This window comes from Mobula birostris, chromosome 18, assembly GCF_030028105.1.
Source record: "Mobula birostris isolate sMobBir1 chromosome 18, sMobBir1.hap1, whole genome shotgun sequence".
Taxonomy (NCBI): domain Eukaryota; kingdom Metazoa; phylum Chordata; class Chondrichthyes; order Myliobatiformes; family Myliobatidae; genus Mobula; species Mobula birostris.
Window position 1 is genome coordinate 29,922,176 of NC_092387.1, and position 119,794 is coordinate 30,041,969.

A 119,794-nucleotide genomic window follows, 5' to 3' on the forward strand; every position below is an offset into this window, starting at 1 on the left:
TGCAGTTTCTTAGTTCTACCCACAACGTTCCACACTTTCCAATCCTATGTCACCTCTTTCTAAGGATTTGATTACTTATTTTTTACCAACAGAGGCACCTCACCCCCTCTGCCTACCTGCCTGTCCTTTGGATACAATGTGTATCCTTGAATGTTAAGCTCTCAGCTCTAATCTTCTTTCAGCTGTGATTCAGTGATGTTTACAACATCATACATCCCAGTCTCTCAACGTCCATTTACATTATTCCATACATTACATGCATTCAAATATAACACCTTCAGACCCGTATAACCCTTTTCAATTTTGTCCCCCTTTTCCAGTCATCCCATTGACTGCAATTTTGCCCTATCGTCAGCTTCTCCTTGCTAGCACTCTCCACACACTGCCTTTGTTTGTAAACCAACTGCCCCATCCTGAGCCCTATCAATGCCATTCCCATCTCCCTGTCAAATTAGATTAAACCCTCCCAAACAGCTCTCGTAAAGTTACCCACAGGGATATTGGTCCCCCTTGGGTTCAGGTGTAACCCATCCCCTTTGTACAGGTCATACCGCCTACAGAAGAGATCCCAATGATCCAGGAACCTGAACCCCTGCTCCCTGCCTGCACCAGTTCTTCAGGCACACATTTATCTGCCAATTGTTCCTATTCTTATCCTCAATGGCGCGTGGCACAGGCAGCAATCCAGAGAGTACTGCCCTGGAAGTCCTGCTTTCCAGCTTTCTGCATAGCTCTCTCAAATCTCTCTTCAGGATCTCCTCTCCTTTTCTACTTACAGTGTGTCATTGGTGCTAGTACGTACCAAGACATCTGACTGCTCACCCTCCCCCTTCAGAATGCCATGGACCCGATCTGAGACATCCCTGACCCTGGCATCTGAGAGACAACATACCGTATGGGTGCCTATTGCAGCCGCAGAATCTCCGCCCTATTCCTCTAACTATGGAATCTCCTATCATACTGCGGTCCTATTCACCTCTTTTCTCTTCTGAGTCACGGCGCCAGACTTCTCTGTGGCTCCCCCGTCCCCCAGTAGTTTGTCTCCCTCAGCAATATCCAAACGGTATTCTTATTGTTGAGGGGAACAACCATAGGGGTACTCTGTCCTGGCTCCCCATTTCTTTCTTCTCCCAATAGTCACCCAGTTACCTGCTTCCTTCAACCCAGGGGTGACTGACTACTTCCTTGTAGCTAACATCACTTCCTCAAGTCTCCTGTATAAGCCGAAGTTCCTCCAGCTGCAGCTTCAGTTCCTTAACACGTTCTCTGAGGAGCTGCAGCTCGGTGCACCTGGTGCAGATGTAGTTATCTGGGAGGTTGGAGATCTAGCAGAATTCCCATATCTCACACAAAGAACAGAACACAGCCCCTGGAGCCATTTTTACTGCATTACCTGTGTCCTAACATATGAGGAATGAAGAATAAAGAAGAAGAAACTTGATAGATACTAACCTTACCTAAGGCCTAAGCCTCCCCACTCTGTTCTGGCCGCTCTGCTTGCCACTGCCTTATTCTTATTCACTCTTGTTAGTGAATCTCATTCATTGATTGGGCGCAGTTCAAACTCTGAAAACTGTTGCCAAGCGCTGCTTTCTAAATCTTCAGTCATGGGGCTGTGTGAAGTCGCATCTTCTTCTCTTGCTCCTGTTCAGATTGGCGGCGATTCAAACTCCAAAAATTGCCACGAAGCGCTGCCTTTTTTATTCAATCGCAAACCTGTGCGAAGTCGCACCTGCTTCTCGCGCTCCTGTTCACTGATTGGGCACAATTCAAACTCGCAAATGTTGCTATCATACCTACTTCCACTTCTTTCCCTGCTAGCAGTGTGTAGAAAGGGTATCCTGGAGAGACTGAGCAACAAAGCCATGTGGACAGAAGTTAGGAATAAAATAGAGGAATTGCTTTGCTGGGGGGTTGGGGAGTTAGAGGAACAGATGTTAAAGCAAATTGCAGAAAGAAATAAGAGCTCTAGGGTTATAGTAGTGGGCAACTCTTAAGTCTCCTAATTGTATTGTATGTGATATACACCTCGATCTTCTTGAGCACCAGTACAATTGATCCATCTTGAAGCGTGTAGGAACCTCAGACCGCAGAAGCAAGTGATTGAAGGTGTCCCAGAATACTCCAGCTAGTAGTCAGTGTAGTTTTCTGGCATCCGATGAATACAATGCCAGGGCCTGATGCTTTATAATGATTCACCCTCCCAAAGGGTGTACTGACGTCATCTCAAAGACTGAAATGACAGCGTCATCAGGTGCAATGGGGACTGACACAGGTGTGTTATAGTTCTCGCTCTTAAAAGTGTACATCGGGAAGTGATATGCCATTGCTGTTTATGCTACTCATTCTCGCTTTGTTGGAGGTGATGGTGTACAAGTCCTGATAGGTGTCGAGCTTCTATTTATGTCTACAGCCTCATATGGAATTGTGTCTTTGCTCTGGCAATAGTCTTACGGAACTCGCAGCTGGACTTCATGTAGAGCTCTGGATCCCCAGTCCTAAATGCCGCAGATCGAGTGTTTAGCTGATAGTTGTTCTCCTGGTTCATCCAGGGCTTCTGGTTTGGGAAGACCTAATATGTTTTGTAGGCATATGCAGGACTTCATGAAGACAATGACAACTGTGGTATATTCATTCAGATCCAATGATGAATCCCTGAATATACTCCAGTCTACCGACTCAGAACAATCCTATATTGACTCCTCTGCACTGGTACCACACTCTTCAGTTTATCTCTACTCACAGGACTATGGAGTTGGGACAGTGCATGACCTTGTCTTAGGAAATCTTAAGTAGTAAGAATTTATATATGGGGAACATTTTGGGAACAGTGACCATGATTCTGTAAGTTTCAAGATGGTTCTGAAAAGGGCTAAGGTTGGTTGTCAAGTTAAGGTCCTAAACAAGGGAAAGGTTGATTTCAATTGCACAGGAGTGGCTCTGGCAAGAGTAGATTGGGAGCAAATGCTTGCAGGTTATGTGACATCTGAAGAGTGCGAGTCTTTTGAAAGAGGATCAGATTTATCATTACTGACAAATGCTCTGAATTGGTTGTTTTGTGGCAGCAGTACAGTGCAAAGTCAAAAACCTCTAAACCTTGAAACAAAGAGTGCAAAACAAATGAATAATGGGGTAGTACTCATGGGTTTATGGGTTGTTCAGAAATCTGACGGCAGAGGGGAAGAAGCTGTTCCTGGCTCATTGAGCTTTAGTCAGTTCAGCGCCAGCACGTTTCCTGTAGGGGTGAACGGCAAAGATTGCAAGACTAGGGTACTTGAACCATAAAGCTTATTGAAGGTGTGATCAAGCAAAATACAGGAACCTGGACAGGTATAGGCAACTGTGGATTATAGTGTAGGAGAGAACTTTAGGACTATGCAGTAATTTATGTGCAGACACAGGGTTGTGAGCAACGTCCTGAATGGAGATTTCCCATTTGTATTCAGCAAGGAGAATAAAATGGAAACTATGGACTTTAGGATTTACCAAGGGCATCTTGACTGTTCTGAGCAGGTTAGTATCAAGAAGCAGGTGCTGTTAGATGTTCCCTCTACTCCAGCCCAGTGACGTGGCAGTCTACATCATTCTCCGAGCCACAAGCCATCTGTTGTCGGCCTCCAACCAGCATATATTCCACTCTCCCCTCCTACCCCTCCTCACGGTCCCCCACCCTGCTCTCATGACTATACCCCTTCCCCACACGAAACCACCACGGAGGGGTTCACAGCTGAACGGGTGAGAAGACAGCTGAAACGTCCCAACCCAAGCAAGGCTGCAGGACCTGATGGTGTCAGTACCAGGGTGCTCAAAGCCTGTGCCCCTCAGCTATGTGGAGTACTTCGCCATGTATTCAACCTGAGCCTGAGGCTCTGGAGGGTTCCTGTACTGTGGAAGACGTCCTGCCTCGTCCCTGTGCCGAAGACGCCATGCCCTAGCGGCCTCAACGACTACAGACCAGTGGCATTGACCTCCCACATCATGAAGACCCTGGAGAGACTTGTTCTGGAGCTGCTCCAGCCTATAGTCAGGCCACACTTAGATCCCCTCCAGTTCGCCTACCAGCATCGACTAGGAATTGAGGATGCCATCGTCTACCTGCTGAACAGCGTCTACGCCCACCTGGACAAGCCAGCGAGCACTGTGAGGGTCATGTTTTTTGACTTCTCCAGTGCGTTCAACACCATCCGCCGCCCTGCTCTGCTGGGGGAGAAGCTGACAGCGATGCAGGTGGATGCTTCCCTGGTGTCATGGATTCTTGATTACCTGACTGGCAGACCACAGTACGTGTGCTTGCAACACTATGTGTCTGACAGAGTGATCAGCGGCACTGGGGCTCCACAGGGGACTGTCTTGTCTCCCTTTCTCTTCACCATTTACACCTCGGACTTCAACTACTGCACAGAGTCTTGTCATCTTTAGAAGTTTTCGGATGACTCTGCCATAGTTGGGTGCATCAGCAAAGGAGATGAGGCTGAGTACAGGGCTTTGGTAGGAAACTTTGTCACATGGTGTGAGCAGAATTATCTGCAGCTTAATGTGAAAAAGACTAAGGAGCTGGTGGTAGACTTGAGGAGAGCTATGGTACTGGTGACACCCTGTTTCCATCCAGGGGTCAGTGTGGACATGGTGGAGGATTACAAATAGCTGGGGATACGAATTGACAATAAACTGGACTGGTCAAAGAACACCGAGGCTGTCTACAAGAAGGGTCAGAGCCGTCTCTATTTCCTGAGAAGACTGAGGTCTTTTAACATCTGCCGGATGATGCTGAGGATGTTCTACGAGTCTGTGGTGGCCAGTGCTATCATGTTTGCTGTTGTGTGCTGGGGCAGCAGACACCAACAGAATCAACAAACTCATTCGTAAGGCCAGTGATGTTGTGGGGATGGAACTGGACTCTCTCACGGTGGTGTCTGAAAAGAGAATGCCGTCTAAGTTGCATGCCATCTTGGACAATGTCTCCCATCCACTACATAATGTACTGGGTGAGCACAGGAGTACATTCAGCCAGAGTCTCATTCCACCGAGATGCAGCACAGAGCGTCATAGGAAGTCATTCCTGCCTGTGGCCATCAAACTTTACAACTCCTCCCTTGGAGGGTCAGACACCCTGAGCCAATAGGCTGGTCCTGGATTTATTTCATAATTTACTGGCATAATTTACACATTACTATTGAAAGTTCTATTACTTTTTATTATTTCTGGCGCAACTGTAACGAAAACCAATATCCCCCGGGATCAATAAAGTATGACTATACTATACTAAGGTCTCCCCAGAACCCCGCTGGCACCTGTTTAATTCATTTGTTCAGGTATTGTTACAACAAATTTTCTGTGAGGCTGGGGACCGGGACTACCGTTGCGGCAGTGGGAGAGAAGAGCGTGAACGAAGCTGAGCAAACGGTAGAAGTGTGCGGACAGACGATGCTGGGAATAGCCGGTACGGGCGGTCGGGCGGTCGGCCGGCCAACGCAGGACAGCAGACTGCCCGCAGTCCGGTCCGGAAGGCCCCTGGGTCATGTGATCTCCCGTCAGGCTGCGAGCTGGCTGGGTTGTTATGGTAACGAGGGGCTGAGCAGACGCGGCCTGAGGTGGAACGGGTGGGGCGGGTACTGGCGGCGAGATGTGACCGGATTGAGGAGCTCAGCGGCGGCATGATTCGCAGATACCGTCGGAAGCCGGTGTGTAACACGCTGGAAATGTGAGTGGCTGAAGCCAGGCCCACGCGGCCTGCCTCGGCGGGCCGGAGTACGGCCCGTGGGACGGGTGAGGGGGAGGGGAACACAGTCCTTATGGTCGGGTCGGGGTGGTGGTGGGGGGAGATAAGCCCGTGAATTGGACGGGATGAGGAGCGTAGACCGTGGGTCGAGGGTGATGTGGTGCACATCCCAAGTCTCAAGGATGGGGGGAAGAACATCTCTGGGTTGAGATGCGGGAAGCACAGACCGGGGGTTGGGGTGTGAGGGGGGGGGGTGTAGAAAACAGGACCCATGGGTCGTGAAGTGACATGACTGCTGCTAAATGGCCCAGTGTACAGGTGCTGTAGAGAGGAGGAGGGGAATTGCATTTCCGATTAAGGACAACATCAGGGCAGTAGTCTGAAATGAAATTACTGTGGTATCATCTGGTGAAGCTTTATGAGTGGAGATGATCACTGTTGTGGTTATACTCTAGAGCCGAGAATGTTAATGGAGATTAGAAGAACGAATGGAGACCGATGAGGATGTGTACAGGAGTGACAAAGATCTTGTAATGTTGCAACAACCACCTCGCATTCAATGTCAGCAAGACCAAGGAATTGACTATGACCCTCAGGAAAGGGAAGTCGGGAGAAAAGCACTAGTTCTCATTGAGGGTATCAGCGGTGCAGAGGGTGAGCAGTTTCAAGTTCCTAGACCTCAGCATCTCATAGGATCTATCTTGAGCTTAACACACTGATGCAATCACGAAGAAGGTACACCAGGAGCTTGAGAAAATTTGGCATGCCATCAAAGATTCTTGAAAATTTGTACAGATGCATTCTGACTGGTTACATCACAGTCTGATATGCAGCCTTCAATGCACTGGCTCTTGGTCATTGCATAGCCTGCACCACCAGGTTCAAGAACAGGTCCTTCCCTTCAACTGTTGGGTTCTTGAACCGACCAGCCCAGCCCTAATCATAAACAACCCCAACCACTTTGCACTACAGTGTTTTTTTTTGTTTGATTGTTATTTCTCATAAAAGTTGTGTATGATCTATGTTTTTTTTCCTTGTGAATGCAGCTTATCCAATACTATGTCTCTGTGATGTTGCTGCAAGCAAGTTTTACATTGCACTTGTACATATGACAATAAACTCAGAAGTAAACAGGGGACTTGGTGAACTTCCTGTCTTGTTCTTCTGGCCTTTCTATAGGGGTGAAAAACAAAAGCTTCCACAACAAAGCCCTGCCAGGAACAGGAAGCCTCTGCGATGTGACAGTGGATAAAGAGACACCTCAGTGGTGCTGGTGCTGCACTCTTCCGAGAGCTACCGTAGGGAGCACAAGCTGAACTTTGTGCTCCACATTTAGCAGGAGAGCTTGAACCCACAACTTAACTTATGGTGAGCAGTTTTGCAGCCCCTTATATAAGAAAGCATGTTCTGACCTTGGAAAGGGTCCAGAAGATGTTCACAAGAATGATCCCAGGGATTAAAGAGTTAATGTGTCAGGATCATTTGATGGCTCTGGTCCTGTACTCGCTGGAATTTATAAGAATAAGGAGATCTCATTGAAACTTACAATGGCATGCAGAAGTTTGGGCACCCTGGTCAAAATTTCTGTAACTGTGAATAGCTAAGCGAATAAAAGATGAACTGATTTCCAAAAGGCATAAAGTTAAAGGTGACACATTTCTTTAATATTTTAAGCAAGAAAACTTTTTATTTCCATCTTTTACAGTTTCAAAATAACAAAAAAGGAAAAGGCCCGAAGCAAAAGTTTGGGCACCCTGCATGGCAGTACTTAGTAACACCCCCTGTGGCAAGTATCACAGCTTGTAAATGCTTTCTGTAGCCAGCTAAGAGTCTTTCAATTCTTGTTTGGGGGATTTTCGTCCACTCTTCCTTGCAAAAGGCTTCTAGTTCTGTGAGATTCTTGGGCTGTCTTGCATGCACTGCTCTTTTGAGGTCTATCCACAGATTCTCGATGATGTTTAGGTCAGGGGACTGTGAGGGCCATGGCAAAACCTTCAGCTTGTGCCTCTTGAGGTAGTCCACAGTAGATCTTGAGGTGTGCTTAGGTTCATTATCCTGTTGTAGAAGCCATCCTGTTTTCATCTTCGGCTTTTTTACAGATGGTATGATGTTTGCTTCCAGAATTTGCCGGTGTTTAATTGAATTCATTCTTCCCTCTACCAGTAAATGTTCCCCGTGCCACTGGCTGCAACACAAGCCCAAAGCATGATTGATCCACCCCCGTGCTTAACTGTTGGAGAGGTGTTCTTTTCATGATATTCTGCACCCTTTTTTCTCTTAACATACCTTTGCTCATTGCAGCCAAAAAGTTCTATTTTAACTTCATCAGTCCACAGGACTTGTTTCCAAAATGCATCAGGCTTGTTTAGATGTTCCTTTGAACCTTTTGAATAGAACTTTTTGGCTGCACGGGCGGCTGCGGAGGTCAAGTCATTGGGTGTACTTAAAGTGGAGGTTTGATCACTTTGCAGCAAGACCCAAGATCACTTTGTCTTTTCTTTTTGTTCTAATTGTTCTTTTTTTGTAAAAATGGTATATTATTTGGTTTTTTTGTGAGTGCTGCTTGATTGATGCTGTGTGCCTGTGATACTGTTGTAAGTTTTTCATTGCACCGTTGCATATGTGCACTTCTGCATATGCCAATAAACTCAACTTTGACCTCTTTTTGTACATAATATTCTTTAATCCTGGCAACATAATGATGAACCTCCCACACCCTCTCCAAAGCCTCCACTTTCTTCTTGTAATATGGCAACCAGAACTGTACGCAATACTGTAAATATGACCAAACCAATGTTTTATGTAACTGCTTGAACTTGATAAAAACCAGCACGTGATACCCCGCTTTGCTACCCTATCTGTCTGTGTTGCTGCTTTCAGGGAAGTATGGGCTGAAGCTGACATGTATTGTGTCAGGAAACATTTCTGGATGCACCTAACAAAATCTACCCCATGTAAGCCTTCTGTACTAAGGAGGTGCCAATTATATTTGGGGAAGCTCAAGTTTCCTATGATGGAAACCCTATTATTTTGCTTTCTTCCAAGATCTACTTCCCACAATTCTTGTTGCTATTGGGAGGCCCATAGCTTACTCCCAAGAGAATGATAGTTCTTTTCCTGTTTCTGACTTCCACCCACACAGTAGAAGATCCTGGTAATACTATGCCTGATTAGCTCCTCTTTTACCTCCCTCCCTATCTCTTTTAAAACATCTAAACCTCAGAATATCAAATAGCTAATCCTGCTCTTTTGACGTATAATTCCATGTAATATCTTAAATTTCTGTAACATCATAATTCCATGTACTGCTCCTGAGGCTATGCCCTCTTGTCCTGCCTCTTCCACCATGGTAAACATCCTTTCCACATCTACTCTGCCTAGTCCTTTCAACATTCGAAAGGTTTCAATCAGATCCCCCTCCCCCCATCCTTCTGAATTCCAGTGAGTACAGACCCAGAGCCTTCAAATGTTCCTCATATGATAACTCTTTCATTTCTGGAATCATCCTTGTGAACCTCCTCTGGACCCTCTCCAATGCCACCATATCTTTTCTAAGATGAAGGGCCCAAAACTGTTCACAATATTCAAGGTGAGGCCTTACCAGTGCTTTATAAAGCTTCAGCATCACATCCTTGCTCTTATATTCTTGACCTCTTGAAATGAATACTAACATGGCATTTGCCTTCTTCACCATCGACTCAACCTGCAAGTTAACCTTCAGGGTGTTCTGCACAAGGACTGTCAAGTCCCTCTGCATCTTAGATTCCTGGATTCCTCAGATTCCGTTTGGAAAATAGTCTGCACATTTATTTCTACTACCGCAGTGCATGACCATGCATTTTCCAACATTATATTTCATTTGCCACTTTCTTGCCCATCTTCCTAATCTGTCTATTAGTCCTTTTGCATCCTACCTGTTTCCTCAACACTACCTGCCCCTCCACCAATCTTTGTATCATCTGCAAACTTGGCAACAAAGCCATCTATTCCATCATCCAAACCATTTATATACAGCATAAAAAGAAGTGGTCCCAACACCAACCCCTGCGGAATACCACTAGTCACTGGCAACCAACCAGAAAAGGATCCTTTTATTCCCATTTGCTGTCTCCTACCAATCAGACAGTGATCTAACCATGTTAGTAACTTTCCTGTAACACCATGGACTGTTAACATGGTAAGCAGCCTCATGTGTGGCACCTTGTCAAAGGCCTCTGAAAGTCCAAATGTACAATATCCACTGCATCCCCTTTATATATCCTATTTGTAATCTCCTCAAAGAATTCCAACAGATTCGTCAGGCAGGATTTTCCCTGAAGGAAACCATACTGACTTTGTACTATCTTCACCTGTGTCACCAAGTACTCCATCACCTCATCCTTAACAATTGACTCCAGCATCCTCCCAACCACTGAGGTCAGGCTAACTGGTCTATAGTTTCCCTTCTGCTGCCTTCCTCCATTCTTAAGGAGTGGAGTAACATTTGCAATTTTCCAGTCTTCTTGCACTATGCCAGAGTCCAATGATCTTTGAAAGATAATTTCTAATGCCACCACAATCTCTAATGCTACCTCTTTCAGAACCCTTGGGTGCAGTTCATCTGGTCTGGGTGACTTATGTATCTTTAGGTCTTTCAGCTTTTTGAGCACCTTGTCTCTTGTAACAGTAACTGCACCCACTTCTCTTTCTTCACACACTACAACATCAGGCATATTCCTCTTTTTTTTCTAAAATACTCCAATCCAGGTAAGATCCTGGTGAACCTCTTCTGCACCCCACCCGTCGCCTCCATGTTATTTCTGAAATATGGTGACCAGAAATACACAGAATGCACCAAATTTTGCCTAACTAAAACTTTATATAACTGCAGTATAGAGCTGCAGCCCAAAACCCCCTACATCAGTGTTCTGAAGTCCTGCTTTCCTTATACATTTGACCTCCCAAAGTGCAACACGTCACACTTGTCTGTATTAAGCTCTGCCATTTTCAGTCTCTAATTCTAATTGGTCTACATCCAGCTGAATCCTTTGACAATATTCCGCATCATCCATAACTCCACCAATACTTGTGTCATCTGTAAACTAACTAACCAGCTCACCTACATTTCCATCCAAACCATTTAAATATATCACATACAGAGGTTGCAGCACTGATCCTTGCAGGACATAATTGTTCCAGTCAGAATAACACCCATCCCCTGTCTTCCAGTCTACTAAACTTCCATGGATCCCATGTACCTTTATGTTCTGGATGAGCCTATCATGAGACAACGTCCACCACAATGCCCTCAAAACAATCAGAATCAGCTTTATTATTACTGACATTTGTTGTGAAATTTGTTACTTTGTGGCAGCAGTAGAGTGCAATACATTTAACAAATACTATCTTACAATAAGAAATATAGAAAAGATAATGCAAAAAGGAGAACAATGTATTGAGGTACTGTTCATGGGTTGGTTCACTGTTCATTCAGAAATCTGATAGTGGAGGGGAAGGTGCTGTCCCTAAAATGTTGATTGTATGTCTTCAGGTTCCTGTACCTCTTCCCTGATGGTAACAGTGAGAAGAGAGCATATCCCTGGTGGTGGGTGCCCTTAATGACAGATGCTGCTTTTTTGAGGCATTGCCTTTTGAAGATTATCTCAGTGGTGGTTAGGCTAGGGGCTATGATGGACCTTGCTGAGATTACAACCCTCTGAGGCTTTTTTCTGATCCTGTACATTGGCACTTCCATATCAGACAATGATGCAACCAGTTAGACTGCTCTCCATGGTACACTTGTATAAGCTTGCCAGAGTCTTTGGTGACCCCGAGGAAATATAGTCACTTGCATGCCTTCTTTATAATTACATCTATATGTTGGGTCCAGGATAGATGTTCAGAGATGTTGACACTCATGAACTTGAAACTATTCACCCTTTCCATTGCTGACCCTCCAATGAGGACCGGTGTGTGTTCTTCTGACTTTCCCTTTCTGAAGTTCACAATCAATTCCTTGGTCTTGGTGATGATGGGTGTAAGGTTTTTATTGTGACAAACACTCAATCAGGTGATGTCTGTCATGACTGTACATCTTGTCACCATCTGAGATTTTGCTAGATGTATCACAGGCAAACTTATAGATGGTACTTGAGCTGTGTTCATAGCCACACAAGTTATGGGTTTAGTGAGGGAAGAGCACCGGGCTAAGCACACATCCTTGAGGTGCGCCGATGTTGACTGCCAGTGAAGAGATGTTACTTCCGGTCTACACCAGATAAGGAAGTCAAGGATCTAGTTGCGGAGGATCTGGTACAGAGGCCCAGGTTTAGAAGCTTGTTGATTAGTACTGAGGGTCGACGGTGTTGAATGCTGACCAGTAATCCATGACCAGCTGCCTGACATTGGTATTGCTGTTGTCCAGGTGGACCAAGCCTAGGTGGAGAACCAATAGGATTGTATCCATTGTAGACCTATTGTGCTAAGAAATGTATATAAAAAGTTAAGTTAAGTAAGTAGTGCAAAAATAGTGAGGTAGTGTTCATAAGTTGGTTCATTGTCCATTCAGAAATCTGATGGTGGAGAGGGTGAAGCTATTCCTAAAATGTTGAGTGTGTGTCTTCAGGCTCCTGTACCTCTGCTCTGGCGGTAATAATAAGAAGGGAGCATGTCCTGGGTGGTGGGGTCCTTTGTGATGGATGCTGCCTTTTTGAGGCATTGCCTTTTGAAGATATTTTCAGTGCTGTGGAAGCTGGTGCCCATGATGGAGCTGGTTGAGTTTGCAGTCCTCTGCAGCTTTTTTCAATTGTATGCAGTGGCCCCTCCATACTAGATGGTGATGCAGACCTTATAGAAGTGTTTAAAATTACAAGGGACATAGATAAGATCGATGGTGACAAGTCTTTTCTCCAGGAGAGGGGTTCCCAAAACTAGGGAGCATATATTTAGAATGGGAGGGGAAATACTGATAAAGGATCTTGGGGTAACTTTTCACACAGAGGATGGTGATATATGGAATAGCTCAAGGAGAAGTGGTTGAAACAGGTAAAATATTATTTAGGAATCACTTGGAGAGATACGTAGAGGGGAAGTATCTTAGGTATGGATCAAAAACAAGAATTTGGGACTAGCTAGGTAGATAATGTAGTTGGCATGGAAGCACAGGGAAAAAGGGGCTGGAAATGTGCAGAATTGCTCTATGACTCCAATCTGGTGTAAAAGTTGGCTTTTATTTTCACAGATGTTGTCTGTTGCAATCTAACTCAGATAACCATCCACTGCCAGACAAGCAAGCAGAGTATTCAGCTCCTTCACCCATCACCAGCACCGAGGATGCAGATTCCATCTCCAGTAGGTATGTGCTTCACCTGATCCGGTCCTATTGCATCATTCTGCTGTTTTATTTACATATGTTGAATAAGTGCGCCTGAAGCAATCCCTCAAGCAAGGCAGATTATCTAGTTATTGACATAAATCTGTTTGTGGGGGCTTCATGATAGAGTCATACAACAATATAGCACAGGTGGCACAACTAGTCCATTTCAGCCATGGTGCCCACCCAGCTAGTCCTAACTTCCTGCATTGGCCCATGTCTCTCAAAGTCCAGCCTTTCCATGTACCTACCCAAGTGCTTCTTAAATTATACTACCGTGCTTACTTTAAACGCTTCTTCTGGCAGCTAATTCCATACATTTACCACCATCTGAATGACCTACTCTTATATAACATTGAGCATGAGATAGGCCCATTAGCACACATTGTCAGTACCAAACATGATGCTGAAATAAACCAAATCTTTTCCTCCTCCCCATGATCCATATTCCTCCATTGCCTCTCAAATGCCACTGTCATATCTGCATCCACTAATACCCCTAGTGATCCATTCCAGGCAGCCATCACTCTTTGTTTTAAGTTCAAAATAAGTTTATTATCAAAGTACATATATGTCACTAGATATATGGGCATTCACAGTAAATACAAGAAACACAATAGAATCAAAGAATGACCAGACCCAGCAGGATGAACAAACAGCTACTGTACAAATACAAAAAAAAGAAATAATAATAATAAATTAGCAACTAGTCAATATACCTTCCACCGCACATCTACAGAAGTTCGTCAAAGTCTTAGATGACATGCCGAAACTTCACCAATTTCTAAGAGGGAGGCCCTACTGTGCTTTCTTCTTAATGGAACTTACTTGATGGAACCAGGACAGATCCTCTGAAATGATAACACCAAGGAATTTAAAGTTGCTGACCCTCTCCACCTCTGATTCCCCCCATGAGGACTAGCTCTTGGACCTCCATTTTCCTCCCCCTGAAGTCAATAATCAGCTCCTTGGTCTTGCTGACATTGAGTGAGAGGTTGTTGTGGTGGCACCATTCCGCCCAATTTTCAATCTCCCTCCTATATGCTGATGCAGTCAATGACGGTGGTGTTGTCAGCAAACTTAAATATGGCATTGGAGCTGTACTTAGCCTCACAGTCACAAGTGTAAAGTGAGTAGAGCAGGGGGCTAAGGACACAGACTTGTGAATGCACCTGTGCTGATGGGGATTGTGGAAAAGATGTTGTTGCCAATCCAAACTGATTGGGGTCTGCAAATGAGGAAATTGAGAAACATTTGCACAAGGAGGTATTGCGGCCTAGGTCTTGAAGCTTATTGATTAGTTTTGAGGGGATATTATTATCCGAGCTGTAGTCAATAAAGAACATTGTGATGTATGCATCTTCACTGTCCAGATGTTCCAGGGTTGAGTGAAGAGCCAATGAAGTGACATCTGCTATTGACCTGTTGTGACGGTAGGCAGATTGGAGCCGATCCAAGTTGCTTCTCAGACAGGAATATGTTTCATCACCAACCTCTTAAAGCACTGCATCAAACTGAATGTAAGTTTGACTGGACGATAGTCATTGAGGCAGGTTACCACAACATGACGTACTGCACACTTTAAGCTTTTCCCCTCTCATCTACCTCATCAGTACCAGTTATAATTTTATATTTATAGGGTCTATAGGGACAGTTTTAATTTTGAATCCAAATGGCCATGTCACCATGGATCCCACACATTCTAATCTTCTAGATGAGCCTACCATGAGGGACTTAGTTGAATGCCTTATGAGATGTCCTTGGCAAGTAGGATTAAAGAGAATCCTGACATCATTTGCATGCGAGATAAGGTATAGTTGCTCTGGATAAAAGGGAGAAATTATGCTTGCAATTTAAAGTGTTGAATGAGGTATTTTGAGATTAGTGTTGGCTCTGCTGAACAGCATTAAGGTGGGTAAATCCCCAGGATTAGATTATTGAGCAAGGCAAGAGATGAGATTGCTGGGGCTTTGACCGAGATGTTTGTGCCTTATCTAGCTGCAGGCAAGATCCTGGACGAATGGCAAGTAGCTAGTGTTCTGTTGGTTAAGGATGTTTCTGATAACTACAGAGCAGTATGTTTTATGTCAGTGGTAGGGAACTTATTGTAGATGATTCCAAGAGATAGGATTTATGAGCATTTGGAGAACTGTCGCTTAAGTGGGGCTTCTCAGCATGCATTTGTGTGGGATAGGTCAAATCTTCAAAATTACGATTAAGTTTTTTTGAGGTGGTGACCAAGGTGATTGATGGAGGTAAGGCAGAGGATGTTGGCTACATGGATTTTAGTAAACCATCTGACAAGGTCACACGTGGTAGGCTCATATAGAAGATTAAGGTACATGGGATTCACAGTAGCTTGGCTGTTTGGATTCAGAATTGGCTTGTCTATAGGAAAGCAGATTAGTGATTGCAAGGCTTATTCTGGCTGGAGGTCTGACAGCAGTGGTGTTGTGCAGAGATCCGTACTGGGACCTCTGCTGTTTGTGATGTATATAAATGTCTTGGATGAAAACATGGATAGCTTTCATGTAGTTAAAGTTGGTGCTATCGTTGATAGTGTAGAAGATTGCAAAGGATACAGTGGGATATAGATCTGTTGCAGTAATGGACTGAGAAATGGCAGATGCAGTTTAATGTAGCCAAATGCGAAGTGTTGCACTTTCAGAAATCAATTGTAAAGGGACAGGACACAGCAAATGGCAAGGCTGTTAACAGTATTGTAGCACAGCAGAAATCTTGGAGTCCAAGTCAATAGCAACCTGAAAGTTGATAGGGTATAAAGAAGCCTTAATGCTTACCTTAATAGTCAAGACATTGAGATCAAGAGTCAGGATGGAGCTGTATTTAACTGGTTAGACCACATCTGGCAATTTGCATTCATTTGTGTCACCCCATTTCAAGAGGCTTTCAAAATGGATGCAGAAGAGGCTTACTAAAATGCTGCCTGGATCAGAGGACATGTGCTATTGAAAGAGATTGGACAAACATGGGTTGTTTTTACTGAGCAGCAGAATCTGAGGGAAAACCTCTAAGTAGTTTATAATATTATGAGAGGCATCAATAGACCACAAAGTCAAGATCATTCTTCTGGGGTTGAAATATCTAACACTAGAGAGCACGTATTTAAGGTGCGAGGGTATAGAACTTGGAGGGATTATGGACTTCTGTAGACAAAACCTGGGCCTCTGTACTTCCCTCTATAACTGGATCCTCAACTTCCTAACCAGGAGACCACAATCTGGGCTGATTGGTAATAACATCTCCACTTCGCTGACAATCAATATTGGTGCACCACAGGGATGTGTGCTTAGTCCACTGCTCTACTCTCTCCAATCTCATGACTGTATGGCTAGGCAAAGCTCAAATGTCATCTATAAATTTGATGATGATACATCCATTGTTGGCAGATTAAGAGGGTGATGAGAGGGCAAGACATAGCAGCTAGTTGAGTGATGTCACAGTAACAACCTTGTCCTCATTGTTAGTAAGACCAAAGAGCTGATTGTGGACTTCAGAAAGGATAGAATGAGGGAACACAAACCAATTCTCATAGAGGGATTAGAAGTGGAGAGGGTGAGCAATTTCAAGTCATCGTGGGTGTTGAAGTATCTCTGAGGACCTAACTTGGTTACAACATTTTGATGCAGCTATAAAGAAGACAAGACAGAGGCTATATTTCATTAGGAGTCTGAGGAGATTTGGTTCGTCACCTAAAACACTTGAAAACTTCTACAGATGTACTGTAGAGAGAATTCAGACTGGCTGCATCACAGTCTGGTACGGGGGGCTACTGCACTGGATCCAAGTAAGCTGCAGAAAGTTGTAAAATTAGTCAGCTCCATCGTGGGCAGTAACCTCTATGGTATCCAAGATATTTTTAAGGCGTGGTGCTTCAGGAAGGCGGTGTCCATCATTAAGGACCCCCACCACCCAGCTTATGCCCTCTTTTCATGGTTACTGTCAGGAGGGAGGTACAGAATCCTGAAGGCACACTCAGGGATTCAGGAACAGCTTCTTCCCCCCGCCATCCTATTTCTAAATGGACATTGAACCCATGAACACTACCTCAGTCATTTTAAATTTATTTCTGTTTTTGCACTACTTATTTTAACTTAATTATTTAATATACATATGTGTACTTAATATAATTTACTTTTTTTCTATAGTTACCATTGTACTGCTGCCACAAAGTTAACAAATTTCATGACATAATGCCGGTGATATTAATTATGATTCTGAAGATAATGCTTTTTTAAATGCATATAAATTCTGTCCCTAAGAATCTTCTCCACTAAGTTGCTTGCCACATAAAATATCCTGATATTTGGCTTAAAATATGCTGATTTATTTCGGTTGCCCTTAAACAAAACAACAACATTAGCTAATCTGCAGACCTTTGGGACATTAGCTAATTTCCAGTCCTCTGGGACCTCGTCTATCACAACAGAGCGTGCAATAATCTCTGACAAGGCCCCAACAATCTCCTCTCTCCCTTAGTTACCTAAGGACCCATTAGGCCACAGGAACCGTATCAGCATTGATTATGAGTCTTTGAGTTCTGATAGAGCGTAGAACAATACAGCATGGGAACAACATCGTTTGGCCAACAATGACTGTACTAAGCATGATGCTAAGTTAAACTTATCCCTCTGTCTGCACGCGGGCATTTATCTCTCTCCATTGCCACTCAGTATATTCACATGTCTATTGAATGCTACTGTCATATTTGTTACTATTGTCATCACCAATTAACTGGACTCTGAATACTCACATTCATTCCTCAATTATACTTTACTTGTGCACAAATAGAGCAGCATGGCCCCTGTCTGGTGACACTGTTCTGAATTCTGAACAGAGAAATACTATTTTTATACAGAACTGACTAGCAATTATGGTTATTGACCATTTGGTAAAGTATGTATGAATTCCTTACTTGCAAGATCATTCGTCATTTACAATCTCGGTGTTAAAAGTCAAGAGAAACTACAAGCTGACAAATAATAATGCTTTGAAGTTAGTAAAGTGTTAAAAGGCTGAGCTATAGCCAATAAACAACATCCTGACATAGGTATTTGCATAATATTTGAATTTTCACACAATAAGTTGCCAGAGGAAGTGGTGGAGGCAGAAACAGTAACAACTTTTAAAGGATTTGGACTGATACATGAGTAAGCAGGCAAATGGGGTCTATTCAGAATTAGAATAAGGTTTAAAGTCACTGGCATATGTTGTGAAATTTGTTAACTTTATGGCAACAGTACAATGGAATACATGATAAATATAGAGAGAAAAAAACTGAATTACAGTAAATATGTCTATTAAATAATTAAGTGACATATGTAGTGCAAAAAAAAACAGAAATAAAAAGTAATGAGGTAATGTTCATGGATTCAAGTCCATTTAGAAATCCAACATTATGATCCCTGTAACCCTTAGCAGGACGAAGAAAAACTTTTAGGAGTAGGCCATTCTGCCCGTTTGATCTACTCAACTATTCATGAACATAAGAACATAAGAAATAGGAGCAGGAGTAGGCCATCTGGCCCATCGAGCCTGCCCTGCCATTCAATAAGATCATGGCTGATCTGTCTGTAAACTCAGCTCCATCTACCTGCCTTTTCCTCATAACCCTTAATTGCCCTACTATGTAAAAATCTATCTAACTGTATCTTAAATATATTCAGTGAGAAGCCTCAACTGCTTCCTTGGGCAGAGAATTCCACAGATTCACCACTCTCTGGGAAAAACAATTTCTCCTCATCTCCATCCTAAATCTTCTCCCCTGAATCTTGAGGCAATGTCCCCCAGTTCTAGTCTCATCTACCAATGGAAACAACTTTCCTACTTCTATCTTATCTATCCCTTTCAAAAGGGATGATCAAGTTTGAACCTGTGCTTCATTGCCATTTTCATGTACTATCCATACCCATCAAGACAATTGTTATCAAAAGACCCATCATGAATAACTAGGCAATGGACCTCTATATCTCTCAAAGATCTGCTGCTCTCTCAGGTATAGAATCATAAAACCCAGCAGAACTCAGCTCCTATGGCCCAGCTATTCTTTTGCTAAAGAAGAAATTTCTGTTCACCTCTGTTCAGAATGGCCCACAGTTTATTTTATGCCTGTGTCCCTAGTTGTAGATGCTGCAGGATCGTGAACTATACATCAGCTCTGTGCATTAGTACCTTTCTTTGACATCCCTCTCATTTATCTAAACACTATTGACTATAGGCCCAGCTTTAATCTCTCTTCATACAATGCATCTCCTTTACAGTAATCACCCTGATGAACCTTTATAGCACTCCTTATGCGGCAAAACCCAACCTGTACACTTTATTCCAGATGTAGTTTCATCATGAGTCTGCGTAGTTGGAGCAAGAATCCATTTGCAATAAAGGACTATGTGCCATTTGTCTTCCGAATTTCATGCTGTGCATGCTAACTTTCAGTGATTCATCTTCAAAAATCATCCAGGTTCATCAGAACACATTTATTTTTAAATTTGAGAGATTAAAAAGATTTCTGCCTTTATTTTCTTTTTGGCATTATCTCAATTTTCCACATGACGTATCCTTGCTCACTCACTCAGTCCTATTAAATCCCAGTGTGCTGCTCACAGCCCTTGAGGCCACATAGCATTGTATCATCAGAAAACTTGAGTATCCTATGTTTATCCCCTCAATTAAATCACTGTTACACATTGTTATAAGAAGGAGCCCAACATTAATCCCTGTGACAATCCCCTAGGCACTACCACCCAACCTGAAATGATTCATTTATTTGGCAAGCCATTTTCTGCCCATTAACCGATCCACCTGAATGTCGTGCATGCTGGTTTTATTGAATAACAATTTATGTGGCTCTTTACTAAAAGACTTCTTAAAGTACAATACGTAGATGACATCAGCTGACTCACCAACTCAGATTACATGTAAAATGAAATTTCTGTTCTATAACTTTATGCTGATCCTCTATGATCTTGGTATCATTTTATGGACTTGAAGATTTTCATACTTGCTCCATACCTGTATAAAGTCATGAGGGGCGTAAGTAGGGTGAATGCACTTATTATTTTTCCTATGTAAGAGAAGCTAATCATGAGAGGGCATAAGTTTAAGGTGAGAGGTGAATGATTTTAAAGTGAGGGGCAACTTGTTTTTGCAGAGGGTGTTGTGTATATGGAGTGAGCTGCTAAAGTAGTGATTGGACAGGTACAATATTAACATTGAAAACGCATTTGGATAAGTACATGGATAAGGGAGGTTGAGAATAATATGGACCAAACATGGGCAAATGGGACTAGCTTGGTTCTCACCTTGGTTGGCATGGACAAGTGGGCCCAAAGAACCTGTTTCCACACTGTATTACTCTGAGTTCAAATGGTTCTATTCATTAGCAGAGAATGTATACAGTATATAACCTGAAATACTTATCTTTGCAGACATCCACAAAAACAGAACCCCAAAAAGAATGAACGACAGAAAACATTAGAACCCCCAAAGTCCCATCTTCCCCCTTCCCCATGCAAGCAGCAGCAAAGCATCGATGCATCAACCTCCCCCCTCCCCCACCACCCATACTTTGGTTACAAATTTATTTTCAGCTTTGAATTTCAATCTCAAAATAGCCTTTTTAAAATGACTAGTGTGCTTGGTTGCCTCTCATTTATATGTTAGACTTTAATTGTAAGGCTTGAAGTAGGAAACTGCATCTATCTTGGTCATCCATCTTAAAGTTCTGTCCTCGGTCGTCTTGCTGGGATCAGGCAGTAGAGCAGATTTCAAGTCAGTAGTTAATCAGCTATGATTTAATTAAAAGACTGAGCAAGTTTGAGGAGTCTATCTGGTATTCTTCCTTGAGTATATTCTGCTGATCTGGAATCAAGATTTTGGCGATAGAGCAAAGCAAGTTTTTCAATCACAGAGTACAATTTTACATTGATAATAATTGATGGCATTACAGTGAATCCAAGATTTCTGAAGTTACCTACAGCCATCTCTTGCTGGCTGATGGCGGGCATCCTTGGTCTGCAGTGAACAGTTACACGGAAACCAGACTCTCCACAGCCTGCAGCTCTACCTTCTCCTGGGGTGACAATGTAAGTAGTATGTACATCTAGTAGACTTGCCTACTGGTCGGGGCAAGGAGTATAAAAGTTGGGAGGTCATGTTGCAGCTGCATAATATTTCAGTTAGGTCACATATGGAATATTATATGCAGTTCTGGAAGGATGTGGTTTTGGAGAGGTTGGAGAAAAGGTTCAACAGGATGTTGTCTGAATTATCGAGTATTAATTAGAAGCAGAGGTTGGACAAACTTGGATTGTTCTCTTTTAAGTGTCAGGTGCTAAAGGCAATCCGATATAAATTTATAAGATTATGATAGGTGTAATGCCCTGGTTTATATTTTTACTGTTATGCTGTATGTATTTCATTTTAGCAGTTCTGTAAGAGCAGTCTGTTCTGCTGTTAGCCTGTTTGGGTTATTGTTGAAGATAGGGGATGATGAGGAATGTGTACCATCCAATTAGGATGGTAGAATTAGGAGGGGGTTTGGTGAGGGACACTGAGGTTGGTCTTGGGGGGTTTTTTTGGTTCGCTGGGAGATGAAGAGAGAAGACGCTGGAGAGTGCTTTCCCTAGACTTACACAACCAAGAAAACTAGGGATTTTCCAAGGCGTAGATAGTAGGTGGTTGTTTTTCAAGAGTACAGATGTCATGTGCTAAAGGGTACAAGTTTAAGATGGGGGGGGGGGGAGTTAAAGCAGCTTTGCGAAGTTTGCTATTTTACACAGTGGTAGGTTCCTGGAACATGCTGTCAGGGGAGGTAATGGAAGTAGATATGATAGCACTGTTTAAGAGACATTTAAACAGGTACATGAACAGGCAGGGAATGGAGGGATATGGACCATGTGCCGGCACATGGGAAGTTTAAATTGACATGATGGTCAGCATAGTCAACATAAGTTGAAAAGCTTGTTACTGTGCTGTACTGTAGAAAATTCCCAGATGTGATGGAATACCTGGTCCTTTTTAACCAACAGTTTCCTGAAGGCAACAGTATTTTTTTAATCTTATTTGAATTATGTTGGAAGTCTTGAAATGCACCTTTTTCATCATATCCTAGGAATTTGAGACTGCAGCCTCACAGCAAGTTCAACAAATGTTCTTTGAGATTGATGAATTACTGTTTGAAGAGAAGAAATGCTTGCATGTACAAAGACTGGAGGCAGAATGCCAGGAATGGAAATGCAATTTTCCACATTTTCGGTAAGAATAGACTAGGTCAGAAATGGAGCCATCCGGTCCACCGTGTCTGCGCAAACTTTTCTGTCCATCTGCAATAATTTGTCTGCTTTTAGTGCACATGATTTTATGCCTCGCCTATTCAAAAGCTTCCATAAATGTCTCTTCAAAAAAGTGACTTTATCTGATTCTACCAACTACTCTAGCAGTCTATTCCAGATGGCCAGCACTCTATATTCCCTTCAGTTTCCATTAAACCTCCTTCTCACCTAAAGTCTGTGTTGTCTTGTTTTTGACATCCCTACAATGAGAAAAAGATTTTATCCATCCTATCTACTTCAATGTAGCTATGCCAGGTCACCTCTAAGTCTCCTTGATCCCAAGGAAAATGGGCCTAGTCTGGCTCCAGAACTAAGCATTTTGGTGAATCTCCTTTATACCTTCTCCAGTGCAATCATACTCTAGCTGGAGTATGATGACCAGAGCTGCACACAATTCTCCATGTGCAGCCTATGCAGTAGTTTGTAAAGTTGCAAATTAACATGAAGTGACAATGGTATATACTTTTTTGTACCACAACTGAAAAAGACAAGCATGCCATATACCTTCCCCACTACTTTGTGCATTATCTGTGTTGCCACTTCTGGGGAATTACATAGTTCAACACCAAGGTCTCCCTGATCGTCAACATTCCTTCGTGTCTTAATATTTACTGTAGATATTCTACCCTTATTTGACTTCCAAAATACACCTCACATTTATCAGGATTAAATTCCTCCTGCTAAGGCTTTGACAAACTTTTCAGTTGATCTTTCTCCTGTTGTAGCTAAAGATGGTCTTCCTTGCTATCCACAGCTCTACCAATTTTTTTGTCATGTACAAATTGATCAATTCTATCAATCGGACTGGATGGGTAGAAGGGAAGATCCTCATGTGTTCGGGCTGAGTTCCTCCAGCACTTTGTGTGTGTTGGATAGGTCGAAGGGTTTGTTTCTGTGCTGTAGTGCTCTATAACTCTACCACGTTCATACTTAGTCAATAATACTAATGCCTCATATCGCAGGCCAATTTTGGATCCAATTAGCTATTTCACCTTGGCTTTTGTGTAATTTAACCTTGTGGATTAATACTTCATGCTAACCTTATCAAATGTGTTCCAATTGCACATAGCTCCGATCTCTTACAGTTTTCTCCAGTAATTTCCCACTAATGCAAGGCTCATCAGCCTGTAGTTACTTGGCTTAACCCTGTGGCCCTTTCTTATAGAAAGGAACAATGGTAGCGGTACTCCAGTCTTCTGGCACCTCATCTGTGGCTAAGGAGGATGCAAAAAATTTCTGTCAGATTGCAGCAGTCTTACCTCTCATACCATCCTGCGATAGATCTCATCCATCAGAGTTTCTCCCCTTAGGATTAATCTACTCTTAAACATTCCAAGACATTTAACACCTCCCACTGATATGCTCTAATTTTATCGACGTAAGCCCTCTAGGCTCACTATTTTCCACATCTTTCTCCATGGTGAATATAGGTGAGAAATACTCATTTAGGACCTAGGACATCCCCTGGCTTCCCCTTTGTTCCCTAAGTATATGTGAAGCAAGAGGGTAGCTAGGAAAAGATAACTCTACATGAGGTACAAGTTATAGATAGCAACGATTTTACTCCTGTCAACCCAATCCATCCTTGTTTTTAATCATCTGAAAATATGACTTTTCTTTGAATACAGTTTTATTATTCATATGATGCATACAACACAGAAACAAGTGATTTGGGATAACTGATGCTTCGCAGAGGCCTGCTTCTATCTTTCTCTATTCAGTACAATATACATCCTGAAATTCTTTTTCTTGGCAAACATCCACGAAAACAGAGGAATGCCCCAAGGAAGAATGACAGTTAAAACGTTGGAACCCCAAAGCACCCCCCCCCAGCACCCTCCTCCCATGCACAAGCAGCAGCAAGGCAACAACCCCTGCCCCCCCACCCAGATCAGCAAAAAAGCATCAGCACTCTCCACAGATCACTCAAACATACAGCAAAGCATCAATAAAAACACAGCCTTGCACTACCCCAAAAACTGCTCATTCACCCGGTAATTCGACGTACCACAGGCTTTCTCTCCCCTTAATAAGGGAAAATGAGGTGCCCCCATTTCACAGCAAGAGGGGAGACATAACATACAACTTGATGGTTCAGTCTTTTTCCCAGGGTAGGGCAATCTAAGACCGTTTTAATTGTTTTGCATTGTGATGGAGTCTGGCATATTGTTTGTAGCATATGATTTTCTGACTATAACTAAAATGCCTTTTCTCAGTCCCTTCGTTTCCACCGCATCTGTTCCCAGTATGTGGCTTTCCTTTCCAGGGCATCAGAGGTGTCCTTCTTCAAAAATGCGATTTCCCTTCATTTTCTGAACATTCGCACTCACCCCATCTTACCTCTACTTCAATAGTGATAGTGTTCTGCTTCTTCTTCCATACCACCCCATGAGCCTCCACACCCAACACATCATCGTCTGCAACTTCCGACATCTCCAAAAGGGATCCTACTTTGCCTCCAGTGCTCACCAATCTCTTCTATATTGGTGAGGTCCGTCATAAAGTGGGACTGCTTCATTGAGCACCTCCGCTCCATTTTCCAAAAGTGAAACTTCCTAGTGGCCAAACATTTTAATTCCGGTTCCTATTCCTGTTCTAACATGTTGGTCCATAGCCTCCTCTTGTGCCAAAGACGAGGCCACCCTTAGGGTGAAGGAGCAACACCTGATATTCCACCTGGCTCGCCTCCAATCTGGTGATGCGACTATTGATCTCTCCTGCTAGTTAAAAGAAAATTCCCTTCTTCTCTTCCCCCACCCCCCCCACTCTCTTCTTCTATTCTCCACTCTGGTCGCTTTCCTCTTCTCACCTGCTTATCACCTCACCCTGGATCCCCACCTCCTTCCCTTTCACCTTTGATCTACTCTCCTCCCCTGTCAGATTTTTTCCTCTTCAGCACTTTATCTTTCCTTCCTACCAGGCTTAACCTATCACCTTCCAGCTAGCCTCATTCCCCTCCCCCATCTTTTTATTCTGGTATCTTTCTCCTTCCTTTCCAGTCCTGAAGAAGGGTCTCGGCCCAAAACGTTGACTGTTTATTCATTTCCATAGGTGCTGCCTAACCTGCTGAGTTCTTCCAGCATTTTGTGTGTGTTGCTTTGGATTTCCAGCATCTGCAGACTTTCAAGTGTTAATTAATGTCTCCAGATTTCTAGTTCAGTAATATAACTGTGATGTCACTACAATACACATGTCACTTCTTTACTGTTTAGGGAAACGTAGCTTGTCTCCATTGTTTAAAACATTGACATCTATGGCCTAATTCAGTTGGCTCTTGTTCATCAAGTACCCACTGAGCTACTTTGCCAAATTGTAAGAAAGCTCTACATAAGATCAAGAAATATGAGGTGTGGATTTCATCTTGTCCATCATTGGTTTCTAGCAGGCATGAATTCTGGGATCTTGGGCATTAGTGCCAGTACCACGTGCTAGTGAGGGTAGAAATAGAAAGATAGCTCAGATGAATTTGTGGCTAAGGAACTGGTGCAGGAGGTAGTAGTTCATGTTCCTGGATCATTGGAATCTCTTCTGGGGTAGGAGTGATCTGTATACGAGAGATAGGTTGCATTTGAACTGGCGGGGCACCAATGTTCCAGGAGGGAGATATACTTGTGCAGAGGGAGGTTAAACTACAGTGGGAGGTGATGGGTTCTGGAGCAGTAGAGTCGCTGATAAGCAATCAGGTCTTAATATTGTAGCCAATGAGAGCAACTTTAGTCGTTAAGATAGACAGCAGCAAAGTAAAAGGAGAGGAAAGACCGACAGTTTAAACTACATTTATTTCAGTGTAAGAGGCTTGACAGGTATAGTGCATGAACTCAGTGTGGATTGGCTCTGGGGACTGGGATATGAGAGCCATGGCAAATTCAGTTATTATCAGAGTACATGTATGTCACCACATACACCCTGAGATTCATTTTTCTGCGGGCCTAGTCTATAGAATACTAACTATAACGGGATCAATGAAAGATCAACCAGAAAACAACAAACTGTGCAAATGCAAATATATATAAATATTAATTAGTAATGAGAACATGGACTATCAAGATAAAGAGTACTTAAGTGAGATCATTGGTGGTGGGAACATCTTAATGGATGTGCAAGTGAGTGTAGTTATCCCTTTTTGTTCAAGAGCATGATGGTTGAGGAGTAGCAACCGTTCCTGGACATGGTGTTGTGAGTTCTGAGGTTCTCGTACTTTCTACCTGATGGCAGCAGCCAAAAAAGAGCATGGCCTGGTTTGTGAGAATGTCTGATGATGGATGCTGCTTTCCTACGACTGTGTTTTGTGTAGATGTGCTCAATCATTGAAAGGGCTTTACCTGTGATGTACTGGGCAGAACCCTCTAGCTTTGTTAGGATTTTTCGCTCAAAAGCAGTGATTTTCCATATCTGGCCATGATGTAGCCAGTCAATACATGCTCTACCACACATCTATAGAAGTTTGTTAGAGCTTTTGGTGAAATGCCACATCTCCGCAAACTCCTAAGGAAAGAGAGGTGCTGCCGTGCTTTCTGCATTTGAATTTACGTACTGGGTCCAAGACAGGTCCTCTGAAATAATAACACCCAGGAATTTAAAGTTGCTAACCCTCTCTACCTCTGATCCTCCAATGTGGACTGGCTCACAGACCTTGGGTTTCCCTCACCTGAAGTCTACAATCAGTTTGTTGGTTTTGCTGACATTGAGTGAGAGGCTGTGAGAGTGCAGAGGTTTTCACTCCAACCACAGATAAGGGTTTAGAGGACTATATGTGTCTATTAAATAGTTAAGTTAAAATAAGTTGTGCAAAAAAACAATTAAAGAAGTAGTGAGGGTTGGCATGCATCTGATGTCACCTCTAATCTCTCCCGGAATTTTTTCTTGGCTCTCGAAATAGCCCTCCACCAGTCATACCTGGCTTTCTTATACAGATCTAGATTGCCTGACTTAAATGCCACAGATCTAGCCCTCAGCAGACTACAAACTTCCTGGTTCATCCACAGCTTCTGGTTTGGGAATGTACAGTAAGTTTTTGTAGGCACACACTCATCCACACAGGTTTTAATGAAATCAGTGACAATTGTGGCATACTCAACCAGGCTCGAAGATGACTCCCTGAACACGGCCCAGTCCACCAATTCAAAGCAATCTTGTAAGAGCTCCTGTACCTCCCTGGTCTCTACCTTCTTGGTCTTCACTACTGGTGCTGCAGTCTGCAGTCCCTGCCTGTACTCAGAGAATAGAGGTACAGCCTGGTAATCAGACATACCAAACTGTGGGCATGGGATAGTACGGTAGGTACTCTTGAACTTAACTGTAACAGTGGACCAGTGTGTTATTTCCTCTGGTACTACAGGCAATAATCCCTCTAGGTGTGTGCATGTGCATGCACACACATCTTTTGCTACTAGAGCACAAAGGAATTTAAACTGCGCACAAAAGGTTGTCACCCTCTACCTCGTTGGCAAGTTAAGTATATTTCATGATCGTACATAATCACGTTTCCTTTCCCAGTTTCTGCAGCGGACAGTATTGACAATGTGGAGTTTACAGTGATTTGTCTGCAGATTTTAGAACTGGCTTATTTATACAGTATTGTTTCTATTGAAGAAATTATTGATTCACTCTGTTGAATTCCAAAGAAGCACACGGCATGAAGTGCAAAGAAACTGCTTGTTCATTTAAACAGTAGAACCTGCAACACCGAAAGCTCATGAGGTCAGGAACGTGCAGCTTTGAGAAATATTTATGTACAATAGAGAAACTGGTGTTACCTACATGCATTATCCCAATACAAAAGTTGCTGGAGAATTTGCAAGTGGGATGAAGTGGAGTGATATTTGGAAACTTGACTTTTTAAAGCATCATTTAGCAAGCAAGTCATCTCCGGCGAGAAAAACCTTCATTACTCATTACAGGCCTGCTACGTATGTTTTGTGAGAGTGCGGATGAACAAGACTGAAAACAGTCAAACCCAGGGGAGACCAAAGTTCTATTGACGATGTTTTGCTAGCTGCTAAAATGAATACCTCTATATATAAAAATCAGTGCACATATGTTGCTGTCACTAGGCAAAAAATTGCACAGCACGAGATTTTTGCACACATTGGTCATTTCAAGTTAATGCAAATAATTAGAGGGAACATTGTCTACAGGTGATATGTTGATAATAGTTATTTAGTGACTTTATCTAGCTGGCCTGGTTAAAATCTTTGCAAGTGATGGGGAAGACATCAGGATGTGTTGTTTCATACCTGTTGATTACATTGCACCATAGGGCAGGAGGAGAAGATGGCGGTGCGATGCAGCACGTGCAGCTCTCCGGTGAAATATCGTATTTGTAAGTAGGATGCCGTGCACAATTCTGATTTGATGGAGACAAGACGTGAGAAGGCACAGAGGAACATCTGGAGAAATTTCTGAAATGCCCGGTTCGCTGCTGCTGCTACTGTGCGATCGAGAATCGCCGGAGAGAAGGCCCCAAAATCCCCGGCTTTGCCTGCCGCTGGCAACCGAGGCTGAGGTTGAAGCGTTCGGCAGAGATGGTGCTCGGTACTCGGTGTCAGAGAGCTGATCGGAGCTCGAAGTTTTCAGACGACTCAGAGTTGGACTGTGGTCGGGCATGACAGGGAGAGTTTTCTTCCTTCTCCCATCTGCTTGAGATGTGGGACTTTCGAGAGACTTTGAACTTTTTTACTTCATCAAGTTATGGTATTGTTGCACTGTTGTAACTATATGTTATAATTATGTGGTTTTTGTTAGTTTTTCAGTCTTAATCTGTCCTGTGTTTCTGTGATATCACATTGGAGGAATATTGTATCATTTCTTAATGCATGCATTACTGAATGACAATAAAAGAGGACTGTGTGTCCTCATAATCTGAATCTAAACCTAAATTCATCTAGAGCCTGTTTAACATTAGCTTGAGGTGGAATATACACCGTTACCAAAATGATCGCTGAAATCTCCCGTGGCGAGTAAAGTGGCCGGCACTTAATTGCGAGGTATTCCAGGTCTGGTGAGCAATGTTGGGACGTCACCAGTAAACCACGAGGAGTTGATCATGAGGCATACACCTCCACCCCTGCTTTTGAGAGATTTGACCAACCCATCATGATGATGTTTTGTGAACTCATCCATTCGAATTGCTGCATCCAGCACGGAAGGGGTTAACCTGGACTCTGTAAAGCAAAGGACATGTGCAGTCCTAATGTCCTTCTGATACAGCACCTTAGCTCTGAGATCATCAATTTTATTTACCAGAGACTGTACATTTCCCAGCAAGATAGTTGGTATTGGGAGTTGGAAACCTCTTTTTTAAAACATGCCATCATAGCAGCATGTCGACCTCTTTCGCTGGTGGCTTCTTAAAGGAGTGGTCTATTTCCATCTGTTTCTCCAGCATTGAGATCACATCATGAGCACAGAATATAGTACACTCCACTGGAAATGCAAATGAATCCCTGCTTCACTTAGGTTCTAATAAAGGTGGCTTCATAGACAGTTCTCAGTCATTCCTCAATCGTACTTTATTTATTTGTATACAAGGAGAACAGCATGGTCCTTGTCACCACACTGTTCTGAAGTTTGAACAAAGAAATGCCATTTTTATTTGGAAATTGACTAATGGATACAGAAATTGACCAATTGCTAACCTTGTGTAGGTTTGAATTCCGTGTATACGTGAACACGTATATGCAACTATGATAATACAGGTATTAATAGCCAATAGTACTTTAGAATTAGTAAAGTAACTGACCTATAGTAAGTGTCACCCTAGAATCCTTTGTTTGTATCCTTATCTTGTCTCCATATGCCAAATGGTTCCGGCCCCCTGCTGTGAAAAGGGAAGCTATGCTCTTCAAAGAGCTCTCTTCAAAGTCCTTTCTTCCCTGGGTTGATTGCATGCTATCTGCAAACTATCCTTGCCTGGACGCTACCTTAACTTTTGCTTTGCTACAACCTCCCCAGCCCTTTTTTCCTGTAAAGGACAACACAAATTTTAATGAATTTCAATAGCACAAGAGTCTTGGAAACTCATACTGCTATTGACTCTTATTTAAAGAGGAGGGTTGCTGAACCATAGTGGAATCAGCTGATCTTCAGACCATCACTCCACAGAGTAATCTTAACCAAGAGAATAAAATGAATATCAGAATTAGCAAGAATATAAACCCCAATTTCCACTGTACAGTGGAGTTGCCCAAATTTCCTAGCAAGGAATTTCCAGGTGGTGAGGGGTCCTATCAAGTTCCTACCTAGTCTTTTTAACCTTGTCAGCTCCTAGCTGTACAAACATGAGAAAATCTGCAGATGCTGGAAATCCAAGCAACACACACAAATTTCTGGAGGAACTCAGTAGACCAGGCAGCATCTCTGGAAAAGAGTAAACAGTTGATTTTTACATTAGGACAGACCCTTCATCTAGCTGGATATGCATAGCTAAATCAGGGATGTTCTCAGATGTATCAGGAATGTGCTGTACGTGCACATTTCTGGCCAGTAATGGCACAAGTAGCACCCTTCTCAGCCAATGATTTTGTTAATTGATTTTGTCGGGGGGGGGCGGATTTCAATATGCAGGTAGATTGGGAAAATCAGGTTGATGGTGAATCTTAAGAGAAGGAATTTGTAGAATGCCTTTTTAGAGCAACTTGTGGTTGAACCTACAAGGGAAAATCCAATTCTAGATTGGATGATGTGTAATAAACCAGATTTGATTAAGGAGCTTAAAGTGGAGGAACCCTTTGGGGGCAGTACTCACCAAATGATAGAATTCACCTTGCAAATTGAGAGGGAGAAGCTAAAATCAGATGTATCAGTATAACAGTGGAGTAAAGGTAATTACAGAGGCATGAGAGAGGAGTTAGCCAAAGCTGATTAGAAGGGGACGCTAACAGGGATGATGGCAGAACAGCAATGGTTGGAGTTTCTGGGAGCAATTCAAAAGGCGCAGGATGTACACATCCAAAAGAAGTATTCTAAAGAGAGGATGAGACAACCGTAACTGACAAGGGAAGTCAAAGTCAGCATAAAAGCAAAAGATAGGGCATATAATATAGCAAAAATTAGTCAGAAGATGGAGGATTGGGAAGCTTTTTAAAACCAACAAAAGGCAACTGAAAAAACAATAAGAAAAGAAAAGATTAAATATGAAGGTAAGCTAGCCAATAATATAAAAGAGAACACCAGAAGTCTTTTTTTTCCGGATACTGTATATAAAAAGAGGTGAGAATGGATATCAGACCACTGAAAAATGACACAGGAGAGGTCGCAGTGGGGGTCAAAGAAATGGCAGACAAACTCAATAAGTATTTTTCATCAGTCTTTGCTATAGAAGACACCAGCAGTATACCAGAAATTCAAGAGTGTCATAGGGCAGGAGTGGGTTTGGTTGTTATTTCTAAAGAGAAGGTGCTTGGGAAGCTGAAAGGTCTGAAAGTAGATAGGTCATCTGTTCCACCTGGCCCAGGGTTCTGAAAGAGGTAGCTGTAGAGATTGTGACAAGCATGAGCCATGATCTTTCAAGAATCACTAGATTCTGGAGGACTGGAAAATTGCAAATATCACTTCACTCTTTAAGAAGGGAGGGAGGCAAAAAACAGGAAATTATAGGCCAGTTAGCCTGACTTTAGTGTTTGAGAAAATTTTGGAGTCAGTAAGCATAGCCAATAATCTAATTAAATGGCATTTCAGACTTGAGGGATCCCCCATGGCCTGTTCTGGGCACTGATTTTTGTGTTCCTTCTGATTCCTAAAATTACTATTGTGTAATGTCTATGGTTTTTTAAATATAATTTCCAACTCTAGCAAGGAATTTATCTGCCAGTTAACTACTTGAACTGCAAACATACGTCGTATCAGTGCTGTCCTTCATTTTTTGAATAACCTTTCTTGTAGTATACTGTCAAGTTCCGGAGCAGGATATCTGGTTTGTTTCATTATAATTCTGATCAACCGCTCTATACATGACCAGAAGAAACTGCAGAGAGTTGTAGACACTGAGAAACCAGTCTCTCCTGTATGGACTTTGTCCATACTTCTTACTGCCTCGATAAAGCAGCCAACATAATCAAAGGTCTCAGAGACCCGAGACATTCTCTCTTCTCTCTTCCATCAGGCAGGAGATATGAAAGTCTGAAAGCACATACCACTAGTTTCAAGGACAGTTTCTATCCCACTGTTATAGGACAATTAATAGTTCCCTTGTATGATAAAATGGACTCTTGACCTCACATTCTATCTCATTATGGTCTTGCACCTTAATGTTTACCTTCACTGCATTTACTCTGTGGCTGTTACACTTTGTTCTGTATTATTACTGTTTTTCCTTGTTGTACCTCAATGCACTGTGTAGTGTATTGATCCACATGAACAGTATGCAAGATAAACGTTTCACTGTATCTTTAGATGTGACAATCCTATTCCAATTAGTGTCTTTATTGTATTTCTATTCAATTTGGTGCATTGCATTGTTTGTTCGTTGTTTGTTCCTTTTGAGGTACCAATATGAATGTTCACCAGTTTGGATCTTAACTACTAAGAGTGTTTATTTTACTTACTTTCACAGAGTTTTGGGGACACAGATAGCAGCTCCTGTTAATGAAGCCTATGGTTGGTATCCTGGCCGACAGGAGGGTAAAACCTTACAGCCAATTTCCTGTCCAGGTTCCAGTAATGCTGTGAATGAGTGAGTGCTAACCAGGAATATCATAACAGATTCTAGCTATTTAGATTAAGTAAAGTTACAATGTCAGTTTAAGATTACCTGGTACATTGCAGTTGAAGTCTGCCCACTGGGGCTTCCTTCCTGCCTTTAAATTTTGCACAGTTTTTTATGTACAGACTTTAATTATGTGGTGGCATATAGAACCACCAGCTGGCTGGTAAGATATTTTTAAGCTTGGATACAGAATAAAACTCTCGGTCATATCTATATACTAATGGAATGAGAACAGTAACTAGGGAGTTTGGACTGAACTGGTGATCAACTCTGAAGTATATTTGGCATGGTGCTGTTTTTATTTAATTCAACCTTTCTATTTGATTTGTACATATTGGCAATAAATGTTATGAGTAACTTCAAGCTGTGAATATCGTTAAATATGCTTATTTTCCCAGAGTATAAGTGTACTGGTGGAGCATAAAGTTGTCCAGCTTTCTCGGATTCTCTTAATAATCAAAATTCATGCACCAGAATTTCCAGTTTTAAAACTATAATCTAATAGTTGTAGGTAACCTAGCCAAGAGGCGCATAAACTTCAAGCCTGACAAACCCCAAAAATGCTTTATATTTTGATGTTGTTTATCCAAACAATAGATCTTAAGAGGTTTAGTTTTATTCTCCTCATGTGACAATGCCCTCTACTGTATTGCAGGAATCATTCTAGTGAATCTTTGTCTTACAAGCACTGTATATCATCCTTTTTGGTGAGGAGACAAGTTATGTGTTCAATATCCAGATGCAAACCCTCATTTAAGCTAATATTTTTCTTAATTGAAAGGGTTACAAAAGATTTTGCTGAGAAGAAAGTTTATAGATATGTATATATCCCCTTTAGTATTCCTTTGATGATAGTGAAACCTAGAAATGAAGTTTCTTTTCAAATGGAGTCACTGCTTTTCGGTATGAACTCCCAAAACAGCGGTGTGATAAAGACTAGATAACTTGCTTTTTGTGTTATTATTAGAGGTATAAATATTAGCCAGGACACAAGGAATATGCCCTCTGCTCTCTAACAAAACAAAACATGCTTATGAACAGAATGAAACAATATCTTCTTTCTTTCAGACTTTGTCTCATAGGCAAAAGTGCAATTTTCTCAGGACTTCCTTTGTGTAAAGGAAATGAGTTCATGCAGAAGACTGCCATGCTTCCCTGGGAGGGGGAGAAGGAGGAGGAAGAGCCAGAGGATAATGTAATCATTGCAGAAGGCATAGTGGAGGACTATCTGGCACTTCATTATAAAGATCAGTTAGTATCAAAGAGGCAATTGACTAAAGTAACTAAATAAAGTAATGAAGGGCCTCAGCCCAAGATGTTGACTGTTTACTCTTTTCCATAGATGCTGCCTGACCTGCTGAGTTTCTCCAGCATTTTGTATGTGTTGCTTGGATTTCCAGCATCTGCATATTTTCTCTTGTTTGTAAATAAAATAATAACCGATTTCTTAAATTAGCTTTGATACTATTCTTTGCTCTAAATTAGCCATAACATAGTCTGGAATTCGGAGTTCAATTCCGACATTGTCTGAAAGGAGTTTGTATGTCCTCCCCATGAATGCGTGGCTTTCCTCTGGGCGCTCCAGTTTCATCCCACATTCCAAAGATGTACCAGTTAGCAGTTTAATTGCTCATTGTACATTGACCTGTGATTATGTTAGGGTTAAATAGGTAGGTTGCTGGGTGGTGCAGCTCATTGGGCTGAAGGTCCTGTTCCACGTTGTATCTCTAAATAAAAAACAAAATAAAATCTTTGTTCAATACCCTCAAGTAGCTGACAGCTGACAGTACTGATCACCTACAACCCTGTACTGAAAATTAATGCCCATTTCCCTCTAAACAATGATGTCAACTTGCATTGATTTAATACAATATATAGCATACTGGATACTGTATGCTGATAATGTCTTGGCTATATTAGAAAGAAATGGTTCAGCACTGGACACAACTCTAGCCTAGCTGTTCCATAGATTTACAATTAAGGTATTTTTCCAACAATATGAAAATCACCTGGATATACCTCTCTGCAAAGAGGGATAAACCTGTGCTTCGTTAACCTTTTCTCGATTGGAAGCAAAATGATGGAGACACAAGAGACTGCAGTTGCTGGAATCCAGAGTAGCAAATAATCTATTGGACAAATAAACTCTTCTCAAGCTTCCAGTTGGGTATGGATATCAATTTTAGCCAACATTTCGATGACAAACTCTGCCATTTTTATCAGGGATGATGCCTGGGCATGTCTAGTCTGGTGGTATTTATACCCTCGTAATCCATCCTCCTGATTGGTTAGTCCTCATCCAATCGGGATTGTAAACTTTGTTTACAATCAAATTCCAGTTCTTACTTAGAGCAAGTCCTTCATCGTTATTAAAATTCTTTTCCTTTAGTTTTATTTCAATGGCTCCCTTCACCAGGCAGTCCCATAAGCCATTGTCATGGCACAGTAGTTTTGTGCAATCAAAGTCAATCCTATGGCTATTGCGAATGCAATGTTCTGCTACCGCCGATTTCTCTGGGTAACCCAAGTGGATACACCTCCTGCTCTCCTTGATGTGGGCTTCCACCGTACGTCCCGTCTGGCCAATAAATGCTGCTCTACATTCACAGGGAATCCTGTAAACGCCAGCCCTCATGAGCCCTAGGTCATCTTTAACCCACATAAGTTGTGGTTTGAGCTTCCTTACGGGTTTGTGGATCGTATTAATCTGGTATTTCTTCAAGATCCTGGCGATCCTTCCAGGCATCATGGAAATAAAGGGAAGAAAAATGAAGATCTTGCTCTAAGTAAGAACTGGAATTCGATTGTAAACAAGGTGGGACAGGAGATACCTGATTGTATGAGGACTAACCAATCAGGAGGAATGGACGACGGGGGTATAAATACTACCCAACTAGATGTGCCCAGGCATCATCCTTGATGAAGATAGCAGAGTTTGTCATTGAAATGTTGGTTAAAGTCGATACCTGTACCTGGCTGGAAGCCAGAAAAGTGTTTATTCGTCATGTATGCCAGGAAAGCACTAGATCTTTTTTCAATCTGTTGGAGCAATTTGGTGGGTCAGGCAGCAATCTGGAGGAAAGAATATCTCGCTATTGGATGTTCTGCACATTCACATGCCTGTTTAAGAGTCTCTTCAGCACCGCTATCATATTTGCTTCCACCACTACAACTGGCAGCACATTCCAGGTCCCCACCAGGATCTGTAAAAAAAAACCTCTTTTGTACTTTTCCCTCCTTACCTTAAGAATATGCCCTCTGGTACTAGATAATTCAATCCTGGGGAAACAACACTGGCTACCTATCTATGCCTATCATAATTTTATAAACTTCTATCAAATTCCCCTCAGCCTCCTCAACTCTATGGAAAACAGCCCCACCTTGTCCCAGCAGAGGCAATGTCTTTATAGCACACATCCTGCAAACCAGGCAGCATCTTGGTAAACCACCTCTGTCTGCACCCTCTCCAAATACTGATGAATGGGTATAATATAAATGAGGACTTAATTATTCACATGGATATGATGGAGAAAAGGTCTTGATTGTTTCTGTTATCACTCTAAAGTTAGCATTTTTATTGTGGATCTCTTCTTTTGGACTCCACACCATTTAAGAACATAAGACACAGGAGCAGAATTAGGCCATTTGGTCCATTGAGTCAATCATGGCTGATCCTTTTTCCCTCTCCTCAACCCCACTCCCTGACCTTCTCCCTGTGACCTCTGATGCCATGTCCAATCAAGAACCTATGAAGCTCTGCCTTAAATACACCCAATGACTTGGCCTCCACAGCTGCCTGTAGTAACAAATTCCACAAATTCACCACACTTTGGCTGAAGAAATTTCTTCGCATCTCTGTTTTAAATAGACACCCCACTATCCTGAGGCTGTGCCCTCAGGCCCTAGACTGGCCCACCATGGGAAACATCTGTTCCATTTCTTCTCTGTCTAGGCCTTTCAACATTTGAAAGGTTTTAATGAGATCTTCTCTTCCCCCCACCATCCTTCTAATTTCCAGCGAGTACAGACCCAGAGCTTTCAAACGTTTCTCATATGATAACCCTTTCATTTCTGGAATCATCCTTGTGAACCTTCTCTGAACCCCTTCCAATGCCAGCACATCTTTTCTTGGATGAGGAGTCCAAAACTGTTCTCAATACTCGAGGTGGGGTCTCACCAGTGCCTTTTAAAACCTTAGCATTACATCCCTGCTCTTGTATTCTAGACTTCTTGTATGAATGAAAACATTGCTTTTGCTTTCCCAACCACCAACTCTACCTGCAAGTTAACTTTTAGGATGTTCTGCACAAGACCTCTCAAGTTACTTTGCATCTCAGATTTTTGGATTTTCTCCTCATTTAAAAAATAGTCTGCACATTTAATTCTACTACCAAAGTGCATGACCATGCATTTTCCAGCATTATATTTCATTTCACTCTCTTGCCCATTCTCCTAATCTGTCCAAGTCCTTTTGCAGCCAACCTGTTTCCTCAACACTACCTGCCCCTCCACCAATTTGTATCATCTGCAAACTTGGCAAAAAAAAACCTATCTATTCCATCGTCAAAATCACTGAGATACAGCATTAAAAGAAGCTGTCTCAACACAGACCCCTACGGAACACCACTAGTCACTGGCAGCCAACCAGAAAAGAATCTTTTTATTTCCACTCACTGCCTCCTACCAATCAGCCAATGCTCTAATCATCTTGGTAATACTATGGGCTCTTAGCTTGGTAAGCAGCCTCATGTGAGGCACCTTGTCAAAGACCTTCTAAAGTCCAAATATACAACGTGCACTGCACCCCTTTATCTATCCTACTTGTAATCTCCTCAAAGAATTCCAACAGATTCGTCAGGCAAGATTTTCCCTCAAGGAAACCATGCTGATTTTGTCCTTGTCCTGTGTCACCAAGTACTCCATAACCTATTCCTCAACAATTAACTCCAACATCTTCCCAATCACTGAGGTCAGGCTAGCTGGCCTATAATTTCCTTTCTGCTGCCTTCTTCCTTTCTTAAAGAGTGGAGTGACATTTGCAATTTTCCAGTCCTTTGGCACTATGCCAGATTCCAATGATTTTCGAAAGATCATAACTAATGCCTCCACAATCTCTACCACTACCTCTTTCGGAACCCTTGAGTGCAGTTCATCTGGTCCGGGTGACTTATGTACCCTTAGTCTTTCAGCTTTTTGTGCACCTTCTCCCTTGTAATATTAACTGCACTCACTTCTCTTTCCTCACACCCTTCAGCATTTGGCACACTGCTAGTGTCTTCCACAGTGAAGACAGATGCAAACTACAGTACTCATTTAATTTATCTGCCATTTCCTTGCCCATTGTTATTATTTCTCCATCCTCATTTTCTAGCAGTCCTATATCTACTCTCATCTCTCTTTTTATTTTTTACATTCTTGAAAAAGCTTTGATATTGTTTGCTAGCTTGCTTTCATATTTCATATTTTCTCTCCTAATGATTCTTATGTTTGCTCTCGATAGGTTTTTAAAAGCCTCCCAATCCTCTGTCTTCCCACTAGTTTTCGCTTTGTTGTATTCCTTCTCTTTTGCTTTTACATTTCTAGATGTTGCATCAAAAATCAGTGTGAAGGAATACGTTTTGTTTGTATTTACATAATATATTGAAAGATTTTTGCCATATGTCTACACAGGGAAGATGACTGCTTTGAGACGAGGTTGGATCGTTCCTTACAATACAAATGTAGAAGGGGTCTGCCTCCAATTTCTCCAAATCACTGCAGAAGGGATGCTATTGTGACAGAGCTGTTTGATGAGGTGTGGCTGGAGCTTGTGGGCTGTATGGAGGACCTGATTCGTAAGCACTGGCATTACCATGTTTCAGGTACAAAAGCAATGAAGAAGAAATAGAACTTCATGAAAATCTTTCTTGTACAGATGAGTTCTGCATAGCTATGATCAGATATACTGGTGACTAGTTGTTCCCAATTGGAGTTATAGTGAAGCCATTTGCTCAGCAGAACAATGGCCATGGACATCTCATGAAGAACAACAAGATAATGCCTCCTCCACAGATTTCCATGCACTCAGGTTGGGAAACCTGTTTACTCTTTGCCTAGTTAACCTGGCACAAGTACAGTAGGCCCCAAAATAATGAATGGGAAGATATAAAGGGAAGACATTTTATTTGATTTAATTAAAGTAGTTTCAATGTTTCTAATTGTTTTATATGTATGTTTTAATTTGTTTTATTTTTTTTTAACATTGCTTTTATTTTTTTAACAGGTCAAAAGTGTCATAAAAAATTAATATGACATCATTGAGCCTGGGGAAAGGCCTCAACAGCTGCCTTGGCTGTGTGTCAGTGACTTATGCTGGGAGAGGCCCTACACAATTCTGGCCACGATGATGCATTACACTCAATATCCCAGCAGGAAACTATGCTCAGGACCACATTGGAAGAAACAGTATGGTCCAGGGTATAGCCAAATGGCAATGTCAGGAAAATGGAAGATCTGCCCTGTTGTCAGTTTTAGTGTTGTGTACATTTCACTAGGACTTATAACGAAGAACAAAAAAAACACAGAATGGATATGTTGAAAGACATGTTTATTGCTTACAAGGAGAAACACCTGCACTCCTCATAGATGGCAGGCTGCTTCTGATTTACAATTTACAAAATTCATTTTTTAATACAAGTTTTCAGGCTATTCTTTGGCTGTTATTTTTTCTGGTGGTCAACTCCTCCACTGCAGTAAAGCTACAATACTCAAGGCCAGCGGTATATCAGCTGCCCCTTAGTTACACAATGAACAATGATCACAACATTACATGCCTCTTGATACATACACACTTATGGCAAAGCACTCAGGGATTATACAGACTCCTGCTGAAGGGTTTTGGCCCAAAACGTCAACTGTACTCTTTTCCATAGATGCTGCCCGTCCTGCTAAATTCCTCCAGCATTTTGTGTGTGTTGCTTGGATTTCCAGCATCTGCAGTTTTTCTTTTGTTTGTGATGGGATTATACAGGTTCCATTTTGTCATATTACAAGATTAAATACTTAAAAAAAATTTCAAAGTTGCGCATATATTTCCACAGTTTCAGTTACTGAGTGATAATATTTATTGCAGTGTGAAGATTTACGAGTATTAAGAGAAGCATAGGCTGATTAGGAATGGTCAGCATGCTTTGTGGGAAGCAGATCTTCCCACACAAGCCTGACTGAACTCTGCAAGGGAGTGACAAAACAAATTGATGAAGGTAGAGCTGTGGATGGGTGTGTTTGAAGTTCTTAAAGACATTTGACAAGGTTCCCCATGGTAGGCTCATACAGAAAGTCAAGCGGCATGGGATCCAAGGAAACTTGGCTACACGGATTCAGAACTGACTTGCTTACAGAAGGCAGAGGGTGGTAGTAGTTGGAGCATATTCATCCTGGAGGTTGGTGACCAATGGTGTTCTGCAAGGATCTGTACTGGGACCCCTGCTCCTTGTGATTTTTATAAAAGACTTGCATGAGGAAGTGGAAGGTTGGGTTAGTAGGTTTGCAGATGGTATAAAAAATTATCATAGGTTACAACCAGACATTGATAGGTTGCAGAGCTGGGCTGAGAGGTAGCAAATAGAGTTCAATCCAGAAAAATTAAGTGATACTTTGGAAGATTGAACTTAGAAGCAGAGTACAGGGTTAATGGCAGGATTCTTAGCATTGTGGAGGAACAAAGGGGTCTTGGGGTCTATGTCCATTGATCCCTCAAAGTTGTCTGTGGTTCATTGGCTTTCTTAACCAGGGTATTGAGTTCAAGAGCTATGAAGTAATGTTGCTATATAAAACTCTGGTTACTCAGTCTTGGAATATTGTATTCAGTTCTGCTTGCCTCATTGTAGGAAGGATGTGGAAGCTTCAGAAAAGGTCCAGAGAATACTTACCAGGATGCTGCCTAGATGAAAAAGCATGTCTTATGAAGAAAGGTTGAATGAGCTAGGGCTTTTCTCTTTAGAATGAAGGTGGGTGAGAGGTGACTTGATAGAAGTGTATAAGATGATAAGAGGCATTGATAGAGTGGACTACCAATGATTTTTTCACAGTGCAGCAAACTGCAGCAGCGATATCTGAGGACAGAAATAATCCTCCCTGTAAAACTATGACCATCTCCTTTTCTGGGAAGTTTAATTCTAGTCATGAGAGATGTTATGCTTCAATTTCTATTGATTTCTGTTTTGGGCACTTTGATGACAGCTGATCAAATGTTGCCATGATGCCAAGAGCAATCTTTTGCATCTCACCCCTGGGATTCCTTTCTCTGTATTGAGGCTAAGGCTGTGATATGGTGTGGAGCCAATGGTCTTACGTATACTCAAACTGAAATGCGTAAATTGCTGGTGAGATCTTGGAATCGTAGAAAAATTACAACACAGAAGGAGGCCACATACACAACCTGACGTGTACAAACCAATAAAAGAAAAGAACTACACGTTTAATATTATTTTTGACTACTAGGCATGCAGTCCTGTAGATGTTCAAATACATTTTCAAATGATGATGATTACCGCTTCTACACTCTTTCAGGCAGTGAGTCTCAGACCATGAATGCAAAACTTATTCTTCATTCCTTTCTAATCATTCTGCTATTTGCTTTAGGTCTTTCCCTGCTTTTTAATCTTTCTGATAATGGAATTTGTCCACCCTGCTTGCTCTTTATTTTCTGCACATTAGTTAAGTTTGGCCTCAGCCTTTTCACAAGTCATCTTTCATTGCTATAATTTTATATTCTTGATAACATTCTGGCAAATTTCCAACAGTGCAATAACATGTCTCCTGCAAATGCTGATCTGAAATGTATCCAGTACACAGGCTGTAGTCTAATAGCACTGTATAGCACTATTTACACCACAACCTGTAAATAAAGAAAAATGTACTTTGCGCATTTTAACTACCTTAGTCATCTGTCCTGCCACCATTGAATGCTCTGGTGTCTGTGCATTTTGTAATCTTCCTATTTATACCTTTGCTTGCCTACTCCAATCAACTGAATTACTTTGTTTAAATTTTACTTACCACTTTGATCCCCAACTGATTATCTGTATCTTAAATCTTTTATCTCAGTGTTAATCATAGGGCCAGTTTTTGCATCAAATGCAAACTTCATTATTATAGGCAACATTTAAGTCAAAATCATTATTTAGAAAAAGCAAAGGACTGGTATTTGCCTTCCAGTCATGAAAAGCACAAGCCAAATAATACTTTGCTTCTGCAACTGAATCAATCATGGATGCAATTTGTCACTCTTAGCTAGTTCAAGCCTTGCTAAAATCCATGTAGATCACTTAAAAGACAGTTTCTTATCAAACTTTGTTACCCTTAAAAATTCAGTTGTTAGGCACAACCTTCCTTATCTAGAACATAAGTATGGGAACAAGCCCTTTGTTCCACAAAGAGTACATTCAGCCAGAGACTCATTCCACCTAGATGCAACACTGAGCGTCATAGGAAGTCATTTCTGCCTGTGGCTATCAAACTTTACAACTCCTCCCTTGGAGGGTCAGACACTCCGAGCCAATAGGCTGGTCCTGGACTTATTTCCATCTGGCATAATTTGCATATTATTTAATTATTTATGGTTTTATATTGCTATATTTACACTCTATTCTTGGTTGGTGCAACTGTAACGAAACCCAATTTCCCTTGGGATCAATAAAGTATGTCTGCCTATCTATCTATCTATGTCTGTGCCCACCATCACACTAAATGAAGCTAACCCCATCTGTTTGCGTATGACCCACATTCTTCAACTCCCTTCATGCTCATGTCTCTTAAATAGCAGTATCGTATCTTCTGCCACCAATCCTAGCAGGCCATTCCAGGTACACACCCGGAACTTGCCCTGCATATTTCCCTTAAGCTATCCTCCTCTCACCTTATATTTCTACCCATACACAAAATGCTGGAGGAACGCAGCAGGCCAGGCAGCATCTATGGAAAAAGAGTAGTCTGGTTTAGAGCCCAGAACTTAAGTAGGACAGGAGAGAAAAAAAGATGAGGAGTGGAGTTAAAAGTTGGGGGGAGGGGAGGGAGAAACACAAGGTGATAATTGAAACCAGAAGGGGGAGGGGTGAAGTAAAGAGCTGGGAAGTTGATTGGTGAAAGAGATACAGGGCTGGAGAAAGGGGAATCTGTTAGGAGAGGACAGAAGGCCACGAAGGGAAAAAAGGGGGGAGGAGCACCAGTGGGAGGCAATGGGCAGGCAAGGAGATAAGGTGAGAGAGGGAAAAGCACCTATGCTCTATCTGCCAGAATAAACACAATCTCCCAGTGGCCACCTATTTTAATTCCATTTCCCATTCCCTATCCGATATCCACAGTGTTGTCTCTTTCTGCAGCTGTGCTGCTATCCCTGATTAGCAATGCCATTCTCCCACCTCTTTTACTTCACTCCTTGTCCCTTTTGAAACATCTAAACCACAAAACAACTTACGACATTCAAGTCTGTAATAGTTACGCCATCGTAATTTCATGTACTGAGTCATCACTCTTGTTCCTGATACTTCTTGCATTAAATAGGCACATTTCAACCCATCTGCAGTTATGCCCTATCCACTGCCTATCCTTCCACATGTTTCTCTAGGCATTGCATCTATCGTTACACCAACTGCTCCATTCTTTGATCTATCACTCTGGGTCACATTCCCCATGTCAACCCAGTGTAAACCCATTCCAACAGCTCTAGCAAATTGGCCCACAAAAGGATATTGGTCCCCCTTGAGTACAGATGCAACCTGTCATACCTAAAGTCATAAAGACATAAAGTCCATGTCATACCTTTCCTAGAAGTGATCCCAAAGGTCAACAACTCCACCGACTTTCCACTTTCACCAATTCCACGATCACTCATTCTTCTGCAAAGTCATTGTATTTTTACTTACACAGGCAGCAAACCAGAGATTACTACCCTTGCGTTCATGCTTTTCAGCTTCCTACCTAGCTCTCTATATTTGCTCTTCAGGACCTCATCCTTTTTCATCCCATATAAAAGAACACTGTCCTCTTATATTTGACCTCACACTTCCTCAGATTAAGCTCCATTTCTCCATCCATATCTGTAACCTATCAATATCTATATTCTGCTGTGACAGGCTATCTATAAATTCCACAAATTTTTCATCCCAGTTAGTTATATTCCCCAACAACAGCGGCCCCAATGCCAGTCCCTACAGAACACTACTATTTATGGACCTCCAGCAAGAGTAACACCTGGATCAGCCTACCATGAGTGACCTTATCAAATGCATTACTAAATTTCAAGTAAAGAACATCCAATGCCCTGTTCTAGTCCTCTTCACCTCCTCAAAAAAACTCAAATCAAGTTTGTAAGTTATGGCATACCCTGCACAAAGCCATGCTGATTTTTCCTACTTGGGCCATCTTTTCCCGAATGCATAGAAATCCTGTCCCTAACAAACCTCTCCAGTAGCTTCACTGCCACTGAGGAGCAGCACTCCAGCCTATTATTTCTCTTCTTGAATAAAGGAACAATATCAACTATTCACCACTCTGCCATAACTTTGCCTATTGCTAATGAGGATACAAAGATCTTTAAGGCCCCAGAAATCTCCTTGTCTCATCCCTTTCAATAACCTGGGAACCGTCCACCTTGATGATCTTCAAAAGACCCACCACCATCTCCCTCTTGATTTCCAAATGCCCCAGCATATTAGCATGCCCCACACTGCTCTCATAATTCTCCATGTTCTTCTCATTGATGAACACAGACACAGATTACTCATTTAGTATCTTGTGCACTTCTTCTGACACGATACATAAATTCCCTCATTTACCCTTGAGTGGTGGTAACCTCTCCCTAGTTATCATCTTGTTTTTAATGCAAGTATAATGAATGCTCTTGATATATGTATAAAATGCCTTGAGATCCTAATTTAATCCTCCTTTCTAGGGACATATCATGGCCCCTTTTGACCCTGCTTGAGCTCTTTCTTGCTGTCTATATTCCCCAAGGGTTCTGTCAGAATTTAGCATCCTAAATCAAAGTAAATTTTATTCAAGTGTACTTTCCATCCAAGGGCATTGCTCTTTCTATACCAGGCTGTGATTCAACCAGTCACATCTGTAGAACCATAACCATATACAACTGATTCATTTCTTGCTGACATACTCAATAAATCCAATAACCATAATAGAATCAATGTAAGATTGCACTCACTGGGCGTGCAACCAGTGTACAAAAGACAAAAGACTGTGCAAATACAAAATGAAAGGGTGGTATTGAGGCCAGGGTCTTAAAGCTTATTGATTAGCTTTTGAGGGAGTTAGTTCTTACATTTTTTTTAAACTTTTTTTTTTACCAAGTTCATAACTATTCATGCAAGGTTCCATTGGCTGGCATCCTTATCCTTCCTCCTTAGTGGAAGATGCTCATCCCAAGCTCCTGTCAGTGGTCTTCAAGCCACTCCTACACATCAAATGTGACTTGCTTGATAATAAATTCTTCCAATTAACTCCCTCTAGTTCTTGTCTGATAATACTGTATTTTGTCCAGCCCTAGTTTTATACTTTAACACGAGCGCCAGACTTAACCTTATTCATAACTATCTTAAAACCTAACATTGAGATCAATATTCCCAAAATGCTTTCCCATTGAAAGGCCAATCACCTTTCCAGGCTCTTCCTCCCCCCCCCCCCCCACCAAAAACAAGGCCTTGCATGGTGTCTTTAGTTGGATTATCCACATTCTGTTTTCAGGATCCTTGAAAGCACTGAAGAAACTCTGCTCCATCTAGGCCTCTTGCACTAAGAAAATCTCAGTTAATATTGAGGAAGTCAAAGTCATTCACTATGACAGCCCTGCTGTTTTTATATCTTCACATAATTTGTCAACATATCTGCTCTTCAATCTTCTGGTGACTTTTGGGAGGTCTATAGTAAAACTCCATCAGAGTGATTGCACCCTCCTTAACAGGTCAACAGCAGCTGCCATCTCTCTGGCCCTACATTCCTCCTTAGAACACCTGGAGAATAAAGACACATACGTAAGGATCCTTTTCATTGATTACAACTCTGCCTTTAATACCATCATTCCAAATAAACTGATTCCTAAGCTCTGGAACCTGGGCCTTAGCACTCAGATCTGCAGCTGGATCTTCAACTTCCTCATAGACAGGACCCAGGCTGTAAAAGTAGGGGACAAGCTCTACTCTACAATCACTCTGAGCACCGGTGCCCCTCAAGGCTGTGTACCCAGCCCCCTGCTGTACCCACTGTACACCCATGATTGTGTAGCCAAGTTTCCATCGAACTCAATATATAAGTTTGCTGATGACACAACGATTGTAGGCCGTATCTCGGGTAATGATGAGTTTGAGTACAGGGAGGAAATTAAGAACCTGGTGGCATGATACGAAGACAATAACCTATCCCTCAACGTCAGCAAGACAAAGGAATTGGTTGTTGACTTCAGAAGGAGTAGCGGACCGCACAATCCAATTTACATCGGTGGTGCGCAAGTGGAACAAGTCAAAAGCTTTAAGTTCCTTGGGGTCAATATCACAAATGACCTGACTTGGTCCAACCAAGCAGAGTTCACTGCCAAGAAGGCCCACCAGCGCCTTTACTTCCTGAGAAAACTAAAGAAATTTGGCCTGTCTGTTAAAACCCTCACTAATTTTTATAGATGCACCATAGAAACCATTCTTCTAGGGTGCATCACAACCTGGTATGGAAGTTGTCCTGTCCAAGACCGGAAGAAGCTGCAGAAGATCGTGAACACAGCACAGCACATCACACAAACCAATCTTCCATCCTTGGACTCACTTTACACTGCACGCTGTCGGAGCAGTGCTGCCAGGATAATCAAGGACACGACCCACCCAGTCAACACACTTTTCGTCCCTCTTCCCTCCGGGGGAAGGCTCAGGAGCTTGAAGACCCGTATGGCCAGATTTGGGAACAGCTTCCTTCCAACTGTGATAAGACTGCTGAATGGATCCTGACCTGGATCTGGGCCGTACCCTCCAAATATCCGGACCTGCCTCTCGGTTTTTTTGCACTACCTTACTTTCCATTTTTCTATTTTCTTTTTCAATCTTTTTATTAATTTTGAAGTATAGAAACAAAACATAGCAATAATACAAATAGTAGGAGAAATATTGTTACACTTAAGAAAAGTAATTGTACAATCAAATAGTGTAAGTTAACAAAACTCCCAATCATGTAAAACTGACAACGGATAATACAAATCAAAAAAAAACTGGAAAAAAATCATGAAAAAGAAAAAAAAACAAAACCAAAAAAAAACCCCATCCCCAAAGAAAAACAGAATTAATCAACTAAACTAAAAGACTTGGGCAAAACTAACAACTTAAAAATGGAAAAGAAGAAAACCTTAGTGCCGACGACTCCATTCCCCTCCAACAACAGTACAGAGAGATAGAACAAGTTTGGAAATGATCAAATTACATCAAGTGAAAATGCTGAATGAATGGCCTCCAAGTTTTTTCAAACTTAATGGAAGGGTCATAAACTGCACTTCTAATTTTCTCCAAATTCAAACACACCATAGTTTGTGAAAACCAATGAAATACCTTAGGAGGGTTAATCTCTTTCCAATTCAACAAAATGGACCTTCTAGCCATTAAAGTAAGAAATGCAATCATCCTTCATGGTGAAGAGGTTAAATTACTTAAGTCTATCATTGGTAGTCCAAAGATAGCAGTAATTGGATGAGGTTGTAAGTCTATGTTTAGGACCGTTGAAATAATATCAAAATATCTTTCCAATATTTCTCCAACAAGGGACATGACCAAAACATGTGGGTTAAAGAAGCTATCTCGGAATGACATGTGTCACATAGTGGATTAATATAAGAGTAATAACGAGATGTTTCTATTTTCTATTTATGATTTATAATTTAAATTTTTAATATTTACTCATTTTTACTATTTTTAATATTTAATATTTGTAATCCAGGGAGCGGGAAGCGCAGAATCAAATATCGCTGTGATGATTGTACATTCTAGTATCAATTGTTTGGTGACAATAAAGTATAAGTATCTTTGAGGTTTATCCATTTTGCCTCAATGGATGAGCCCTCCAGTATATCCTCTCTGTGTGCATCTGTGACATTATAGTTAGTAGTGCAATTGCTCCACCTCTTTTACCTCCACATCTGTCTTATCTAAAACCTTGAAACCCAGGAACACTGAGCTTCCAGTCCTATCTCTCTCACAACCAAATCTCCAGAATGGCTACAGCATCGCAAATGCATGCACTGACCCAGATTTTAAATTCATCTGCCTTCCCATAATACTCCTTGCATTAAAATAAACACACTTATGCCCAATAGCCCCACTGTGCTCACTAACCCAGCCTTGTCTATCCTTTTATTCAGAATTATTCGTCATAAGCTTTATCTTCCCTGCAACCCTTCCACTTTCTGTCTTGCTGCTGTTTTCAATACACCTATAACTTTAGTTTGAACACTCCTGAGGAGCTCTAGTGAACCTTCCTCTGAGGATATGGTTTCCCTCTAGTTCAGGTGCAATATTTCCCTCTTGTACAGGGTCCACTTGCCCTTGAAAAGAGTCCACAATCTATATGTCTGAAGTCCCTCCTCCTACATCAACTCCTTAGCCACATATTGAACTGCACTATCTTCTATCTTCTCATCCCACTAGCACTTCGGATGAGTAGTAATCCTGAGGTTACAACACTGGAAATGCTACTTTTTACCTTACTACCTAAATCTCTAATACATGATCCATATCTTTCCATTCCTTGCACATTCCTGTGAGTATTTAACAGCTTCTCAAATGTCGCTGTCTTATCTGCTTCCACAACTTTCCCTGACAGCCCATTCAAGGCGCCTACCTCTCTCTGTGTAAAAGAGAACTTGTCCTGCTCATCTTTAAGTTTTTCCCCTCTCACCTTAAGTTCATGTCTTTTTGGTATTTGTTTGGATTGAACTCCAACTGCTATTTCTCTGCCCATATTTTCAAATTATCCATATCCAGCTGATTTTTTGACAACCTTACACACTCTTCAGAACCACACCAATTTTTGGTCATGTACAAACTTGCAAATCAACCTAGCTACATTTTTGTCCAGATCATTTATGCATATTTGGGAGACCCAGTTCTGATCATTGCAGAATACCTCAAGACACAGACATCCAGTCAGAAAAACACTGTCTTCTATGCCAGAGCTAAGACTGAATTCGATCTATAATATTCTATGTGCCTTAATCTTCTGGATCAGCTTACCTTGAGGGACTTTGTCAAAAACTTTATTAAAGTTCATGTGGACAACATCCTTTGCCCTGCACTCATCAATCACCTTCAACACATCTTTAAAAACTCAAATCATGTTGGCAATTATGATCCCCCCCCCCACCCCATACAAATCCACACTGGCTATTCCTAAGCAGTTCATGATTTTCCAGATGCAAACAGATCCTATACCTTTTGAATCTTTTCCAATAATTTCAATACCATTAATGTTGAGTCTCACCAGCCTATAATTTTCTGATTTGTTTCTATTATCTACCTTAAAAAGAGGAACAATATTCACTATTTACCAATCCTCAAAAATCTTGCCGTTGCGGATAAAGAGAACACAGATGTTTGTCAAGGCCACAACCATTTCATCTTGCCTACAACCATTTCCTCTTGCCTTTCTTGTAAACCTGGGATAGATGCCATCTGACCCTGGGCACTTAGCAACTTTAATATTCTTCAACAGACCCGAGCCTCCTCCTCCTCGATATCAACTTGCCCTAGAATATCGACATACCCTTCCCTCTTTTCACTGTGCTTCATTTCCTTCTTAGTGAATACCAATGCAAAGTACTCATTTAATGCCTTTAGGCATATGTTCCCTGTTTTATCTTTGAATGGTCCTATCATGTGTCTAGTTACGCTCTCATTTTCAATGTTTGTGTAAAATGCCTTGGAATAATCTTATTGCCAATAACATTTCCTGGCTCCATTTAGCACTCCAGATTCTGTTTTTTTTTTCCTTTTTCCTTGGCATTCCTCAAGGTGCTTGTCCAATTTCAGATTCCTAAACCTTGCATAGAATATGAACAGAACAGGAACAGGTCCTTCAGCCCAAGATGTTTCTACGTAACTAATGAAACCAATGAAGCATAATTAAACTGATCACTTCTGCCTAAACATAATCCATATCCTTCCATTCTCTACATATTCACATCCCTATCTCAGAGCCTCTTACACCACTATCATGCTTGCCTCCACCACCAAATCTCGCAGCACATTCCAGGCACCCACCACTATCCATGTATTAAAAAAATTCCCCCGCTTTTCTGCTTTGAATTTTCCCCTTTTACCCGTAGTAGCAAACATTTTAACCCTGAGAAAAAAGATAAATTCTGTCTATATATGCCTCTCATAAATTTACAAACTCCAAGCTTCCACTCCATCTCCTCCACTCAAGAGGATACAGCCCTAGTTTCCTTATATCACTTGCCCTCTAAATCTGCACCCTCAGCAAAGCCTCAACATTGTTATTATAATAGGGTGACAGGATATGACCTAACCAGAGATTTATAAAGCTGCAACATAAAATCCTAAGTAAAGGTAAGCGTGCCATATACCTTTATTACTCTTACCAAAGGGCAGCCACTTTCAGGGAGTCACAATGGTATCACCATAGCAAGCTTCCATGTGGTTCCTTTTCACAAAATTTGCATTATCACTTGTCATCCAAAGTTCCCGCACATTGCTATCCTTGTCCTTCTTCCTCGCAAGTACGTGTTGGTCCAGAACTCTGACCAGCTGGTCTTTAAATGACTTCCACATGTCAGATGTTCTCTACTCTTCCCACTCTTGCCTAATACTGTTGCAATTAACCTTCCCCCAATTTAACACTTTTCCCCAACATTTGGTCTTTATTCCTAACTATCTGAAAACCTTTGGAATTTTGATTACTATTCTCAAAATGTTGTCCTACGGAAATTGCAATCACTTGGTCAGACTCAGGTCCCAGTACAATTGTCCTTACCCTGGTCTACATGCTGTCAAGAATGCACCCCCGCCCCCCCCCCCGCCCACCCCCCGGATGTATCTAACAAATTCTGTTACTTCTCTGGAACTAAGGAAATCCCACTGAATAATGAGGAAATATCTTTGATGAAGCCTTAATAAACAGTATGAAATATCAGCTATTTATTCCCCTTCAAAAATGCTGCTGACTTGCTGAGTTTCTCCAGCATTTTGTGTGTGTTACTCACATTTTCCAGCATCTGCAGAATCTCTAGTGTCTGAGAAAATGAAAGTCACCCACTACAACTATCTATGTCTTTCCAATGTATTCCCCTATCTCCTGCTGGCTATTGGGAGACCCTGAGAAGTCCATTATTCCCACTTCTGAACACTATCATATCGCCTCACTGGCTGAGCCCTTCAGGATATCTTCTCTGAATGCAACTGTGAAATTCTCCCTGATCAATACTGCAATTCTTCCACAATCTCTGTCACATCTGCAGCATCTGAATCCCGGAATGTTCAGTCACCAGCCCTGTCCTTCTCTCAACCAAGTCTCTATTAGTGGACTTCTATGCACTAATTCAGTCTCTGAGTTCATCTTTTGAATCAGCTACAAATGAGGTTTAGCCTTTTGACCTCTTTCCTGAATCTTTAAAACCTGACTGCATGACCAAAATACCTTTCCCTATGTGGCTCTACCTTCAACTGTTTATCCTCCCTTTCCAAAACTTTCTGCAGCTGGTTAATGATGCCCATTGTTCTGGTATATTGGTGCTAACATTTGATCTTGGATATTGCCTGGCATTTTAATTGCCCATAAATTTTACTCCTGTATTTTCTCTTCCCTTCTTGTATCTTAGTAGTGCTGTGATCTTGGCACAGGCTGCATTCGGCAGGGGAATTCTGATTAAAGGCGAAGTTGCTGTTGGTGGTCTCATGAATTATCTGCCTACTCCTTATTGTCTGTTTGGAAGTCAGCCAGTCATTCTGCCTGCAAACCCTTGAACTGCAGAATGACTGCTGAAATGTGCAGTCCATGAAAACCTGATCCATTGGGGGGGGGGGGGGTCCGGAACAAGGGGTCACAGTTTGAGGATAAGGGGGAAGCCTTTTAGGACCGAGATTAGGAAAAACTTCTTCACACAGAGAGTGGTGAATCTGTGGAATTCTCTGCCACAGGAAACAGTTGAGGCCAGTTCATTGGCTATATTTAAGAGGGAGTTAGATATGGCCCTTGTGGCTACGGGGGTCAGGGGGTATGGAGGGAAGGCTGGGTGGGGTTCTGAGTTGGATGATCAGCCATGATCATAATAAATGGCGGTGCAGGCTTGAAGGGCCGAATGGCCTACTCCTGCACCTATTTTCTATGTTTCTATGTTTCTATGTGGTGATATCAGCTGCTGCTAAATGTGTGCCAGAATCAAGGAGCAACATCATTTGGAGGTACCAAATGGTCAGTAGCAGGTGAATTTTCTGCTACTGCCTAATTTCTGCTTCATAAATAACAAGTTTAAAGTTGAGGATGGTGGGCAGCGCTGGCAAACAGGATATGCATAATGTTATTTGAGAAGTTGTGGATACACATCCACTGACCTAGACAGCCGCATGTCATACAGCATGAAATCAGACCCTGAGCTAATCCCATTTGTCTGCGTTTGGCCCTCATCTTTCTCCTGTCCAAATGTATTTTAAACATTGTAACTGTACCCACTCTATGGTGCCAGAGGACTGGAAAATTGCAAATATTACTTCACTCTTTAAGAAAGGAGAAAGGCAGCAGAAAGGAAATTATAGACCAGTTATCCTAAACTCAGTGGTTGGGAAGATGTTGGAGCCAATTGTTAAGTATGAGGTGATGAAGTACTTGGTGGCACAGGATAAGATAGTACAAAAACAGCATGGTTTCCTTCAGGGAAAATCCTGCCTGATGAACCTGTTGGAATTCTTTGAGGAGATTACAAGTAGGATAGATGAAGGGGATGCAGTGGATGTTGTATATTTGGACTTTCAGAAGGCCTTTGACAAGGTACCACATGTGAAGCTACATACTAAGTTAAGAGCCCATTGAGTTACAGGAAAGTTAACAACATGGTTCGGGTATTGGCTGGTTGGAAAAAGGCAATGAGTGGGAATAAAAGGATCCTTGTCTGGTTGGCTGCCAGTGACTAGTGGTGTTCCACAGGTGTCAGTATTGGGACCACTTCTTTTTATGCTGTATATAAATGACTTAGATGATGAAATAGATGGCTCTTTTGCCAAGTTTGCAGATGATACGAAGATTGGTGGAAGGCCAGGTAGTGTTGAGGAAACACATAGGATGCAAAAGGACGTAGACAGATTAGGAGAATGGCAAATGAAATACAATGTTGGAAAATGCATGGTCATGCACTTTGGTAATAGAAATTAATGTGTGGAGTATTCTCTAAATGGGGAGAAAATCCAAAAATCTGAGATGCAAAGGGACTTGGGAGTCCTTGTGCAGAACACCCTGAAGGTTAACTTGCAGGTTGAAATGGTGGTGAGGAAGGCAAATGCAATGTTAGCATTTATTTCAAGAGGTTTAGAATACAAGAGCAGGGATGTGATGCTGAGGCTTTATAAGGCACTGGTGAGGCCTCACCTTGAGTATTCCGAACAGTTTTAGGCTCCTCATCTTTAAAAAGATGTGCTGGCATTGGAGAGGGTTCAGAGGAGGTTCATAAGAATGATTCCAGGAATGAAAGGGTTATCATACAAGGAACGTTTGATGGCCCTGGGTCTGCATTTGCTGGAAGTCAGAAGGATGAGGGGGGGATCTCATTGAAACCTTTCGAATGTTGAAAGGCCAAGACAGAGTAGATGTGGAAAGGATGTTTCCCATGGTAGGGGAGTCCAGGACAAGAGGGCACAGCCTCAGGGTAGAGGGCATCCATTTAATACAGAGATGCAGAGAAATTTCTTTAGCCAGGGTTTGGAGAATTTGTGGAATTTGTTGCCACATGCAGCTGTGGAGGTCAGGTCGTTGGGTGTATTTAAGGCAGAGATTGATAGGTTCTTGATTGGACATGGCATCAAAAGTTACAGGGAGAAGGCCGGGAACTGGGGCTGAGGAGGAGAGAAAAAAAACGATCAGCCATGATTGAATGGCAGAGCAGACTCGATCGGCCAAATGGCCTAATTTCTGCTCCTATGTCTTATGGTCTGTGAGTTCCGCTGGCAGCTTGTATATCTCTTTAACATCACACCTCAGCTTCCTTTACTCCAGGCAATCAGTCCTAGACTATCCAATCTCTCATAACTCAAACTCCAGTCCAAGAAACACTCTTCTGAAACTTTACTGCACCCTCTCTAGTTGAATCACTTCCTTCCTATATTACTGCACCTTTTCTAGCTGAATCACATCCTTTCTATAATGCAGTGACCAGAAATGTACATCGTACTCAGGGTGTGGTGTGACTAATCATTTGTACGATTCTTGTAGTCAGTGCCACGGCCCAGCTGTTATACTCAGTTCCCTGACTGATGACTCAGGCATGCAAAGTACCTCCTTCAGCACCCTGTCTACCCGTGTTACCGCTTTCAGGGAATTCTGTACTTCTACCACTAGGTCTCTTTTTTCCCTATAATAGTCCACCGGACCTTGTAATTTATTATGTATGCCCTGCCTTTTCTTAGTTTCACACAATGCAATACCTGGCATTTGTTTGAGTTAAAATCTATCTGCCATTCCTTGGCCCTCTGTCCCTGTCGATCTAGATCTTGATCCTTTTGTAGCGTAAGACAACCTTCTTCACTTTGACCACACTCCCAATTTTAGTGTCATTCAGAAACTTGCCAACCATGCCACCTACATTCTCATCCAGATTGTGACTACTATATATGACAGACAACACTGGACCCAACACCAATCCCTGTAGCACACCACTGGTCATAGGCTTCCAATCTGAAAAACAACCAAACACCACCAACTTCTGATTCCTACCACCAAGCCAATTCTGCATCTAGTTGGCTAGATGATCCTAAATCCCATGTGTTCTAACTTTCCACGCCTGTCTCCCATGTGGGAAGCCTTCCTTATCAACAGCTGCAGCAGGTTGAACAGTTTTTTAACTGGTGCAACACAAGCCACTTTAGCACTATTATAAAACAGAGAACTTTGTAGATTTAGAGAAGGAGTCATAGTGCAGCTTAAGTGTGTGCATGCACAGAGGGAATGGGTGTTTGCAGGACTGACTAGGAGGAGCAGGTAAGTAATACAGGAGTTTACTGGGCCCAATTCAAGAGTTTTCCTTTTGGATCCTGGTGAGGGTGATGGTTTTTCGGGTAAGTGCAGCCAGAACCTAGAGCTTAGGTCTAGAATGGTAAATGGGAATCAATAAACTACAGAAGATAGAAGTCTGAAGAAAAACCTCAAAATGCTGGAAATCCTCAGCAGGTCAGGATTATTTCTGGAATGAGAACAGAATTAATGTTTCAGTATGAAGCCCATTGTCAGAGCTGTGACTGACAGCAAACAAATTAGTTTCAAATTGCAGAAAGGATGAGAGTGGATAAGACAAAGGTAATTGCTGATAAGGTGACGACAGGGTTGCCATGTGGACAAGCCAATGAAGTAATCTCATTGATGGGTTAATGATGGCGGTTGGAGGGATATGACAGAAGGAAATTTATTTGAGATGAGGAATGGTATAGGAAACACTAACAATGCAAATATTGCAAAATGCAGAGCATTGGTGAGGCTAAACAAGTGAGGCCTTACTAATGGACAGAGAATGGTGGGTAACCTACAATAGAGTGATCACAAAATGCTGGAGGAACTTGCGGATGAGACACTTCCTTCCCTTGTCCACTCATCCCTCACTACCCTCACTACCAATCTCGCTGCTGGCTTTTATCCCTGCAACCATGCTAACTCCAACACCACCTTCCTCACCAACATTTAGGGCCCTAAACAGTCTTTCAAGTGAGGTATTGCTTCACTTGAGAGTCTGTTAGTGTTATTTATTGCATCTGATGATCTGGCATGGCATTCTCTACATCAACGAGACCCAACAGAGATTGGAGGACAGCTTCATCAAGCACCTTCCCTCTGCCACAACAGCCTAGAACTCTTAGTGGCCACCAATTTCAATTCCACTTCCCATTCCAACATCAACATGCCTGTCCATGGCATCTTCTACTGCCACAATCAAGCCAGCACAGGTTGGAGGGGCAGCATTTCATATTCTATCTTGGTAGTCTCTAATCTGATGTCATCAACTTTGATTTCCCTAACTTCTGGGAACCACACCCCCTGTCTTTTCTTTATTTCCCTCGTTTTTATAGGCTTCTCAGCTGTTCTCTTCCCCTTTCCCACATTCATGATCTGCCCATCATCTCACTCTGATTCCCTACCCCCCTTCCCTTTATTCTAAGATCTACTGTCCTCTTGTATCACATTCGATCTTCTCCAGCTCTTTTCCTCTCCACCTATCACCTCCTAGCTTCTCATGTCATTCCTTTTCACCCCCCCCCCCACATACCTACCTTACCTCTCTCACCAGGACTCACCTTTTATTTGCTAGCTTGTACTCAACCCCTCCACCTACCTTTTATTCCGGCTTTTGCGTTCTTCCTTTCTGTAAAGCATCTTGACCTTCCATAGATGCTACCTGACGTGCTGAGTTTCTCTAACAGTTTGTGCAAGTTGCTGAAGATTTCCAGCGTCTGCAGAATCTCTTGTGCCTCCCTACAGCAGAACTGTCTGGTTCTGATACAACAGAAAACAAGTTACCAAGCAGCCAAATGGAAAATGTATTCTTCTCAAGCTTACATTGAGCCTGCGTATAACGGTACAGAGGCAACAGTTAATTGGGTGGAGAATGAATTATCTGGTAACAGTAATGCCAGGGTTTGCTCTGCAGACTCCACAAAATGGTCAGAGGCACTTCACAATTGGATCCACCCATCACCTGCCAGCTCCTGTTTCTCCCCTTTCCCTTTTATTCTGGCTTCTTCCCTTGTTTTTTCCAGTCCTGATAAAGGGTCTCAGCCAAACCATCAACTGTTTATTTCCTCTATTGATGCTACCTGAACTGCTGTGTGTTGCTCCACAAAGTGGTCATCCAGTCTGTGTTGGTCAAGGAGACAACTGTGAGCACAAAATGTAAACTGGAAGAAGTTTGAGTGTTTGGCTCCCTGCATGGAGAGAAGGGAAGAGATAAAATGACAAGTTAGAAGTATTGCATCTTCTTCAGTTGCATAAGAAAGTGCAAAGTGTTTGTGGAGGAAGAAGAGCAGAGTGGGGTGTCATGAAAGGAGCAATCTCTTTGGAAAGAAGATGGGAGAGGAAAATGGGTCCAGTGGTGGAATCTTGTTAAAGGTAGCAGAAATTACAACAGCTGAATGTGGAGACTAGTGGGGTGATAAATGAGGACCAGGGGAACTCCGTCCAGAAGGAGAGAAGGTAAGTTCAAAGGTGCCGGAAATAAATGATGTACAATCAATGGCTATCAGCTATGGTAGAGGGAACCCCACAGTACTGGAAGAAAGAAGCCATCTCAGAGGTACTTGTAGACATCTCAGAGGTACTTGTACAACAGGAGCAACAGAGCCAAGGGAATGGAGAGAATGGAATGGCATCCTTTCAAGTGGAGGGATGGGAGGAGGTAATTTTGAACTTCTGTGGACTTACTATGGATGTTTATCTCTAGACTGTCCTTTAACATGGAGTTGGAGAAATACAGAAAGGGAAAGTAAGGATCAGAGATGGAACACATGAATCTTAAAAGTAATGAAATTTGTGAGTCCTGTAGAGTTATCGATGTGCCAGAGAAAATGTTGAGGGCCCAGGTAGAACTGAAGTAGAGATAAGCATGGCCCCATTACAGCACCTTTAATCGAGAGAAAGTGAGTGGAATAGAAGGAGAAGTGTTCAATATGACAGTTTTATGGTATGTTGCCTCCCTGAATGCCAGCAGAATATTTTGAAGAAATAGGGTAAGTAGCCAGTGATGTAGGTTCATATCAATATCAAAAAAAGGATAATGAGGTCATATGGACAAAGCTTAGGGAGCTGAGAAGGAGTTTAAAAAGCAGGAATTCAAAGGCAATAATGTCCTGACTATTTATATTTATAATCAAAGAAGTAAAAAGACAGTAAATAATTCTGTGGCTGGAGATCTGCTGTCAGAGGGAAGATACAACTTTTGCAAGCTAGAAGGATTGCATTTCAATGGCAGTGAGGCTGAGATCCTCACACAATATACAATCTGTTGGAAAAATTAAGAAAAATAAAGCAGCATCAATGTGAAGAAAAGAATTGTAAATGTTTTGAGTTGAAGATCTGCATTTTGACTGAGGCTGGAAAGGCAAGATGGCCAATACAAAGAGGGGAAGGGGTGTGGCAAGAAACAAGACTGAAGAGATGTGTAAGGTGACAGGCAGGTAGGGAAGGTGAATGAGGGTTCCGTTCTGAACTCGCACTTTTTCAATTTTGAATGACTTCCACTGGCCCTACGTAAGTAGATCTGCAAGGAGCTGTTACCAGTTCCTTGTTTTTTGACCATATTCTGTTTTATGGTAATGAAATCAACCTTCCCCAATTCTGGAACTTAGTTTCTGGTCCATCCTTGTCTTTCTCTATGTCAACTTCAAAACTTACAGTTACTATCCCTATCTTTGAATTACTCTCCCAAGAAATCTTCAACCATATTTCCAAAGATTTTGCCAGATCTGCAAAATGGGAGTCTTTTAGAAGAAGATATTAAGAGTTCAAGGACAGCATGTTCACGTAAGGGTACAGGGGCAAAAAATCACAAGATTAGGGAATCTTAGATGACAAAGATATTGAAGGTTTGTTCATGGGGAAAAAAGAAATCATATGACCAATATCAGTAACTGCAGCTGAGCAGGGAATATATAGGATGTGTAAGAAAGTGCATTGGCCAAAATGAGTCCTGGTATATCCTTGGCAAGTAAAGTTAAGGAGAATCCAAAGACATTATATAAGTATATCAGGAACAAGAGCAAAGTAAGGGTTAGGGTGGATCCATTCAGGGACTAGGCATAATCTATATGTGGGACTAGATGCTGTGGGTGTGGGCCAAGATGAATACTTGAATCAACCTGGCTAAGAAGGGTGAAAGACAGAACAAATTACACCTGAGAAACAGTAGAGGGAACAATACATTGCCGAGTATGTTTTCTCAAGGGCACCAATGAGCAGAAGAAATACAAAGGAGTGAATATGCAGAGAAACTACAGAAAGTGCATAAATAATGGATGACTTGAATTAGTCTAATGTAGACTGGAATAGAAAGGATATCAAAGGCATAGAAGATGAAGAGTTTCTAAAATATGTATGGGCTAAGTTTCTAAAGCAAAATGTTTCTGGGCCAACAAGAAAAGAGGGATTGCTGGGTATATTTCTAGAGAATGATGTGAGTCACGTGTAGCAAGCAGAACATTTCAGAGATAGTGATGATATCATCATAATATCTACATCTAAGTTATAGAAAAGGAGAAAGAAGAATCCAAAGTAAAATAATCAATTGGAGGAAGGCTGGCTGTAATTACATGAGAGTGGATCTGGTCCAGGTAAACTGGGCATGTGACTCGCAAAACTGAAACAGAATGATCCGCCTTTGTGGAAATGATTGTTCAGGTACAATTGAGGTATTTTCTCATCAGAGGGAAAAGAAGAAGAAATTCAGGGTTCTGTGGATGATGAAATATGTTCAGGATGTAGTTACAAGGAAAGCGGATTGGCTAGAACTGTTTTCCCTGGAACAAAGGAGGCTGAGGAGTGGCCTTTTAGAGGTTTATTAAATCACGAGGGGCATGGATAAGATGAATAGTCATGGTCTTTTTTTTTCTCCAGGTTAGGGGACTCTAAAGGTGGAGGTCATTGATTTAAGATGAAAGGAAAATTTTAAAGGGGACCTGAGGAGCATGCTTTTCCCCACAAAGGGTGGTGGCTATGTGGAATGAACTACCCAGGAGCTGGTAGAGGCATTTACAATTGCAGTGTTTAAGAAACATTTAGGCAATTAAAATGGATAGTAAAAGATTGGAGGGATAAGAACCAAATGCAGGCAAATGGTACTAGCTTAGGTAGGCAACTTGGTTGGCATGGACGCGTTTGGCCAAAGAGACTGTCTCTGTGCTGTGCGAATCTTTCAGAAACACTATTTTTAACCTTATAAGGAAAGCTGATCTTTATTCAATATGTGTATTCTACAGATGAAGAAAAGAATATTTCTCCAATTGAAGATACAGGATATGTCCCTTTCAATTTTCTTCTGCCTCCTGTACCACAGGTACTGCACGTTTAAGTGCTCACTTTCAGCTTATATTTAACAGAATATCAGGTTAGTGTGGATTTCTTCTTAAATAAAATCAAAGAATGATGGAAACATTTGGCAGACCAAGGATACAGTTCAACTGGAAATATGAGTGGAGAAATGGCATATGGAGTTCAACCCAGAAAAATGTGAAGTGTTGCAATTTGGGGGGGGGGGTCAAATGCAGGAGGAAAGCATGCAATGAATGACGGGAACCTGAGAAACAGTGAAGTACAGAGGGATCTTGAGGCGCAAGTCCATAGCAGTGACACAAGTGTTCAAGATGGTAAGGAAGGCGTACTGCATACTTGCCTCCTTCAGTTGAGGTGTTGAGCATAGAAGTCAACAAGCCATGTTGCACCTGTATAGAACTCTGGTTAGGCCATATTTGGAATATTGTGTGGAGTTCTGGTTGCTCCATTACAGAAAAGATATGGAGACTTTGGAGAAGATTCAGAAGAGGAGACTTTTAGATATAAGGAGAAGTTGGACAAACTTGGATTGTTTTCTTTGGAACATTGGACACTGAACTGACCTGATAGAAAGATGTCAAATCACGAGAGGCAAAATTGGGATAAATAGTTAGAATCTTTTTCTCAGTGAGCCACCCCCTCTCCTTCTCTCTCTCACACTCACACGTATACAACAGATTCTGTAGATGATGGAAATTCAGAGGAACACACACAAAATGTTGGAAGAATTCAGTAGATCAGGCAGCACCTATGCAGAGGAATAGGCACGGGCTTAAAGTAGGAGTGGGGAAATTGAAGCTAAATCTCCAGGCAAGTTGTTTTTTTTACAGAGAAGTGTAGGTGTGGAGAACACATTGCCAGGGGTAGTGGTGGAAGCAAATATGATAGCAATTTTAAGAGGCATTTAAAAAAGGTACATGAACAGGTTAGGAATTGATGGGTGTAGACCACGTGTAGACAGATGGGATTAGATTGCATCATGGTTGTCACAGACATGGTGGACGAAGAGGCCTGTTCTTATCCTGGCTTGTTCCATATTCTAGAAGGCATGCAAATTATATAAATAAAAGTTGACATAAAGTAGGAATCATGGGTGGAGAGAGCATGGAGGTTTCAGCAACCAACTGAGAATCATGATAAAAAGAGATGCACCTACATCAGTATTCAACCAGCCTGTTGGCCACCCTTGATCAACAAGAGTATCATAGAAATATGAATAGGACTAGTCCATTTGGTTCTTCAAGCCTGTTCCTATCATTCAAAGTGCTCATGGTTTGTCATCCAGTTCAGTACCCTGCTCCTGCTCTTTCCCCACATCTTTTATTTGTTTTGGCCAAAAGAACTATATCAAATTTCTTCTTAAGTTCAATTAATAATTTGTCCACAACTATCTCCTGAGGTAATTTGCAGTCTATTTATTCTTTACTGTAACTGCTCCTTCTGAACTTTCTTACTGACAAGAACATTCTTCCTGCATTTGTTCTATCCAGTCCCATCAAGTTTCATTGAGATCTTCTTTCATTCTTCTAAACTTTATCAAATGTAGCCTAATTGATTCAATTTCCATTCATATAAGAGCCCTGCCTTGTCAGGTATCATTTTGGTGAATTTTCACTGTACTCTCTCCATTTTAGGATAAAACTACCAAAATTACACACATTAATCAGAGATGTGGGCTCTCCTGTACAATTGCAGGAAGACATTCCTGCTCCTGTACTCAAAATTTCTTGCCCTAGAAACTGACCTAAAATACTACTCACCATCTTAAATGCCTGTTGCAGTTGGATGGTTAGTTTCATTGTCTAGTGTAAAAGGACACACAAATCTTGTTATGCCTCTCTCTTTCTGAATCTTAACATACTCAGATAATTTTCTGTCTATTTTTAACATAAAACCAAATATAATATGGAAACCGACTCTTCTGCTTCCATGGCGACCAAGGTACCTACCTGAGCTAGTTCCTGTAGCCTGTACTTCTCCCATATCCTTCTAAACCTTTCCTATCCATGAATCTGCTTATGTTTTTTAAACATAACTGTACCTGCCTCTACCCCTTCCTCAGACCCATCACCCTTTCCATGAAAAATTTGCCCTACAGATCCCCTTTAAATATTACTCCTCTACCCTTAAACTTATTCTCTCTAGTTTTAGCCTCCCATACCCTGGAAAAAGACTGAACATTTATCTGATTTATACCCCTCATGGTTTTATAAATCTTTATAATATCATCCCTAAGTCTCCTTTGCCCCAGGGAATACAGTCTCAACCTATCTCATCTATTTTTATAACTCAAGTAAACAGTATTCCAGCTGTGCCAAACCAGTGTTTTATAATTTTTGCCATAACTTCCCTACACATAAAATCTGTACCCACGTTAATGAAAACAAATATTTCATTTACCCTTACCACCACCTGATGCCTTCTTCGGGGATATGTATTTATGCCCCTCTATTCTTCAGAATGACACAGAGCACAATTCATAGATTTGTTACCTCATTGTGCCAGAGACCTGGGTTCAGTCCTGAAGTCTTATGCTGTCAATGTGGAGTTTGCATGTTCTTCCTGTAATCTCAGTGATTTTACTCTAGGCACTTCAGCTGCCTCTCACCTTCTAAGGGTAGGTCAACTGCCACTATAAATTGCCTCCTGTGTGTGGGTGAGTGGTAAAATCTGTAGGAAATTGATAAGTCTGTGGGGAAATGGAAAAAAAATGGGACTAATGTCTTTTTCAACCAGCCTTCCATATGGATCTTTGAAATATATTGCAGAAGTTCATGCGGATTACATCAGCCTTATTAATCTCATCAGTATATCATGATATCTGTTTCAAATTTCATCAAATTGGACATACATAACCACACAGGACAAGATTATCTTTGATTAATCCCTGCCTTACTAGTGTAGATTACTCCTGTACTTCAGTTTCTTTTTCTGATAACTTCGCTGCCACTAACATTAGACTCACAGCATTGTAATTACCTGGCTTTTCCCAACTGTCATTCTTGAACTAGAGTACCACATTTGCTGTTCTCCAATTATCTGGTGCCTCACCTGTGACAAGTAAAGGTTTAAAAATTCTCAGGCAGGACCCCAGTAATTTCTTTCCTTGCCTCAAGCAGCAGCCTCTTTCCATTTATATGTTCTAGAATTCACCACCCTCTTCCTCGAATTCTGCAACTACAAAAGCATTCTCCTGATTGAAAATGGAGAAGAGTGTCCAGTAAAAACATCACCTGCATCTTCTGGTATCAGCACAGATTGCCTTTTGGTCCCGAATAGTTATACTTTTATCCTTAATACATTTGTAAAGAGCTTTGGAATTTCCTTTAATCTTGACCCCCAGAGACCTATGCTCTCTTAATTTCCTTTTAAATATCCTTCCTTCAGTACTCTGGCTTCATTTATTTCCTCATGGATTAATGCTGAAATTTCATCCTTCACAATTCTGAATTATTCATAATCACAGGTATGTTAAATTTTCAAGCATTTCTTAAGGTAGTGTTCTCATTGCATCCTCAGTCAGCATGCATATTCTTTTGATCTCTCTCGATAATAATATTGACTCACTGTACCTCAAAACTTTCAGAATCCTTGGTTCTATTTTATTCTCCATTGCATTCATTGTTACAGTAGACAATAATTTTCCCTCTTTACAGACATAGAAGATCTTAGACTTTAACAGTTCTAGGAACCCAGTGTCCTAGTTGAACCTTTCACTTTCCATTGATCCCATCTCCCCCCCAATTCCGCTTTGTCCTCTCTATCGCTTTCACTGCTTTAGGACATAGAACATAGAACACAGCACAGGAGCAGGCCTTTCGGCACACAGTGTTGTATAGAACTACTTAAACTAATGATGCCTAATTAGACTAATCATTTCTGCCTACACAATGTCTATATCTTCCATCATCTGCATATTCATGTACATATTAAGAACCACTTAAATGCTTCTGTTGTGATGGATATTCACTGGCCAGGGCCCATGGGGCCTTTTTGCCAAGCTTAGTTTTCTAACACAGCAGCTGACCCTTCCAGAGGTCAAAGAGTTGCTTTTGAGTAAGTTAAACTCCAAGCCTCCCTCCAGGGGAGGGAGGAGAAGATAGCAGCACACGCAGCGCGCGCGGCCTCTCCGGTGAAATGATATTGTATTTGTAAGTAGGGGCCGTGCACAATTCTGATTTAATGGAGACAGACGTGAAGAAGCACGGAGGAACATCTGGAGAAACTTCTGAAATGCCCGGTTCGCTGCCGCTGCTACTGTGCGATCGAGAATCTCCGGAGGGGAAGGCCCCAAATCCTTGGCTTTGCCTGTTGCTGGCGGCCGGGATTGGGGTCAAAGCACTCGGCAGAGATGGTGCTTGGTGCTTGGTGTTGGAGGGCTGGTCGGAGGCTCAAAGTTTTCGGACGGACTGAGAGTTGGACTGTGGTCGGCTGCTTCCAGGATGCTGCATCAGCAAGTTTGCGGCACTGGAAGCTCATGGCAGGGAGAGTTTTCTTCCTTCTACCGTCTGCGTGAGATGATGGGACCTTCGAGAGACCTTGAGACTTTTTTACCATGCCCATGGTCTGTTCTTCTATCAAATTATGATATTGCTTGCACTGTTGTAACTATATGTTATAATTATGTGGTTTTTGTCAGTTTTTCAGTCTTGGTCTGTCTTGTGTTTAGTCATAGTCATACTTTATTGATCCCGGGGGAAATTGTTTTTCGTTACAGTTGCACCATAAATAATAAATAGTAATAGAACCATAAATAGTTAAATAGCTCTTCAAACCCTCCCCAAAGTTCTTCCTTCAGTCCTGACGAAGGGTTTTGGCCCGAAATGTCAACTAATCTTTTCAACTGATGCTGACTGACCTGCTGAGTTCCTCCAGCGCATTGTGAGTGTTCCTTTGACAACAGCATCTGCAGATTATTTTGTGTTTAGTATGTAAATTATGCCAGCAAATTATGAAATAAGTCCAGGTTTCTGTGATATCACACTGGAGGAACATTGTATCATTTCTTAATGCATGCATTACTAAATTACAATAAAAGAGGATGTGTCCTCATAATCTAAAATCTAAACAGTGTTTTAACTACTTCACTAGCTGAACTTATCTCCTCCTTGGTAGGGAGGGGGACTCAGGTAGTGGGTATTAGCAGCTAACCTGGCTGTGAAGGATAAAGAGGGAAGTGATCTAGCCTTTGAAGAGTTGGTGGCTACAGTATAACCTCCTTTAGTGAGGGCACTAGTAGTTATCTACAATTTGTGTATTAGATAGGGTGTAAGATCTTCATTTGAGTTTAGAACTTCAGGGACAACAAATCCAATACAATTACACTGGAATATTTGCCTCTCCCACTGTTCATAGCAGCACTTTTTAGGCACACTGTGTAAAAAAGTAACTTGCCCCACATGTCTTCTTTGAACTTTTTCCACTCACCTCTTATGCATGCCCTTCCAGTATTAGACATTTCAATCCTGGGAAAAATGATACTGTCTTTATTTATACCTCTCATGCAATGTCCTGGTAACCCTCTTTTGCAGCTTCTCCAAATTTTCATTTCTTCCTATAATGGGGTGACCAGGATTGAATGCAAAAATCCATATGTGGCCTAGCCAGCCTTTTATAAATCTGCAGTATAACTCCACGACTCTTGAACTCTACCTCAAAATCCCTCTGTACCTAATATCAACACCGTTACAGGTCCTGCCATTGTCTGTGTACTTTACATTTGATCTTCCAAAGTTCAATACTCCACAATTGGCCGGATCAAACTCCATCTGCCATTTCTCTGGCTATATCCGTAACTGACCTGTATCCTGCTGCATCCTTTGGCAATCTTCTACACTGTCAACTATGTTACTAATCTTAATCCGATCTGCAAATTTACAAATAGCAGAAGTCTCAATATTCTCTCCAAAAGCTTTGCTACCGCTGACACAACACTAACATAATATCCAGGGTTATACTAGTTTTTTTTTGAACAATGAAACGACATTTACTACTCTCCATTTCCACATGTATGCACTGCCACCGGAAGGCTATTGCAAGAGGAAAAAGGCAATTCCAGCCAAAGATGGAGACACAAATGGATGCCAGACAGCTGTGGCAGGGCTTGCACGTTGTCACCTCCTACAAGGCAAGAACAAATAACATAAATGGAAATGAAATATCACATCTTTATGAGCTTTCATCCACATTTTAAGAGGGAGAACAATGACATACCAATGCAAGCCCCACAGCACCCAATGGTCTTTGATCACAGTTTCCGAGGCCAATGTCAGAGCATCCTTTTGGAAGGGTGAACCCTCACATGGCATCAGGCCCGGACAGTGTACTAGTCAAGTTTTAAAAACCAGCACTGACCAACTCGCTGGAGTGTTATTCATTTTTATTTATTTATTTAGAGATACAGGAAGGAATAGGCCCTTCCAGACCTTTGAGACGCACCACCTAGCAACCCCCCACAACCTAATCATGGGACAATTTACAATGACCAATTAACCTGTCCAATATGTCTTTGGACTGTGGAAGGAAACTGGAGGAGCTGGAGAAAACCCACGTATTTCATGGAGAGGACATACAGTACAGACTCCTTACAAAGGATGCTGGGATTGAACTCTGAACTCCAACACCCCGCGCTGTCATAGCATTGCGCTAACTGCTATGCTACCATGGCAGCCAGGGACATCTTCAGGAAAGCAACGTCAGGTGAACTGGTGTTTCTCTTCATTGAAGTGTCTGTGGTGGAAAGAGTGAGAAGCTACAAGTTCCTAGATGCCAATACCTCAGAGGATCTATCATGAACACAGCACACAGATGTAACCATGAAGAAAATGCACCAATGTCTCTAGGTCTAAGAAGACTTTCAAGCTAGTGCGATGCCATTACGGAGCCAACAGATGGATTTATTTCCCACTGTTGTCTGTAAGGAGTTTGCACATTCTCTCTGTGATTGTGTGGGTTTCCTCTGGGTGTCCCGGTTTCCTCCCACGCTCTAAAGACGTACAGGTTGGTAGGTTAATTAGTCTCATGGGTGTAAGCTTGTTGGGCCAGAGGGACCTGTTACTGTGCTGTAGCTCTGAACAAATAAATAGATAACGTTTGGCATATCATTGAAGACTCAAACAAACTTCTGCACTTACAGTGACTGACTGGTTGTATTTTGGCCAGGTATAGGAACTCCAATACAAGACTAATGCAAGAGACTACAGGGAGTGGTGGAGTCAGCCCATTCCACCACAGATACAGCTTTCTCCACCACTGAATATATCTGCAAGAGGTGATACCTCAGGATGGAGACATCCATCATTAGGACCCACACCATCTGGGCCATGCCCTCTCCTCATTGCTGCCATCAGGAATAAAGTACAGACAATAGACAATAGGTGCAGGAGTAGGCCATTCGGCCCTTTGAGCCAGAACCACCATTCACTGTGCTCATAGCTGATCATCCACAATCAGTATCCCGTCCCTGCCTTCTCCCCATATCCCGTGACTCCACCATCTTTAAGAGCTCTATCTAACTCTTTCTTGAAAGCATCCGGAGAATTGGCCTCCACTGCCTTCTGAGGCAGAGCATTCCACAGATCCACAACTCTCTGGGTGAAAAAGTTTTTCTTCAACTCCGTTCTAAATGGCCTACCCCTTATTCTTAAACTGCGGCCTCTGGTTCTGGACTCCCCCAACATCGGGAACATGTTTCCTGCCTCTAGCGTGTCCAATCCCTTAATAATCTTATATGTTTCAATCAGATCCCCTCTCATCCTTCTAACTTCCAGTGTATACGAGCCCAGTCACTCCAATCTTTCAACATATGACAGTCCCGCCATCCCGAGAATTAGCCTCGTGAACCTATGCTGCACTCCCTTAATAGCAAGAATGTCCTTCCTCAAATTTGGAGACCAAAACTGCACACAATCCTCCAGGTATGGTCTCACCAGGGCCCTGTACAACTGCAGAAGGACCTCTTTGCTCCTATACTCAACTTCTCTTGTTATGAAGGCCAACATGCCATTAGCTTTCTTCACTGCCTGCTGTACCTGCATGCTTAAGCTTTCTTTGCTGAAGAACCTGAATCCACACCCCAAAGTTCAACAACAGTTTCATAGAAACATAGAAAATAGGCGCAGGAGTAGGCCATTCGGCCCTTCGAGCCTGCACCGCCATTTATTATGATCATGGCTGATCATCCAACTCAGAACACCGCCCCAGCCTTCCCTCCATACCCCCTGATCCCCGTAGCCACAAGGGCCATATCTAACTCCCTCTTAAATACAGCCAATGAACTGGCCTCAACTGTTTCCTGTGGCAGAGAATTCCACAGATTCACCACTCTCTGTGTGAAGAAGTTTTTCCTAATCTCGGTCCTAAAAGGCATCCCCTTTATCCTCAAACTGTGACCCCTCGTTCTGGACTTCCCCAACATCGGGAACAATCTTCCTGCATCTAGCCTGTCCAATCCCTTTAGGATTTTATATGTTTCAATCAGATCCCCCCTCAATCTTCTAAATTCCAACGAGTACAAGCCCAGTTCACCCAGTCTTTCTTCATATGAAAGTCCTGCCATCCCAGGAATCAATCTGGTGAACCTTCTTTGTACTCTCTCTATGGCAAGGATGTCTTTCCTCAGATTAGGGGACCAAAACTGCACACAATACTCCAGGTGTGGTCTCACCAAGGCCTTGTACAATTGCAGTAGTACCTCCCTGCTCCTGTACTCGAATCCTCTCGCTATAAATGCCAGCATACCATTCGCCTTTTTCACCGCCTGCTGTACCTGCATGCCCACTCTCAATGACTGGTGTATAATGACACCCAGGTCTCGTTGCACCTCCCCTTTTCCTAATCGGCCACCATTCAGATAATAATCTGTTTTCCTATTTTTGCCACCAAAGTGGATAACTTCACATTTATCCACATTAAATTGCATCTGCCATGAATTTGCCCACTCACCCAACCTATCCAAGTCACTTTGCATCCTCTTAGCATCCTCCTCACAGCTAACACTGCCACCCAGCTTCGTGTCATCCGCAAACTTGGATATGCTGCATTTAATTCCCTCATCCAAGTCATTAATATATATTGTAAACAACTGGGGTCCCAGCACTGAGCCTTGCGGTACCCCACTAGTCACCGCCTGCCATTTCTTCCCCACTGCTATTCAGTTTCTTGAAATAACCAAAAGAACTTAATTTTACCTCGGACTATATGTCCCTCAACTTGCACTAATATTCTGTTTATTTTTGTTTATTTTGTTGCGTAAGTTATGTATACTTTATGTTAGTGGAAGTTCATATCATTTATGTTGCTGTGTTTGTAATGTACTGTGTTATTGCTGCAAGAAGTTAATTTTCATGGCATTTATATTCTGGGTATGTATACCTATGACAATAAACTTAAACCAGAATTTGAAGTAGAGAGGACATGAAGATATTGGTCACAGACATGGTAATCTTATCTTGTGTCTTAATGTACTTAAAGAGACATAACACTATTTCTTTAACTCAAAGTTCCCTAGCATATTCGCATGCTCCACACTGATATTACTATCCTTCATGTACTTCTCCTTGGTAAATACTGACATGAAGTACTCATTTAGGACCTTATCAACATTCCCTGCCTGGAAGCACATATGCCCCTTTATCCCTGATCAATCCTACCCTCTCCTTAGTTATCCTCTTACTCTTAATCCATGTATAAAATGCCTTAGGATTCTTTTGAATTTTACTTGTCAAGGGCTTCACATGACCCCTCCACTCTCCTAATTACCTTCTTGAAGTCTTTTCTGGCTTTATGTACTATTGGGTGATTGGAGGATGACGACTATTATTCCTTTGTTCAAGAAAGGTAGTAGGGATAATCCTGGGAATTATATACTATTGACTGTGGGCAAATTATCAGAGAAGATTCTTAGGGACAGGATTTACAAGCATTTGGGGAAGCATAGTCTGATTTGGGATAGACAGCTTGGCTTTGTGCATTAACAAGCTGGTGTATCTAATAAGGTGGCACGTATTAGTGCACATCTGAAAACTTATCAGTCATGCATTTGCATGCAAATAGGTGACAAACAGCAGGGGTCGCCACATCCTGCATTATACCAGTAGTCACAACACTGCAAACTGAAAAACAGCCCTCTACTACCACGCTTTGATTCCTTCCACCAAGTCAATTTAGTAAGTCCTACTGGCTAGCTTGCCCTGGATCCCATGTAAGCTAAGCTTCTGGAATAGTCTACGATACAGCACCTTCTCAAAAGACTTGTTAAAGTCCATAAAGAATCTGTCTATCACACTGTCCTCATCAACGTTGTACAAGGACGTAGCAGGACTTCCATGCTCTTATATTCTGTGCCCAGACTTCTGATGGCATGTATTCTATCTGCCGTCTTTACCATCCGTCTAATTGGGCTGCCACCTGCAGTAATCTTTGGACCTATATGCCAAGCTTTGTTCCTTCCCCAATGCTTCCCAAGGGCATATTATTCATGGTATATATCCTGCACTTATAGCATCTCTCTAACTGTGTCTCTTTACACTTATCAAGACTAAAGTTCACCAGCCATTGCACTGCCCTGCTTACCACCTGATGAATAACATTCTGCAGCTTAACACCATCCTCCTCGCTACAGCACCAAGTTTTGTATCATCTACAGACTTATTAATCATATCCCATACATTCACTTCAAAATTGTAAATAATAAAGACAAGAAACTCTGCAGATGCTGGAAATCCAAAGTAACACACTCACACAAATTGCTGGAGGAACTCTGCAGGTCAGGCAGCATCTATGGAAATGAATAAACAGTCATTGTTTTGGGCCGAGACCCTTCTTCAAAACTGTAAAGGAAGGAGGAAAATGCCAGAATAAAAAGTTGCGGTGGAGGGGAGGGGGGATAGCTAGAATGTGATAGGTGAAGCCAGGTGGGTAGGAAAGAAAAAGGGCTGGAGAGGAAGGAATCTAATAGGAGAGGAGAATGGAACGTAGGAGAAAAGGAAGAAGGAGGGGACTAGGGGGTCCGATAGGCCATGGTGGGGAATAGAAGAAGACTGGAGGAAACTTTTTTTTTACCGGAAGGGAAAATCAATATATATGCCATTAGGTTGGAGGCTACCCAGATGGAATATAAGGTGTTGCTCCTCAATCCTGAGGGTAGGCTCATCATGGCAGAAGAGGAGGCTATGGACTGACAAGTCAGAACAGGAATGGAAATGGGAATTAAGATGTTCGGCTTCTGGGAAATTCCACTTCTGGCATATGGAGAGGAGGGGCTCAACATTTACAATATATTTACATGTATATAATAAACAGTAAGGGATTCAACACCAATCCCTGTTGACAACTTTCCATCACAAAAACAGCTCTCTCATCATTGCCCTCTGCCTCCTGTTAAGAAGTCAGCTCTGAATAAAATTTGAAAATTTGCTTTGGATCCTATGAACTCTAACCATTTCAAACAGCTTTACATGTGGAAACTTGATGAACTCCATGTAAAACGCACCAGCTGCACATTGAAGGTCAATTAAATTAGACAAAATTTTCACCAACAACGTACTGAAATCATCTACAACTGCAACCCTATACCCTGTATACCTCGGTAATTTACCTATGCATCTGCTGCCCTTTTGTCTACTGATTGTTGGGGGCTTTTAATCCAAGCAAAGTGATCATGCTTTTTATTCCTAAATTTTACCCATGTTGCCTCATTTGGAAAACATTCCAAGATATGCTTTCATTATTGTAACAATGATCTCCTTAATAATGCCAGCTCTCCCTTTAAAACCTGACATCCTAGAATGTTAGTTGTTGGACTCGCCCCTCTTTCAACCTTGTTTCTCTAACTGCAACAATATCATATTCACATTCTGATCAGTTCAGAGACACTCGAGACCGTAGATGCTGGAATCTGGAGCAACACTCAATAAACAGGAGGAACTTAGTGGGTCAGGCAGAATTTATTGAGGGAAATGGATATTAGACATTTTGCGTCAGGATATTTCACCTGCACTGCAATGCTCTTGGTTCACCTGCTTTACAGTCTGGTTCCTTCTACTATAACATGCAGCTTAACTTTCCGAAACTTTAGAAAGGACTTTGGGTCGCACATAGAGGCTGGTCAAGAAGTTTTAATCTTAAAGAAGTTTTATTAATACTAAATTGGATTCGAGATTTGCTTCACAGGAGAAGTCAGAGAGTGGTAGTAGGTGTTTTCTTTCCTGCGGCAGTATTCTGTGTGGATATGCTCAGTAGCGGGGAGGGCTTTAGATTTGATGGACTGGGCTGTATCCACAACTTTTTGGAGTAACTTCTGTTCAAGGGCATTGGTGTTTCCATTCAATATAATCTCCACAGCACATCTATAGTTTTACATGACTTGCTGATTCTTTGCAAATTTCTAAGAAAGTATTGACTCTGTCACTGATTTCTTCATAATGGCACTTAAATGTCAGATCCAGTATGGATCCTCTGAAATGATAATGCCGAGGAACTTAAAGTTGAGTGACCCTTTCCTCCTCTGATCTCCTGATGAAGACCGGCTCATGGACCTCCAGCTTCCTCCTCCTGAAGTTAATAATCAGCTCCAGGGTCTTGTTGTTGTGGCACCACTCAACCAGATTTTCAATCTCCCTCATCAAAGCCGATTCACCACCACCTTTGATTCGGCAAATAACAGTGGTATTGTGAGCTCCAGGTGGCATGGTGGAGGTATGTCTCTACCAAAGGTGCTGCAAAGTGCTCCTTCCCTCCACTAGCCTGTAGGTCACCCTTGGGCAAGGTGTAGCACCTGCTTAGCACCCCCGGTCAGGGTCACATGAAGCCATGGGAGCAGGTGGTGGATGGTCGTATGGTAGCTGGTGCATATCAAAAGTCCTGGTTATGTGACCACTGATGTCAGGCTGACATTCTCTGAACAGTATTGATAATAGCTGGGGTCACCCATCTTGTAAAGTCACTTCCCAGAAGAAGCCAATGGCAAATCATTTCTGTAGAAAAATTTGTCAAGGCCAATCATGGTCATGATCACCTACGTCATATGACACAGCACATAATTATGATGATCACCATCATCAGCAAACTTAAATATGGCTTCAGAGCTGTGTTTAGCCTCACAGTTATAAATATAAAGTGAGTCGAGGACATAGTCTTGTGGTGTACCTATATTGATGGTAATTGTGAAGGAAATGTTATTGCCATTTCAAACTGGACTGGGATCTTCAAGTGAAGAAATCAAGTATCCAGATGCACAAAGGGGTATTGAGACCCAGGTCTTGAAGCTTATTGATTAGTTTTAATGGGATGATAGTATTGAATGCCGAAGTGTAGTCAATGAAGAGCATGCTGATGTATGCATCTTTGCAGTCCAGATGTTCCAGGGTTTGAGAGAAGAGCTAATGAAATGACATCTGCTGTTGACCTGATGTGATGGTAGTCAGATTAGAGTGGATCAAAGGTGCTTCTCAATGAAAGTAAGTGCTACTGGATGATAGTCATTGAGGGAGGTTACCACTTTCTTCTTAGGCACCAATATAATTGAAGCCTCTTTGACACAATGAAAGGGGGTCATCAACAGTGCAATCATGCAGCACCTACTCGGCAATAACCTGCTTACGGATGCCCAGTTTGGGTTCTATCAAAGCAACTCAGCTCCTGACATCATCACCTCCTAGGTCCAAACATGAACCAAAGAGCTAAATACCAGAGGTCAGGTGAGAGTGATAGCCCTCAATATCAAGGCAGCATTTGACCAAGATGCCCTCGCTAAAATGGAGTCAATGGGAATTAGGGAGGAAACATTCCACTGGTTGGAATCATACTTGACACAAAGGAAGATGGTTGTGGTGATTGGAGGTCAATCATCTCATCCTCAGGACATCACTGCAGGAGTTCCTCAGGAAAGTGTCCTAGACCCAACCATCTTCAGCTGCTTCATCAATGACCATCCTTCCGTCATAAGATCAGAAGTGGGGATGTTCACAGATGACTGCATAATGTTCTGCACCATTCATGACTCCTCAGATATTGAAGCAGTTCATACCCAAATGCAGCAGGACCTGGACAATATCCAGGCTTGGACTGACAAGTGGCAAGTAACATTCGAGCCATGTAAGTGCCAGGCAATGACCATCTCCAACAAGAGAGGCCCTAAACATCATCCCTTGACATTCAGTGGCATCACCATCACTGAATCCCCTATCTACATCCGGGGGGGTTACCATTGATAGGAAAGAGAACTGGTCTAGCCATATAAACACTGTGGCTACCAGAGCAGGTCAAAGACTAGGAATCCTGCGGTGTGTAACTCACCTCCTGACTCCTCAGATCCTGTCCACCATCTACAAGACTCAGGTCAGGAGTGTAATGGAATACTCGCCACTCGCCTGGACGAATGCAGCTCCATCAACACTCAAGAAGCTTGACACCATCCAGAACAAGGCAGCCCACTTGATTGGTACCCCTTCCACGGGTTTCCAATTCCTCCACTACTGATGAACAATTGCAGCAATGTGTACTACCTACAAGATGCATTGCAGCAACATACCAAAATTCCTAAGGCAGCACCTTCCAGATCCACGACCACTACCATCTAGAAGGACAAGAACAGCAGATACCTGGGAACATCACCACTTGGAAATCCCTCTCCAAGACACTCACCATCCTGACTTGGAAACATATCGCCGTTCCTTGATTGTCACAGGTCAAAATCATGGAATGCCCACCCTAACAGCACTGTGGGTGTACCTACACCTCAGGGACTGCAGTGGTTCAAGAAGACAGCTCATCACCACCTTCTCAAGAGCAACTAGGGATGGGCAATAAATGCTGTCTTAGCTGGCGACGCCCAGATCCCATAAATGAATAGATTAAAAAAAAACAGGTGGCTACTTCAGACTGCAGCAGTGAGAAGTTAAAGATATCAGTGAACACTCCTGCCAGTTGATCAGTGTGGGTCCTAGTATCCCATGTGGATGGATATTTTCAGTGTGTTCGCCCTCTTGATGAACACTCTCACATCGGCCTCAGAGACTGAAATCACAGAGTCATCAGGGGCGGTGGGAGTTTGTGAAGGTTCCTCCATGCTTTGACAGTCAAAGTGAGCATAAAAGGTAGTAATTTCATTTGGGAGTGAAACCTTGATGTTACCTATGTCACTTGGTTTCACTTTGTAGGAGGTGATAGCATTCAAGCCCTGCCAGAGCTGTTCAGCATCCTTCAGTGATTCAGGTTAGGTCTGGTATTGCCACTTTGCACATGAGATAGTTTTCCAGAGATTGTACCTGGATTTCTTGTATTTTACTTAACACCGGACCCGAATGCCACTGATCTGGGTCCTCAGCAGATTGCAGATCTCTTGGCTCATCCGGGCTTCTGGTTGGGGAAGACTCTGAATGAACATCTAAGAGAAATTTGGATAGGTACGTGGATGTGAAGAGTATGGAAGGCTATGGTCCAGGTGTGGGTTGATGAGGCTAGGCAGAATAACAATTCAGCATGGACTAGATGGGCCAAAGGGTCTGTTTCTGTGTTATAGTGCTATATAACTGACTCTATAACTCCTCTCATACACCCTTAATGATATATTTTCAGAGAGGTCTGTCTAAATCAACAAAAATAGAACATCTGAACTCACAAAATCTACTAATTTTCCTTTGCCCCACAATTTTCCTTACCATTTTGACCAATTATCTGTTGCACAATACTACTTAAAATTCTTATCAGTCTTTTCCGAGCAGACCAAATCCTTCTGAACCATCTATCCTGTCTATGCTGATCTGGTTCCTATCTATTTCAAACAGAACATGTTAAGTCTTCAAGGCGTTACTATCATATCCCTTTTGGTTACCTTACAGTACCCAGTATACTGTACATTACCTTAACTTTGAACCCTTTTGCTTTTCCCAACCTCCAGCTACAAAGGGCCCTCATCTTGACATTACAGGCTTGTTTATCCATACCATGCAAGAATGTTTCTTGAAATATACAATGAAGCTCATTGACCATCGGGTGCTATTCCCACCATCTTTTGTTGTTCAGTGGATAAATTTTATCTGGGTTTCATTTTGGGTGACCTCTTACATTAAATGTAATGTATTGTTTCAATATATCCTATTTTTTTTCCACATAGGTTCGGCAGACACATAGTGAGATGATACAGACAAGGCTAAGTAGTTTGCATATCCAAGGTATTCCATTTAGTCGTGGAAACTCTTTAGTGCCTAAGAAAATTAAGTAAGTATTCCATCCATCTGTAGGCTATCTGTCATTAAGGTATCCCACTTGTTTTCTTGCCTGGACTGTTTTTGCCAATTGAAGTGTTAGTACACTCTATCCATAACATTGGGATTATAAACAAATTACAAGAAGAACAACATCACTGATGTCCAAAGAGTGTTTATAAAATTAATTTTGAAAATGAGAATTCATTCCCTACCCAAACGATGCAAACAAAGCCTGTATGTGACGAGGATTAGATCATTAAAGCATCATTGGGCTCTCTTCCAGGGAAGGTGGGACCTGTACAGAAGAGACGGTTTGCACCTGAACTGAAGGGGAACTAATAGCTCGGTGGGAAAGTTTGTAAATGATGTACGGTTGGGGATTAACCTAGATTTGCAGAGGGGTGGGAACCAGTGTGCCAGAACAGATAGTGGAGTGGTTGTGGAGAGATATGTTGTTAAGCCTACCTACAAAGTCAGGAATCAAAAGGTTAAGCATGGTGGGACTAATGTTCTGAGCTGTGTACATTTCATTGCAAGGAGTACTGTAGGAAAGGTAGATCACCTTAGGGTGTGGATCGTTACGTGGAATTATGACATTGTAACCATTAGTTGCAGGAGGGTCATGACTGAGAGCTCGATGTGTTGGGCTTTCGTTATTTTAGATGTGATAGAACAGGAGGGATTAAAGGGGAAGGAGTGGCATTACTAGTCTGGGAAAATGTCACAGCGGTACTCAGGACTGAGCTCATCTAGTGAGGCTTTATGATCAGAACGGAGGAATAAGAAAAGGATGCACATTAATGGGATTATGTTATAGAACACCCAACGATCTGTAGTCAGCACGATGCTATTACAGCTTGGGTCTCTCTGGAATTCGGAGCGCAATTCCGGCACCATTCTGTAAGGAGTTTCTGTAATTCCTCCCCATAGAATACGTGGGTTTTCTTCGGGTCCTCCAGATGTAGCAGGGAGGTTAATTGGTCATTGTAAATTGTAAAGTTAGGGTTAATTGGGTTTGTCAGGGGTTGTTGGGGCAGTGTGGCTTGAAGGGCCTGTACTGCTAAAAAAATAAAAAAATAGATTTTGTACAGACATCACAGACTGTTGTAAGAAACATAAGGTTGTGATAGTAGGCGATTTTAACTTTCCACACATTGACTGGGACTCCCATACAGTACACGCTGGATGGGAAAGAGTTTGTCTAATGTGCTTGGGAAAGTTTCCTTAATCAGTACGTAGAAGTCCCATCTAGAGAGAGTGCAATACTAGATCTCCTGTTAGGGAATGAGACAGGGCAGGTGACAAAAGCTGAGTAGGGGAACACTTTGCATCTAGAGATCACAATGCCATTAGGTTCAAGATAACTACAGAAAAGGACAGTTCTAGTCCTCAGGTTGAGATTCTAAATTGGAGAAAGGCCAATTTTGATGCCATCAGAAAGGATCTAGTAAGTGTAGATTGGGACAAGTTGTATTTTGGAGAAGGTGTACTAGGTAAGGAGGAGGCTTTCAAAGGTGAAATTTGAGAGTACAGGGTTTATATTTCCTGTCAGAATAAAAGGCAAGAATAAAAGCTTCAGGGAAATTGATTTTCAAGAGAAGACCAAGAAAAGGAAGGAGATGCATAGCAGGTAGCGGCAGGTTGGAGCAAATGAGGTACTTGAGGAGTATAACTTAAACTACTTAGAGTAGTTTAAATGGTCATTGTGTGTTCTTCATGCCAGATGTTGGAATCCTGGGAGACCTTTGGCTTGTATGGGAGAGTGAGGAGATTATTGATCAGAATTACAAGGAAATAGTCACCCTTAAGTTGCAGGAGGTGGGTAGCTGGGTAACCGTCAGGAGAAGAAATGGGAAGGCGAAATGGCAGTAAGCACAGAGCACCCCTGTGGCCTTTCTCTTCAATAATGAGTATACAGTTTTGGAGGATGACCTCCTACGGGAATGCCACAAAGACCAGGTTACTGGCACTGAACATGGGTGCATGCTGCAGAAGGGAAAGAGGAGGACGAGGGGAATGGTAGTGATAGGGGACTCAATAGTCAAAGGAACAGACAGGAAGTTCTGTGGATGTAAATGGGACACCCAGACAGTATGCTGCCTCCCAGATGCCAGAGTCGGGGACATCTCAGATCACGTCCACGGCATTTTGGAGAGGGAGGGAGAGCAGCCAGATGTCCTAGGACATATTGGTAACCAATGACATAGGAAGGAAAAGCAATGAGGTCCTGAAAAGAGAATTTAGAGTGCTAGGCAGAAAGCTGAGAAGCAGGACCTGCAGGGTAGTAATTTATGGATTGCTACCTGTGCCTCGCACCAGTGAAGGTAGAAACAAGATGATATGGAAGATAATGTGCGGCTGAGAAGCAGGTGCAGGGGGCAGGGCTTCAGGTTCTTGGATCATTGGGATCTCTTCTGGGGGAGGTATGGCCTGTACAAAAGGGACGGGTAGCACTTAAGCCTGAGGGGGGAATCAATATTCTCATGGGCAGGTCTGTTAGAGCTTTTGGGGAGGGTTTAAATTTATTTGGCGGGGGGATAGGAACCAGAGTGAAGGGACTCAGGACTGATGGTTACAAAAAAAAAGCAAAGTTAGTATGCAGTCAGACTGTCAGGAAGGGCAGGCAGGTGATAGGGCAAAATTGTAGCTAGCAGAGTGAATATCAGTGCATTTGGGATGCAGATCAAAAAGGGTAGCAAATACAGTACTCAAAGTGTTATACCTCAATGCATGGACTATAAGAAATAAGGTGGATGACCTTGTTGCACTTTTATAGATTGTTCGGTTATGATGGTGTGGCCATCACTGAATCATGGCTGAAGGATGCTTGTAGTTGGGAGTTGAATGTCCAAGGTTACACATTGTATTAGAGGGATAGGATGGTAGGCAGAGGGGGTGGTGTGGCTCTGCTGGTAAAGATTGGCATCAAATCATTAGAAAGATGTGACATTAGATCAGAAGATGTTGAATCCTTGTGGGTTCAATTAAGAAACTGCATGGGCGAAAGGACCCTAATGGCAGTTATATATAGGCCTCCCAAACAGTAGCTGGGACGTAGGCTACAGATCACAATGGGGAATAGAAAAGGCACATCCGAAGGGCAATGCTATGATAGTCACGGGAGATTTTAACGTGCAGGTAAATTGGGAAAATGAGGTTGGTAATGGATCCCAAGATTTTGAACTTGTTGAAAACCTGTGAGATGACTTTTTAGAGCAGTTTGTCATTGAGCCTACTAGGGAATCAGCTAAATAGATTGGGTGTTATGTAATGAACCAGAGGTGACTGGTGAGCTTAAGGTAAAGGAACCCATAGGAGACAGTGATCACAATATGCTTGAGTTCAACTTGAAATTTGATAGGGAGAAAGTAAAGTCTGACTCGCAGTATTTCAGTGGAATAAAAGAAATTACATTGGTATGAGAGAGGAGTTGGCCAAGGTAAATTGGAAGGAGATGCTGGCAGGGAAGACAGCAAACCGGTAATGGCTTGAGTTTCAGGGAAAAATGAGGAAGGTGCAGGATAGATGTATTCCAAAAAGGAAGAAATTCTCACGTGGCAAAATAGTACAACTGTGGCTGACAAGGAAAGTCAAAGCTAATGTAAAAGCAAAAGAGAGGGGATGCAACAAAACAAAAATTAGTGGGAAGATAGAGGATTGGGTAGCTTTTAAAAACCCACAGAAGCAACTAAAAGAATCATTAGGAAGGAAAAGATAAAATATGAAAACAAGCTAGCAAATACTATCAAGGTAGATAGAAAAAGCTTTTTCAATATTAAAAATTAAAGAGAGATGAGAGTGGATATAGGACGCTAGAAAATGAGGCCAGATAAATAATAACGGGGACAAGGAGATGGCAGATGAACTCAATGAGTATTTTGCATCAGTCTTCACTGTGGAAGATACTAGCAGTGTTCCAGGCATTGAAGGGTGTGAGGGAAGAAAGGTGAGTGCCGTTACTACAACAAGGGAGAAGGTGCTCAAAAAACTGAATCACCTAAAGGTACATGACTCGCCCAAACCAGATGAACTGCAACCTAGGGTAATGAAGGAGGCAGTGGTAGAGATTGTAGAGGCATTAGTAATGATTTTTCAAGAATCATTGAACTCTGGCATAGTTGCAGAGGACTGGAAAATTGCAGATGTCACTCCACTCTTTAAGAAAGGAGGGAGGCAGCAGAAAGGAAATTATAGACCAGTTAACCTGACCTTAGTGGTTGGGAAGATGTTGGAGTTAATTGTTAAGGATGAGGTTATGGAGTACTTGGTGACACAGGACAAGACAGGGCAAAGTCAGCTTGGTTTTCTTAAGGGAAAATCTTGCTTGATGAACCTGTTGGAATACTTTGAGGAGATTTCAAGTAAGATAGATAAAGGGGATGTGGCAGATGTTGGTTATTTGGATTTCCAGAAGGCAAGGGGTGACAAGGTGCCACACATGAGGCTGCTTACCAAGTTAAGAGTCTGTGGTATTACAGGAAAGTTACTGGCTTAGTTAGAGCATTGTCTGGTTGGTGGAGGCAACGAGTGGGAATAAAAGGATCCTTTTCTGTTTGGCTGCCAGTAACTAGTGGTGTTCTGCAGGGGGCGGTGTTGGGACCACTTATTTTTATGCTGTATATCTATTGTTTAGATGATGGAATAGATGGCTTTGTTGCCAAGTTTGCAGATCATATGAAGATTGGTGGAGGAGCAGGTAGTGTTGAGAAAACAAGAAGGCTGCAGAAGGAGAATGGGCAGGAGAGTGGCAAATGAAATACAATGTTAGAAAATGCATGGTCGTGCACTTTGGTAGTAGAAATAAATGTGCTGACTATTTTCTAAACAGGTAGAAAATCCAAAAATCTGAGATGCAGAGGAATTTGGGAGTCCTTGTGCAGAACACTATAAAGATTACCTTGTAGGTTGAGTGGTGGTGAGGAAGGCAAATGCAATGTTAGCATTCATTTCAAGAGGTCTAGAATATAGGAGCAGTATGTCATGCTGAGGGTTTATAAGGCACTAGTGAGGCCTCACCTTGAGTATTGATATGCTGGCATTGGAGAGGGTTCAGAGGAGGTTCACAAGGATGATTCTGGGAACAAAAGGGTTATCATATGAGGAACGTTTGATGGCTCTGGGCCTGTACTCACTGGAATTTAGAAGGATGAGGGGGGATCTTATTGAAATGTTTTGAACGTTAAAAGTCTTAGACAGAGTAGATGTGGAAAGGAATTTTCCCATGGTGCGGGAGTCTAGGATGAGAGGGCACAGCCACAGGATAAGACCATAAGATATTGAAGCAGAATTAGGCCATCAAGTCCGCTCCGCCATTCCATCATGGCAGATCCTGGATCCCACACAACCCCATACACCTGCCTTCTCACCATAACCTTTGATGCCCTGACCAATCAGGAAACTACCAATTTTTGCTTTAGATATACCCACGGTCTTGGCCTCCACAGCTGACTGTGGCTGAGCATTCCACAGATTCACTACTCTCTGGCTAGAAAATTTTCCTCCTTAACTACGTTCTAAAGAGTTGCCTCTCAAATTTGAGGTTGTGCCCTGCAGTACCGGACAACCCCACTATATGAAAAATCCTCTCCACATCCACCTTATCTAATCCTTTCAACATTCGGTAGGTTTTAATGAGATTCTACCCCCCGCACCCCCCCACCGCATTCTTCTAAATTCCAGTGCGTGGAAATCCAAAGCTGCCAAATACTCCTCATATGTTAACCCTTCATTCCCGGAATCATCCTTATGAACCTCCTCTGGACTCTCCAATGACAACACAGCCTTTCTGAGATATAGGGCCCAAAACTCTTGACAGTACTCCAAGTGTGGCCTGACTAGTGTCTTATAAAGGATAGAGGGATGTCTATTTAAAACAGATGTATAGAGAAATTTCTTTAGTCAGATGGTGGTGAATTTGTGGAATTTGTTACTACAGGCAACTGTGGAGGCCAGGTCATTAGGTGTATTTACGGCGGAGATTGATAGTTTCTTGATGGGCCGCAGCATCAAAGGTTACGAAGAGAAGGGCAGGCGGTGGTGCTGAGGAGGGGAATAGTGTTATTTTGTAAACTCAACACGAAGAAACTCAAACTTCATCTCTTGCAAAGTGCCTAGGTATGCACAATCCAACATCTCGGGAACTGTGATATGTAGAGTGTCCCGACTGCACCCACTCACTTCTTTGGATCTTTCTCTCCTACTGCACAATGGAATGTCTTCTCGGGAACTGTGGTGTGCAGAATGATCAAACTTAATTTTACCTGTGCACAAGGAGAACAATATGGCCCCTGTCTAGGTGATGCTGTTCTGAATTCTGGACAGAGAAATGCCATTTTTATACAGAATTGACCCGCAGTTACAGATATTGACCATTTGGTAAATTGTATATATCTGAATTCCTTTCTTGCAAAAGATCTGTCATCATTCACAATACAGTTGTTAAAAATCAACAGAAACTACAGCTAACAACTGATAATACTTTGAAGTTAGTAAAGTGATTGTCACTTTGGTACTGTGTGTGGCTTGCATGTTTTCATTAAATTCTTGTCTCATCTTTAGTAAGCCAACATAGCTCTAGGAATCTGCCATGCAAGGGGAAGCTATGTTCTTCAGAGACCCTCTTCCCTGGGCTGTCTGCACTTTATCTGCAATCTGTCCTTGCCTGGACATTATGTAGACCCTTGTTTTGCTGCAACTGCCACACTATGACTTTATCATGAAGCAGACGCCACCACCTCTGCCCATTTTTTTGATGCTGTAGTCTGGTCCATCTAGTGGATTGAGAATGCCTCAGTCTGGAGTGCCGTGTCCAGAGCGCGTGAGATGTGCTATGTGTCAGGGAAACAGAGAACATAACAATCCCTGATGCAGCGATCTTGCTCTTAAATCCTTAATTTTGTTTTCCAATGACTGCACATTAGACAGGAGGATGCTAGGGAGCATTGGTCGTGTTCCACTTCCAGGTTCCATACCTGCATTTCTCGGAGTCGAGTTCACTGCGTTCTTCAGGCTCATCAGGAAATTGTGACATAGCTAGTGCATTTAGAAAAAAATATCATGGAAGCTCTTGACAAACTCTGACCCATCTAAACCCCTTATACTAAGTAATTCAAGTCAATATTGGGAAAGTTAAAATTTAACTCTTCTGTAATCCTATTGCTCCTAAACCATTCTGCAATTAGTTTACATAACTGTTCCTCTAATTCTCATTGACTGTTGAGAAGCCTACAGTAAAAACAGAAGAAAGTTATCGCTCCTCGCCTAGTTCAAGTGTCGACTCATATGGCCTTGTTGGATTCTCCCTATATAGCAGTGCAATTTCCTCCTTTTTTCACCTTCCTCTTGTCATGCCTGAAACTTCTTTATCCCAGAGCATTAAGCTGCCAGTCCTGCCCTTCACTCAATCATACCTCCATGATACAATAAGTCATAACTTCCCTTCCATCTCACTCAATATTAACTCTTCAATTCCTCCAAGGATCCATGCCCCTTTCTAATTTACATCTAAATATACTAACGGCATGCAGCAGTATCCTCAAACTCATTGTCATGTATGTAGTCTGATGACATATATTTTATATACCCAACACTGTTTGCTTCCTTTGGTTCCCCCTGTTCTATCAATATGTTGTACTGAATGAGCAGGAATTTTCCGTTGATCAATATTGGAAAGACCAAATTCACAACAAACTGATCCTTAGCCATTGTTTCTAATTACCTCTCTTGCAACTGTATGCAGCTAAGCTGGACCACTCAGACCTTGTGTTTACACTTGAAATGAGCCCCTGACAGACTAACCCTTGCTGAAGGGTCTGAACAGCTCTCTAGATAGTAGTTTTAAACTCAGTTTCCACTTTGGGATTTAAATTTAAGTAAATATTTACTTATTTACTTGCTAAGACTGAAGTTAAAATCGGTAAAGGAAATCAGGAACCGACCAAAACCTTATAAACACCCACCTGGTTCATTCAGGTCTTCAGAGAAGGAAATCCACTGTCCTTATCCAGTCTGGCTTCCATGTGACTCCAGAATCACCTATGTGATTGGCTCTTACCTGGCCTTTGACATGGCTGAGCAAGCAACCTAGTCCTTGGGCAATTAGGAATGAGCGGTTAAAGTTGGCATTCTCTGACAATTTTACACCCCATGAACAAATAATACAAAAGAAAGTCTGGGTTTGTTTTGTTGTCACTGAGAGAGACCTGGGTATTCCTGGGTTCTTTGAGTGTGTGGAGTTGACGGCTGATATTTGAAGAGATGATAGAAGAATTAATGATATTTTTTATGGTGAACTTGATTGTAGGGGTTCAGATGAGAGACCTGTCCAGCGGCAATATTCAAGCAACCACTCAGCAAACCGATTTCCTTCAAACCACCTGAGAGAACATAGTATTTACTCTCTGTCCCAGCCAGTCCGTTCTGCACAGAGACGAAATGCTCCTCGGACACTCCACCCATTACATTCCAGTTTATCCCACTCCAGAACTCCAGTTGGATTTATCAATGAAGCGGTGCATGGAATAGGGCTGTAAGTACCAAATACGAAACTGTGAAGCATAAAAATGTAAAGTAGAAAATGCTGCCCAGCAATTTCCAAAACCATTGGCCTAAATAGCTAGTCCACATAAGACTAGTCATTTTTCCCTTCAAATTTACTCAAGCTATTTGATATTTCAGTTTCTGCCAATTGTTTCTGTAATCATTCCTTTCGATAATTTCCCTATCAAACTGCTTCACTCAATGCTTTAGATTTTCTTTCTTCTCTTAATATTTTCTTTGTTTTACCTTTTGTGTTATGTGCACTTTCTGTGTAATCTTGGGTATCTCATTGCTTTTTATTACCATTATTGTTCAGTAAGGAAGGATGTGCTAACAATAGCGAATCACCAGAATGTTGGCAGAATTGCAGAGCTGTACTTATAAAGGGAGATTGGATAGACTCGGTTTATTCCCACTGGAACATACAAGGCTGAGGGGTGACATTACAGACATTTATAAAACTATGAGGGGCATGAAGAGCATAGGAGTCTAGAATTAGAGGGCAAAGATTTAATATGGGAGGGGAGACATTTCAAGGAGATCTGATGGGGAAGTTTTTCACAACAAACATAGTGGTTGCATGGAATGGGCTGCCAGAAGAAGTGGTAGTAGCAGGTACGATTACTAGCTATTTAAAGGCAATTGTACATGCACATAGATAGAAAAAGTGTAGAGGGATGGGGATCAAATGTAACTAAATGGGCAAAATATTTGGCATGAACAAGGTGGGCTGAAATGTCTGTTTCTGTGCTGTAGGATTCTATGATTTTATGGTATATGTAAATGGACACTGATGAAACTATTGAGAACGTACATAGCCAGAGTGTAGCTGAGTGTATGATGAAAAGAATTGCATTTAAAATGCAGCATAGTCACAAAAACAGTCCACTGTGTCCGTGCTGACCATCTATTACCTATGTACATCAATTCCATTTTCAGCTCGTAGTCTTCTATGCTTTTATGATTTAAGGTGATTTTATTTATTCAAGAGACGTGGGCTTCATAGCCCAAGCCTAGCATTTAATTGCCCTTGAGAAAATGGTGGTGAGGTGCCTTTTTGAACAATGCAGTCCTTGGGATGGGGTTATACCCACAATACCGTCAGGAAGAGAGTTCCAGAATCTGTCACCCAATGACAATGAAATATTGGAGATATATGTTCAGTATTACTTTATTAGGTACCTCCTGTATCATTCTGGCCATTCTCCTCTGCTCTCTCATTAACACTTTTGCCCACATAACTGCTGCTCACTGGATTTTTTTTTGTTTTTCACACCATCACCTGTAAACTCTAGAGACTGCTGTGCATGAAAATCCCAGGAGAGCAGCACTTTCTAAAATACACAAACCACTCCAAGGCAATATCAGTGAGGTCATCATTATGTTTGAAGTACTCCACAAATAAGGGCAACGCATACAAGAAGCTGGAGGAACTCAGCAGGCCAGGCAGCATCTATGGAAAAAAGTACAGTCGACTTTTCGGGCCAAAACCCTTCAGCAGGACTGGAGAACAGAGGCTGAGGAGTAAATTTCTTTTTTCCATAGATGCTGCCTAGCCTGCTGAGTTCCTCCAGCATTTTGTGTGTGTTGCTTGGATTTCCAGCATTGGCAAATTTTTTCTTGTTTGTGATTTGATCCACAATTAAGGGTATGGTGAAAATTCAATTGAGAGAGAGTATGGCAAAGTGTATTAAACCATCTTTCATAAGCATTCCAAATCACTCCATCTGCCCTTCTAATTGGATTGTTGACACTTGAATACTAATAGAATCTTCCCAGGACATCTCTTTCTGAAGAAGGCCAATTAACTCCTGGCTAACATATCTATACTCTGCTCCCTGGGGCATTTCTGTTATGCCAGCGGTTTGCTCCAAGGGCAACAGTAGGCAAAGTTCTGGTTAGACCAACTGAGATATTTGCAGACACATGAAGACTTTGGATGTTCTTCACCTGTGCCTCCATGTAACATGTGATACTACAGTATGGTCCTCATCCAGGTTCTTCAATGGTGCAGAACCTTATGTGGTGACTGCATTCCCTTCCTTTTCTGTTCCCCGTGTCTGCTGTGTTGCCCATTGGAATGTACCGTACAAAAACACTCAGCTTTCTTGATATTCTTCAGTAACTCTAGCTATCCCTCAAGCTCAAAGGCTGAGCGAGCTCGACAAGCTGGAGATACTTCATGTACACATGGTCATCCTGCCACATGAATTATCTTGGAGTTTCTATATAAGACCATAAGATATAGGAGCAGGATTAAGTCACTTGGCCCATTGGATTTGCTCCACCATTTCACCAGTTTCCCTCTCAGCCCCAATCGCCTGCCTTCTCCCCGTATCCCTTCACGCCCTGACCAATCAAGAATCTATCAACCTCTGCCTTAAATATACGTAAAGGCTATGCCTCCACAGCTGCCTGTGGTAAAGAGTTCCACAGATTCACCACTTTCTGATTAAAGAAATACTTCCTCACCTCCATTCTAAATGGATGCCTCTCTATTCTGAGGCTGTGTCCTCTGGTCTTAGACTCTCCAACCATAGGAAACGTCCTCTCCACATCCACTCTATCAAGGCCTTTCACCATTCAATAGGTTACAATGAGGTCACCCCTCATTCTTCTGAATGAGGCAGGAATTTGATACAGGATTGCCAATAATAGTTCTCAGCCGTGAGCAACTTGAACTGAAGAAAACTTCTTCTCAGAGTCAGAGTTGACAGCATAGAAACAAGCCTTTTGGCCCACTGAGTATATATGGCCATCAAGTATCCATACATGCTAATCCTGCACTGTCTTTTCTCAATTGTCCCACATTCCAATTAACTCTCCCTTTATTCTACCACTCACCTACACTCTAGGGGCAATTTACAGAGGACAGTTGATCTAGTGATCTGCATGTCTTTGGGATGTTGAGGAAACTAAATCACTTGGGGAGAAAACCAACGCGGTCACAGGAAGAACATGCAAACTCCACACAGCGCTATAGGTTAGAATTAAACCAGGTCACTAAAGCTGTGAACAGCATCTCTACTAACTGTGATACAATGCTGCCTCAACCAACATTTAAATGTGAGTTGGTATTTTGTTGAAACAATGTTTAATTAATGTGTTTCGACTTTTACTGTAATTTATCTTTTAATTCATCCATTTCAATTAATTGCCCAGAGCATGAAGGAGAAATCACTTCAGTTGAGCGTGGTTATGAGAAAAACTTGCAGACTGCACCTTATAACTTATCCTTGTGGAGAGGTGAATGGCAGATGGAACTAGAATGAAATAGGGAATATGGTGGGGGGAGAGGGAAGACTGTGAATGAACTGTGCATAGAGGTGGAGGGAACGAGGAGGAAGATGGGGATGAAGATGTAAGGTATAAGGGAAAGAGAACAAAAATAAGAGGATTGGAGGATGTCGGATGGGGGTAGGAAGGGGGAAAATAACCCACCAGAGTGGATGCTTACCTAAAACTGAAAACTCAAAGTTTCTGCCATTGGTTGTAGATTAGTCAGGCGGTAAATGAGATGTTGTTCCTCCAGTGTACATCGGGCTTCACTCTGACAGTAAAAAAGGCCAAGAATGAGAATGGGAAGGGGAATTGAAATGACATACAACTGGGAACTCAGGATAGTCATTGCAAACAGTGTGTAGGTGCTCGGTGAAATAGTCACCCATTCTGTGTTTGGTCCCACATAGTGTCTTCTACCTCAATGACTCCTCTGACAGCTCATTCCAGACAACCACCACCCTCTGCGAAAAAAAAACCTATTGCTCAAATCTCCTTTAGCTCACCCTCTTTACCTTTGGGAAGGGGTGCTTTGAGGCCCGAGTTCTGCTGGTAGTTTAATCTACAGGCTTTGGTGAACATTGGGCCCGTATGGGAGAGTGAACAACAAGCAAGACTCTAGGATGGTGTGTTGGTTCTCCGGTGTCAGATCAAGGATGTCCTCATGTAACATGTCTCTAATTCAGGCAGCATCCTGGTATGCCTCTTCTATACCCTCTCTAAACCCTCCACATCCTACCCACAATGGGGCAACTGGATTGAATGCAGTATCTTAGATGGGGTATAACCAGAGTTTTGTAAAACTGTAACATAACTTCCTGATTCTTGAATTGTAATGTCATTAACAGTGTACTGTCCCTTTACATTTGATCTCCCAAAGTAAAATGCTTCACTTTTCGCCAGGGTTAAACTACATCTGCTACTTTTCCACCCATATCTGCAACTGATCTAAAAACACAGAAAACCTACGGCACGATACAGGCCCTTCAGCCCATAAACCTGTACCGAACATGTCCTTACATTAGAAATTACCTAGGGTTACCCGTAGCCCTCTATTTTTCTGAGCTTCATGTACCTGTCCAGGAGTCTCTTAAAAGACCCTATCATATCCGCCTCCACCGCCATCACCGGCAGCCCATTCCACGCACTCACCACTCTCTGCGTAAAAAAAACTTACTCCTGACATCTCCTCTGTACCTACTTCCAAGCACCTTAAAACTGTGCCCTCTTGTGCTAGCCATTTCAGCCCTGGGGAAAAAAGCTTCTGATTATCCACATGATCAATGCCTCTCATCATCTTATACACCTCTATCAGTCACCTCTCATCCTCCGTCGCTCCAAGGAAAAAAGGCTGAGTTCACTCAACCTATTCTCATAAAGCATGCTCCCCAATCCAGGCAACACCCTTTTAGATCTCCTCTGCGCCCTTTCTATAGTTTCCACATCCTTCTTGTAGTCAGGCGACCAGAAATGATCACAGTACTCCAAGCGGGGTCTGACCAGGGTGCTATATAGCTGCAACATTACCTCTCAGTTCTTAAACTCAATCCCACGATTGATGAAAGTCAATGCATCGTATGTCTTCTTAACCACAGAGTCAACCTGCACAGCAGCTTTGAGTGTCCTATTTACTCGGACCCCAAGATCCCTCTGATCCTCCACACTGCCAAGAGTCTTATCATTAATGCTATATTCTGCCATCATATTTGACCTACCAAAACTTCTCCAAGTATCTCAACCACTTCCTCTAGCAGCTTGTTGGCCTTTTCCATATACTGTATGAACCACCATGTGCATGAAGAAGTTGCCACTCAGATCCCTTTTAAATCTTTTCTTCTTACCGTAAACCCTCTAGTTTTTGAATCCTTTTCCCTGAGGAAAATACTCACTTTCAAGGACTCTACAATTCACGTTCTCATTATTTACTATTATTATTTTGTTTTTTTTTCTTTTATTTGCACAGTTTGTTTTCTTTTTCACATTGGTCATTTGTCCATCTTTGTTGTGTGCAGATTTTTTTTAAGATTCTAGGTTGTTTAATGTTATTTGCAGCACACCAGTGTAAAGGAGAACGAAATAATTGTTACTCTGGATCTGGTGCAGCACAAAAATGCATAATAAGATAAGAACACAATAACTTAAGGTGACTGACAGGAAATGATAAAGTAGTAGTGGTTGGAGGAATGGAGGAGTGGGTTAGTGGGTGGAGGTGCTGATCAGCCTTACTGCTTGGGGAAAGTAACTGTTGTTTGAGTCTGGTGGTCCTGGACTGGATACTACGTAGTCTCCTGTCTGGTGGGAGTGGGACATACAGTCCATGAGTAGGCTGGGTGGGATCTTTCATGATGTTACTGGCTCCTTTCTGTGGATAGGTGCCAGTGATACATTGAGCGGTATTAACTACCCATTGTAGAGCCTTTCTCTCCATACAGTGATGCAGCTTGGTAGGATGCTCTCTACTGTGCCTCTGTAGAATGAAATGAGTATAGATATTCATAGGACAGCTCTCTTCTGCCTCCTTAGAAAGTAGAGATTGGTGAGCTTTCCTGATCGTGTACAATATGTTTTGGGACCATGATGGGCTGTGTACTCTGAGGAGTTTGAAACTGCTCACAATTTCCACTGCAATGTCACAAATGTAAAGAAGGGTGTGAGTGGTGTGTGTTCTCCTAGAATCGATTACTATCTCCTTTGTCTTGTTGACATTAAGGAAGAAGTTATTTGCCTGGCATTAGGCCTCTACCTCTTCCACCTCTGCATTAGTGCTGATGAAGAGCCCCACCAGTGTCATGCCATTGGCGAACTTGACAATGTGATTATTTGAGTGTTTGGCTGTGCAATCAATCATGTGCGAGCAGAGTGTACAGCAACAGAGCGGTACAGTTAACACTACTTTTCTTTGCGAAGTCAGTAATGCCCTTGATGTCCAGCCACATATGCCGAGGATCATTATCAAACTGGTTCCTGAATTTCTTGAGCATAGGCAGGCTTAGCCCTCTTGATACCTAAGATGAAGTTTCTCCTGGCTGCTCTGAGAGATATTCTGGTTGGGCTGTGACATATCTGTTGTTGAGGTACCAACATCTCACTGATGTAGTTGGTGACAGATTAGGCCTATTCTTCAAAGTCTGTGTCTTCTTCAAACTGGCCTCCTTGAACATCTGCCAGTTTGTCTGTAAAAAAAAAACAGTCCTGAATCATAGATATTGCCTCATTAGGCTATATAGTGTTATAGAATCATAAAAATGTACAGCTTAGAAACAGACCATTTGGCCCATCTAGTCCATGCTGAACCATTTAAACTGCCTACTCCCATTGATGTGCACCCAGGCCATAGCCCTCCATTTACCTATCCAAACTTCTTTTAAACATTGAGATCAAGCTCGCATGCTTCACTTGCACTAGCAGCTCATTCCACACTCTCAGACCCTCTGAGTGAAGAATTTTCCCCTCATGTTCCCCCTTAACCCTGGACCTGTAGTGATGGTCCTCTTGAATGACTTCTCCATTTTCAGCCACAGTCAATATGCTGGGATTAACATGATGGAGATATGAACAGACAGGCCAAGATAAGGGCATGAGATGGCTTTGTAAGTACCATATCTGTATGTATAAACATGGTCGAGTCTGTTCCCCTCATGGTCATGGTGACGTGTTGGTGGAATTTAGGTGAAATGTCCTGCAGGTTAACATGATTAAAGTCTACTGCAGTTATGAAGAGACCATCTGGATGCGTGTTTTGTGGAGAATGAATGAAACTGTAAAGCTCTCCCAGTGCGTCCTTGGCATTTGCACTCGGGGGATATGGACAGTGGTGATGAACACAACAGTAAATTGTCTGAGCAGGTAATGTGGCCAGCATTTTATTGTAAGATGTTTGATGCCCTAGAGCAGTAGCTGCTAATTACAGATGAGTTTGTGCAGCAACCTTTATTAACGTACACACAGATTCCACTTTCTTTGGATTTCCTCAACAGGGGGTTTCTGGCTGTGTGGAAGAGTCATCCTGTTGAATTGGAATGCTGAGTCTGGCATGTTGCTGTTTAGGCAAAACCTGAATGCAGCAGTTTCTCACCACTTTCATTCTCAGTCTCAATCTATTTTACTTTCTAGTGAGCAGACGGTGGCCAGGAAAAGTGATGGTACTGCCGGTCCAATTGGTTTAACTCAGCCTGGCTAGTGCCCTAGCTGTCTTGCCACATTTCTGCTTCCTCTCACAACACCTGCGTCTGCTGCTTCTTCAGCTGAGCCGCCTAGGCCAGGTCTCTGTCACTCACTGGTTCTGGTGTGTGCAGAATCTCTATCCGTTAAGCACTGCTATTAACTCTGTTGCCGGCAGCTTAAAAATAATTTTGTCTAAGAGTTCAGTAATGCTGCATTCGCAGAGTTTTGGTTGACTGAAGTCCCTGACTAGGAACTTTGAAACACTAAGAATTTAAAACTGGCACTACTATTATGAGCCAGAGAAGCTGCTGTGTTCCTGCACGCCACCACTTAGATACTTATACTTTTATTGACTTTATTTCCATTCTTTGTAGTTACTGTGAATGCCAGAAAGAAAACAAATCTCAGGAGACTATATAGTGACAAATAAATACTTTGGCAATAAAATTACTTGGAACATTTGAACATTCACTCTATTTATGTCCCTCATGATTTTTTTACACTTTTATAATGGGTACCCCGCAGTCTCCAAAGCCCCAAGGAATAAATTCCTTGACCTTTATAAGGAATAAGGTCTAACATTCTCCCGAACCTTCTTTGCACTTTTTTTCAGTTTAGAGTCATAGAACACTACAGCACAGGAACAGGTCCTACAGCTCATCTAGTCGGTGCCAGATTATTAATTTGCCTAGTTCCATTGACCTGCACCCGGGATATAGAGTATATGAATGATTTGGACTATAATGTATATTTAGTTAATTAGTAAGTTTCCAGAAGACACCAAATTGGTGGAGTTGTGGATAATGTACATAGAGCACTTAATAGTACAACACAGGAACAGGTCCTTCGGTCCATGATGTTGTACCAAACTAATTAAACTAGTGATTAAGTGCCTTACTAAACTAATCTCTTCTGTCTACACAATATCTATATCCCTACATTCTCTGCACATTCACATGTCTATCTAAGAGACTCTTTAATGCTTCAATTATATTTGCCTCCATCACCACTCTTGCAGTGTATTCAAGGCACCTACCACTCTCTATGCAAAGAGCTTGCCTCGCTCATCTCCTTTGAACTTGCCTTCTTTCACTTTAAAGGTTATGCCCTCTGGCATTAGACATGTTGACCCCTGGAAAAATATGTGGGCTCTTTGTAGGCTTCTGATAATCTTAAAAACCTTTGTCAGGTCTCCTTTCAACCTCTACCACTGCAAAGAAAACAGCCCTATTTTGTCCAACTACTCTTTATAGCACAAATCCTTGAATCCAGGTAGTATCCTGGCAAGCCTCTTCTGCATCCTCTGAAAAGCTTCCACATTCTCCCTATAATGGGGAGATGAGAAATGAGTTCAATACTGCAGATGCAGCCTAACCAGAGATCGATAAAGCTGCAACCTAACTAACTTACTCTGGAACTGAATATCTTGACTATTAAAGGCCAATCGCCTTCCTTGCCACCTTATAAACTGGTGCAGCCACTTTCAGGGACCTATGGAATTGAACCCCAAGATCCCTCTCTACATTAACAGTAACTGCTCACTTTCCTTCTATGTTCGATCTCAAAAAGTGCACACATCACATTGAACACCCATATCTATATTGATTTACCCATAACCCAATATCTCCTCACATTGTTTCCCCCACCTATATCTATAACTGATCTATAATCCCACTGTATCCTTTGGCAGCCTTCCACTGTCATGGTGTGCACTGGCGATGACTGAACCCAGGTGCGGAGCAATGACAGACTCAGAGGTAGAGATGAAAACAAGAGTTTGTACATAGGAATTCCAACTGAACATTGGTGGCTTGACCAAACACTGCAGGATAAATCATTTCTCAGAACAAGGACCCTGCAATAAGTGTTAATTGGGAGTCCATTTTAAATAATCACAGTACATGGAAAACCGGCGCCAGTCAAAATAAACTTTACAAGATTAAACAGAAATCACAAGGACTTAACGACTCTAGTTAATACAACAATTAACAAATACTGGTGCTTTAGAAACCTTGGAACCCAACGCTCAAAGGTGCACCACAAAGGCCCGCAGGGCTTATGATGTCTACACTATCCACAGTTTCACCAATCTTTGTATCCTTTGTGAGCTTAATAACGCATCCATCCACATTTTCACTTATATGTATTACAAACAACAGAGGTCCCAGTACAGATCACTGCAGAACTCAACTAGTCACTCTCTGTTCTTTTTGGGCAAGGTAGCAGGTTGATATGTGGAGGTCTGTCAATGGCTGGAGCAGGATGTAGATTTGTTGGAGGTATCAGCAAAGAAATGGGAAATGGTTTTCAATCCAGACAAGTGCAAGATGTTGCACTTGGGAGGCCAAATATAAGGGGACAGTATAGAGTAAATGGCAGGAGACTTATGTACAGATTGATCTTGCGCTGCAAGCCTGCAGAGTCCTGAAAGTGGAAAAGCAGGTAGATAGGGTGGCAAAGAAGGCATACTTTTTCCCTTCATTGGTTGGAGTGCTTAGTACAAAAGTTGGGAAGTCACAGTGCATAAAACATTGGTTAGGCTACATTCAGAGCATTTTTGGTCACTGAATTACAGGATGGATATGGAGGCAGGAGCATTTATCATGGATAAGAGATTTTTGGATTAGAGGTTTTTGGCTGTAAGGAGAGTAGGACAGACTTTGATTTTTTCTCTGGGGCATCTGAGGCTGAGAGACAAACTTACAGAAGTCAAGTACATGAAATTACGAGATGCAAATATACAGTATGGTAGGTAATTAGAGACTTCATCCCTGAGAATAAATGTTAAATTCTGTGGGGGCATAGCTTTAAGGTGAGAAGGAGAAAATTTAAAGGGGATATGTGAGCAAGCTCATTTTACACAGAGTGTGTTGGGTGCCTGAAATGAACTCCTGGCAGGATGATGGAAGCAGATAAGACAGCAACATTTGTGAGCATTTGAATAGGCACTATGAACCTGCAGTGTAAGCAGGGTAAGACAATATGGTTTCAGATAAGATTAGTTTACTTTGATATCTCGGTCGGCGTAGTCCCTGTGGGCTGAATATCCTGTTCCTATGCTGTACTGTGCTATGTACCCATGCCCTTACCTTAAATTTCTCAATTTAAACCTGTATTCTCTGTCTAGACTTCCCTGGAGAAAAGACTCCTGACGATCTATCTAATCTATGCACCTCAATTTTATAAGCCTCTTTAACCTTTTATTGTTTGAGAATTGGTACCTTTGGGAATGAAGGCTGTGATGGTTTTATTTTTTGACAATGTATTAGTAAGGCATTTGACAAGATCCCACATGGTGAGCTTATACAGAGCAACAGATGCATGTGATCCACAGGGACTTGTCTGTTCTGATTCACTTGGCTTTCCCACCGAAGACACGTAGTAATCAACGGGACTTGTTCTGGCTGGAGGTTCGTGACTAGTAGCTTCTGCAGGGATCTGTACTGGGACATGTTGTTTGTGATATATATTACATGCAAGAAAATGTAAATAGGTGGATTAGTACATTCACGTACAACAGAAAGATTAGATGGTGTAGAAGATTGCTAAAAGATATAGTGGATAAAGATCATTTGTAAATATTGATCAGGTCACACACCATGAGTGGAGGTTAGACAAACCTAGATTGTTTACTCTGGAGTGGCAGAGGCTGAGGGGAGAGCTGACAGACGTTTGAAAGATTATGAGAGGCATATGAGATAGTGTAGACAACCAGAATCTTTTTTTCAGTGTTAAAATATTTATTACCGGAGGGAATGCTTTACAATGAGAGGGGAATAGTTCAAAGATGTATGGGACAGGTTTTTTTACACGGAGTAGTGGGTGCCTGGAATGCATTGTTATGAGTAGTGGTGGAAGCAGATACAAATGAGGTATTAAAGATGCCCGTAGATAGGCACATGAATATGTAGTAATGGAGGAATACGGACATTGCATAGGCTGAAGTTAGGCATTTAATTACTGGTTTAATTAGCTTGGCACAATATTGTGGGCTGAAGGGCCTGTTCCTGTGCTGTACTCTTCTATGCTCTTTTTTCTCACACCTTCTCACCCTTTCCCTAAGGAATTGTGTTATGGTGGACCAGAAATGCAGGTTTAACTCAGCTTTATCAGACATGGCAAATGAGAAGCACAAAGAATCCAAATTAATTTCCTTCTTTCTTTTTTTCTTTGAACTACAGACAGAGTGCAAGGGATTGCCTGTCTGCCTCAACTCAGTTTCTCAGGCACAATACATTACTTCCACCAATCGGCACCACTGATTTTGGTCATTCTACTGCAAAGTTATCTGAACAACCACAGGTACTTGAAGAACAGCACCAACATAGTCTGCCTTGTTATTGTTGTATCATGTTACATATTCATGGCATTCAAATTGTTAACAAACATGCAAGTGCTTAATGTGGCTCAGCAACTGTTAAATCCTTGCCTTTTGGTAATCTGAAATTTATCTTACATTTCTATAGATAATTTGAAGTCTATAACCTACTTCCATTGCTGGTGGGGAGTATGAGGGGCACAGTGGCACCGCATGGGAGACCCATGTTCAGTCCTGACTTTCAGTATCATTGATGTGGAGTTTGCACGTTCTCCCTGTAAATGGGTAATTTCCTCTTTTGAGTGCTTTTGTTTCCTTTCACATCCGAAAGATGTGAAGTTTGGTAGCTTAATCAGCTGCTGTATGTGGATGAGTGTTAGAATGAGTATTGGTGGTGTCGGATATAGTTCAGCTGAAGATATGGATGGAGAAATTGCAGATGGAGTTAATTCCGGGCTAGTGCGAGGTGTTGCAATTCGGGAGATCAAACGTGAAGGGACAGTGCACACAGCAAAGACTCAAACAGTGTTGATGACGGATAGATCTTGGGATCTAACCCCATAGCTCACTGAAAATGACAGCAAAAGTTGGTAGGGTTGTAAAAAGGCATATGGCATGCTTACCTTTATTAATCAAGTCATTGAGTTAGAGAGTCAGGAAGTTACTGTATGTCAAGAGGTTTTATAAAACTAGTTAGGCTACATCTGGAATATTGCATTCAATTCTGGTCGCCCTATTATAGGAAGGATGTGGAGCATTGGAGAGGGCACAGCACAGTAGGGGTTTACCACGATGCTGTCTCGATTAGAGAGCATATGATATTAGGAGAGGTGGGGCAAACTAGGGTTGTTTTCTCTGTAATAGCTGAGGCTGAGGGGGAGCTGATAGAAGTTTATTAAATTATGAGAGGCACAGATAAAGAAGATAGTATCTTTTTACCAGGGTCACAATGTCTGACACTAGAATGCAAGCATTTAAGAGAAGGGAAGGTTTAAAGAAGATTTACAGGGTATTTTTTCTTACACAGAGAGTGTTGTGTGCCTGAAACGTACTGCCAGGTTGCTGGTTGAAGCAGATGAAGACATTAAGAGGCTTTTAGATCGGCACATGATTTTGCAGAGAATGGAGGCATATAGACCATATGCAATCAGAAAGGATTAGATGTCATTTGCTTAATTAGTCTAGTACAACATCATGAGCTGAACCTGTTCCCATGCAGTACTGTGCTATGTTGCATGATGGATAGGCAGAATCGTTTTCTTAAGGTAGGAGTATCAGGAAACAAGAGGTCATGGGTTTAAGGTGAAAGTCAGGAGCTTAAAGGGGAGCTGAGGGGAATGTTTTTACATAGAGATGGGTTGATACCTAGAACCCACTGTCAGAGGAGGTGGTGGAATCAAATACAGTCATTACATTTAAGATGAAACTAGACTGGCATTTGAATAGGCAAGGCATAGAAAGAAAGAGATCTAGTGTTGGCAAATAGGATAAGTGCAGAAGGGCAAAAATAGCATGAATGTGGTGATATTTTATTACTGCTTTAAATCCAGAAATATTAAAGTTTCAGGATATTAAAACACATCATATATTATTTCATTCATAAAATTGTACAGCTCAGAATAAGCTCATTCAACTGACAAGTAGGTTTGAAGGATGCAATTAAAAATATACCCTTCATGAATAGCTAGTAGTCAAATTTTGCATTTAGTGATTAACCAAATAGGCATAGCTTCCCTCAGAAGATAAAGGAGTTCACAGACCGAAGAGATATAGATAGGAGACCTATTCCTTTTGCTTACAGGTGAATAGATTTTCACTGGCCCAGGACAGTTTGCTGGAATTGAGATAGGGCATAAGTATCCTTAATTTTGACATTCTCCTCCAGTCACAAAAAGTACGTAAATAAATTTTCGTCTCATCTCTTTTCACTGCAAATATATCTAGAAGCTCTGTTCAAATAGCTTTCCTATCCACCTTTCAATATGGTACATTTTATTTGTTTTTAAAATGGCAGAATCCTCTGTACTAGGGAGAACAAACACACTCACTGAACATCTCTGCTCAATTCTTAAATGTCAATTCAGAGATGTACAAAGGTTCTATCCCAGAAGGAGGTACATTCTGAACAAACAGGCTGCTTATCCGAAACTGTTCAACTATAACATATCTCAAAAAAAAGTGAGCTGCTGTTTCTCAACCTTACGTTGGGCTTTGTAGAAAATCTAAAAGCAAAAGCTTGTGGCAAAGCTACGAGTAATTCATTCAACCTAGTCACAATAACAGCAAGACTGAGAATGATGGGAAATTAACCTTTTACATTTTTCCACTATAGAAATCACAAATACATTCAAATCGAACTCAGAGTGCAATTATCAATGAAACAAACCACCTACCTCTAAGAGACAGATACGTGGGGAACAAAAACTTCACAAGGCCTAAAACCACACACACATTTCAGGTAAGGAGAAATGTCAAATTTAAACAAATCATAGATGAAATACTGTATGCAAACCAGAAAGTTCTTGACAATAGAGAAGCTATACAGTAATTATCTCCACTTGACCGAGGACAGCAGGTAAAGGTGTAGTTGAAGAGTAAGCTTGGGAAGGGAGGGAAATGGGAAATTTCAACAGTAAACAATCAGATGAAGCAGTCATCACTGGAAACCGATTACAAGCAATGTAGATTGAAACATACTCCTGATTATAAAGTCTTAACAAAGAAGAAAAATATTTTTAAGATATAGAATTGTAGTGTTACAAAAAGGGGTGTTTAAAAGAGTGGAAATACTTGGAGTAACACAGCATGGAAACGGGCCTTTCGGCCCAATATGCCTGTACCAATCAAGGGGCCCTCCAACCCAGTCCCATTTGCTCTTGTTTGATCCATATCCCTCTAAACCTCTCCTGTCCAAGTACTTGTCCAAATGTTTGTTGAATGCTGTCATTGTATTTCCCTCAACCACTATCTCTGGCAGTTCATTCCATACATGCACTACCCTCTGCATGAAGAAGTTACCCCTCAGGTCCACTTTAAACGTTTCAACTCTCACTTTAAGAGTATACCCTCTAGTTTTTAGTTCCCTTCTCTGAGAAAAGGACTACTTGCATTCATCCTGTAATGAAGAGGCTTTATAAGGCAAAGGCACTGGTCAGACCCCACTTAGAATATGGCGAGCAGATGATAGAGGGGAGCTGTTAAAGTAGGAACAGTGTCATTATTCATCATGTAATTCAGAGATCAGAGGTGCAGGGGGACGTGGAGCTCCTCATGCAGGATTCCCTAAAGGTTAACTTGCAGGATGAGTTGGTAGTAAGGAAGGCAAATGCATTGTTAGCATTCATTTCGAGATGACTAGAGTATAAAAACAAGGATGTAATGCTGAGGCTGTATAAGACATTGGTCAGACCACACTTAGAATATGGTGAGCAGTTTTGGACCCCTCAGGCTGGCTTAGAGAGAGTCCAGAGAAGGTTTATGAGAATGATTCCAGGAATGAATGGGTTAATTTATGAGGAATGTTTGTTGGCTCTAGGCTGTATACACTGGAGTCTAGAAGAATAGGAGGGGGGTGGGGAATCTCATTGCAACCTATTGAATATTGAAAAGCCTGGATAGAGTGGACGTGGAGAGAGTATTTCCTATAGCAGGAGAATCTAGGACCAGAGGGCACAATCTCAGAAAACAAGGACGTTGCTTTAGAACAGAAATGAGGAGGAATTTCTTTATTCAGAGAATGGTGAGTCTGTAAAATTCAATGGTCTCACCAATGTCTTGTAATCTGCAATGATGCCCTAATGATGAAGGAAAGCTTGCCTGACACCTTCTTCATCACTCTGTTCAGCAGGGAGCCACTTTCAGTGAACTAAATGCTTCTCCTATGTCCCTTTGTTCCACAATACTCCCAGGTCGAACCATTCACTGTGTGAGGCCTACCCTACTTTGACTTCCCACAATGTAACACTTGGATCTTATCTGAATTGAAAGCCATTTGCCAATTCCTAGCCCACCTTACTCAGCTAACCAAAAGCTCCTTGTAATTTTTGATAACTTCCTTCAAAAGTCTACAATACTACCTATTTTAGTATCATCCTCAAACTTACTAGCTATGCTTTGTGCACATACATCGAAATAATTTATATAAATAACAATCCAAGGCCCCAGCACCAAGATCATAGGTCTCCAGTCTGAGAAACAACCTTAAGACATAACTCTGTTTCACACTGTTAAGACAATTGCAATTTCATTTAACTAGAAATCCCAGCGATGTAACCTTCAAACTTCCTTGTCAAAGTCTTGCTAAATTCCATGTAGACAATGTCCACTGCCCTACCTTCATCTACCCTTTTGCTTACTTCTTCAAAAAATCTTAACAGGTTTGTCATACACGATTTTCCATGCTATCTCCAATTAGATCTTACCTATCCAAATGTTGATAGAACCTGTCTATCAGAATTCTCTCTGGTAACTCACCGATCATTGATGATAGACCCACCAACCTGTAGTTCCTGGCTTGTCTTTGTTGCCATTAAGTAAAGGTGCAATATTAGCCACCTTTTAAACTTCTAAAGATCTCTGCAAGAGCCTGTGTAATTTCTTTGCTAAATTCCCACAAGGTCTAAGGATGCACTCAGTCTACAATATCTCTGAGAATTTATCTGCCGGAATGTGTTTTAAAGCCACCAACAGCTGCACCATGGTAATCATATGTGGTCCAAGGCATCACCACTCATTTCCATAATTTCTTTAGCATCTAACAATTTCTCCACGGTAAAAACTGATGACAAATATTCATTAAAAAATCTCACCCATCACCTGTGACTCCACACAGACAGCCATGCTGATCTTTAAGGGGACCTGTTCTCTCTCTAATCACCTTTCACTCTTAATATATCTACAGAATTTCTTTGGATATTCCTTAACCGTACCTGCCAGGTCCTTTTCATGCTCTCAATTTTGCCCGTAAGTGATTTCCCACTTCAATGTTCACCTATAGTTCTCATAGTCACTGAGGAATTCTTGCCCCGATTGCCTAAACCACGTGTTTTGTTACCTTCCTTTTCCTGGTCAGAGCTTCAATATCTCTGATCAGCTAGGGTTCCCTAGACTTGCCAGCCTTACCCTTCACTCTAGCAGGAATATGCTGCTCCTGGACTCTTGGTATCACTTTTAAAATCCTCCCACTTTAAAGACATTCCTTTTCCTCCAAACAGTCTCACCCAGTTCCTGCCTGATGCCTCCAAAATTGGTCCTGCCCCAGATTAGGACTTTAACCTACGGAACCATTCTAGCTTTGTCCAAAACTATTTTAAAAGCAATAGAATTGTGGTCACTGGAACCAAAGCACTCTTCCTCTGACACTTCAGGGAAGATCCAGTGTTGCATTGTGTTTAGTTAGACTCTTTATATTTTGATAAGAAGCTTTCGCCTTTTCTAAACCCTTTGCAATATGGTTGGCCTAGTCAATGTAAGAGAAGTGAATATCTCCTACTGGCTCCCTTATTATTCTTTCAACTATCTGCAATAAATGTAGTTTAAACCAGCGGTAATTCCTCTGCTTCTGCGATGCTCCTGGCTATCCTGATGACTAATCTTGCTCTCTTTGGGAACAGTCTTTTCCTCCAACTTCCCGGCTCCATCCCAACTGCTCAGGGTCTCTCCTCCACACCCCCCACCCCCATCAATATAGTCTGAACCCTTCAGAGTAGCAGCAGCGAATCTCCCTGCCAGAATATTGGTCCCTCTTGAGTTCATTCACAATGTGCCTCTCTTGTACAGGTCACTTTTGCCCCAGAACAGCTCCCAGTGATCCAAGAACCTAAATTCTGCACCAGCATCTCAGTCACACACTCAACCGATCTATCTTTCTATTCCTGCCCTGACGACCACATGGCACAGGGAGTAATGCAGACATCACTGTCCTTGAGGTCATGCTTCTTAGCTTTGTCCTAGCTCCCCATACTTGCCCAGATGACCCATCCCCTTTTCTACCTTTGTCTTATGTACTAATGTGCTCCACGACATCTGGCTGCTCATCCTTCCTCTTGGGAATATTCTGCAACTGTTCAGACACATCACTAACTGCCGTGGCACCAGGGAGGCAACACGCAATCCCGGTGTCTCCTTAATGTCCCCTCACTAACAAGCCTCATATTACTATTATTCTTTCTTACTGCACTGTTTCCCTGTGAGCCATTAGAGTCTGGCAAGGTGCTACTCCATGAAAGGGCATTCCCCAATTCCCAGCAGTATCCAAACAGATATACCTGTTAGTGAGGAGAACCGGTACAGGGAATCCCAGTACTGCTTTGCCCACTTCACTTGCCTTTCCTGGAGGTTTGAACTGGTGAATAGTGTGTCATCTGAGCACAGCAGTCTTCAGGTTGCATAATTACCAAACCTTGGTAAGAGAGAAGCTTATTTTTAAAATTTTAAAAGTAATAGTTAAATCTTGATTCTTTTGTCTTTAAGTTATATTATATCTTTTTGGTTTTACATAGAAACATAGAAAATAGGTGCAGGAGTAGGCCATTCAGACCTTTGAGTCTGCACCGCCATTCAGTATGATCATGGCTGATCATCCAACTCAGAATCCTGTACCTGCCTTCTCTCCATACCCCCGACCCCTTTAGCCACAAGGGCAATATCTAGCTCCCTCTTAAATATAGACAATGAACTGGCCTCAACTGTTTCCTGGGGCAGAGAATTCCGGAGATTCACCACTCTCTGTGTGAAGAAGTTTTTCCTCATCTCGGTCCTAAAAGGCTTCCCCTTTATCCTTAAACTGTGACCCCTCGTTCTGGACTTCCCCAACATCGGGAACAATCTTCCTGCATCTAGTCTGTCCAATCCCTTTAGAATTTTATACGTTTCAATAAGATCCCCCCTCAATCTTCTGAATTCCAGCGAGTATAAGCCTAGTCGATCCAGTCTTTCTTCATATGAAAGTTCTGCCATCCCTGGAATCAATCTGGTGAACCTTCTTTGTACTCCCTCTATGGCAAGAATGTCTCTCCTCAGATTAGGGGACCAAAAGTGCACACAATACTCCAGGTGTGGTCTCACCAAGGCCTTGTACAACTGCAGTAGAACCTCCCTGCTCTTGTACTCAAATCCTCTTGCTATGAATGCCAGCATACCATTTGCCTTTGTCACCGCCTGCTGTACCTGCATGCCCACTTTCAATGACTGGTGTACAATGATACCCAGGTCTCGTTGCACCTCCCCTTTTCCTAATCGACCACCATTCAGATATTAATCTGTTTTCCTGTTCTTGCCAGCAAAGTGGATAACCTCACATTTATCCACATTAAATTGCATCTGCCATGAACTTGCCCACTCACCCCGCATCCTCTTAGCATCTTCTTCACAGCTAACACTGCCGCCCAGCTTCGTGTCATCCGCAAACTTGGAGATGCTGCATTTAATTCCCTCGTCTAAGCCATTAATATATATTGTAAACAACTGGGGTCCCAGCACTGAGCCTTGCGGTACCCGACTAGTCACTGCCTGCCATTCTGAAAAGGTCCCGTTTTATATCTTGTACTGTAGTTTTCAATTGAGGTGGTGAGAGTGGGGAGTTAAGTAAGGATACTTGGATGTAGAAAGCTGAGGGCTGTCAGATCACTGAGATCCCCGGAGCACAGAAGCCAAAAAGTGTGGATAAGAGGGTCTGTGGTGACAAAGGGGCTTTGGTGAGCAGGGCTGGCAGGAGCAGAACAACTCAGGCACTGGTTTGATAGTGCAATACAACAACTGGTAAGTGACTAAGTGGTTGGATTAGTATTTTCAAACAGATCTTTACTTTATAAAGTCAAGCTGTGAAAGCCAAGTATTGGAGAGCAGCTCAGCCAAGTGCATCATGTGCTTTGTGGAACATCATGATGTTTCCAGTGCCTGACAATCATGTGCACAGAGTGTCTCCAGTGCGCTGGCTTGAACGCTGCCTTGTGCAGCTGGCATGTCACTGCAGTCACTGTGATGCACCTGCAAGATTGAGAGCTTATAATGAAAATTATACAAAACAATCCCACTCCAAGCTAACACCATTTTGTCATACAGATTTCCATTTTATTTTCACATTTACCAAGGAGGAATCATATTTAACTCTTCCCTTACACTTCTCCGCTTGATTCGTCATTGGTACATTGCACAAAAAATTACAGTTAAAATTACAATAACTAGAATTATTATAATTACTTAAGCAGTGGGTTTAAAATATGAAATCTATAAAGGCAATAAACTAAAGTAAACTGCACTCTAAACACAACTAATATGATTAGTTCACAACCACTATTTATTCCCTAGTCCCATACTTTATTTTAAATAATGCAAACCCGATCGCAATTGATCATGATTAAATTTCAAAAGATGTGTATATTGTCCTTCTGTAGCTTCCCTTCTTCCTCAACAATACCTGCCCCTCCACCTATCTTTGTATCATCTGAAGACTTGGCCACAAAACCATAAATTCTATCATCCAAATCATTGACAATTTCTATAGATACAATGCCTTCATAATACTTCTTTGGAGTTGCATGTAATTTTTCAAATACCTGGATCTTCCCACCAACACATCCAAAATGAGTGTTAATTATTGTTGTCTCTGAGTCGTATCCATGTCTACGCAGGATCTTAGGTCATGGGTGTTGATTGCATTCATGCATATAAAGACATCTCAGTCAATTGGTTGTTTCCTGGTCTAAAAATGCAGCTCCAGGAAGATCATTGTTCTGAGCTAAATTTTAAATTCAACTTACAATCCATATTCAGATCTGAAGGCTCATTGCAGTTGAAATTATTATTTGCTACATACCTTAACTCCAGAATACACTGTAACACAGCTTTGCAAGCTTGATTGTGGGTTGCTCTGCTGCCTGATACATGTCAAATATCGTTTTCAAAGCTCACAGCAAAATCTAACAAGCTACACCCTTATTCTCCTCCTTTTTGGGAACCCTACATTAATCAGCAGAGTGGCTACCATGTCCATTGCGTCATCACTACCGCTTTCCATCTTGGCCTTCCAACATGTGGGAAGGCAACACACGGACAATGTGCTGGCCACTGCTACAAAAGCATAGGTGTTGTCTGTCCACCCTGGTACCTTAAGCTCAGTCCCGTCTGAGGTTATGTCCTGTTATTTGCAAAACAAAGTGTCAATTGTGCTGAATCCTGCTGACTATGCCAACTGTGTAACAAAAATTATTTTAAAATTTGTTCCATGTTCTTTCCTGATGTAGTAATAGGCATTTGTGCATGTATTCCAAAAAAAGAGACACTATACACATGTTAAACCACAAGAAATCACTTTATTAGGATTATAAATAACATGCAATACAAAAAGAAAAACAAATTGTTAATGAATTAGCAGTACAGAAAACAAACAAATATTTATTTTCCACTACAGGTGATCTGCAGAATGTCACCAAACTTTCATGCAGCCTTTTTTGTCTCTTTCTTCGTGTACTCCTTCTCTCTCAACAGACTTGTCCCTAACACTAGTCCTAACACTAGTTCTCCCTCCCTCTCTTTCAAAGGAATTGCCCCTTTTTATACCCTTCAAACCCCCGTACTTTCCATGCATTTGGCACCTGCACAATGATCTCACTTTTCCCAGTCAAAAAATGTTTTTCACCATTTTACACTATTATTAATTTTCTCAAAACATTGCAGTGGACTAGTTCTCTTGTACTTTCTCAAAACAATCCCACTGTTTATTTCCCTCCATAAGCTCTGCCTGGACTGCTGAATTCCTCCATCAACGTTGCTCAAGATTTCCAGCATCTGCAGTGCCTCTTGTGTGCACAATAACCTTTCCCCCTTTCCCCTGCCTTGAATATATTCAAAGACTCTGTTTCCACTGTCCTTAGATAAGAGGATGTTCAAAAGTAATTAATTTCTCTGTACGCATGTCACATATCTTTCAGCAGCTGCTTTCCTGAATTATCGCAGTTTATGTGATGAAAATGCTCTTAAAGTGGTGTTTAACCAATGTGGTGGGCAATTCCTAGGTTTTCACCTGGAAGGGTGAAATATTTCTAGGTCAGGGTAGCGTGTGATTTCAAGCGAGCTTGGAAAGGATCTCATGTACCTGCAGTATTGGAGGTTACTGCATTAGGACGTACTATGGAAGTTTGGTGTGTGTTTCATGTTGTTGATGATGAACACAGTAATCTGAAAGGCTTGGTTAGTAAATGGACTTCTATACATCCCGCACTTACCATGGGAGGTGCAGTTTTTTTCCGCAGGAATCCTTTCAGGCTTATTATTGATCCCCACCAAGCCAGCAGGTTTCCCAACCTGACTGGTCATTTGTGCATGAATTGCATAGCCTCCCAGCCACAGGGATGAACTATGAGGAGCGCGTAATTGACAGGGAAGGAAAAGTATAATAAATGTATGGAAAGCTTAGATTTGTAGTTGATCAACTGTTGGACTAAGAGAAACTAACTGAGATAATTGGGGTCAGAGCTAAATATTAACAATCAGAAAGACCCTGAAAGACAACTGTGAATTGGCCTACCATCAGAAGCCTGCACCTGGAAGTATGCTGTAGAAATAGTGTCTTCCAAAGAGCATGTGACAAGCAAGCTGAGGTGGCTAGACAGTCAATCAAATCCAGTTCATTGTTTAAAGGTGCTATTAAAACTACAATTATCTTGTGAATAATGTTTCCAATCATTCAACAGCTTTAGACTGTGTACCAACTGTTGCTGAAATAGAATTAATGGACTGAATTTTACAGTTAATGATGAGGTAAAGGTTCTCACTGCTACCCTTGAATAAAGGTGCCTACAAACACGGCTGGTGGCGTAGTGGCATCAGTGCTGGACCTCGGGGCAAGAGGTTCCGAGTTCAAATCTGGCCGGCTCCCTTGCACGCTCTCCATCCGTGCCTGGGTTGAGTGGTGAGCTAACAACTCGACCTTGTTTAAAAAAAACCTGGAGAGGGATGGGCTCCGCCAGGTTTCAGATGCCCAAGTACGATGAGCATACCAAAAAGATCAGTGCAAAAAGCTTGTCATTTAAATGTGTATGTGGACAGTAAAAAATTTGAATACACTAGTGCGTGTCTTGTTCGTAATGGCCTGATATTGGTAGTAAACCTAAATGGAGTAATATGCCTTTGGATGTGCATGCATTGTTATTTTTACTAATTTCAAATTAGTTGCATTAAAGTACTAGATTTTGCAAAACAAGAAGAGAAAACAAACAATATGCCAAGCTGAACCAAAAATAAACATTGAAGAACTCAAGCCCTAATTGTATTTAAAGTACTTATATAAAGGCATTAAGCCATAAATTACAACAAATTTCTTAAATGTGGCTTGGGCTGCCAATAAAATATCATTTTCAAAATATTTTACAGTAAGGATGACTTGTATCACCAGTGACTACCCATTTCAATTTGACTTCCCATTCTCATTCTGCTATGTTTGTCCATGGCATACTCTACTAGCACGATGAGGCCAAACTCAGTTTGAGCACCTCATTCTGTCTTGGTAGCCTCCAACCTGATGGCATGAACATCAATTTGTCTAACTTCTGGTAATTTCTCCTCCTTCCTTCTCTCTTTTTTCCCATTTCCCATTTTGGTTACCTTCTCACCCTTTCTCTTGTCCTCACCTCCCCCTGGTATTCTTCCTCCTCCTTCCCTTTCTTCCATGGTCCACTGTCCTCTCCTAGCATGGATTCCTCCTTCTTCATCCCTTTCCCTCTAACACCCATCTCCTCTCAGCTTCTTACTTCACCCCTCCCCTAACAACACATCTTTCCCTTCACCTGGTTTCATCTATCACCATTTGTACTCTTTCCCTTGCCCCACCTCCTCATTCTAGCTTCTGCTCCTTTCTTTTCCAGTCTCAATGAAGGATCTTGGTGAGAACGATGAGATTGCTAGGCTCAGGACAATTTCTTCGTGTCCACTCTAGCCACAGGCTGGACTGATGAGTAGCTAATGTTCCATTATTTGACAAGGGAACCAGGGATTATCCTGGAAACTATAGACTGGTGAGTTTCACATCAGTTGCTGGATAGGATTCATGAGAATTGGAAAACCATGGCCTAATTAAGGAGAGCCAGCATGGCTTTGTGCAGAGCAAGTCATGTCTTACTAACTTGACTGAGTTTTTTGATGAGGTGACAAAAATGATTGATGAAGGTGGAGCTTTGGATGTTGTTTACATGAATTTTGTAAAGTATCTGACAATGTCCCTCATGGGGGGGCTCATCCAGAAGATTAAGATGCATGGGATCAAATGGTGATTTGGCCATTTCAATTTAGAACTGGCCTGCTCATAGAAGACAGAGGGTAGTGGTCGAACGGACTTATACTACCTGAAGGTCTATGATTAGTAGTGTTCCACTGGGATCTCTTTTGGGGCCTCTACAGTTTGTGATGTATATAAATAACCTTGAGAAAGTGTGGATGGGTGGGTTAGTAATGTTCAGATGATCAAAGGTTGGTGGCATTGTGGATAGCACAGAAGACTGGCAAAGAATACAATGGGATATAGATCAATAGCAGATATGCATGGAAAAATGGCAGATTGAGTTTAACCCTGCCAAATGTGATGTGTTGCTCCTTGGTAGTTCGAGTGTAAAGAGACTGTACCCTGTCAAGGGCAGGACCTCTAACAGTGTTGATGAGCAGAGGGATATTGGGGTCCAAATTCATAGTTCCCTCTGTACACAGTTTGATAGGGTGATTAAGAATGCATATGCCTTTATTAGTCAAGGCACTATGTTCAAAAATCAGGAAGTTATGTTGCAGCTTTATAGAACTCTAGTTAAGTTGTATCTGGAGTATTGCATACAGTTCTGATTGTCCCATTCTAGGAAGGATGTCAAAGCTTTGGAGAGGGTGTAAAAGATGTTTACCAGGATGTTGCCTGGATTATAGAACATATGCTATAAAGAGAGGTTGGACAAACTTGGTTGTTTTCTCTGGTGAGATGAAGACTGAGGGGAGATCTGATAGAGATTTATAAGATTATGGGAGGCATAGACAGACAATTATCTTTTTCTAAGAGTTGAAATGTCTAATACTGGAGGGCATATACTTAAAGAGAGAGGGTTTCATTTCAAAGGAGATATGAGGGGCTTTTTTTTTACACAGAGTGGCTGGTGCTTAGAATGTGCTGTGTGGGGTGGTGGTAGAGGGAGAAACATTTGATACTTTTAAAAGACATTTAGATAGGCGTATAAATGTGAGGAAACTGGAAGCATATGGACATTGTGTAGGCAGAAGAGATTAGTTAGCCATTTGATTACTAATTTAATTTGTTTGGCACAACATTGTGGGCTGAAGGGCCTGTTCCCGTTCTGTTCTGTGCCTCAGCCTAAAACGTCAGTCAACTCTTTATTCCCCTCCATTGATGCTGCCTGACCCGCTGAGTTCCTCCAGCATTTGTGTGTATTGTCCACTGATGTCACTTACTGTGTTTTCATGTATAGTTATGCACACGTCTATTCTATGTTACGTACTCCGTAACTGGGTTGCCAAACCAGCAGAAATGGACCACTTAGTTGGAGTCTGGATTACTGGAATTAAGAACGGGAAGTGCGAGGTGTTGGTAGCAGTGGATGGGAGATCCCCTGAGCGGATAAAGTCGGTGATGGTGTCAGAAACTTTCCGTTTCTACCTCCTACCCAAGATCCACAAATCTGCCTGTCCTGGCAGACCTATTGTCTCAGCTTGCTCCTGCCCCACCGACTCGTTTCTGCATACCTCGACACGGTTTTATCCCCCCTTGTTCAATCCCTTCCGACCTATGTTCGTGACACTTCTCACGCTCTTAAACTTTTCGATGATTTTAAGTTCCCTGGCCCCCACCGCTTTATTTTCACCATGGATGTCCAGTCCCTATATACTTCCATTCCCCATCAGGAAGGTCCCAAAGCTCTCCGCTTCTTTTTGGATTCCAGACCTAATCAGTTCCCCTCTACCACCACTCTGCTCTGTCTAGTGGAATTAGTCCTTACTCTTAATAATTTCTCCTTTGGCTCCTCCCACTTCCTCCAAACTAAATTCTGGTATCCGTCCCCCACTTTTCCTTCGCTACATCGACAACTGCATTGGCGCTGCTTCCTGCACGCATGCTGAGCTCGTTGATTTTATTAACTTTGCCTCCAACTTTCACCCTGCCCTCAAGTTTACCTGGTCCATTTCCGACACCTCCCTCCCCTTTCTAGATCTTTCTGTCTCTGTCTCTGGAGACAGCTTATCCACTGATGTCTACTATAAGCCTACTGACTCTCACAGCTACCTGGACTATTCCTCTTCTCACCCTGTCTCTTGCAAAAATGCTATCCCCTCTCACAATTCCTCCGTCTCCGCCACATCTGCTCTCAGGATGAGGCTTTTCATTCCAGGACGAGGGAGATGTCCTCCTTTTTTAAAGAAAGGGGCTTCCCTTCCTCCACTATCAACTCTGCTCTCAAATGCATCTCCCCCATTTCACGCACATCTGCTCTCACTCCATCCTCCCGTCACCCCACTAGGAATAGGGTTCCCCTAGTCCTCACCTACCACCCCACCAGCCTCCGGGTCCAACATATTATTCTCCGTAACTTCCGCCACCTCCAACGGGATCCCACCACTAAGCACATCCTTCCCTTCCGCCCCCCCCGCTTTCCGCAGGGATCGCTCTCTACATGACTCCCTTGTCCATTCGTTCCCCCCATCCCTCCCCACTGATCCCCCTCCTGGCACTTATCCTTGTAAGTGGAACAAGTGCTACACATGCCCTTACACTTCCTCCCTTACCACCATTCAGGGCCCCAGACAGTCCTTCCAGGTGAGGCGACACTTCACCTGTGAGTCAGCTGGGGTGATATACTGCGTCCCGTGCTCCCAATGTGGCCTTCTATATATTGGTGAGACCTGACGCAGACTGGGAGACCGCTTTGCTGAACACCTACACTCTGTCCGCCAGAGAAAGCAGGATCTCCCAGTGGCCATACATTTTAATTCCACATCCCATTCTCATTCTGACATGTCTATCCACGGCCTCCTCTATGTAAAGATGAAGCCACACTCAGGTTGGAGGAACAACTGCTTATATTCCGTCTGGGTAGCCTCCAACCTGATGGCATGAACATCGACTTCTCTAACTTCCGCTAATGCCCCACCTCCCCCTCGTACCCCATCCGTTATTTATTTTTATACACACATTCTTTCTCTCACTCTCCTTTTTCTCCCTCTGTCCCTCTGACTATACCCCTTGCCTATCCTCTGGTTCCCCCCCCCACTTGTCTTTCTCCCCGGACCTCCTGTCCCATGATCCTCTCATATCCCCTTTGCCTATCACCTGCCCAGCTCTTAGCTCCATCCCTCCCCCTCCTGTCTTCTTCTATCACTTTGGATCTCCCCCTCCCCCTCCCACTTTCAATTCTCTTAATAACTCTTCCTTCAGTTAGTCCTGACGAAGGGTCTCGGCCTGAAACGTCGACTGTATCTCTTCCTAAAGATGCTGCCTGGCCTGCTGCGTTCACCAGCAACTTTGATGTGTGTTACTTGAATTTCCAGCATCTGCAGAATTCCTGTTGTTCAGGTACAAGCTGTCCCTTCTCACTAGGTTTCATCTTCCCTAGAAAAAGAGCCACGTAATGGAAAGTTACGAGCCTTCTCTCCTACACCATATCCTTGGCCACATGTTAAATTGTATGATCTTCATATTTCTAGTTTCACTAGCACATATCATGGGTAGCAATCCTGAGATCACAACCCTGGAGTTAGGTTACCACCTAACTCCCAGAACTCACTTTGCTAGACCTCATCACTGTTCCTACCCATATCATTGGTATCGATGTGAGCCACCACCTCTGGCTGCTCTGTTGGCTCAATGCTGTGTCCCTGATCCTGGCACCTGGTAGACAACATGCCATCCAGGAATCTTGTTCTCATTCACAGAATCTCCCTTTTGTTCCCCTAACCATTGAATATCCTATCACTAGAGCTCATCTCTTCTACCCCTCCCATCCTTTTTGAGCCACAGAGCCAGACTCAGTACCAGAGAGCTGATAGCTGTGGCTTTCCTCTGCTTGGTCATTCCCCTCGACAACAGTATCCAAAGCAATACAGTTGTCGAGGGGAACAGCCACAGGGGTACTTCGCACTATCTGCCTTTCCCCTTTATCTCTCCTGAAGGTCACCCAGTTAGCCGATTGCCGTTAATTGGTCCATCAGTTATTTGGGACAACTCTTAAAGAACAGAATCTGCTGGGGTTCCCTTCATTTGTTGGGGACACTATGCTGCTTAATTGGGTCAGGAGATTGTTGCCGAATAGTTTTTAGCTAGAGTCAGTCACATGCACTTGTGTGGCCTTCAGACACCGTACTTAGAGTGAACAGTTTTTAAACAGCATCAGTTGTGTGTGTTTGTATTCAAAAAGCAATGATTTTTGTCACTGATAGTTGGGAAGAGATAAGCAGTAGGACAAATCAGAACTGTTTTGCTCACTGGGGTTTCAAGCACTTGGCTTAGAGATGCCAGAAACAGCTGGGAGTGAAAATGAAATTATTTCACTACTTCAACAAGTTAGGAACTATGAAGGTATCAACAATCATCTTGAATACTAAAATGAAAATGAAGATCTGGAGAATGCAATCATCGAAAGCACTGTGTAAAGGCAGTCCATTACCTACACTAGGTGTTTGGGCTTATACTGTTCATTTATAGTCAATCAAAAGAACATGGCAGCATACACTGGATGAATTCCTCTGCCGATAACTATTAAGAACTAACACACTGTTTTATAGTCCTGTAGTAGCATTGGTAATGTTCTAATTTATTTTGTACTTCATTTAAATACATAATTTGTTACTCAGTTTGTCTTTTTTATACCTTTTTAGTTATTTCCATGAAATTTTAGCTAATTGCAACAGATGCTTAATTGGGCCAAAATGTACTGGTCCTCATATGTCCCAATTAACTGGAATTCACTGTATATGGAATAAGCTGCCACTGGAAGTGGTTAAGCCAAGAATATTAATAACATTTAAAAGATACTTGGACAAGTACATGGAAAGGGAAAGTTTAGAGGAAAATGGGCAAAACGTAGAAAACATGGACAAATGGAACTGGTTTAGCTGGTAACCTTGCTCAGCATAGACTAGTAGGGCTGAAGGGCCTGATTCCATATTGTATGACTTTATAAACATTATTGAGTCTTTCTGAAAAAAAACAGGTCCATCTAAAAGTAAGAAAGTGTGCAATAACCGCATGTTGCTTCAGCACCAGGCAGAGAAGAGCAGCCCTTAAAAACACTTGATGGCAGCCATAGAGCAGTTACTCACATTATGGCTGTCACTGAGAAGAGAGGGAGATAAATAAGGAAATTCTCAAAACTGTACCACCTGCAAAGAAAGATGCCCTCTAGTCTTGGAGGCCAGGAGATCCACGAAGTATCATTGTGGACTTGGCAGGAGTGACATCCCACAACAGTACATTAATGCAAAATCAGAACTACTTAGTGCTCTCTTAAACTGTTATTCATTATGCATACAGAAAAATACTGAAACTGTATATTGACTCTGTTTAGGCAAACACGGATGGAAATAGAAAGGAGGCCGTAAAGATAAGAAAGGAAGCCTTCTTGTGATTGTGTCATCAGAAAGAAAGGGAATACGTCGTCATTAGCAGAGGGGCCACAAAGCCCCAAACTCAGTAAAGAGCAGACTGCCAGAAATCTGCCTGGTGTTTCATTCTTATAAATCCATCCATCTCTTATAAATGTATATAGCCTAATCAACATATCTGCTCTCTAATAACACAGTATGACTCCACAGTTTTGTGCTGACCTATATAAACTAGCTCCAAGATCAATCTAACCTTTCCCTCTCACACAGTCCATACCCCTCAATTTGTCTTATATCCATGTGCCTAAGAGTTTTTTAACTGTCCCGATTGCATCAGTTCCTACCATCAGTCACAGCAGTGCATTCCAGGAACGCACCACTCCCTCTTCCATCTTCATCTTCATTTTGATGTCTCCCCTAAATTTTCCTCCACTCACATTGAAATGATTGTCCTCTGGTATTGGCCATTTCCATTCTGGGGAAAAAATGGTGCTGGCTGTCTATGTCTCTCAAAATATTATGCACCTCTCATCCCCCGTTACATTAAAAAAAAACCCTAGTTTGCTCAACCTTTCCTCATAAGACATATTCTCTAATCCAGGTAGCATCTGGGAAATCTCCTATACACTGTCTTTAAAAGTACCACCCCATGGCCTCCACGTCCAGCATATCATTCTCCACAACGTATGCCATCTTGAACAGGATCCTCCAACCAAACACATCTTTACCTCCATCCTACTCTCTGCTTCCAGCAAGGATTGCTCTCTCTGATTCCCTTGTCCAGTCATCATTCCCCACTAATCTGCCTCCTGGTACTTAATCCTGAAAGCAGATGAAGTGCTACATTTGCCCACTCACCTCCTCCCTCACCTCCATTCAAACCCCAAACAGTCCTTCCAGGTGAGGCAACAGTTCACCTGCACGTCTATTGGGATCATCTACTATATCTGATGCTCCCAATGCAATCTACTCAACATCAGTGAGACCCAACATAGATTGAGGGACCAATTTCTTAAGCACTTTCCCTCTATCTGCAATAAGCAGGATTTCCTGGTGGCAACTTTTATGTGTGTTGCTTGAAATTCCAGCATCTAAAGATTTCCTCCTGTTTGCATTTTTAAATTTCTTGGTGGCAGCCATTTTAATTCCAATCCCCATTCTCATTCTGATATGTCAGTCCATGCCCTCATATGCTGGTCTACGACCACAATGAGGGCACTCTCAGGTTGGAGGAGTAACATCTCATATTCTGCCTGGGTAACTTCCAACCTAATGGCATGTATATCGATTTCTCTAATTTCTGGTAATTTTTCCCCGTTCCCCCTTCCTCCATTCCTCACTCTGACTCTCCTCTTACCTCTTCTCTTCTCCTCTCCTGCCTTTCACTTGCCCCTGGTGTCCCTCCTCCTTCCCTTTCTCCTATGGTCCACTCTCCTCTGCTATCAGATTCTATTTTCTTCAGCCCTTTACCTTTTCCAGCTAGCACCTCCCAGCTTCTCACTTTATGCCCCCCTTCCACCACCTGGCTACACCTGTCAGCTTCTAGCTTATACTCCTTTCCTTTCCCCACCATCTTATTCTGGCTTCTTCCCCCTTTCTTTCTAGTCCCATAAAGGGTTTTCATTCAAAATGTTGACTATTTTTTGCTTTTCATGGATGCTGCCTGATTTGCTGTCCACCAGCATTTTGTATGTGTTACTCTAGTTCAATGTGGCACCACAGACAATGTGAGCTTTGAGGCTTGTTCCAGTTCCATGTTCTATACATAGCTTGTTGAAAACAGTCATTGTTAGGCAGTGTAGTGAAAAGGGCATTTTGTATGTTGGCCTGGAAAAGTCAGGGCAATGTGTATAAGAGCTGACATTATGCTGCAGTTGTAGAAATCGGTAATGAGGCTGCACTTGAAGTATTGTGTTCAGTTTGGTCATCCTTATATAGAAAAAGTGGTTAATTTGGAAAGAGTGCAGAATGGTGCTGGGACTTGATGGCCTGAGTCATGGGAAGAGCTTGGCTTAAAATGGAAGAGAATGGGGGGTGATACTTTCAAAATAACTAAAATTTATGAAAGGCATAGATAAGGTGGATGGTAATAGTCTTTTCCCCAGGGTACAGGAGTCAGCAATTACAGAGCATAGGATTAGAGTGAGAGAAAAGAGATTGAAAAGGGTCCCAAGAGGTAACCTTTTCATGCAGAAGGCAGGAAGTATATGAAACAAGCTGCCAGAGGAAGTGGTTGAGGCAGGTACAAAAATATTATTTAAGAAATACTTGGATAGGTATATGGAAAGTTGATACTTGGAGGGATATGGACCAAACATAGGAAATTGAGACTCGATGGGTTTGCACTGTGGGTTGGCATGGACTTGCTGGGTCAAATTTTGTTATGGCTGTATTACTGTATAATTTTTTAACTGTGATGCCTAGTGGGAGGTAATAGTGTGGGATCCACACCACTTTCTGCCTTGGAAATGTCAGATAATAATTACAATTGGGAGGTTTTCATCAGAAAGGTGACGCACACTGAGAAGATTGATGTATTTTCAGGTCTGGCTGAGGGAATGCAGAAATACCAAAGAAAGTTGAGGTCTCCATCTTCCTACTGACAGCAGTGATCTCTGCTCTACTATACAGCCTCTAAACTGCAAAGGTATCTCCAACATTGCCTTTGCAAACTCCTGCAAATCCACCAGTTGGGAAGGTGAAGCAATGTCAGGGGACCTTTCTCAGACCAACATCCCCAGCACTGATTACACTGCCAGCTCCAGTTTACCTAGAGTATCCACATGCATGACACACAACTCCTACAACACACTATATCTGAGCTCTGTGAACGCAAACAGTTACCAGGAAAACACTCAAACCTCCTGGAAAATTGCAAATACTAATCGCCTCTTTAAGTCCCTGGCTCATGCCTGTCCACAACGAAGGAACATCAGGCTACCTTGAATCTGCTCAATGGGAGATTGTAGTGAAAACAGTGGAAAGAATGCAGAACCTCTCCAATAATTCTCCTGCACTGTGAATCCTTTACATCTGTGGCAGAAGCTGTTGATCCCGCACTGGCCTCAACAGCTATCTCAGAAAGAGTGAAAGTAAGTCAGCTTCCAACACAAAAGAGTATCTAAAAAGTTAGATTAAGTGCAGTTCCGGTCACTCCCTTACAGGAACAATGTGGATGCTTTGGAAAGGGACAGAGGGCATACAAAGTAGTATCAGAGCTCAAAATCAAGAAGTAGAATGTGTTTGCATGGAGCTATAATATCATAAGAGGCAGAAAATGGGCAGGAATTGTGTTAAGATCTTCAAAGAGCAGTGTATGCCATGCTATGCCATGATGGCTTAGTGGTTAGTGCAACACTATTACAGTTCAGGGCCTCAGAGTTCGCAGTTCAATTCTGATGTCATCTGCAAGGAGTTTGTACATCCTCCCCATGGGTTTTCTCCCAGAGTCCAAAGATGTACTGGTTCGTAGATCAATGAGTCATTGTGAATTGGCCTGTGGTCAGACAAGGGTTAAATCTGGTTTTGCTGGGTGCCACAGCTCAAAGGGCTGGAAGGGCCTGTTTTACTCTGTATCTCAATAAATAACAAATAAAATTAATAGGAGATATGTGTAATATGGTTATACAATAACCATAAGGAGCAGTAATCTACATATAGTGTGGAGAAATCAAATTAGAATTACCGATCAGTATGCTGGAAGGAGGAGTTATTGTGCAAATAGAAAGGATTAATTGATGATCTTTAGGGAATGAGTGATTATTATATGATAATCACAGAAATTATTTGGTTCAAGCTGAAAGCAGGGTCATAAATCTAAACCAAATGGCCACAAAGGCATAAACTATGGGTTGACTATGTTAGATGGGGAAGCTATATTTAAAGATATGATTAGAACCAAACTATAATTAAGAGCTAATTGCTTTACAGCAGGAAAAGGGAAAGTGGTCCAGCTGTGGCTATCAAGATAGTGCAGATAAATGTGGTAAAAAAGCACTCAACGCAAGGACTTAGGAATTAGGAAAGGACCCAGACTTGATGAGAAAAAGTAGAGAAAAACGTAAGAGTCAGCTAGTGAGAACAATAAAAACAGAACTTCTACTGAAACTTAATAAGGCTGATATGTGGGCCTTTATTGGCAAAAATGATAGTGTACTCAGGTGCTGTCTATATGGAATTTCTATATTCACCCAGGAACTATGGTTCCCCCAGGTGCTCAGTTCTCATTCCACATCCCAGAGATGTGCTGGTAGATTAATTGACTACAACAAATTACATTTTAGGAGATTTAGTGAACATGCTGCATAACATGGGAAAGAGAAAGGGAACTGGTACCGCTGGATGGCTTCCTCTGTGCTGAAATAAGATTCCACAGGCAATGAAGAAAATGAAATGGTATTTTAGTATTTACTGCAAAAGCACTTGAGTACAAAAGGAGAGACATGGTGCAGAGCTGGAGACCGTGCAGCCTGCATCAACTTCCAGCAAAACAGTCCTATCTTTACCATTACCTTTTACCCCTGTTGTTCCACAATATATTCTCTCACCTACCCATCAACGGGCAGTGGGAAGCTGGCTGGCTAGGCATTCCGTTAACTACCAGAACCAAGGGTCAGTATCACCCATTAGTCCCATTTTCATGTTTTACTTTTTATTGTATGGAGGGAGTGCATTTGCCCCATTGAATCTATGCCAGCTTCCTCGTGATCTCATCAATCCCATTCCCCATTTCTTTCCCTGTGACCTATTCTCTTCCATGTCCAGCAACTCCTGCTTCATTCTCCTCCTACCTACCCACACCTAGGGGAATTTACAGTTCTCATCTTTACCTACCTTGTGAGGGGAAACCAAAATACCTGAAGAAGGACCACACAGTTAACAGTGAGAATGCCTAAGCTCAGACACAGGGCTGGATTGAACCCAGAAGCCACCAGAGCAGTAAGGCAAACTGCACTACCTTCTGCACTGCTGGGTCAGTAGGTTGGAGGTGGACTGATATATGCTCCCAATTATCCATCAGGCATTTCAGCAATTGCCCGTAAAGATGGACCATCAGCAAGCTGAGGCACCAGTAGCATCAGGGTGACAGCCAAACCAAAAGCATCTGACAGACGAATAAGAGCAGGAGGAACTGTTCAGACACTCAGAAGCAAGAGCTCCCAGTAGGTTTCTGGACATGTGAGCCAGCATTTATCTGCAGAGATTCTCTTTTTAAATCTTTTCATTGAATTAGTACACAAAAGGTAAACCATGTAGAAACTAATACACTGTTGCGATATAAATTTACAAGAGATATTAATACACAA

General features: G+C 42.1%; 1 protein-coding gene across 1 annotated transcript; it reads left to right on the top strand.

Annotated features, from left to right (window-relative positions):
- Positions 1 to 5,570: 5,570 nt before the first annotated feature.
- LOC140212250 (protein FAM149B1-like) lies at positions 5,571 to 101,208 on the top strand. Its single transcript, XM_072282970.1, has 13 exons — positions 5,571 to 5,701; positions 12,939 to 13,052; positions 21,040 to 21,175; positions 22,204 to 22,346; positions 32,976 to 33,095; positions 34,197 to 34,379; positions 38,799 to 38,989; positions 60,326 to 60,402; positions 76,513 to 76,616; positions 84,909 to 85,133; positions 96,769 to 96,889; positions 99,238 to 99,363; positions 101,161 to 101,208. The coding sequence occupies exons 1-13, from the start codon at positions 5,655 to 5,657 to the stop codon at positions 101,206 to 101,208; spliced, it is 1,635 nt and encodes a 544-aa protein (XP_072139071.1). The 5' UTR covers positions 5,571 to 5,654.
- Positions 101,209 to 119,794: the final 18,586 nt, after the last annotated feature.

Bases quoted from the DNA above. Each gene is read 5' to 3' on its own strand.
- LOC140212250 (XM_072282970.1), top strand. From the start codon at position 5,655: ATGATTCGCAGATACCGTCGGAAGCCGGTGTGTAACACGCTGGAAAT. The intron at 33,096-34,196 runs GTGAGTGCTAAC...TCTTTCTTTCAG, and splicing joins TCCAGTAATGCTGTGAATGA to ACTTTGTCTCATAGGCAAAA. The intron at 38,990-60,325 runs GTACAAAAGCAA...TGTATTCTACAG, and splicing joins CTGGCATTACCATGTTTCAG to ATGAAGAAAAGAATATTTCT.